The 121,896-nt window shown below is 45.4% G+C and overlaps 5 protein-coding genes across 8 annotated transcripts; 2 read left to right on the top strand and 3 right to left on the bottom strand.

Moving 5' to 3' along the window:
- The first annotated feature begins 13,521 nt into the window (after positions 1-13,521).
- On the top strand, positions 13,522-20,229 carry lman2 (lectin, mannose-binding 2). Of its 2 annotated transcripts, none has more exons than XM_082557333.1 (8): positions 13,522-13,873; positions 15,742-15,860; positions 15,998-16,115; positions 16,712-16,791; positions 17,794-17,955; positions 18,057-18,171; positions 18,259-18,378; positions 18,545-20,229. In XM_082557333.1, exons 1-8 carry the CDS (start codon positions 13,738-13,740, stop codon positions 18,703-18,705), a joined length of 1,011 nt encoding a protein of 336 aa, XP_082413459.1. In that variant the 5' UTR covers positions 13,522-13,737; the 3' UTR covers positions 18,706-20,229. The 2 variants fall into 2 exon arrangements, with proteins under 2 accessions (XP_082413459.1, XP_082413458.1); XM_082557332.1 differs by lacking the exon at positions 16,712-16,791 and adding an exon at positions 16,572-16,654 and having other exon boundaries at positions 13,528-13,873.
- An 11,498-nt stretch (positions 20,230-31,727) lies between these two features.
- Positions 31,728-45,882, bottom strand: sparc (secreted protein, acidic, cysteine-rich (osteonectin)). Its single transcript, XM_082551708.1, has 10 exons — positions 45,753-45,882; positions 37,515-37,580; positions 37,162-37,215; positions 35,942-36,029; positions 35,130-35,251; positions 34,595-34,715; positions 32,997-33,130; positions 32,531-32,679; positions 32,290-32,438; positions 31,728-32,152 (listed from the first exon to the last, which is right to left on the bottom strand). The coding sequence occupies exons 2-10, from the start codon at positions 37,569-37,571 to the stop codon at positions 32,124-32,126; spliced, it is 903 nt and encodes a 300-aa protein (XP_082407834.1). The 5' UTR covers positions 37,572-37,580; positions 45,753-45,882; the 3' UTR covers positions 31,728-32,123.
- A 13,652-nt stretch (positions 45,883-59,534) lies between these two features.
- On the bottom strand, positions 59,535-66,334 carry atox1 (antioxidant 1 copper chaperone). Its single transcript, XM_082552119.1, has 4 exons — positions 66,196-66,334; positions 65,879-65,954; positions 60,560-60,698; positions 59,535-60,226 (listed from the first exon to the last, which is right to left on the bottom strand). Exons 1-3 carry the CDS (start codon positions 66,199-66,201, stop codon positions 60,574-60,576), a joined length of 207 nt encoding a protein of 68 aa, XP_082408245.1. The 5' UTR covers positions 66,202-66,334; the 3' UTR covers positions 59,535-60,226; positions 60,560-60,573.
- Positions 66,335-67,463: 1,129 nt separating this feature from the next.
- Positions 67,464-106,642, top strand: slc36a1 (solute carrier family 36 member 1). 3 transcript variants are annotated; one of them, XM_082551474.1, is made up of 12 exons: positions 67,464-67,657; positions 69,275-69,411; positions 71,567-71,621; positions 72,321-72,411; positions 72,497-72,585; positions 77,744-77,833; positions 78,088-78,172; positions 79,490-79,717; positions 80,619-80,717; positions 82,199-82,365; positions 87,008-87,177; positions 105,078-106,642. In XM_082551474.1, the coding sequence occupies exons 2-12, from the start codon at positions 69,375-69,377 to the stop codon at positions 105,350-105,352; spliced, it is 1,386 nt and encodes a 461-aa protein (XP_082407600.1). In that variant the 5' UTR covers positions 67,464-67,657; positions 69,275-69,374; the 3' UTR covers positions 105,353-106,642. The 3 variants fall into 3 exon arrangements, with proteins under 3 accessions (XP_082407600.1, XP_082407599.1, XP_082407601.1); XM_082551473.1 differs by having other exon boundaries at positions 67,466-67,657; positions 71,510-71,621; XM_082551475.1 differs by lacking the exons at positions 67,464-67,657; positions 69,275-69,411; positions 71,567-71,621 and adding an exon at positions 71,718-72,041.
- Positions 106,643-113,430: 6,788 nt separating this feature from the next.
- LOC309689152 (melatonin receptor type 1A-like) lies at positions 113,431-120,721 on the bottom strand (the record flags this gene model as incomplete). Its single annotated transcript, XM_082505382.1, has 2 exons — positions 113,431-118,066; positions 120,648-120,721. 2 exons carry the CDS (start codon positions 120,719-120,721, stop codon positions 117,271-117,273), a joined length of 870 nt encoding a protein of 289 aa, XP_082361508.1. The 3' UTR covers positions 113,431-117,270.
- Positions 120,722-121,896: the final 1,175 nt, after the last annotated feature.

Below are 121,896 nucleotides of genomic sequence, written 5' to 3' on the forward strand. Positions count from 1 at the left end.
ATCACAGATTGCACTCACACTACCAAGGAAATGATAACCATTTTTTATTCACACGCAAAGAAAGTTTCATACATATGTAAAAAGAAAATGTACATTACAGTAGTAAATTGTATGAACACAAAATCAAAAAACAAGGACTTATTCAGTGGTCGCTGTACTCATTCTCCCGCTCTTGTCCACTGTCTTCACCCTCCTGATTATTTACACGCTGTTGTCCGTCTGGCCACAGATTCTCGTCCACATCACAGCGGATACTTTCTCTTGCGATGCAACGAGGGAAGAAATGGCGTGCATGCCGCAACCATCCCCTGCATTGATGGTTGCGGCATGCACGCCCCTGGGACGGCTGATCCTGGGCATGATGCTCTCCACCTCCAAGCAGAAAAAAAAACTCCTCTATCGGATTGAGGAAAGGAGAGTAAGGTGGTAGGAACCCCATGACCATCCTTGGATGCGTTGCAAACCAGCCCCTAATGAGTGGGCTATGGTGGAAATTGACATTGTCCCACACAATTACATAAATGGGTAGGTGAGGTCCTATGAGACCTCTCTCATTTTCAGGGATAAAATCGGTATAAAGGCGATCCAAGAAGATGAGGAGCTTGTATGTGTTGTATGGGCCAAGACTGGGGATGTGAGTGGCCACACCATTTTCAGAAATGGCAGCACACATAGTTATATTGCCCCCTCGCTGACCTGGGACATCCACTGTGGCCCAGTGGCCAATAATATTACGGTCTTCGGCCCTTGGCCAGGTTGAAGCCAGCTTCATCCACGAACACCAGGATGTGAGGGGTCTCATGTCCTTCCAATGCCATTATTCTCTAAAATAGAGTAAAGAACATAAAATCAGTCATACAGAAGAGTCATATACTACAGTTAGACAATTACATGTTCTCCCCCACAGGTTCAAAATACTACAGGCCAGTGATAGGCCTATGAGGAAGTACTGCAGGGGTATTTGATAGAAAGGGGAGTGGGAAATACTGATGACTTACTGAGATGTTACAGTAAAACCTACAGTATTAGATAGATTTGATAAGGATTATAATGAGAATTGTATCATACAGTAAACTGCAGTTTTCTGTTGAAATTGTTGAAGTCAGATGAAGCAAATACTGATTCTGAAAGCAGGTAAAGGAGGTATTGAAACCAAATAAGTGAACTACTGCTTACTGTGATTACAGGTAAGGTTATAATGAGAGACAACCAGTAACTGACTTACATTTGCATACTGGTAGCGCAGCTCCTTCACTCTGTCAGAGCTCCTTCACTCTGTCAGAGTTCCTCTCAAATGGTACCCTGTAGATTTGTTTCATTGTCATCTGATGCTTCTTCAAAACCTGTGATGTCAAACCCGGAGATGCTTATTGTGTTTATATTCTGGAATATATGATTGTCCTGAAGGATGGAATCACGGATCTGTCTCAATGTGATGGCATTATTTGCCATTACCATGTTACAAATCTCTCTTTCCTGTTGTTCAATGAGCAGTTTTCCTCTGCCACCCATGCGAGGTTGTCGTGGAATACAGTAAGTTACCAGTGTAATTGTATTATTGTTTTACTCACAGTAACTTCACTGCGAAAGGTGTGGATGACGGAGGAGACTGTAGATCGAGGCACATTAGGCTGCACTCGACGACCTGCCTCTGCCATTGTGAGGCCATGGTTTATGACGTGGTCTATAATTGTGGCCCGAATTTCATTCGGGACAGCACAGTGTCTTCGCGCACCTCGGCCTCTTCCCCCTATTCCTCCACCACGCATTCTCAGTCTTCTCAGTCTTCTCCTCCTCCTCCTCAAGGAAGAACGTCCCCTTGTCCGTTTGCTTGGCCTTGTCTATCCATGTTCAGAGATCGGACTGGCTCTGGTCAAGCTCTATATATCTATGTTTGGCAGCACACAATCATGGAACACACCTGTGTGTGACACTCCCCCTTCGTTAGTCTAGTTTCACCTGACTGTCATCAATTTATCAAATATTCAAAGAAATTCATATATGGTATTCATGGTATTATTTTCTTGACCAATTTTGACAATTGAACAGACAGTTGTGCATGCGAGTACTTATACAATGAAATCATGCTGACATGTTTTGGAGAGAATGATCATTAGACTGAGAATCAACTAATCAGTTTAGATCTACAAGATCTATTCATTTGGAAAATGTGCTAAATGTGGGCTAACTGTATAACTGTAGGCTACTTGTACTTAATCATTTGCAAAGATGCACTGAGACAATTGAGACATGTACTAAGGCATTTGCCATTTGATAAAATGAATGAGAAATGCCATTCTGTTGTGAACATTTGCCAAGAGGTTTGGAGGTTTGTCCATGTTCTGTTTCAAGAAATGAGCCAAACCAATGGAGAAAAACTGTAATCCAGCAATGCATGATTTTATCCACTGGATGGATGGACGGATGGATGGACGGATGGACAGACGGATAGATGATGGACAAATGGATGGATGGACGAATGGACATACGGACAGATGGATGGATGATGGATGCATGGATGGATGCATGGATGGATGGATGGATGGATGAATGGATGGATGGATAGATGATGGACGAATGGATGGATGGATGGGCGGATGGACAGACAGACGGATGAATAGATGGATGGATGGATGGATGGATGGATGGATGGATGGATGCATTGACTGATGGATGGATGGATGGATGGATGGATGGATGGATGGATGGATGGATGGATGGATGATGGATGGATGACTGATGGATGGATGATGGATGGATGGATGATGGATGGATGACTGATGGATGGATGATGGATGGATGGATGGATGATGGATGACTGGATGGATGGATGGATGGATGGATGGATGGATGGATAGATGAAAGGTGCTTCAAAGTTAGATTTTATTGATAAAGGCAGCATACAGTGTACATTTGATCCCGTCATCATGACTACAGACACCGGACTTTAAATTGGATCTGCATAGGCTGATTTTAATTGCACTGAATCTTCATAAAAACAAGTGAGAGAGCACGCTGAAAGATTAGAGGGTTTATCGTGTCTTCTGGGAGCCCAGGTGAGTCATTCTTTATTGACACACAGAGCCGCAGGTTAAAAAAGAAAAGGGCGAGACACCAGAGGCAGTATCAGAGAGAGCAGCTGCTGTCTGTCTGTCAGAAGCTGCAGATCAATCAGCTCTGCTCTGAGGACTCAGATAAAACTCTTCATTGTGATGTCATTTAGTCATGCTGAGAAACTGGTTCACCTGTCCTGTTCTTTGATGGTAATGTGTTGTTAGAGGCATCCTCTCATCACTGCATGTGAACACTTGATTATATGCAGACCGATCTGGGCATTTAGTGCACAACAAACAGAGAAATGTGACATACTTCAGATAAACTCATATATATATATATATATATATATATATATATATATATATATATATATATATATATATATATATATATATATATATATATATATATATCCAAGAATACATTGGGAAGATGGCCCCAACTGACCGAGTGCTCAGTGAATACCTCAGGCAGCAGAAACCCAAGAAAGAGGAGGGAGACGAGGAACCATCATGGAAGGACAGGCCCCTGCACGGTATGTACCACCGGCAGACAGCACGGAAGCACTAATCATGGCAGCACAAGAACAAGTACAAGATCCATAGAGGCTGGCTCATCACACCAGGCAGGCTGTGTAAGATGTTAGAGACTATCCAGCACATAACAGCAGGGTGCAAGATGCTAGCAGGCAAGGCATACATGGAACGCCATAACCAAGTGGCCGGCATAGTGTACAGGAACATCTGTGCCGAGTATTCCTAAACCTAGGTCAAAATGGGAGATGCCCCCAAGGGTGGTGGAGAATGACCGAGCTAAGATCCTGTGGGACTTCCAGATACAGACTGGTGGTGAACCAACTGGTGGTAGACAAACAGAAGAAGACGGCCGTAGTGATCGATGTAGCGGTTCCCAATGGGACAATATCAGGAAGGAACACGAGAAGCTGGAGAAATACCAAGGGCTCAGAGAAGAGCTCGAGGGAGGGTGAAGGTAACGGTGGTCCCCGTGGTAATTTAGGTGCGGTGACTCCCAAGTGGCTCTGGAAAAACATCGGAGATCTCTGTCCAGAAGAGCGCAGTCCTGGGAACAGCTAATGCCTCAAGTCCCAGGCCTCTGGTGAGGACCCGAGCTTGAAGGATAAACCGCCCGCAGGGGCGTGCTGGGTGTTTTTTTTTATATATATATATATATATATATATATATATTAATGCTGGGTGTTTTTTTTTTTTTTATATTAAAAACAAACACCCAGCACACCCAGCACACCCCTGCGGGCGGTTTGTCCTTCAAGCTCGGGTCCTCTACCAGAGGCCTGGGAGCTTGAGGTTCCTGCGCAGTATCTTAGCTGTTCCCAGGACTGCGCTCTTCTGGACAGAGATCTCCGATGTTATTCCCGGGATCTGCTGGAGCCACTCGTCTAGCTTGGGAGTCACCGCACCTAGTGCTCCGATTACCACGGGGACCACCGTTACCTTCACCCTCCACTTCCTCTCGATCTCTTCTCTGAGCCCTTGGTATTTCTCCAGCTTCTCGTGTTCCTTCTTCCTGATATTGCTGTCATTCGGAACCGCTACATCGATCACTACGGCCGTCTTCTTCTGTTTGTCTACTACCACTATGTCTGGTTGGTTAGCCACCACCATTTTGTCCGTCTGTATCTGGAAGTCCCACAGGATCTTAGCTCGGTCATTCTCCACCACCCTTGGGGGCATCTCCCATTTTGACCTCGGGACTTCCAGGTTATACTCGGCACAGATGTTCCTGTACACTATGCCAGCCACTTGGTTATGGCGTTCCATGTATGCCTTGCCTGCTAGCATCTTGCACCCTGCTGTTATGTGCTGGATTGTCTCTGGGGCATCTTTACACAGCCTGCACCTTGGGTCTTGCCTGGTGTGATAAACCCCAGCCTCTATGGATCTTTTGCTCAGAGCTTGTTCCTGTGCTGCCATGATTAGTGCCTCTGTGCTGTCTTTCAGTCCAGCTTTGTCCAGCCACTGGTAGGATTTCTGGATATCAGCCACCTCCTCTATCTGCCGGTGGTACATACCGTGCAGAGGCCTGTCCTTCCATGATGGTTCCTCGTCTCCCTCCTCTTTCTTGGGTTTCTGCTGCCTGAGGTATTCACTGAGCACTCGGTCAGTTGGGGCCATCTTCCCAATGTATTCTTGGATGTTCATTGTCTCATCCTGGACTGTGGTGCTGACACTCACCAGTCCCCGGCCCCCTTCCTTCCGCTTAGCGTACAGCCTCAGGGTGCTGGACTTGGGGTGAAACCCTCCATGCATGGTAAGGAGCTTTCTTGTCTTTATGTCAGTGGCTTCTATCTCCTCCTTTGGCCAGCCTATTACCCCAGCAGGATACCTGATCACGGGCAGGGCGTACGTGTTGATGGCCCGGATCTTGTTCTTACTGTTCAGCTGACTCCTCAGGACTTGCCTGACCCTCTGCAGGTACTTGGTGGTTGCAGCTTTTCTAGCGGCCTCTTCATGGTTCCCATTCGCCTGCAGGATCCCCAGGTACTTGTAACTGTCCTCTATGTCTGCAATGTTGCCTTCTGGTAGTTCAATCCCCTCAGTTCTGACTACCTTCCCTCTCTTTGTTACCATCCAACTACACTTCTCCAGTCCGAACGACATTCCAATGTCATTGCTGTATAGCCTGGTAGTGTGGATCAGTGAATCGATGTCTCGTTCACTCTTGGCATACAGCTTGATGTCATCCATGTACAGGAGGTGGCTGACAACTGCTCTTCATTATTAAACATTTGCACATAAATGAGTGACGTCATATTCAGTACTTACTTTTGACAGTTCACTCTTCTTCTGCCGTATTTTGCGGCAAAATTATCCACACACTTAAAATGCGTACTTCAAGCGTGCAGACAGTGAATTGGGATACAGCCCATCTCTATGTTTAGCTAGTGACTTCCTTTTTTATTTTGGTAGTCTTAGGTTTACTTCCCCTGTTTTTGTAAGCTTGATTAGCTTCAGCTGTTTCCTGTTACCTTGGTGTGTCTCTCAATTGCACAGCCTAGGCTTGTCAGATCATCTGTCTCCCTGTATGTTAATTTAAAATGAGGTACTCAGCACTGAAACAGTGACTTTAACGTAACCAGGTACATGAAGAAGTAAGAATAAAAGTATTAACTGTCCCAATTAATGTCATCGAGCTGTTTGTTAACAGCGATGCTTTCTTTTAACCTCCAGAACCATCACCACACACACTAAATTTGGAGAGTTTGGTGACAGCCAGCTTTATGAGAGCTCTCGTTTGGAATAACTGACACTAAACTTTATGTAACCGCTGTTTACAGTGTTTGGCATTTGACCTTTTCTGGTGTAATGCTCCAGTTTATACGTGTGCAGTCATCCATCAGACGCTGACAGTTAAACAGTGAACGCTATCTCAGTGCAGCAGAGGGCATCACTGGACAATGCTGGCCTTAGGTTCAGAGTGTGTGTGTTTGTGCGTATGTCTGTGTGTCAGGGATCGCTGGTCGCAGGGATTTCGATCATTTCATTCGGTCCAAGCAAAAGCGTTATCTAAGCTGCACAGATGAACAGTGGAGCACTGCAGACATGGAAGGTGCTGAAGAGATAAAAACAATAGAAGTAAATAGAAATGTGCAACAATGAGTTTTATTTTTGCACGCGGTCTTTGAAGGAATCACCTCTGTATGTCTCATTCCTCACACTTTCATCCCAAATCTGACTTAGATGTGGTTTTTAGCTCCAAATCTGGGGACTGCGTGTCGGTGGGTAAAATTAGACCGTCACCTCAGTCATGATTAGAGATTATGCTGCAATCAGGCCATGCACTAATGATTTCCAATTCTCGGTCTCAGATGATTTTAAAGGGAAATGGGGATGACATTAAAGAGCCAGTGTGGGTTTTTTAATGCAAAATGAATATGAGTCGATTATAAAGTTTAGTGAATGAGTCTGTGGTGCGTTTGGAGGAAGCTGCTGGCATTTAAAGCTAAATTTGATTTGTAATTATATAATTATGAGATTTGACTGGAGACATGTTCAGAGCTCAGTGTCAGCTTTTTTTCCAAGTTACTGCCCTCTCAGGAGGCCTAGATATGTAAACCATATTTTATTTCTCGCTCCATTGCTGAGTTCAGATGGTTTTGATGTATTTGCACTTTAGATTTGATGCATTGAGAGACGGAGACGGGCAGGCAGGTGACCGTCAAAGGCAAAGCCTGCACAAGTGTCCAGAACAGCTTCAGCGTGCTCTAACATCAGCTCTCCAAGTGGAGCATTGGTGATCGTCTAGAAATCTAGAAGAGTCTGCCACACTCTTCAGGTTTGTTGTAGCATGAAGGACGCGAAGACTGCTTGCTCTCACTTTACATTCGTGGACCACATTTGATGTGAACTATTAGATAATAACGTAGTAACCTATGAAACACATTTTTGTGTGAAAATGTTCACTCATAAGGAAAAGTCAGTTTGCAGCTGACCTGCAGATACTGACCAAACTGAGAAAAACAGCTGGAATGTAGTCAAATCTACAGCAGCTGCACCTCTAGAGTTTGAGCTAAAAACAGCAGTCAGTATTTCTTTAAGGAAAGCTAATTTAACTTTTCTATAGTGTCTGTGTCTTTTTTTTTTTTTCAATAGATTTCAATGTCAATGGTAACTTTCATGTCCCCAGTGGAAAATTGATTTGCAGTCTGTCCATACAGAGAGACAAAAAACAAACAAACACAACACACACACAATACAAAACACAAATGACACTCTATGTCTCTTTGTCTTCACTGCAGGCACTATTTTAATAGCTTTTTATTGTGTATATTTTATGTGCATGCTTTTATTTTGAAAATTTAGCATCACATCATACCTGCATGTTTTCCAATCAAGGAAAAAGTTCTGATAACTTTATGCATTTTTGGTCAAACTAAAAACTTTACCTTCACCACACTGTTAACTGAAACGTGCGTGTGAAATCTTTGTTAACCAGCTAAACCAGGTTTAATCCACATGTCTATTGTATTTCTTCGTGAAAGTAAGAAAGAAACGATGGAGCTCTGAGCCGTTCGGCCTTTATGCATTTTTGGTCAAACTAAAAACTTTACCTTCACCACACTGTTAACTGAAACGTGCGTGTGAAATCTTTGTTAACCAGCTAAACCAGGTTTAATCCACATGTCTATTGTATTTCTTCGTGAAAGTAAGAAAGAAACGATGGAGCTCTGAGCCGTTCGGCTGACCTTTGCGGGTGGTTTACAGCCTGGACAGACCTGTAGCAGCTCCACCTGGACCGCAGGACCCTGAGCTGTATGTAGACTCTTATCTCTTATCTGGATCTTAAATAGTTTGGAGTAACCTGAGATGTAAGCAGAAACACCCCGGTAGCATGTACTGTAGGATGGCAGATACAGTCGAGAGACGAAGCACAGTTCAAACCAAAAAACCAGAAAAAAGCAAATAGTTGTAAAAACAGTGGGCCCATGGCCTCGGTCACATAAACACACTGAGGTTTGAGTTTACTTGCTGAGCTGTGAACCATTTTTAGCGGTGCAATCCCTGCAAGCATCTCCTGGATCAGCTGACCTGCACGGTGGCCACAGGTAACACTTACCAACCACTGAGGTTTACTCTAAAAAAAGACATGTCTGTGATTTTAAATGACAGACTGGATCCTCCAGACCCAGCCTGACGATGTCTGAAGGTGAACAGTTTCATCACGTAGATAAAGCGTGGACGTATAAATTCCAGAGTGACCCCGCCCTGCCGCTCTGTGGTCCTGTCACGTCCACACCATCCTCTCAGCCTCTGGCTCCGAACGATGCTTTTCGTAAGTCAGCGTACTGACACGGGCTGCAGAGACTTGCCTTTGGCCTTCAGAGGACTGCTGCGACAGCTCTGCTCCCATTACTTACACGGTTTACACGTGAGCTACAGATGTGTACAGCTGTGGTCTGAGACATCAGGAGTCCAGAGATAACCAAAGAGCAAAACTGAATTCATGTGTGCAGGAAACTTATGATCACTTTGCTCCTCAGACACTTTAACACAGTCGTGTCCGCTCCGCCTCTGCTTCAGGCTCGTCCTCGTCTGCAGAAGGTGAAGCTGCTCAGAGCTGGAAACAGGAAACTTAGAGGGTGATTCGTTTGATCTGTTTCACCTGCTTGCTGTGTGTCTGTGCACTAACATATGAGTTTTAAAGTCCATTCATTACTTTTCATGTTATAATGTTGGACACAAGATCTTCACTTTGATCCTGGTTTGTAGGAGAGGCTGAATCCACAGACCAGAAATAAACTAGATTATTGTTCAAATGATTGTTTTAATAATCTGTTGTGGGAAATCATATTTTTCATGTTTTTCTTTCTGCCCCCGGGTAATCTAAAGGGTCAGTCCACCCAAATCACTCAGCAATGCACCCGTTTGCTCGTTAACTTGGAACTGCAGGATTTTTAAAATGAATCAGAGTAATTGTGTTTGATCTCGGGGTGACAGGAATATATTACCAGTTTTTACACTGCCCTCTATTTCATCACCGATCTGTGGAAACGGATGTGTGAGATCTTGAATGAAGGGAGCAGTGTGCTAAAGTTTAACACGGAGAGTGAAACATGGAAATCAGCGGCATGTAAAAATGTGTTTTCCATAAATATTTGAGCTGTTTTCCTGTTTTGATTCAGCGCCCTCCTCTTCCTCCCCGCCGCTGCTCCTCGCTCGTTCACTTCACAAGGGCACGCCACTGAACCACAAAGCCATCTGGCTCCGTGTAATCTACTTCAGAACAGGCCGATCTGATGCAGTTTAGACAGATGTAGAATGGTCCAAATCAGACGAGGAAGCCAAACAACATGAGAGGGTCATTTCACAGAGAAACACAGCGAGCAGCCGTGGCCTCGGGGCTCAGATGCCAGCTTGTGACCAGAAGGTCGCCAATGAAATCCCCCAATCTGCACAAGATGGGAAAGGGGAGCGTCCAGTCCCAGAGGATGCTGCAGTGCAGAAATTAGCACTCGGATTAAAGTCAGAGGAAAAAAGAGGAACGCTTCGACTCAACTGTTTGACTGGCAGCAAGCGTGTGTGCAAACAGAAAAGACTGACACAGAGGAGAGACGAGTACAGAACGAGACTGAGCAGACTCCGTTCTGTTTCTGGCAGCATGCCAGAGGATTTCCAGGTCACCGCGTCTTCCACAGCGATGGGAGTATGATGAGAAATGAAGGTGAAGTAATAATCAGCATCCCCGCTGCTGTCTGGAGAAGTGATACCTCCAGACTGATGCTTGCATTCCTCAGAGATTTAACCTCTGAGGTCATGTGACATTCATACACAGAAAACCTTCATGTAGATTTTTACACCTGAGATCATTCAGAAAAAAATAAATAAATTACCAAAGTCCTGAATTCAGGGTGAAAACCAAGATCGTTCCTTTCCAAATGTCTGTCAGTGTCTGTGCTGACAGCGGGTACAGTCTACGCCAGGGGCCCCCAATCCCGGTGTCCTGCAGGTTTTAGATCTCACCCTGGGTCAACACACCTGAATCACAGGATTAGTTCTTTACTAGGCCTCTGGAGAACTTCAAGACATGTTAAGAAGGTAATTTATCCATTTAAATCAGCTGTGATGGATCAAGGACACATCTAAAACCTGCAGGACACCGGCCCTCGTGGACTGGGATTGGGGACCCCTGGTCTGCGCCCTCTCTGGCAGCCACATTTCTTTAAACAGTCAGTGAGGTGCTGGTTGTGTCTGACTGATGGGGAATTGCTGACTTTTGTTGTGTGCAGGTGTGTTGCTTGTGCAATACTGATGTGCAGAAAAGCTCCACACACTCAGCAACAGCCCAAAACGTTTTGGCTGATGGTGTGGAACCTCTAAACGCTGATGGGAAACTGTGTTTTTTTGGCTTACAGTTGAGCTGGAACGTTCAGACGTGACCTGTTGAAATCCTATTCCTCCACGGGGTATGCCTGCTCCCCACATTGTTTCAGTCCAATATAAACGGGGGCAGAGTGCTGTTAAACACCAGCTTCAATGTTTTTTGACAAACCGGTGAGTCACCAAGCAGCAGAGGAGCTGCCGTGGCATTTATGGTCTGATGGAGGTGGAGAGAGAGCCAGACAGAAAACTCTGAAGCTGGACTCCTCGTTTAATCGAGTTTGGTCTCACATTATGAGATGCTCTGCTTATGGGTGACTCAGGCAGACGTGCACTCAGATGACGGGCGTTTTTGATTTGATGGTGTTGCCCTTTTCTGTTTTCTTCAGTTGTCTGTATATGCTGTGATCTTATTCTCCTCCTAATTTCTGGTCATATATGTGCTGTTACTCTGGTACATGTTCATGTCAAATATAGCCGAGGTTTCTATTCAAACACAAAAAGATTCAAACGCAGGACACAGTCAAGAGATTTAAAGCTTTCATACTCAGGTCGAGTCTCCTCGCAGCAGGTGAGTTTCTCCTCATTTTCTCCAAGAAAGACTTCCAAGTTTCCAAGCAGGTGAGCAAGTGAAGGCAGGCAGGGTGAGACGGGGTAAGGCAGGTCACAATGAACAATCACCAACAGGTGTCCTGAGAGGAAGGAGGAGACGAGCAGGTAAGCACAGGACTCAGGTCTGCAAACACACAGGTAAGTTTTCACAGAGTAGTAAGCTGTACAGCAGCTCTCTAACTGTTAGAGAGCTGCTGGATTCCTCTCCTTAAATGGTGCATGTTGCTGCATGGGGATTGTTACTTTCAAATGTAATAGGCTACAGATTACTAGTTACTTTGTCAAAAAGCTAAATACTGGTGCACCTACATTCTGATTACTTTTCAAACAAATGAATTATCATGTTTTTGAGCTTGTTTGTTTAATTTTTTTTCCTCGGTGGAAATAAATTCCTGCACTGGTATATGATTATGATCCAGAAGGAGTCACTGCTAAAAGATGCTCCTGATCTTTGAGAACTTTCTTCTGCTCTCACCTTTTCTCACCTATCCCACCTGCTGATGTGAGCCCTGAAGGTTTACCCAGAATCCACTTTGTGAAGGTTCCTGCAGTGAATTATCTGAAACAGATTAAACATAACGCTGGCTTCTGCTCCACTACATCACAGACATGAAGCTGCTGCAGTGTATTCAGACCCTGATGGATCCATCACACTGATGATCACAGCTGCTCAGAGAACACAAACCAGCTTTAGTCTTCAGACTGGGACTCTTGCAGTAAAAATCATTTGGTTGTAGTTTTTTAAAAGTGTAGGTAAGTCAGAGTCATCTGTAGATGAATTAGGATTAATATTAATGTAATGTGTCTTTTACTATTATTCATCTGTTTGTTATTGATTGAATGTTTGTCTCATTCTCCCATTATATGCTGCTACACTATTTTATTCATTGCGCGACGTATGTCACTTGTATTGATAGGTATGTTATTTTTATTTTATTTTATTGTATTTTAGTTTATTGTATAGTATTTTATTCTATTCTATTCATGTGCACTCATTTTTTTCTTTTCTTTCCTCCTGCCGCAGTGAGCATGTTCATGACAAAAGAATTTCCCTCAGGATAAATAAAGTTCTTATCTTATCTTAAATGTGTTCTTCAGAACTGAAAATTTCACGTACCTATCATCTGTATGTAGTTGGAGTGCGTGTAAATATTCACAGTATGAATGTAACATTTGCATGGTTTCATTAAATACATTATACTTAGAGAGACTGCGGCACCCACGGTGTGGGATGGAGAGATTTCGCAGGTCTTTCCTCCCCACTGCTGTCAGACTCCATAATAAAGACTTTAACTGATCAAGCACACACATCCATACATATGCAATAATACTAAGTGCAATAATCCTTTCTGTCATCGTTGTATTTTTACTCAGTTGTATATAGTATTTGTATTTGTATTCTATTTTTATCTTATTGTATATTTATTTTATTTTATTCTACTGTATATAGTATTTTATTTTATTCTATTCTGTACAGTTGTGTACTGTATTTATTCTTATTGTATTCTAATTTTTGCCTCATAACTTTTGCACTGTCCACTCCTGCTGTGACAAAACAAATTTCCCACGTGTGGGACTAATAAAGGTTATCTTATCTTATCTTATCTTATCTTATAGAGTAAAGTTTCCATGAGGGGCACAGGGGGAAACTTATTCCAGATTTGACTGATATTGTTAATTACAACCAGTGGTTTGACAGAGTGTAATGGAAACGCACTAAAACTACAACTCTGTTCTTCTCTGTAAAGCTAAAATCGTCATTGTTTTCAGCCTGACTGAAGAATACAAACCTTCACATGACCGTAGTCTGTAATTAAATTCCGGCAGTCTGTCTCCATCTAGTGTACGAGTAATAGAAAAACAACTTCATCGCTGATTGGCTTAAATTGCGATGTGCTCGTTTCTGATTGGCTAGCAAAATCTTTACCGTCTACAAAAGCCTTCCGTATGGGAACGCGGACAGCTTAACGTTTCATCTTCGTCATTATATTTTATTGTATCTCACCAATCAAAGCCTTTGTACCTGTTTGGTTTTATATTTAATGAGTGCAAATTTCAAAGGATGGAGAATGACGCCGAACAATCGTCGGGGTGATTATAAATGTGGCATTTTGTTGTTTCAGTCCGGATGAGAACAGCGGACGGACCAGTTTATGGCGTTTAGAGGAAGAAGCTTGGCGGTGAGAGTTTCTCTCGGTGCTGTTCGGGTAAAATGGGAGGCTGCAGAGCGTTTCGGGGCTCAGCGTTGCTCTTCGTGCTGCTGGAGCTCTCTCTGGTCTGCTGTGACATCACGGACGGAAACGCGGAGCACCTGAAGCGGGAGCACTCGTTAACGAAGCCGTACCAAGGTAGGGGCGTTAGCCCGGGAGCTAACCCGCAGAATCGGGGACGTCTCCGCGGCTTCTCGGGCCCAGCGGAGGCTCCGAGCCGCCTGCATGTACACTCATCTTACACTGAATGTTTACGGGCTTTTAAAGACCGTGTGGCAGAGTGTCCTCCTGCGGGGTTAAAAGGCCCAAAACATTCGCTGGTGGGGAGCTGGAAGATCGATAGTTCCTGACAGGAAAACACACCAAATATGACTCACTTGTATCAGGAAGCTACACAGAGATTATTAAGTGATAGGCTGCAGTCAGCATGAACTAGTTTCTTCGCATCGCTAAGGTTAGAGATTTGCGCAAGTGAAGAAAATCAGTCCTACATATTTGTGTAATGGCGCACTGCGAGACATATCCTAGCATGTCTGCTTCATCGCATGAAAATATTAATATTCACAGAAACGGGAATAAATCGAAGATCGTCTCGGTGAATACTAAAATCGTTCTGCATGTCTGAGGCTGCTTTTAATCGAATAATTCGGACTTCACTGAAGAAAGTCTGCTGATATTTACTGGATCTGAGCATGTTCACGTGTGTACAGTATCTCTCTCTCACACACACTCACACACACACACACCAGTCTGTGGTCACTCAGGTTCATGTGCAGATTTATTCTCAGGCAGGATCGATCTTCTGGTGGGCAGGTGTAAGATGACAGGTGCTTTGAGTGCTCAGAGTAGCAGTGTCCTTTATAAGAAGCAGGAGACACCGAACTGCTTGTCAGAGCTGCTTCATGCTGATCTCCCTCCACATCTGAGTTTTTGCTTCAGCGGCTTTCCTGCAGCCACGCTTCATTTGGCCTGCCAGTATCTGTCAGCTGCCTCAGCAATGTACGAGAGGAACATGGTCCACTCAGACTCGCTGTCCTTCAGAATGCTGTTGAGGTTCTGCTGGCGCTGGGAATTGTACATCCTGAGGACCAGGACCTCTGCCAGATGCTCACAGTACACCCTGACTATGTATATGGGTATGAGCATCCTCCCCCACCACCTGATCCAACTCAGCACCAGGCAGTGATCAGGTGACAGGTCAGCTCCTTCCTTCAGCCAAGTGTCCAGAACATACGCCCCAGATCTGGTGATACGATTACAGAATCAATCACGGACCTGCAACGTAGGGCGCCCTGGTGCCACATGCACTTACGGACATGTTTAAACATGGTGTTCAGCACAGACACACCATTTTAGCAAACCGGTCCAGTGACAGATCGGGCTGTTCCTCCTGATCATACTGCTTCAGCGCACAGCTGCCCTTCAGGTGACAGATTCCAGAGCCCATGAAGTGCTCTAACATGAGTCAGACATGTTACAGCTGACCCCTACAGCGCCTCCTGCAGGCAGTGATGCTGCAACCGATTGATTAAATAAATAAATAATTCTGCATATCATCAGCAAACAGTTGATTTTCCTTTCCAAGTTTACCAGGCGCATGTTAGTTAGTTCTTCTACAAAATCAGCTCCACCCTCCCTGTTGAGCGTGTAAGGATGTCTGATTACAGAGTTCAACCAGGAGTCAAACCATGGGAGTAAAAAATTCACACATGGTGTAAGTGGCTCACAGAGTTCAAAAGAAGCTTTAAAAGTGCCTCGGTGTGAGTCCTCCAGATTAGATTGAACACTCTTTAATGTCATTATGCAAGTTTAACAACATTATGATTACATCTTAATCCAAGAGTGTAGCCACGCTGGTATGTGTAGTGTAGCCACATTATTAGTGAGCTTTAGAAGGTGTGAATGTTTGCTGAGTGTGAAACGGGTGTGACGGTATTGACACAGCAGCGAGTCTGTGTGCTTAACCTGCTCATGTGTGTCTGAGCGTTTGCCTGTTTTTCCCGCAGGTGTCGGCAGCAGCCCATCCAGCCAGTGGGATTTCTCCGGAAGCACTTTGGTGACGAGCTCGTACGTCCGCCTGACTCCAGATGAGAGGAGCAAGCAGGGATCCATCTGGAACACCGTGGTGAGGCGAGGCGCGATCACAGAGAATCATTTAAAGTTAAAAATGTCCCCTCTCTGTGGCTGAAGCCTCCTCGCTGAGACGAGGAGTTGTAGGCTTCGACTCAGTAGCGTCTAACCCTCGGCTCGTCTCTGTGTTAGCCTTGTTACCTGAAGGACTGGGAGATGCACGTGCAGTTTAAAATCCACGGCTCGGGGAAGAAGAATCTCCACGGTGACGGCATCGCTCTCTGGTACACGAAGGACAGGCTGCACTCAGGTAACACCGGGTCTTCGCTGCGAAGGTCCGGCTGGTGTGAAGGAGCTTCATATAGAGTTTGGATTTACCCAGAATTCTCTGCTGCAACCAAACTGAGGCCTAAGAAGGCAAAGTGTAGATACTGAGCAGCCTAACCTCCCTGAAGGTGGAGCTCTTTCTCTTTGTATACGACATAACCCAGCATAGTCGTTCGAGTCGGGCTTTGCGGCGTGTTCGCGGTGAGTAAACGTATCCCTACATGCAGCTCTGTGAGGCTGAGGTACTGCGGGCCCCTTCTCGCCGGTTAACCGCTTCATGGTCAGGAGGAAAAAGCATGTAAAGTGTTGCAGCTCAGAAGGACAGCTGTAAATCCAAACCTGTGTGTGTGTGTCACTCCATACGTGTCTGTCATCTCATCACTGCTGACCTCACATAGTGTCTCGCTCACGTCTCGCCTCATCTCTGCCTCCATCCTAGGCCCTGTGTTTGGAAACCAGGATCAGTTTCTTGGCCTGGCTATTTTTTTGGATACCTTCCGCAATGACCTCCATGGGATGGATGTAAGTGTGTGTGCGTGCATGTGTGCCGAAGTGACTGACCAGCTTGTTTCTTTGCAGGGCCCGTGTTTTCCAACAGCGCCGTCTTCCACGGGCTTGCCGTCTTTATAGATACTTACTCTAACGATGATGCGACAGATGTGAGTGGCTGCAGGTTTTCCCCGTCAGCATGCTGTCTCAGTGCACAGTCTGTCTCCTCGTTGTGAAACGCTGCAGGCCTGTTGAAGTAGACCTATTCGCCGTCCTCCTTTTCAAGTCTGATTGGCCGGGGTGGGGTGGGGCTATAATGACATCTCCCCTCTATGACATCACACGGGATTACTTGTGCATACACCGACCTTATCGTTAGGAACTCTGTTCATGTTTAATATTGAAAAGAAGATATGACAGGACATAAGGAGAAGCAGAAAAGGTCCACTTCAGCATCAGTGACAGAATATTTGTTTGTTGTTGTGTCACCTTATCGCTGTTCTGTGTCCCTCACATAGAAAAGGCCCCGGTTTAAATAGAAATACAGTTAACAGCCATAGAGAGTCTGCAAATGTCTGAAATACAGTAAATTACATTTTTAGAACTAAATGTCTTTGATATATCTTAAATTGGACTGGATTACGATGCTAATACTGATGTTTTAGACAGTGTGTGTGTGTGTGTGTGTATTGATCAGACCAAATCGATAACAATCTGAGCTTTGCAGCCCGGTCAGTGTTTGAAATCTTTCTCTGATTTTTAAAAAACAGTCATGAAATGCTTCACAGAGGGAGCAATAAAAAAGAAACTGCTTGTGTGGGGTCAAAATGAACGCAGAAGAAGCAGGAAGACGACACAGAACGCAACCCTAATCTGAACAGCTTTCAGAGCTAATGTTGGGAATGCCCTTAGTGGGCAACTCGGGCCTCGAGGCAAGGAGAGAAAAAGCACTCGAGTGTTTAATGAGACCTTTACCCTCGCCAGAGCTCAAACGCTCAGCAGGAAGTGAACATCACTGTAACCGCAACCAACCGCCATCGCGATTTGTGCCGATTACCTCAAATGTGTCATGTGGACATGTTTTGTTTTTATGTGATGTATTTGTTGGTCTTGTCGAAGCGTGTAACGCCTGTGTAGGACTCGTGTACTGATCATTTCCTGTCCGCCGCCAGCGCTCTTTCCCGTACATTTCAGCCATGGTGAACAACGGCTCTGTGAGTTACGACCACGGGAAAGACGGCCGCTCGTCTGAGCTGGGAGGCTGCTCTGCCGAGATCAGGAACCGTGATCACGACACGTACCTCGCCATCCGCTACTCCAAAGGGCGACTGACGGTAAGTGGCCGCACCTTCGGTTTCTGCTGCGACTGCAGTTTGAGGTGGAGCGTTTGCAGTGTTTTTACCTTTGGTCCTGCCTCCCCTCTGTAACCCGGCAGGTGATGGTAGACGTGGACGACAAGAACGAGTGGAAGGAGTGCATCGACATCGGCGGAGTTCGTCTTCCCACGGGATATTTCTTTGGGGCTTCGGCAGCTACGGGCGACCTGTCGGGTAGGTCTGAGCTGCCGGCGAAGGAGGAATACTGATTGTTAAAATCGCATTCTTAAACCTCGAAGTGTTTTCACCGACTCTTCACAGATAACCATGACATCATCTCCATGAAGCTCTACCAGCTGATGGTGGAACACACGGCTGAAGAGGAGAACCTGGACTGGACGAAGATCGAGCCCAGCGTCAGCCTCCTCAAATCCCCTAAAGGTAGATTCAAATACCCAAAACTTTATTTAGAATAAAGTGCTTCAGAGTGTTTCAGCAGGGCTACAAGTGGGAGGGATGTTTCTCAGACTTTTAAAATATTCCAGTTAAAAGCACAGTTAAAACCAGATGGAGTAAACTGATGGTGGATGTTCTTCCTGCTTCTCAGACAACATCGATGATCCCACCGGAAACTTCCGCGGCACGCCTCTCACCGGCTGGAAGGTGTTCCTGCTGCTGCTCTGTGCCCTGCTGGGGATCGTGGTGTGCGCCGTGGTGGGAGCTGTGGTTTTTCAGAGGAGACAGGAGAGGAACAAAAGGTTTTACTGAGGAGGAGGAGGAGGCAGCAGAGGAGGACGAGACTGGTGTTCTTACTGGAGAGGAATAAACTGTTTCCTGATCATGGATTGAGCACTTAATGTGAATTTGTTTTCTACAGATGGTCTGAATGTTTGTATCTGTGAAGCACTGCGGGGGGGAGGTGATGATTGCAGGGTTCGATTTCCTTTCATTGACAAACTTTTGGGGGGGTTTTCTTAAAGAGAGTGTTACGCCTGCTTTTTGTTGATCAGGTGTGTTCTGCTGCAGAGAACGTGAACGTGGCTTTGATCCATGAAGATGGTTTCTTATTACAGAGGAGAGCTGGTGCTGGTTTAGTGCCGACATGTGAGGAACAAACTCGTGTAAAGAAGTCATCACAGCCAACGGGAAGGCTTCAGATTATAGTCGGAGCCTCGGGCTGCGGTCCAACAGTTCAGACATCCCTCATTTGTTTGGTTTTGCTGGACGTTAAACGTGACGAGTCTGACCGCTCCCACTCAGCCTGCTTCACAGCGATGGTGGATGGTGTTAACGTGGGTCTGCTGTGGAGACGAGAGGATCATCTTACACACATCCACATCACGTCCGTTATGTTAGGGTCAGTTTCTCGTGTTATGTTCTGCCGCAGACACGTATCAGCCTTGTAGTCGTCTCCTAGGTCTCCTCTGCCGAAGGAGGTGAAAAAGGACGCTTAGAAGCTCCTTTCCTTAGTGCTGGTGGGATTCAGCGGCTCTGGTTGTGCCTGCAGCCTTCAGGAAGTTAGAGACTCATGAGGGAATAGAAGGGACTCTTTGGCCGCGGCCTGATCGATTTGATTCGTCGTTGTTTTATCCATCCAATCAGAATCATTCAGTTCAATCCAGGATTTCCTGAAAGTGTTTTTTTTTTTTTTTTTATTTCAGAGAACAACTTTGTGTGTGTCTGTCTGTCTGTCTCTGCTCTGCTCTGATCAGTCTCCAGCCTGTCGACGCCCCCTGGTTTACTCGATGGCGTCTGTGAAGCTTCGTTCTGATGGTTAGCTGACGGTTTAGTTTAACGTCAGAGGAAACTGATAAGCTTGCCTAAGAATAAAATATTTACTGGACTCTGCTCATCGCTCATGACATAAACACGTCAGGCTGTACAAACTTTAAGGGGACGGCGAGCAGCTCGGAGGGATAGTGCGGTCACTTCCTGTTTTAACTGAAGTAGACATCGTCTACGATGGTAAAGTTCACAGCGAGTTGAAACATTAGAAACATTAAAGCTGTTTGTGTGTTTGTGGAGAGCAGCCATTGTCAGAGTTCACATAGAGTACGGCCTTCTGTCTTCAGTTTATGTGACGGGGTGTTTGAATCCTGCTCGGAGAACAAGTGTGAATAATAACTGATCATTTCTTATTTTCTCCTTTTTGTTCGTTTGGGTTTTTGCTTTGCTCACGTTTTTCTGTCATCTTTCATTCAAAGCGTTTTTATTGATTTGGTTTTTCTGCAGAGACAGTAAACTCTCCTCTCGTCACAAATAATATACTGAAATAAAAAAAATTAACCGTGAGACTGTTTGTGATTATTCCACGTCTATGACATCATTACTTTACACTCTGCTGATAGTAAAGCATCCCCCTGCCTGCAGCTCCACCCTCTCTCCTCCGCACATGCTCAGACCCTCTGATCCTGCTCACTAGAGTTGGATGTCTCCAGACCACTTTTACGTGGTCTTGGTCTCGGATCCCTCGGTCTTGTCTCTGTCTTGCTGTCTCAGATCGACATCGTGGAGATTTGGAGTCAACAGTATCCATGACACACAACGTAACGTCCGATAATGTGTCATGCGCATAAGCATCAGCTCTGAGCCGTGCTTAGAGAGTGCTTGTAGTGAATCGGAAGAGTCGACTCCCATTGAGCGAGAGCCGGCTCCTCACTTGATTTCCTTTCGCTGCTCAGCTCTCACACAGTGGCTCAGCTATGCTCCAATCCCTCCATATCGTGGCCAATCACATGCGAGGATATAGGATAATATCATTATGTGAAAAACAGAGGGTGAGAGACGCGACAGTCAAGTGGAGCGTGCGTCTGTCCTCTCAGTAAGTGAGTGAGACAGTAGACAGCGGTGAGGAGGGCTGTGCGAGTGCATCTCAAAAACATATAAATTTATGTTTTTGATATGCCTGACACCTGTAAATGAAGCAGCATCTGGCTGCAGTTTAAAGACTTGTCTCGGTCTCGTCTCGACTTTGTCTTGGTCTTGACTCGGTCTGTCTTGTCTTGGTCTCGATACCCTCTGGTCTTGGTTTAGGCGGTCTTGACTACAAGTCTACTGCTCACTGAACATCTCAGCCTCCGCCATCTCCAACCCTCACAGCAGGTCTCACCTCCACATTTAACACTTCTCTTTCTGTCATAAATCACACCTGACACTCATCTCCTGCACTTTCTCCGCCTCTCTGTGGATGTGTTGACCCCGGGTATTTAAACTCCACCCACCGTCACTACCTCCACCTGCGCCCCTGCTCTCACAGCGGTTCAGTTTTGGGTTGTTTTGTTTATTCAGATTGAATTTAAAGAAATCAAAAGTTCAAACATTTTTGTCCGTGATTAGTTATTTTCAGAATAAAAGCAAGTTCGTTACTAAAAAGTTTTTCATATAAATCCAGAAGCTTTGGTTTCCTGCACAGGAAAACTTTCTTGTGTTTAGACAAACCTCGGGATGGGCTCAGTTTAACCTTCAAAGAAGTTTAAATTAAACGTCTTTTATTTGCAGCACCGGCTTCTCTCCGTGCTTTCTTCAAAGATCGCCAGCTTTGTGCTGGAAATCTGAGGATTCGGGAAATTGTTTTAGGTCAGCACTTCAGGCTGTGTTCATGATAACCACATGAGACGTGGCTTAATGTGTTTGCCCCTTCCCTGACATGACGGTGAACGAGGTTGTTCCTCCTGTTAGCTCTGCTCTCCTCGTCCTTTACGTGAATCTTACACGAGGTCATATGAACACCATCAACGGGTCCAATGAAGAGCGCCGCTTTATCTCGTTTAGTTTTAATAAATGCTGGAAACCAAAATTGTAACTGAAGTGAAATTGAATTGTTTCTATTATCTGTCTTCATGATGTTGAAGTCAAAAATGCAGTGAAACATCTTTCCAAATTATTTTTATATGAATAAAATCTTTTTGATAAATATGGCAGGGATAGACGCCCCCCCCCCCCAAGTGGAAGACTAAACTGTCGCATTAACAGCAGGTGGCAGCACACGCCAGGGGCGAGCAGGACTTACTGGGAATAAATGAGTAACGAAAGCTGTTCAGTCACAGCCTCAGGATCAGGAAGCACCAGCAGAGGACGTCTTTCCTCTGTTTGGGGCTCTGGGATGTGCTCAGAGCAGCAACGCCTAAAGCTGCGAGGCTCTGTGCTCGTCCATGTGTAACCGGTGTGATTCTGCGTTGTGTCTGATAAAAAAGGTAAAAGAAAGAAAGACCTCCAAGTAAATAATTTGCCCACTCCAGCTCCTCTCCCACAGGGGAATTGTAGAAAAAGGGGAGAGGCAAAAGGGGTACACTGTATTTATAGTATTGCACCAAAGAAGAAGAAAAGAATGAGGAGGGGCTCTAACTGATAATGAACACAACTACAGGCTTGGAGGTCCTAAAAGTCAGGTATAAAAGGAGAAGTTTGGGGGTTTAGAACACATTTTGTGTAATTATAACAATGTTATTTATGACTCTGTTACATTCACCCCCCAAGAATTACACAAAATCCTAAAGGGTACACCAAAAAAAATATATAAACCCACAATAACAGATACAGTGGCCTCAAACAAATTCACATCACATATACAATGAATTAGATCAGCAACATAGCTTCCTCCAAGGAGGATAAGAGACCTGAGACCTGCTCGGCGCCTAGCAAGATCCCAGGACTTTCTATAGACAAAATGAGGTGCCATTTACACCACACAAAACAGGCCATAATATCTATGGGCGTCACTATCAGACTGCACAGACTGACAAAATACAATGAACTCTGTGCCTGTATTATTCTTTTCCAAAAACAATAGCAATTAAAAACATACAGAAATAAGCAAATTCACACATCAATAACCGCTGCTTGAACAGGTTCAACACCAAGGAGTGTTTCAAGTTGAGCCATTGATTCAATCAAGCGACGAACTGGTTTAATGATTCTACCAAAACGTGTGGTAAGTCCTTGATCCACGTCCACATTTTTGGGTTCAAGAGAATGAAAAGTGTGGGACGGGAAAGCAGCAGGGGAGCCTGGGGAGGCTCCATCACCAGCCAGCCCACCAAGATCAGAAACACCCATTATGGGAGGGGTCCCATGAACGCCATCTTCGACCGGGTCAGCGGCAGATTGCTGATGGATCCATGATAGTGTGCGGTCATCACACTCGCCAATGCTGGAGACGGAATCCACAGTCCAGGTGGCAGGAGGTACAGCTCCTGTGCCCCCAAAAGATGTCACAGACCCATCCAGGTCAGACTCAGCGGGGCCACTGACAACGCTCACAGCAGGATGTGCAGCATCGTCATTCAGTGTTGTGTCCAAGGGCAAAAAGTTAACTTGAAGGAGCAGGTTGCGATGCACCACACGCTCATGACCTTCTTTGTCTCTCATATGGCAGATGTGAAGAGCAGGATCCAAGTCAACTACCGTGTACACAACAGGTTCCCATTTGTCAGAGAGCTTCCTTTTTCCTCTGACTCCCTTGTTTGCCAACAACACCTGGTCCCCTAGTGAAAGAGGCAGACCCTTCACTTTTCTGTTGTACTGGTCAGACTGGTGTCTCTGCTCCATTGTGCTGTGTTCCTGGGCTCGGAGCATGGCAGAGCGCAGGTCATCCATCAGTGACTTGACATAGGTATCATAGTCACAAATGGTGTCATCATGAAGGACATCCCGAAACATGAGGTCAACTGGCAACCTTGGCACCCTCCCAAACATCAGGTAGAATGGCGCAAAGCCGGTGGTCTCGTGTGCCGTACAGTTATACACAAACGTCATGGACTGTATCATCTGCGGCCATTTCTGCTTACATCTGGGGGGGAGGGACCGTAACATGTTTCCAAGGGTGCGATTAAATCTCTCTGTGGTACCATTACCCATGGGGTGGTATGGTGAAGTGTGGGATTTGGCAACGCCACCCAAAACCAGAAGCTCTGCAAGCAGCTCACTCTCAAAACTAGCTCCCTGGTCAGAGTGAATGCGCTGAGGGAAGCCATACACACAGAAGAATCCATCCCAGAGCTTTTTAGCGACTCTCTTAGCTGTCTGATCCTGGCATTGGAATGCATGTGCTAATTTTGTGAAGTGGTCAGTAATCACAAGGACATCCACAGACTTGTTGTTGCTGTCCTCAGCTGACCAGAAGTCAATGCACACAAGTTCCAGTGGAGCACAGGTCTTAATGCTTTCCAACGGGGCCCTAGCTGCTGGCTCTGGGGTCTTGCTGAGAACACACCTGCGGCAATTTCTCACATGACCGCGCACATCCTTCTCCATATCATACCAGAAAAAACGCTGACGAGCCAAGGAGAGTGTGCGAGGTTGACCTTGATGACCAGCATTGTCGTGTATGCCAGACAGCACCACTTGTTTTAGGGAGTCAGGTACCACAAACTGGAATCTCTTGTGTTTGGTCAGTGGGTCCCTCACGACTCTGTAGAGGACACCATTGAGGAATGTGAGCTTATCCCATTGTTTCAGGAGCCGCAACGTATGTTGGTTCTCATGACAGCGCTCACGTCTGGAGGGTCTGCGCTTACGCTCAACATAGCGGGCTACTCTGGAGATCACAGGATCCCCTGTTTGATGAGACAGGAGATCAGCACGGGACAGCGCATGAGTAACATCACAGTCAGGTGGACTGATGGAGGTTAGGTGACCAGCGAGGGATGTTGCACGCTGGCGAGAAGCAGACTCCCACTCACAGAGCGAAGACATGAGAGAAGACACGTCATCAGTTGACAGAGACACATCAAGCACAGCAGAGGGTGGAGCACTGCGTATCGATTGAGGTTGACAGGTCAAACGGAAGGCATCTTGGACACTGGCATCTTTCACACCACTGACTTGCTCTAGCAGCTCAAAGTAGGGCTCCGACAGGAGCCGCTGGGCCAACGGCCTCACAAACGGTTCCCTGCTCAGGGTGTCTGCCACAATGTTCAGCTTTCCAGGAACATATTTGATCTCAAAGCAGTATGGTGCAAGCTTAGAGACCCAACGCTGTTCACAGGCATCCAGCTTTGGCTTAGTCAGAATGTATGTGAGAGGATTGTTATCAGTCCAGACAGTGAACCGATGACCCTTGAGCCAGTGGCTGAACTTATCGCACACAGCCCACTTCAGAGCCAAAAATTCGAGCCGGTGTGCTGGGTATTTGGCCTGACTGCGGCTGAGAGACTTACTAGCAAAGGCTATAGGTCTTGCTCTCTCCTCACCAGCTGGCACCTGGGATAAGACAGCACCCAGCCCATCCATGGAAGCGTCAGTTGAAAGGATGAATGGCCTCTCAAAATCAGGATGTGCCAGCACCGCACAGCTGAGGAGTGCACCTTTGAGTCCCTCAAATGCTTTCTCACAAGCAGGAGTCCAATCTTGAGGGGTGAGCTTGCGAAAAGTTCCAGGTTTCCGACTCCCATGGCAGCCTTTAGTCCTCTTCTGACCGGCAGTTAGAGCAAAGAGTGGCTTCGCAATACGAGAGCACCCTGGAATAAAATGCTGGTAAAACATCACCATGCCAAGGAAGGATCTCACTTTCCTCTGAGAAGGGGTGCAACCGTCACCATCCATAAGGTCAGTCTTCTGAAAATTGGCGATAACCCTCACTTTATCCTGATCAACCGAGACACCACCAGCATCCACGACATGACCCAAAAACCTCACAGAGCGTCTGAGAAAGTGACATTTTTTCTGCGCCAGCTTCAGATTGCTGGTCCTCAGGCGAGAGAAAACAATCTCAAGATGTCTTAGGGCCTCCTCTTCTGAAGGCGCAAACACCAGCAGGTCATCAAGATAACACAGGAGGCTGGAAAAGTTCAAATCACCAAAGATGCTGAGCATCATCCGCATGAAAGATGCTGGGCTGTTGCATAGACCCTGGGGAAGTCTGTTGTACTCATACAGGCCAAGAGGTGTAGTGAAAGCAGTGTACCGTCTGTCAGACTCATGGAGGGGAACGTTGTAGAACCCAGATGTGAGGTCCATGGTGCTGAAGAAAGCATTCCCACCAAGGGCAGCAAGACAGTCAGCCTGATGGGGCAGTGGGTGAGCATCCTTAATGGTTTTGGCATTGAGCCAGCGGAAGTCAGTGCATATCCTCAAGTCACCTGACTTCTTCCAAACCATTACCAGTGGTGAGGCGTATTCGCTGGTGGACTTACTGATGATGCCTTTCATCTCCATGTCTGACAGCACCTCTCGCAACTTGTGATAGTGAGCCGGGGGTACTCTGCGATAGGGAAGCCTGAAAGGGCGGTCGTCAGTGAGGTGGATACGATGGACAAAGTCTTTCACCTCACCACAGTCCAGTTTGTCTCTAGAGAACACATCTTGGTAAGTCAACACAAGCTCCACCAATTTCCTCTTCCACCCATCTGACACTTCACAGCCCTCAATATCAATGTCAGCCAACCCAGCATCTTTGAGTAGCTGTGCAGAGTCAGGCACAGAGTCTGATGAGGGGGGAAAACTGGTATGCTGGTCAGTCAGAGTCTCGCAGAGACCTTGAGTGATGGGCAGGTCCTCCACAGCAATACAAGGAAAGACATCCGCAATCTTAGCATTGCGACGAAGTGTCACAGGGCTCTCTGTTGGGTTAAGGACTTTCATAGGGACCCAACGATCTCCCCACATGGGTGTTATAATGCGCCCCACCATTATGTTCTTTGGAGTGGAACGGGCTGACGTGGGTTCCACAACGACAGTACTTCCTGGAGACACGAGGGCAGAAGGTGGCAGCTTTCCCCAAACTACATATTCTTTTTGTGGCAGGAGAGTGACACTCTTCCGCAACCTGACTGTACCTACTTTATCTGGCAACACAGGAGCAGACCACCGTGAGATACAGCTCAGCAACTGCAGGAAGTCTTCACAATCAGTGCCAGTGTAATTGGAGTTAATAAGCTCCCAGTACTTTGTATCAGCCTTCATCTTCTGAATGATGGGCCGGATCACATTGCTCCCCACGATGAGCTCATCTTTTTGCCCAGGAACCACAAATGTTGGTACAAGAAACCTAGTCCCATATACTTCAATGTCCAAATCATAGATGCATTTCGGTTGTGTGAGAAGGCCACCGCAACCAACCAGCACCACATTTTCAGGGACATGCTGCGGAATCAGAGCAACACCAGCGGCTCTTAGCTTGCTATCAGCCTCTTCACTTAGTGTGCATGACATACTTCCTGAATCAAGCATGCTTGTCAGGGAACACCGGCCACTGACCGACACTGGAGTGTAAAACAACTCACTAGCCCTGCCAACTCTTTGTGAACCCATAATAACAGTCTTCTCATCAGAGAGGCTACTACAGCAGTTAACATATATGGCTTCTGGGTCTGTTGCATTTCTGAGGGTTTCATCAACACTGCCCATGCTACCCCTCTCGTTACATGGGCTGGCTAGTTTAAAGCAGCATCGGTGGGAGGAGGGACTGAAACGCTTGGTTTCTGGTGCAACTGTGGGCATTCACGCCTCATGTGTCCAGGGTCAAAGCAGCTGTGGCATAGCTTGTACAGCCTACAATGCACATGGGTTGTGTGTTCATGTGAGCCACACACTCTGCACGAAGCACGATGAGCATTGCGGTGCCCATGGGAATGACCTGTGGGTTGTGGGCACCTAGGACCAGTGGCTAGTGATGCAGTGCACATGGACAGAACCTTGTCAAACAGTGCTACCATCTGTTGAACACCTGGCTCAGCTGGAGGAGGGCCAGAAACTGGCAAAGATGGGGGCATGACATGTAGAGTCAAAGGAGGACAAGCAGAGGGCTGCTGCACACTTACCATGCCATCAGAAGAGAGAGGCTGACATGTGGCTGCAGAGGGAACAGAGGGCATAGGATACGAGGCTGGCTCATGTGTTACTGGGACTGCTTGAGCACCGCTGGAGTGGGACTGGCTGTTAACAGCGACAGGGCTCTGATGCGGGATGGACAGACTTGCTGTATTATGAGACAAAACACTAGACTGTCTCATTTTCCTCACATAGTTGTCCAGACGGCTCTGAACCTCAGCTGCAGTCCACTCCTCAGGGGCCTTCAGTTGAAAAGACAACGTAAGACTGTGGTCAGGACAGTGATTAATGAACATCGAAACAACCTCACTACTGGGGTCCTCTACCATCTTGCCGCGCCTGCGGAGACACTCATCAGCAGCATCAATAGACTTGTTCAACCGGATCCAGTAATCCATGGCGTTCTCACCTGGACGTGGCACAGTACTGTAGAAATCTTTCATGGGCAGGCTGGAATATGTCAAGTCGCTGAAGTTAGACCTCAGTATGTCAAACACAGCAGTAATAGGATCATTCCGATTCAACTCAGGGCGGCAACGAAGTGACACCTTGACCACATCTCTGGCTTTGCCAGTTAGTCTAGACATTAATATGGCAAACATTTCTTCATCTGTGTCACAGCTGATTCTGTGCAGATAACATCTCATCATGTCCTCCCATTCACCAATGGGAAATAGATCTGTGTTGTCACCCTTGAAGTATGGTGGAGCTTTGGTGTCTGACTGAACAACAACCTTCAGCTGGGACTGGTCATTGCAGCTCGAGGGCACATTCTGGGGAGACTGTGGCTGGGTGGGGGCTGGCTGGTGCATAGAGTTAAGAGAGGATGTGATATTTTCCCCAATTTGCTTTGCTAAGTCAGTGATCAAGCTGCTCAACATGTCACTAGTGACAGCCTGGGTGTGTGTTTGGCGTTCGCAAGCAGCTGGTGTGGAGCTAGCTGCTGGCATTAATGGTGAGTGCATCACTGGCTGGTCTACAGTGTGGGCACCAATACCCGGGACTACTGGCCTACCCCTCCCAAAAAACTTTGGAGCAATCTGATGACCCCTCCCCAAACCAAAGGTCATATTACTCCCCGCAGAGAACAGATCAGGCAAAGCGCTATCCACAGTTTCCTCACTTAACATGTTGGCCCAAGTGAGATATCACTGTTCAACAGCAAAAAAAAACGAGCCTAACCCCCACACACAATTATGCAAAACTTCACAAAACAATGAAATGTGGGGAGAAGAAAAAAAAAACATCAAAGAATCAAAACACCATAGAAAATAAAATGTTGTTTTCTCCTCTCAATTAAAACAGGCTGTAAAAGCCAATATCAATAGAGAAAAAAAATTACAATCCGTGCCTGTATAATTTGAGGCAACAATATGAAACAGTGACAGAAATGATCACCTACGTATTTGCCCTTTAAGTTCACACGTGACAGAGATGCCTGCAAGCCAAATTACGGGGCATCGATCACACACGCGATATAAAAACCTGTGAGTCAAAGCGCAGGGCACAGGATTCTGGCACACAGCTGCAGAGAGGAGGCGGGAAAACAGCGGCAGCAGAAGGAGGAGGGGTGGATCGCGGATTGGCGATGTGACGGGTCAGCGGCACCAAGTGTAACCGGTGTGATTCTGCGTTGTGTCTGATAAAAAAGGTAAAAGAAAGAAAGACCTCCAAGTAAATAATTTGCCCACTCCAGCTCCTCTCCCACAGGGGAATTGTAGAAAAAGGGGAGAGGCAAAAGGGGTACACTGTATTTATAGTATTGCACCAAAGAAGAAGAAAAGAATGAGGAGGGGCTCTAACTGATAATGAACACAACTACAGGCTTGGAGGTCCTAAAAGTCAGGTATAAAAGGAGAAGTTTGGGGGTTTAGAACACATTTTGTGTAATTATAACAATGTTATTTATGACTCTGTTACACATGCAGCCTCCAAACACCGTCTGACCACGAACCCACACTGACTTTTGCACAGCTGCACAAACGTCAGAGCCCCGCGGTGACATCAGCCAAACACAGGACATTTATATCAAAAATACAAACGACCATGGGCTGCTGCACAGAGTTTGTTTTAGTCAGTTTTATGGTCCTTTTCATGTTAAAAGTGCCCTTAAACTGCACACAGGGCCTCACAGCAGCACAGAGGGCTTTTATTCTGTGTAAATGAGGATTGTTTCCTCTGCAGGACTGAGCTTCATATTCTCTGCTTGTTTAAAACGGGACAAACCTACCTCTCCCCCCTCCCAGCCTAACCTCAGCTGCAGTGACTCAAACTTCCAGTAAACCTTCGTCTGTTGGATGAAATCGCTGCTGTACTCACAGCTTTTTTCCCCCTGCGGCTCGGAGGCGGGGCTGGAATCTTTGTGGACGAGGCGAGGCTGTTGTTTCACATACTTGACGCTGGAGTCTGGATGAACGGGTGGAGACGGTAACCGGGTGCACCACCTCTCCCTCTCCGGTCTCCCGGGGGACCACGAGCAGCTTTGCAGACAGTCAGCAGGCACGCAGCTGCAAGTCGTGCACTCACGCTCCGAGCTCACTCCTGTGTTTTAATGAGTGCAGTCTAAAGAGAGGCCTGTAATCGTCTGCATTTTCACAGTGATTTCTCAATTTTAGTCTCATTTTCAGCTTTTATGTCAAATAATTGTTAATAAAGTTGTGGTCCTCATGTGGCTTTGATATGATACCAGCTGTAGGAAAAATACAACACAAACCCTGCAAATGTTAAATCAGAAGGTTTCCGTCTGGAGATTCAATATCATTGGATCATTTCAGACGTTCACCTTGTCTAACAATAATATTTACAGCTGAAGAAGTCACACTTTCAAAAAAGTTTTGTTTGTTTTTGAGAAAATAAGACAACTTTTGAGTGAAATCACAGTAAAAAGGCCTTCGGTGCACACGTAACCCACAGCTGGATTAAATTGGAGATACTGAATAAATATTGTAAAATCCAGCTGTTTCTGTGGTTCTCCAAAAATATCTACCTGATACTCGGCACCAACCTTTGATGCATGATGAAAGCCACCAGGGAGCGATAGCTGTGGTTTCAGCTTTGTGACCCCTGTAGACTGTTTTGGGTCCCACTGAATAAAAAAATGTAGCCTGTTTTGAAAATCCTAATCAGACTTTATTAACTGTGACATCAAACCGCTCACTCACGACTTGTCAGTCACAGGTGAGTAGCCAATGAGCACGATGCACGATGTCATCACATCCAGGTCTTTCTGCCGCCAAGATGGAGATGGTGGAGACGGTGGAAACGGCGGTATGGTCAAAGCGGTAATGCTCCCACTATAGCTGCTATAGCCATCTTTTTTATACAGACTTTGCATGTGCCTAATCCTGGACCGTCTGTTTTTCTTCTTCTTCCACTTCACAGCTGGCAGCTCTGATTCTTAGGGCTTCAGGTCATTTGCATCATGCGCTGCAACGTTTTGGCTAAAAGTTGTTCATCGCCAGAGGGACTGGGATCTGCTCCACTCTACTAATCCTCCACACTACTCATAGTGGTGGTGAAAAAGTTTAAACTATTTACTGCATTTACTGCAAAGGGAAGACTGTAAAAAAATAATTTTTTTTAAAAAGAGGGGGGTGTAATTGGGAATCAGAGTATTTAAAGCTGATAAAGGTGGAGTTAGGAGACACCACAGAGGACGTCCTTCTCCCAAAAACGTGCCCATAAACAGATGGCTTTAGTAAAAGCTCCAGAGAACGGGAGAAAGAAATGCAGATACGAACGCATGCAGAGATGTTCAGATCTTTTCATAGTTTTTTATTCATGGATAAGAGATCGCTCCGGCTCTCAGCGTCAGTAGAAACATGAGAAAAACTCTCAGCCTGCGAGATTTTCCCCTCGTCATAACAATATATCCTCTTTATTGCTTTCAATGTACTGGTGTAGCAGTAGTCATAAGATCAAAAACCAAAATACATCAAATGACAAAAAAAAAAGAGAGTCCACCACCGAAAGAGTGCAAAAACTAAACAGCTCATTTTAGTAGGAAGCAAGCAGAGGGAGCATTTATTTCCAAACTTTATTGTCAATTTACAGCTTTGTCCGCTCACAACACTTCAAAGCCATCTCCAATTAAAGCCCCGAACACATGGCAGCATGAATACAACACTGGCAGCACGTAGATTTACATCAGAGGTCTTTTGTTTTTTACAGGAGCTTTTTGTTCCACACGTGGACGATCCAAAGATCCGTGAACACATCGGGTTAGTACAGGCTGTGCACATTTCTCTCTTCTAATTGATTTTAGTGGTATAGGTAGGAAAGACCGTTATTTGAGAAATAAAAAATAGAAATGCAATTAGCACCGTTACTGTCATTTGTTTGTTTAACTTAGGGATCAGCACCTTTTCCCGTTAGTAGCGAATAAGAGACATCATACTGCTGCTGCGGGTCAGAGCGACTCAGATGATGAGATCTTTGTCCACATCCTCTGCAAACACAAAGACGAGAAACACAGAGAGGACACGGTCAGAACAGTGAGCTCGTCGGGTCACGCCCTACCCACCCAAAAACTCTGTCCCACAGTCCGAGGGATCGTATTAGATTTGTCAGGTGTTCGGTACTCACGGTCCTTGAGGCCAAAGCAGGTGGCCCACTCCTCCAGGGCGATGTATTTGTCAGCGTCAGCATCGCACTGCTCAAAGAAGCGGGTGGTGCAATGCTCCATGGGAATGAGAGGCGCGCGCAGAGGGGCGAGCTCTGTGTGGGTCAGATATCTGGAAGCAAACAAACAGGACAGCAAGGATAAGTTTGGCCTTTAGTTGGTGAGACGCAGCATCATCTCCCCCTCCCCATGACCCCTACATACCCGTCGACGGGGTGCTGGTCAAGCTGGCCGAACTGCCAGTGGACGGGGAAGATGTACATGTTGTAGTTCTTCTCGAAGTCGTGGGCGAGCAGGTCCAGGGAGTGATCACCGGCCTGAAGCCTCTTCTCGTTCTCGTAGATCTTCTTCACCTGAAACGTCGGACGGAGGAGTTCACGTCGGGTCATGTTGGAAGTGGCAGACGTGCAACAATAAAGAGCCTGAAAGCTTTTTTCTGTTTTATCATGTTTGTAGGTTTACTACTTATTTCCTCAGGCTGAGGTTAAATCCTCAAACTGTTCGACCGCATTTCAAAGCACTCGAAGCACAAATGTGCTTAAAGACACTTCTTTAAACTTACGTTTCATCATGAAACCTGAAACATTTGTGTCTGTGACTGCCGTCTAAAATGATGACAGTTTATTGTGAACAGAATAAAGGACAGATCAACAAGCCGGTCTGTTCTCACCCTGAGCTTCTGCTTCTCGGTCAGCAGGTTGTTGTCCTCGTCGCGCTCGTACAGCGTCACCAGAACGTTCTTCAGCCAGTCCCTCATACGCAGCGGGAACTCTGTCAGCTCGCTGTCCAGACAGGGCTCGATGACTGCAAGACAAAAGCACCATCAGACACAGACTCATACTGACTGCTGGGCTCTACACCTGCACAAACGTCTGTGATGCTGGAAATCAAAGCATGAGTGTTTCAAACATTGATGATGCAGGGTTAGAAGTGACGGCTACACCCAGGTGTACTTTGGTGTACTGAACAGTGCCGTGATCTCCATTTAAACCCTGGAGCCCAAACACTTCTCCTCGCGCTGAGCTTGTGTATCGTGTTCTATAGCTCGCGTGTTGGGACACGTCTGAACGCCGCCGAGCCACAGCCACAGTCAGACCCACCCATCAATCACTAGCGTGCTCTGACACACCTGAGCTCAGCCTATTGGCACGCCGGGGAGGAGGCAGGGGAACTGACTGGGAACTAAACTTCAGATATGTCTGAACCATCAACACCGAACCAAAAAACAGAAACAGGAAGAAACCAAAATGCACTATGTCGAAACAAAAGATGGGAGCAGCGATACAAGAATATCCAAATTCATGAGCTGGAAATCCAGATGAGATAAAATTCCAGTCGAGTTGTCAGATAAATTTAGGAGAGGTTCTCCCTGAAATCTCAGAAAAGCTGCACTCCTTTTACTGCAGAGCCACTTCAAACTCCTTTTTGTCCTCATGCATCCACAGATATAATTCCTATCTCAGTTTCATCTTTGTTTCTGTGCGTTATTGGAGGTTTGCAGCTCATCCTTCAGATCTTCTAGAATTAGTTTAAATGCTGCAAACAGGTTCAAATAATTAAGTGCTTTACACGTGATTAAAGAGGCTTTTTCCCCGAAGCCAACATTAACGTTTGGGTGTGACCAGGGTGGAGGCAGCACGCCCTCCATCCCGTCCTTTACTCAGTGACTCAGACTCACTCGAGACCACCCGAAGGCTCAGCGCTTCAATTCCTGCTGTATCCACTCAGATTAAAGGAGATAGCGTCCTCCTCGATTCAGTTTTATTTATATAGCGCCAAATTACAACAACAGTCGCCTCAAGGTGCTTTATATTGTAAGATAGACCCTACATTAATACATACAGAGAAAAACCCAACAATCATATGACCCCCTATGAGCAAGCACTTTGGCAACAGTGGGAAGGAAAAACTCCCTTTTAACAGGAAGAAACCTCTGGCACTCCACTTAGCCGCGCTGTGAGCTTACTTAATGCTCACTGATACCATCTAAAATACTTGCATGCTGATTCAGGACCGTTTAAATCAGAAATGGAAACAAACAGTTTGTTTCCATTTCTGATTTAAAACTTTGTTTAACTGGACAAATCTGTGAAGCCAAGTTCAGACTGTGCTAAAGACCTGCATCCAGAGAACACAACGTGTTAGTCTGTTAATCTGAGTCCTCATGAATAGAGGAAAATCTCTGCATGGTCTGCAGATCATGTGTTTTTATACCCTGCCATAATGGATCATTGCCTGAACGGTTCCATGCAGAGTGTGAGAGCTCACGTTTGCAGGAGCCGATGTAGTCGAGGTGCAGCTTGTGGCCCTTCTTGGTTCCCTCCAGGGTGCACTTGGTGGCAAAGAAGTGGCAGGAGGACTCGTAGGTCTTGTTGTCAGTGCCGCAAATCTGCAGGAGAGAAAGCAGAGCTCAGTCTGCAACGCAGTGACATTGCAGGGACAGACGAGTCCTCACACGTGTGCTTCTGACCAAAACAGCCCTTTAGTTTGAAAATATGATTTTCCTGAAACAAACTGAACTAAAAGCTCGGAATTCTTTTTTTTTTTTCTACTCTTTGCTTTGCGTGATGTCACAGACACCAGATAGCCCTAATAGAGAAGCTCCGCCCACCGGTGGCTCCTCTGCTTTGCTTGCAGGCCAATCAGATTACAGTTGGCCTAATGCTAAAATTCTTCTTTCTGCTTGCAGAGAGGACAAAATCTCTTCATGCAGAAACACGCAGAGCTGCACAGCTTCAGCTCCTGCCGCAGATGCCAGTCACACCACTCAGGTCAGGAACACTCGGGCTGATTTTAAACTCACATGCTCAAAGTCTCCTTCCACCGGTGGGCAGGTAGAGGGGTCCTGGCACACACACATGGGAGTGTTGCTCTCATCCACCTCACACACTTTGCCCTTCTTGCAGTGGTAGTTCAGACAGGCATCTGTGGAGAAAACAGAAGTGAAACAGTAGGTTTTAGCTTCAAGGGACAAAATGTAGTTTTTATTTAAAGTGGACATAAAGAAGGCAGATCTGCATCATTTTTGCATTTCCATCTTTCCTTCTTTACGTCTCTTCTGTCCTTTTTGGTTGTCAGAATCAGAATCAGAATACTTTATTAAGGGAAAGTATGAGAGTTACGGTTGCTCCAGTACAGTAACATTAATAGAAACAAAAACAAAAACAGACTAGACTATTAGCAATACAATATGTTAAGATATAAGGAGCAGCACAATATATACAAATCATCAAATAATCACCAAATTGCTGTCAGCTGTTGCAGTGAGAACACAGCGGCTCGTAGCTGACCTGCTGTGCATTATTAAGTGAGGGTGTGCAGCTCATAGGCTGAGCTGCCTCTTAAAGTGGGTGGAATGTGTAATTACAGAGCGAGGGAGTCTGTCATTACGGCCATTTGAGTTGCCAGTTTGAGGCTTTGCTAAACTCAGACAGCCACAAATGCTGTGAAATCAAATCCTTCATTCTAATGTTTACAGCAGGTTTGCAGGAACATCTGCTTTGACTTCAGCATCTCAACATCTTTCATGTCCACGTTACCACCCATCAGGGGACAGAAGGACATTAACTGTGACATTAAAGTTTTGATTGGAAGTGAGTGTGTTTGTGAACTTACTCTCAGTGACAACATCCTCAATAATGTCGATGGCCTCGTCAAACTCTCCGATCTCAACCTGCACTGGATTGGCCCCCACTTCGGTCTCCTGAAGGACACGAGAGGTCAGAGATCAGATCATAAAGCGCTCAGATTGAGGTCTGAGCTGTGTTCGGGTCTATTTCTGCCTGACGTCCACTTAAACCAAACCGCCTAAATACGTCTGGTTTCCTGAAGACGGGAAAAACAAGCTGAAGCATCACCGCTAAAGAAGGTTCCTCCCTGAAGGCCAAACAGAGTCTGGGAGCAGCCAGACCATAATATTCAACAATAACACACAGCTGGGGCCACATGTGGAGTAATGGCTTCCTGAGCAGCTAAAATTAACAGCTGTGGGATCTTTGGTCCCACTGGACCTCTGAAGCAGGAAACCATAAAACGTTCTCATGAAGACTCTATGCTCTGCTGCAGGAATGTTTCTGGAATATCACGGAAAGAAACCTGAGCGGATGGAACTGAAAGAATAGGCGCTGCCGTGTGTGACATGGCGCTTTCCTGAAAAGGCAAAAGCACAGACGTTTCACGTCTTCAGTCGCTGCGTGTCGGTTTTGGGTGGAATTTGCTTTAAAACCTGAGACGCCTTCAAGGACGAAACAGAAGCTCCCAGGCTTTTTTTTAAAAGCTTTGACGAGGCAAGAAGGTCACGACCCAGAAACAAAAGCAGAAGCACAGATGACTGATTCATTAAGCTGATCTTGGTTATTTTCTGACATGTCTCAAACATGTGTCAGCTCTTTGTAAAAACACTTCGTTGTGTCCTTTGGGCTCATGTTTTTAGAAAGCAACCAAAAAACAACAAGTTTTTGTTGATGATTTTATTGCTGGACGGATTTCTTCACAGAAGCAGTCTCTCCTGCAGTCACAAGTGGAAAAACGCCTCGAACTTCGGCTACGCTGCGGATGAACCCTAAAGCTCCGCTGCAGATCGCATCATCTCCGAGCAGCTGCGTGGCTCAGAAAATACGTCAGACATACGGGAGAGCAAATGTTTCCCACAGACATCACGGTCACACTTACACTCGCTGCCAGAGGATTCCTCTGCAGACTTTCACCCAGGGTTTCTCACAGATCCACGAAGGCTACAGAGGAATCCTTATGGAGTGTTTTATGGAAACTGAAGCTTCCTGTTTGTGTGACGGACGATGATCACAGACGGCAAGAATATCAACATCTGGACTCACCTCAACAACTGGCTCCTCAGTCCCAGGCTCTTCCACGATGGGCTCCTCATCAGCCTGACACACACACACACACACACATTAAACATTATTAAATGCTTGTGGCTGCTCATAGAAGTCATGTGAGTGCGTCCACACAAACACACAGTAGAGAAACACTCACAGGGGAGGAACTGGCCATCAGGAAAACACACACACACACACACACACACACACACACACGTCGAAGAGAAACGCACACACGATAAGTCACAGCAGAGGAAAGAAGAAAAGAGGTCACACAAAGAAAGGAAGATGCTATCGAGACGTAAACATCTACACACGCACACACACTCTTACAGGCATGTGTGACTTACAGGAGCAGCCCTGGCGTGGCCAGCCAGGCAAAGGAGGAAGACGATCCACACCCTCATCTTCAAAGTCTGTGGAGACAAACAGAGATGATGAGCTGACAAAAACGCACACAGACACTTGATTAAGTACGCAGCTTTGTGTGAGTGCTCACTCAAAGTAAAGCAGAGTTTTTGTTGCTTCTTCTTTCGCTTGTTAGAATCAGTGTAAACTATGGCGCCTCTGGCAGAGAGCCCTGCAGTTCTTCTCACGACCACAGAAGCCTGTGGGACGATTCTGACGCTGATGGAAGCGCTCCAGATTCCCAAACAGAAGCGCTCACTGTCTGCTTTGTTTCCCGACACGCTGGGTTCAGATGGTCTGTGACGCTCTGAGAACCATCTCTCCCTCTGAGAGGCGTTTGCTCTGCTGCAGGAGTCTGACCGAATGCTAACCGGGGTCCCCGTACGAGGCCGGGTTGGCCTGTTGTCATGCTCTTCGGGTGGAAATGGCTCCGGTCTTTGTGCGCTCTCTCTCACAGCAGCCTGAGGCAACGTTTGCACCAGCCAGTGTTTGGATCGACCAGCCTCAATTAAGCTCAGCTAAACACACATTTACACCCTAATGACAGATATGTGATAACAGGGCCCTGATATGTGACTTGGGGTCTTTTAAAGGGTGAGACAGGACTTGGCACCCGCCTGTGAAACACTTGAGAGTGACATGAGGTGACGTGGATGTGAGAGAGGCCTGCAGAAACAGATTCGCTGGAGTTTTAGGAGGACTCATTCAAATATCAGTTGACCAACTTATTTTGAAGGATCTGTGCTGAAACCTAAAGGTGTGTCTGCTGCTCGTGTCCTCACACCCGAGCGACAGAGAGGCTCGATTATGGAGCGACACGCTGGCGTCTGTGCGTTTGCGGTGGCAACGCCTTTGGTAAGGACAAAGTGTGTATTTAGAGGTGGAACCAAACACAACACCAGCTGGGAGCTTTATTAGGTGCTGGTGACGGTGCCACCACCTTCTGCCACCTTCACGAAGAGAGGTCATTGTGCAGTTACCAAAATACGCTTGATACGCTGGCGTGTTAGTGCTGCACATGCTGCAGTAAGCTCTGTCACCCCGAGTGTGTCAAAGATAACAGACAGTGCATATTTCCTGTGAAAAGAGACTCTCTGTGTCTCCTCTAAGGAACCACTGTTGGAAACTCATCCCGGCTTCTGTCTCCTCTTTGTGTCATGTCTCCAGGACTGAATAAAGCCTCCTTTGTTTGCAACAGAGTGCAGCGCTGCTCAGTCTACTAGTTATCTCATCCTGCACCTCCATCAAGCTTCTCCCAGACATCAGGGGAAGAATCTGTGAGATCAAACATATGAGAAGGAGCAGACCATACAGATCAAAGTTCCTCCCTCTGTTATTGTGTCTGGATTTTGAAAAGAAATGGAATTCGCCCCAAAACACAAGGCAGTATCTGCAGTTTTGAGCGGACACAGTTTAAAGGCTGCGTGAGATCAGCAAGGATAATAAGACTTAGCAAACAGAGCTGTGCATACTTGGAATTCCTGCGCCTCGGATAAGAGTGCAGCAGCTTGAAACCAACAACAGTTGAATAAAAACGAATGATCCCTCCTTCCTCTGCAGCTTTAAACCTCCCAGCATGTCAAAGATAGCTGCAGCTGAATGGCGTGACTGTGAAAACACTGAAGCTGACACCGTGCCCGGCTGATGAAAAGCACGAGGCCTGTAGACACGAAGAGGCTGAGTCGAGCAACGTTTTGCGACACATGCAGAAAAGAGTAAATCTGTTTGAAGAACCTTCAGGCTAAACACGAGTCCGGGGATTGGCGTTTGTCTGCAATCGGCTCCAAATGCTCACAGCAGTGCTCGTTAGGAAGGACAGACGTTGATTTTTGGTTAAATTTGCAGCTTTAAGGAACCAGATTTCCTTCTACTCCCACCGGTTTCTATCAGCTGATACAGGGTGGTAATGTATCAGCATATAAGTGCACACATTCATGTAAAGTCACAAAGTCCTGCTGCTGCCCGTCTGTAGGCTTCCTGAAGCTGGCCAAGAGGGAAATGGACTTTTAGCAGGGCTTTCTTTATTTAGTTTAGTTTTTTATTATTACATGTTGGTCATGCAGAAGAAATATATTTAATTAATAAATAAATCACAAAGAAAAAATGGTTCTAATTCTTATCGTTTTGCTTTCCTACTTGTCTGGAATCATAGCAACAACTTTCTTTTGTTCTTTAAACGTTTCCATGTGGTTCAAATTGATGCTGTCCTCTGGATTTATTTAAGAACCTGAGCTTGCTCTGATTATCACTGCTGTTGATGGAGGCCTGAAAAACCTTTAAGTTGGTGGGTGAGTTAACAGATATCACTTCCTGTTTCTGTTTCAGAAGATGAAATCTGTTTCCTTTGGCCTGAAGTCTAACGGGGGTTAAGCACTGCATCCCTTAGGGTCAAATCCTGACATGGATTGGGTCGTATTAGGAAAAGGAGAATAATTCTGATGTGTAGAGTTGCTCGTTGCTTCTGCAGCTATAAAAGATCGTTTGCTCTAAGCTCAGAGTCCAGGCAGGACCGGCACAGAGGTGTCCTCTGTTTCAGAAGGCTAAGAAGTCATAAGCAGCTCAGATGTGGAAAATTACAGAAGAGCTGGCAGCAGTCGGAGAATGACCTGCACAAAGGCACTTCTCTGCACCTTTTGAAAAGAAAGAAAAAAAGATGTTCTGCAGACGGGACATAAGTAAGGGCCTCTGACACATCGTAAGCAGAGTGTCTGGGCTGAGTGTCATCGCAGCAAGAAGAGAAAATAAGCAGGAAAGCGAGTGTTTGATTTGGAGGGACGTGGTGTTCCCATCGCTTTTACTTATTCTCGTTTGGCCAGAGAGCCACTGGGCTTGGCTCGGCGGGAAAGGGGAGGCCGGACATGCTGATGTAACAGCAAAACAAATTATTTTATTTGGAAAGCCGCTCACATAATCAAACACGGTGAGGCTAAAAGGGAAACTTGAGGCTCATAAAGGGGCCTTTCTCCCTCCCCACCAGTGGATTTCAGCTGGGTAAGCGAGCGTAAACAGCCCAAGCTGGATCTTCCAGTGATGCAGACATTTCCCTCTGCAGCTGCTCCTCTCCCAGCAGGCCTTCAAAGAGAGCAGATTCACACAGGTTCTTTCTTCTTCTCCTTGGTGTCATAATGGGCAGGTTGGCGGGCCTGGATAAACAACCTGTCGCAGTGCGTCTGCAGACAAACAGCTGTGCAAAGCAAACACTGAGAATGAACAGCGGTTTCCTCTGTGTGTGATGTGCTCTGCAGACACACACGCTGTACAGAACGAGGAAGGTCAGCATTCATGATGCACGCAAAACACAGACGCATCCTAACTTTGACTCTCCTGCCTCGGCATGGCCCTCAGATCATCTCGCTTCTAAGGTCTTCGCTCAGTGTGAGCTACAGCGGTTTCCTTCAATCTGCTGGCTTCTCAATAACTTCTTCAACTCTACAAGAAGAACCTCTCTTCCATCGAGACGGACGCCTCAAGGAAAGATTCCTCTGTGATGGCTTCCAGCGTTTGCCCTTTGACCTTTGGCACCACTGTCTCCCACCCCCGCTCCAAAAGACCCGTCCATCAAACAGGTGGCAGAAATCCGAGTGTGCCGTAAAGCCTTGCTGAGCCGTCTGTGACGAGTGAACAGGACTGACAGGAAGTAAAAGATCAGTGCAGACCCTGAGTCAGGCTGTTAGAGGAAAACTGGAGGGTCTCCTCTATGGGCTCAGATTTTTTTCTTGTAAATCACACTGATGAGTTACAAATTTTTTTGTTAAAGTTTGTCTACAAAAACCTACACATAAAACTCGAGTTGCAAGTATGAATTTTTCTTCCTGTCAGCTGATTGATCAATGTCATGTCAATCACAAATGTAATAATCCAATCAGAGAGCAGATGGGTTTAACTGTAGGAGGGGCGCTTCACTGAGCTTCAGGTCCCAGAAAGGTAAAACATTTTGAAGATGGAGGATGGCGACGGCGCTTCTGTAGCGCAGTGCGACTTTGTGTTAAAGTAATACTAAAGTAATAATGGTATTTCTGACCATTGGTATACCACAACTATACCCTTTCATCTTTTATCGAACATGTGTTCGCTGTCCTCCATCTTCATAAAATTCATTCAACTCTATAAAGTTTTCAGATATTTTGGTTTACAAGGTCACAAAGCTCAGTTCACAACGATGCAGTCTTATTTACAAATACAAAATATTTATGACCACAGTCTGAGCCCGTACTCCTCCTTCGTGTTTGGTTCAGAGAAGAAAGATTATGATTCGAACTTTAACGACTTTAAACAATCTGCTTTCTAAGTAGCTGAAATGAAAACAACAACACTACAGATTTAATTGAGGACAGAAGACGTGGCTGATGCTGCAAACCCAACAGAATCTGCAGCAGCAGTCACTGAGTCACTGATGGTTTCCAGTTTTCGTCAGTGGAAATGAGCAGAACATGTCCTAGAGGGATATATGAGGTGACATGGAGAGCATCCACTTTTCTGACCTCTTAACATCCACCACGTGACCCCTGGCCCATAGCAGATGTTACTTTTCCATTAGGACCTTCAGAATCCCATAAAAAAGCGTTGATTTTTTAATTCATCACACAGATGGGCTGCATGTCTTTGGATGGATGAGGTAAGTAGTTTTTCCTGAATATGCATCAAATCTCACTGCAACCTGGACCAGTAGGACTGTTTCCTTACCAGAATCTCTCTAAATTAACCAAATCTTCACTTATTGAATATAAGCTGCTGACATTAACTCTTTGTGGATTGCTTCATTACAGATTCTTGCATTACTTCAGGTTTAATCTTCACAGCCTGCTGCAGCGGTTTCTTTCTTCAGTCCGAGCTCACACCTGATGAATCTGGTTTCCAGGGAGTACAGGGACCTCCCAGCGACCTGCCTGAACAAAGAGCAGTTTTCACAGCGTCCCATTCACCTGCACCGCTGAGCACAAAGAGAAGAATGAAGGAGAACTCGAGTGGAAAAAGTCCGGATGTTTGTAACCCGAGTCCCTCGCCACATGACCTGTTTGACTCTATTTCATCCTTCTCTCCTTCCCTTCATAATTTTATCTTTGATATTCTTCTCTTTGATTGCTGTAATTTGAGGTAAAATAATATCACCAATCTTCATATCTACAGATCAGAGGGAACACGCTGCTCCGTCACTGGGCAGGCCGGCTTTAAGCGCTCTTCGCTTTCATCTCGGCCACTTTTGTAACACTGAACTACATTTGCTGCCGCTTTCACTTCATCCAACACACACAGCAGGAAACCAGGAGATCCTGACTTTATGTGCTCGGTATGGTGGTCACAGACCCTTTACTTCAATATTATTTATATTCTTTTTAAGGTTTTGGAAGATGATAAGAATAAAGCAGATGTAATCACACACAAATGTAACTTTTAATAAACTTTTAATGATTTAATGTTCACTCTTACAGCTTTACTCTGATTGGATAAAACACCAGACAACAGAAAGTTGCTCGTAGCTTGACCTGAAGTCAGACATTGAAATACCTGATCCACTCATATCAGTTAGCTATCTACATTAGCCTTAGATAACCGTGGAAGTAAGCTAACATTAACTCCGGTGAGGTGTCTTTCTGGCTGGCTTACCCTGGCTATAAAGCTAAATCTGAGCTAAAACCTCAGACAGCATAAAAGATGGTGGTAGCGTTCAGGTCTGACACCTGCTCTGTATCACCTGCTCAACTCTGTATATTTTTATATACCGGTATTTTATTTATTGTTTACTCTATTTAATTTGTAAAATATGTGTACACACACACACACGTAGAAAAATATTTAGTATACACATCCAGAAATGCATATACTATTATATATTGTACATATATGTATTAGTTTCAGATGTAGCCATTCTTGTATTTTGCTTGTTTACATTATTGTATTTTGCACAACTCTGTTGCTTTTGAAGCTCGCACACAAGAATTTCACTCACATGTACTGTACCAATGTACCTGCACATGTGATGTGACAATAAAAGTGATTTGATTTGATTTGATTTGCAGTTTCTCTAATGTCCACCAGAGGGCGACTGCTCTGCTAACCAAAACAATTCCAAGAGACAGGGAGTGTACCGCTCACTGATGGCAGTGTCCCTCAGCCTGTCAGTCAGAGCAGCCCCTCTCACACTTCCGCTCTTCCTTCCCTCATCCCAAGGCAGTCGCAGCCCCTCCCTGAGCCTGTTTCTGCTAGAGGTTTCTTCCTGTTTAAAGGGAGTTTTTCCTTCCCACGCTCGCCAAGCGTTTCCTCATTGGAGGTCGTGTGATTGCCGGGGTTTTCCCTGTATTATTGTCTGGCCTTTACCTCACCATATTGAGCGCCTTGAGGTGACTGCTGTGGTGATTTAAGTTGTATAAATTCAACTGAGAAGTCAGCACGCCTCGACTGAAGTGCTTCTTTAAACCGATGAATCAGTCACACCTCAGACTGAACTCTGAAGAGACTTTTCCCTCTAAGCAGCAGGACTTGTTAGTCTGTTGGTGTGTTCTCATATTTCTTTATTCTTTTACTTTTATGTCTCCTTCTCTGTCTCCTTCCTCGCGTCCTTCTTCCTCACATTGAACTCCAGATTTTTCTTCTCCGCGCTGAGCACAGACAGTAGCACAATCCCTCCTTCCTTTCTGGGGATTAGTGTTTTTCTAGAGATTGCCAAGCTGGCTTTTCACAGCATCCTCAGCTCCAGCCCCTCCTCCACCACCTCCTCCTCCACCTTCCACTCCGGTCCAGACCTGCCACCTCAACAATTAAGCAGCCAGAGACGCTGTGTCTGCACTTCTCTCATACTAATGCTGGCACATTGTGCTTCAGCCTTTCCACAGAAATCTCGGACAAATCCTCAACAGGTGTGACGAACACACAAAACGAGACTGGAGACATTTTACTGAGACACATGTAACCGAGTGTGACACAAGAAGAAAGGACTGAGCACATTTCCTTAGACAGCAGCGAGCAATGAAATAACCCAAGATTTTCTAAAGATATAAAAACTCAACTCAGTTTGAGTTAAAGTTTCATTTAATCTGTGCATATCTGAAAAGTATCGTCCAGTAAAGCTCAGGTGTGACTACACGAAGGTTCCTGTGGTTAAAGAGTTCCTGTAGATCTTCAGTTATTTTTTCAGTTTTCCTCATGCAACAAAAAACAAACTGCTGGGTGCAAAATTACATAAACGTCTCTTCTGTTGACCTTTTTTTCTTCCCAGGAAATGTTGCCATCCACAAAAAGGGACCAAAGGCAGAGCCATCATCATTATGAGAGCTCACGTGCCACTAATGTTAAACTACTGATTTGTACTTTTACGTAAAATCACAGTATAAGTTTTGGATTCTTGAAGTCATGATGGTCATATGTGCTGTGCAGCTCTCTAGTTTATCCTCAGGCTGCTGGGTGGATCTGGGGTGGGGGTCACGGCTCTATGGGCCCAGTCAGGCTGTTCTAACCAAACTGTGAAAATCTTTATGGAGCTCCATGACAATCCAGCTGCTGCACCATGGATCAGCACTAACTCAAAGAAACAGCTGGTAACCGATCACCATGGCAACCTGCATTCCTTTACATGAGAGTAATCAGGGAGGGGGTCACAGAGGGGGTCAGGAGGAAACTGTGGAGAAACTAGAATCTGTCACAGCTTCACCTCCTCCTCGTCCGATTTTCTTTCTCTCTTTGTTTTTGTATTTTCACACATTTTTCCACATAATTGTTTTTTACAGAAACAATAATTCACCAAAGAGAGGAAAGCAGAAAATCGAGAATCAGAATAACAAAAGTGTCCAATTAAAAAGGGTCTGAATCCCTCCTCCCCCTCAGCCCCCCTCCTCTTATTGCCGATGTGGCACACAATAGCTCCACAGTCTGAATGCTCTCAGTTCGTTCACCTGCAGGCTGTGATTGAGCAGTAATGGCAAAGGAGCCGTGGCTGCTCTCAGACCACAGTCCTGCCTTTAAAAGCAAAATTCAACAAAGTGGAACAGAAAAAAAGTACCAGCTGTTGAATGTGCTGAAGTTAAAACGGACATCTGTGTTTGTGATAAGTGTGTGAGGAAAAGTGTCAAAGCAGAGCCCTTCTGCGTAAAGCCGTCACTCCAACTGACAGAGCTCTAACAGCAGAAACGTTTCACTGCATCTAAAAGTGTAAATGTGTCTGTACGAGTCGGAGGCAGAGCGCTTACCTTCAGCTTTCAGAGAAGAACACCAGAAGAGAAGTCAGCTGTGTGCGGGACCCCGACGATCTAACTCCAGTACTGCTTTACGCACAGCTCATTTCCAATGGGACGTCCCAGCCTGGATACAGCCCCCCCCCTTTGGTCCATCACAGCCTCCCCCACCGCCTGTGGGCGGGTCTGTGATGTTAACCCTTACGCAGTGGCTGGAGGATAAATGAAGACTGGAGAGCAGCGATGACACGAGAAGAAACACGTGACCTGTGTCGTTACTTATTACTGTTAGAAAGATCAAAGACATAAAAAACATTTTGGTAACTCTGAAGAAAATCATCAAATACAAAATACTTTAAACATCTGGATTGACGTAGTCCACCTACAGACTGTATATGGAAGATGGGCACACATTGATTAGCTGAGCATTTGCACTTTGTGCAGCAATAAGATCAGGATAACCCTCCCAGTCCCAGCAGCTGATTCATGATGGAGCCTATCCCTGTTACCATAGGGCGAGAGGCAACGTACACAATTTGACCAATCAGGGCTAACACAGAGAGACAGCCATTGGCACAGACAGCCACTGGTACATGCATTCAGTCCTTTTGGCTGTGGGAGGAAACACAAACATGGAGAGAACATGCATGTGACATAGAACTCAGGCAACAGTGCTAACCATAGCTGTCCAGTATTTGGGTATATGGTATTTATTATTATTATAAGTGCGTGTCTGGTTGGTGATGGTCACTGATGGCTGCTGGCGTACACCTGCACCGGAAGCCTCTCTGTGTCCCGGGTTGTTTAAGCCAAAGCAGAATGGAGCAACAGCATAAAGACGCTCCAGAGGTCCAGTTCAGGGACTCCAGGTAGCTGAGGTGAAGCCTAGCAGGCAGCTAGCAGCTACAGCCACCTGTGTCACTGTTCACCTGTCAGTCAGAGAGGCCACGCCCATAATAATGCAAACTGAAAACTAGGTGAGTATAAAAACATTGTTCTAAAGTTTGTCTATGGGGACTGACTCACTGCTGCCTCTGCTGGACAGACTGCAGCTATCTGAGTTCTTCTCCGTCTGGTCTTGAACCTCGGGTCCAAGTTCTGTGCAAGTAAATCTTATTTTTCCGTAAATGTGCATCTATGCCTGAGTTAAATAGTCACGATCTCGCTCTACACTAAAGCTTCAGTCTTGTTCCCATAAAACTGTAACTCAGTGACTTCAGTGCTTTGGGGCATTTGTAGAACATCTGCATCACCACAGCTCAGACTCATGGACTGCTTTTCCAGCACCTGCTGTCCTCTGACAGACAGAAGCAATCAAGAACCATGTGCATGCCTCATGCTCTTCGGCTCGCCCTTCATTTTCTCTGTCTCATTGTTTGATGGACTGCTACTGTCTGTTCCCAGCATGCAGACCAGAGCTGATGTGAAGAACAGCTGGATCAGAGGGAGAGAGGGAAAATCCCTGCAATGCAACGTGGCGTTTTCCATTCTGCGAGGAAGCCACAGTCCAGCTGCAGATGGAGAGAAAAGAGGGGAGGAGGTGTTGTTACTCTTCAGTCTGCCCACCTTTTCTTCTTTTCTTCCCTCCCTTCTCTCTGCAAACGTGGCAGTCGTCTCTCTGTGTCTGATGAAACATGTCATTATTTTTTCCTCTGCTGCTAAATCATCCACGGGCAGCTCTGCAGGTCTGAAGATGTGAGGATTTAAACGCCCCTGTAATGTGGCAGCATTATTAAACAGGATTATGGAAACACACCCATCTGTGTGCCACGTAGTGAAACAAAGAAACACAGAAATATCTGAGGTCTGTGATTGGCTGAAAGCTGTGTTATTTTTTTATATAATCCCTGTGATTTAATATCGGTGATGTTTTGGGGATGGCAGAACGAGCTCTGCTCTTTTGCTGTGCGATGTGTTCATCACACTGCAGGATAATTTATTTTGTCTGAGTAAAGTCTTTGCAGGGACGTAACTGCAAAAGCATACTGGCATTTACATGCGCACACATTTCTCACATTTTATGACAGAGTTACCTGATTGGTGGCCTGTGAGCAGCGTGTCCGCCACATTTGACCTGAAGGTCACACGGTGTGGTGGTCCTGGGGTTTTCTGAGCTCTAGATTCTTGTTGGTAGTTTTCGGTTCTCGTGTTTTTGCTTCCTGTCTTGATGAGCTGAAGGCTTTTCTTTGTGTTCCTCTTCTGCTTTGTTTTTGGATTTGTGCCTCGTCTTCCTTCGGGTCAAAGTTCTGCTGTCATTCAGGTCCGAGTCCAGGTGGACCAGGACCAGGTGACCCTGAATCCTCCCTTAGTTATGCTGCAATAGACGTAGGCTGCCGGGGGATTCCCATGATGCATTGAGTTTTTCCTTTCCAGTCACCTTCCTCACTCACTATGTGTTCATAGACTCTCTGCATTGAATCATACCTGCTATTAATCTCTGTCTCTCTTCCACAGCATGTCTTTATCCTGTCTTCCTTCTCTCACCCCAACTGGTCGCAGCAGATGGCCGCCCCTCCCTGGGCCTGGTTCTGCTGGAGGTTTCTTCCTGTTAAAAGGGAGTTTTTCCTTCCCACTGTCGCCAAAGTTCTTGCTCATAGGGGGTCATGTGATTGTTGGGTTTTCTCTGATTCTATTATTGTACGATCTACTGTACAACAGAAAGCACCTTTAGGCGACTGTTGTTGTGATTTGGCGCTATATAAATAAAATTGAATTGAGTCACACAGCAGCTTTTCGGGGGGGGGCAACAGCTGTCTGTGTTTAGGGCAACAGCACAGTGACAGTTACAGGTAAGAGATCCTGCTGCATTTGCATTTCCTCTCAAGGAGCAACAGGGAGCAGAATCTCTAAACCGCACAACCTGATTTACCAAAATTTGCAACATGTAATTTACAGATGCTACATCAGATACTTGATCTCCTCCACCCTTCTCCTGCCGAGAGCACAGCTTGAGACTTTGAAGTGTTCATTTTCATTCCAGCCTCTTCACATTTGACCCAGCAAACGACCTGCAGTGACACCCCGCCCTGTGCAGCTACACTTGGAACAACAGAATCCAACAGCCAGCAAGCCTCGGTCCGACCTACAACAGTCAAAGTGATGCGGCCTCCCACTGTGGTTCTACTGGGACCAGAACAGAGGGCCTGACAGGTTTAGGCTTTTCCACATCCACAAAACACACACCGTCGAACATCCTCCAGAGGATAAAGCGCCAGTTAAAGGTCCACCACCAGGACAGAAACCACTCTGTTCCTTTTTGGATTTTTCATCAGTAAACCTTGCTCTGTCTTCAGCCTCCACCTGGATCTTCCGCTGTAACTGAGGCAGTCTTCAGGTCCGGACTCCACCTGTGAAGTCGTTAGACTGCAGTGTACCTGCTGCAGGCTGCATCTCTTATTGGTTACAGCTTTGTTCAGTGCAAAATGTATGAAATGTATGATATGTATGATTTTTCCTGACTGTAAACACCAGAGCTGCAGCAGGTCCTGGTGTTTCTTCGAGTCTGATGAGGGGTTGGGGGGTCGGGGGTCAGTTTTTAAACTAAAAAAGAACATTTTAAACCCAGAAACAAACATTAAAGCTTCTTCTTTGACCTCTTCCTGTGAAATCACAGGCTCTTAAAATGATTGCTGCTCTATGCCAGCCTTCAGGAGGCTTCTTCACTTTGATGGAGGTTCAAGCCTCCTCCTCCTCCTCTTGCTGCTGTTCCATACCAACAGAAACATTGAGTATAAACCCACACTCAGAATAAATTATGGGTCATTTTAGATTTTTTTTTTTTTTTACTCATATGAACAAACTCTGAGGTGTAAATGACACGCTTACTGCTCGCTGCCGCGCCCTGAGCTAAAAAACAGAAACTCAGCTTGAAATAGAAAACGTGACAGCGCCATGATCAATGGAAGAAATGTGGAGAAACACAATAAAACCCAAATAGATTTTTACAGGCTGCCTGATTCCTGAGACGCTGTTTGATTTTCATAAATGTGCCCTTGAAAGAAAACAACAGTGAGCCGGCTGGATGTTTGCTCCAGACTGAGCATGCTGACGGTCACAAGATGAAATGATTGTTTACGATGCCCGCTGTGGCAGTGATGCGTCCGCCTCGCTGTCCTGTAAACTCTGAGATGATGAAACATCTGTAGGGTTAGGGAAACAGTCATGTTGTCATGGTAACGATGACTGTAACAGTCATGAAAATTTGTCTTCCATCCACCGAGGCCATCAAGGTCAGCTTCATGAAACTGATGAAAAAGTCTTATAACTTAGAAACTGTGCTTCTTACACATGTGCTGTGTCATCAGCATATAGAAAGCACCAAATAAAGATTTAAAATATTGTGTGACATTTGACCTCTGACCTCTCCTTCAAGGTCAATAAACTGATCTGAAGGTCGAAGTGATAATAATGTTGATAATGATGCTACACTGAGCTATTTAAGTGTTTCTGTCTTGGTCCTCCGGTCCATTTCTCACTTTCTCTGGCAACAGTGGGAATGAAAAACTCCCTTTTAACAGGAAGAAACCTCCAGCAGAACCTGCCTCAGGGAGGGGTGGGCCCATCTGCACACACTGTGCTGCTCGGATGATCTGATATCCTCGTGTTGGTGTTGTTCCCAGACCATCATGAAAATGTTGTTCCAGGTTCAACATTGCAAGTGACCAATCACATTGTTGTGACGTTATTCTTTTGCGCACCAAGCCATTCGTGCATTTATGAAATTCCAATGTTGCAAGGACAATATCAATTCTGCTTACTGTTTATTAAAGGGTTACGGTTAGGGTTAGGGTCAGGGTCCGTTGATCGGCGGACAGAGGCGGTTTCACGCAGCTTAAGTACAGTTTTTTGTTTTACGCCGGTTTTTCCCGAAGTCGAAAAAGTATGACGTCACAACATTCTGATTGGTCACTTGCAATGTTGATCCTGGAACAACATTTAGTATGATGATCTGGGAACAACACCAACATGAGGATATCAGATCAACCGTGCTGCTCAGAGTAGAGTAGTTAACCCAAGCTCCCCGCTCTGACCCTGGAGGAGACGTGACTCCTGCGGTTTCATCAGGAAATCAGACATGGAAAGATCCTAACAAGAGCTGCTAACAGTAGCATGGCTCATGAGAAGATCGCTAACTGTCAGACGAGCTAATCACAGCTCTTTAAAGTGAAGTTTGAACTACACCCATCACTCTTTCACAGTGTTATGTTTGTTTTTGCTGCAGTCTTCCTGCATTGCTCTTTAGTCTAAATCACCAATAAATTCATGTCTCATTATGTTGTAAAATCGATCAGTCTGCCGTCCCGAGTTCAGCTGTGAAAAGCCAGTTGAAGCAGATATTTTCACTCCTTTCTTCATCTAAATGCATGTGTGGACTGAGCATGTGTGCCTGGACCAGCATTCGCGTTTCCCCCTTCAGGTTATTTGGTTTGTGCCGGGTGGGGATGGTTGTGGACACCTTCAGTGGGCGACAGCGTATCCTGTAGAGGCCTGGGCTGTAGTCCCGGCGCTGAGGCACTGAGCTCATCGGCTGTCCTGTAATTACAGCCTGCAGCCCTCCATCATGGTTTTGGTTTGGCTTGGTGACGCAGTGGGACTGATTTGGTTTTTGAGGAAATCGTGATGCTCTGTCGCATTTCAAGCATCCATCCAGAACATCAAACTATACTACTACTGCACATTTAATATAAACCGAGGATTTAAACCAGCTAAAACCCGCTGATCAAGTCTCAGAGCGTAGTTTAAGCTCAGGTTTAGGAAATCCTCTGCAGGTATGATGGTGCACCATCCATTTTAATCTGTATTAAACTCATTTTAAATTCTTGTGAAGATCCCAAAAGAAGACTTCTGGGTTTGAATCCATCACAGACGATGTGAACGACACAGTCAGTGAGGAATGAGGTGATTTCTCCCTGCACAGCTGAGCCAGAGCTGAGGCTGCAGCAGACGGTTTGGTGACGTGTAAACCTCGGACACACACACACACACACACACACACACACATCAGAGGCTTGGATTTGAGGCGTGCAGTAAAAGTTTAAAGGCTTTCAAGTGTGAGCACACAGCAGTCTGCTACCTCATACTCTTCCTGCTATATGCTTTTGCTGCTTTAATTCATGGTTCAGATAGAGAGATTTTATTGCATAATTAAGATAATTAAATAACTAAGACTGTGTTCATTACTTTACTTTAGTTTCAATATGTCCTGGAAGCTCAGAGGGACAGAACGCTCAGATGAGTGCAGCAGAATTCTCGCCTGGGCTCAGTTTGGTGTCCTGTCGACTTCGTGGGTGGTCACTTGTGCACATCTGTATCTCCTCAGAGTGAAGGCACCGGCACACCTGACACTCAGACACAGGCATGAGCGTCAGTAAAAAGAACAAGTGGGCTTAGAGGCCACCTTTCCTAACTCCTCTGCGATCACAGGTTAAATTACTGACTACAGACTACAGGAGGATTTAGAATCAGTCTTTTAGCAAGCACAGACCTGGTTCTGTTTGTAAACCATTATAACGTCTTTGAGCCATTTTTATGCAGATTAACAGTGTAACTGTGGCAGGAGGCTACCATGGACACTGGATGATGGTTGTAGCATATTTTATAAAGTGTTCTGACTTTATGTGATGAATCCTGAGATGCTTCAGATCAAATTCTACTAAAGTAAAGCAGCTTTTATGAGATGTGTTTGGTTGGGCTGAAGCAGCCAAACTGAGTGGTTGGCAGGTAAAATCACAGTCCTCTTTTTCAAAATAAAACACATGAAGGTGGATGCGTTTGAGTGTTTGAGCTATCTGAGCTTATATAATAACTGCAGAATGTTTCCGCAGAAGCATGAGGCCACAAAGAGCTGCTGCTGAATGTCTGTCCAAGTTATTCACATTTACGCCACTGAGCGTGCTCAGGCTTGTGTTCGTCATTTTGTGGCTACAATCAGCAGCCATGGGCAAATCCTCCTCTGAAGACGTCGTCTGTGGTGGCTACTCTCTGCTATCAGATCAAAGCTCACACACTTCATGCACACATGTCTGTTTCTCCTGCTTTTATCTGTCTTCCAGCTGTAATCTGCCACTCTCTGACTGTGTTTGTGTTTGCGTGAGCTTATTGGGATGATGACGGGAATTCTAGATAATCCACATTCTGATCAAGGTCCCTGATCCAGATTTGGGGACTATGTTAATTTTGGAATGCAGATAGGAGACTAGGACCCTCATCTTTGTCTTATCTGCGATCCAAAACACGGCAGACGCAAATATCGCACGACGTTGTATTGGCGGATTTTCTTGGAGACGGATGAGGCAGCACGTGCTCCTCCGTGCTCCTCCACGCTGTGTTTTGTTTGATGGGTCTTACCCGGCCAGGGTGAGCCTGGTTTGAGTGGCATCGCTCACTGGTTTGTTAGTTTTGTTGTTTAACGGGTAGGGGTGTGTGTATTGGCAAGAATCTGGCGATACAATATGTATCATAATACAGGGTAGACGATACGATATATTGCAATACTAAAAGCCAGACGATATTTGTGTTTAGTAGGACTAAATTTAATTAGGAAAACTCACAGTAAACAGTCCAAACTGTTTAATGCTTGACATGAAACATCTGAAACAAAAACACTCTCTAAGTTCAAAATGAATGGAGAAATTCACATCTGCCTTATTAGAAGTCATGTCAAATAAACAAACAAAAACTACTTTACTGAAATATCAAGTATTTTTTAACATGAAAAAAGTAAACATGTAACACTGAAGTCTTTCTAAGTACTATGATTGTAAAATACTTATCCAAAAACTGCTCTATGGAGCATCAAAACAAAGTACTTTTTATGTGACCTTAACATAAACAAATATAAATCAAAAATGAAATTGCTTGAAGAATCCATCCAAGTAAACATTAACAAAAAATGTAAAGTGCTATTACAATTAAGTCTTAATAAAATAAAGTACAGCTCTGCAGTGTCCATCAATGGAACACTTTTAGTACAACCTGAAAAAAGGAATTTACTCATCTAAATAAAAGTGCTTATGAGACTCAACCAAAATGTCAAACATTCTCATATCAGAGATTTTACATGTGTAGTGTTTTCTCAGTGTTTATTTTTCAATTTCCAGATTTTTGTGCAGGAATACAAGCTGATCGACATGGTCAGCTCTCAGGACACTTCTCTGTGCATTTACTATGTCTCCTGCAGAGGAGAAAACTCTCTCTGCAGAGACACTTGTTCTAGGAATGCATAGGAAACTTCTTGCTACTTTGGATAGCTGAGGGTATTCCTGTTCATGGTCCTTCCACCAACTGAGAGGATTTCCTGTGAGAGGCAAAGGGGTCTCATCTCTATACCTCTTGATCTCAGCTGCAGCAACATCATGTTCTGATTTTGGTGCAGTATTGTCACTAGTAGAGGTAAACGTAGCTCCGAGCAAGTCCACCAATGCACATGAGGTCCTCTGTCTCTTTAGGGGTGGCCGAGGGATGGAGTCAAAGTTGTCTTTGATATGTGGGTGATGAGCCTCCTCTGTGGCATTCTCTTCCTCCACCTGTTTGTCAGTCTCCTCATTCTTTTGCTGCTGAAAAACATTAAATTCAAATAGTATTAATGTCAGAAAGTCAAAATTCAAATCCAAGATTCACCCTGTTTTTCACTAATATTTGATGACAAATGTCATCAATATGCATTTTTTTTTCTTTTTACTTTATTCACTTGCTTATAACTTCAGTTGAATTTTTCCAAATAAATTAATTTATTTACTTACATTTTCTTCCTTCTTTACACAGTCACCACAGTGTCCAACAGTCTGGAATAGGTCTCACTGGTCTCTGCTTCAGACAGGAAGGGCAGGTCCTTAAACCGAGGATCAACAGTTGATGCCATCCATAGTGTCTCCCTCTCATTTACATATCTCTTTCCCAGATCTTCTGCTATGGCAGTCTTAATGTCCCTTACTATCGGTGTATCATCAACACTTTCTTGTGCACCCATCACAAGCTTGGCATGAAGAGGAGCAGGGTTGGCATACTCTCCTCTGACATCACCAGGGTGGCGTCCTTCATAGGCTTGAGTGCCCTGACAACTTCTTCTGCACATGTGATGTCAGACTCACTTAATGTGAAAATTTCTTTTTCACTCTTCCTAACTTCTGCAGAAAGCAGAGCTGCACAGATGGCTGGTTGCTGTTCTAAAAATCGTTCTATCACATCATAGGAGCTGTTCCATCTTGTAATTATGTCCGTGATCAATCTGTGAGCTGGTAGCTGAAGGAGGCACTGTTTCTGCTTCAACTGGTTGCTGGCTGTGGTGCTGCGCCTGAAAAAGGCTGTTACACGTCGGATCCTCCCGAGAAGTCGCACCACGGATTGTATTTTCAGTGCTTTCTGTGAGGCGAGATTCAGACTGTGTGCAAAACATTGTATGTGCGTCATGCCTGCAAGTCTAGCCGCGAGAGCCATGTTTGGTGCATTATCGGTAACAACTACAAGGTCCTTTGCGTTCAATCCCCATTCAGCGTCAGTTAGTAACGCTGCAATGTGCTCACCTGTGTGACTGTCATGCATGGCTCGGGTTTGTAGTACATGAGACTGAAGGTTCCACTGGTCCGTTATGTGATGTGCTGTAACAGTTACGTACGATTCAGTGGCTCTCGAAGTCCAAGCGTCGCATGTCAGAGCAACTGTCTCAGCCGAGCTGAGAGAGTCCAGCACTGTCGCTTCGACTTCTTGGTACAACTTTTGGCAGAGCGATGTCCGTGATGTGTTGTCGAGAAGGAACGGTGTAACGGGGCTCCAGCGTTTTAATCATATTACGAAATCCTTTATTCTCCACAACACTCAAAGGGCGCATGTCTTTGCAAATAAAAACAAGTACTGACTGCATTATTTTTGTTGCAGTTGAAGTTGCTGGTAGTTTCGAAAAGTTAACTTCTTCAATTGTCCGTTGAGAGGGATCACCTCGTTTCGTTTTAAAATTAGCATTTGACGCTACGTCGCTATGGTGTCTAGACACGTGTGTTCGTAAATTTGTTGTGTTACCGGAATATTTGACTCTGGCGGTGCAGATTTTACAGACTGCATAGCTCTTGTCATAGTCTTTACTGCCTTCTTTTGTCCTAAATCCAAAATAAGTCCACACATCAGCTTTGAAAGCTGCGGGGGCCGGCTGTATCCTCTCCTCTTCAGTCATCAGTTAGCTAGCATCACACACGTCCACTGACTGTTCTACTTCGTTCTTTTGGCAAACTAGACGCTTCTACAGTTATCGTGAGACCTCGTTTTTACGTTATAGTAAAGGCGGTGAAAACTGCAAACCAGTGGCCGGAGTTTGAATTCCAACATACAAAAGAAATAAACAGTAAATGCATGTCATTTTTCAATTAAAAAAAATGATAACACTGATTTTAAATATCAATTCAGTATCATTGCGCGAAATATCGCGATATTTCGTTGTATCGATATTTTCTTACATCCCTATTAACCGGTGTTTTCATCATTTGTTCACATTTCTTTTGTTGAATCTATGAAAAATCCAAAAATAACAGTTTGACATGAAATGACAATTTTGTAGCAACAGCTGCAAAACAGACTCTTTCTTCTTTTTTTCATTTTTTTTCAAAGCTTAAAGATGCAGGTGATGTTCCTAAGTGAAAATATTAAAGAGCTTTTCGTGTCAATTTCTGATTGTCAATTTCTGACACTTTAAAATACTGGCTCTGTCTCACTTCATCACACACAAACCTCTGCAGATAACTCGCTGTCGCTACCTCCACCTGTTTCTGTTCCGCTGTGCTGTGGGAGGATGGTGTTAGCTCACATCCATGTACTTTACGTTTCCCGGCGTATGAATTCTGGGCAACGGTCCACATGAATTTCCACCAAACGTGGAGGAAATATACGGCAGGGACTCCCAGAGAGATGCGAAGCCACAGGCCGGACTGCTTGTTTGCTCTCGTCTGTCAAACTGCACATTTCCCCGACTGTCTGTAACCTCCTGCTGATGCTTCTGTTTGCTTTGGCGCCCGGGACAGGACGTGACAGCAATAACTACACCCAACCCCACCTCAGCCCAAACCATAGGACACACACACACACATAAATTACCTGTTACTGTTTACCTGCGGACAGGTGTGTGTGTATGTGTGTGTGTTTATGGCATACGCTGAGCTAAAGCTGACAGCATTATTGTGAGGCTACATCCAATCATTTTCAAGTATATTTCACATTTCAGTTCAGTTTTATTTGCATAGCACTAATTAACATCAACCTCAAAGCTCCATCAGATTGATTCGCTGTGAGCATCACCTGGTGATGGTGGGAAGAACTCCCTTACAACTGGCAAAGTTCAGTCAAGAGGCCTGAAACCAAGCAGTCAACAGAGTTTAAGAAGAAGAAGATAATAAAAAAGGATCCATGTTTAACATCCCCATTCATTAAATAAAACTGGACGAGGTACGAGGCCTTCCTGTGTTCTCATACTGCTCCGCAGGTAAAGGTGAGCTGGGTTTGCTCTGGGCTCCGCCTGCTGGTGGGGCCTCCCAGGTCCCGCTCTTCAGCAGACTCACCTGTCTTCATCCAGGTCATCCCTCACCTATACTTTAGGACCAGCAACACACAGCCGGACTGTCGTCTGTGGCCAAGTTTGCTGACATTTTGTTTTCCTGGCTTCTGAACAGCTCCCAGTCTTACCTGGTCAGAGATTCTTAGCTGTCTCCTTTGAATTGCTCCAGCTGTCCTGGAGAGAACTGGTAAAGGCCTCACTGCTCACCTGGGTGCTGCCCGGGTAAGAACACTCTTCATCTTACTGGACTAATCTCTCTAACACACAGATATCCGGCAGGGCTGGGCTCCTCTGAGCTCCTCCCATTAACGATGATGTCATCGTCCATGTTTGTGGACATTATGATCCACAGACGTCATGCTTCAGTGAGAAAAGACTCAAATTAAATCTTCTGCTTGGTTTTTATAAAAAAAATAAAAATAACATCAAACACTCAGGGAGTGTTCGTGGTATCAGTGTACAGTCGTATCTGCCTCTGTGTCTGTTTTAATGCTTGTCTTCTGTTTTCTGGATCTTTGTCTTGTTGGGCTGAATAAATACGACTGACCTGACTGAGCACAGGAGAGAATCTGTCTGTGATAGACACCGAGGCCACACAGAATCCAGAGTTAACCATCAGCTTTTCTCATTCAGCACTTTCTTTGACCTGCTCTGTGGTCTGAGGCACTTTTCGTCTTCTGTCCCTGACACGGCCGGGAGCTCCTCAGGCGGAAGAGCGTGGCCACACCGCTCCCCCTGCTGGCTGAAGGGCTGAGTTGTAAGAACGGCTTCCCACCTTCAGTTTACAGCGAGTGCAAATATAACCGTGACTTCTGTGGTGACGTGTCAGCAAACCAACAAACTGTCTGCTTTCACACATGTCAAATTCTGTCTGTCTGTTGTTTTTATGTGACGCCTTAGGCCGTGGCTCTCGTTATGAACCAGTTTCCTTTCCTCTTAAACAATCGTGAATCATAAGAGGGTCCAGATTAAAGTTCTGATAAAGGTGGAGGTCTCTGAGCAGCGTTAAAAACAAGATGAAAGTCCTTCTGTGATGCTGCAGAGAACATCAAAGTCATGGAAGAGGAGATTGCTCACTCCTCAGTTCCCTGCTCAGAGACAATTACTGCAGAAACAACAGAATTATTGTTGTTGCTCCCTCCCCAATAACCGTTTGCAATACAATGGTTTTACCCACATGAGAGAACAAGCTGAAGTTAATCAGTCTCGGCAGACAGAGGTCTGCTCACTGGCCGGTCCACTTTTTGTCGACATTACAGGATTTGTGGAAGAACAAATCATTTATTTGGTGCTTCAGTTAAATGTGAGTGTGTGATTACAGACCAGGCCACTGACAGGAGCCTTAACCTGTACCAGCTTCCACTATGTGAAGGCTTTCTATAAGATTTCGGTGTCTGTTATTTTTGCCCAGCAAGAGGAGCCTTTGTGAGCTCAGACACTGATGCTGGATGAGAGCACCGAGTCACAATCTGTGTTCTAGTTCATCCTAAAGGTGTTTGATGGCATCTGTCAGTAAGGTCCAAGCAGACTGACAGCCTTCCACAGAAACCCCCGACTCACTGTATCCGAGTACACTCACTAATGATGAACAGCGGCCAGAGTGACCATACCAAGCCATAAAATACTGCAGTATGTTTAACTGACCATATCTGTCATTTTTTAGTGCTTTATTGTTCAGCTATGTTAAAATAAAACTTGTATAAAAATACTTTTACTTTACAGCAGGGGTAGGGGAACTCCAGGCCTCAAGGGATGCTGTCCTGCAGGTTTTAGATCTCACCCTGGGTGAAAACACACCAGAATCAAGTGATTGGTTCATTACCAGGCCTCTGGAGAACTTCAAGACATGTTAAGGAGGTTATTCAGCCATTTAAATCAGCCGACACAGGCCCTTTGAGGCCTGGAGTTCCCCACCCCTGCTTTATGGGCACAGACTAAATTTAATAATTTTGAGCTATTTGGTCACTAACACGTTTGTCCTACAGCGGCCACTCTAGCTAGGATCATGCAATGGAGAGGGAGGGGGAAGAAAACAGAATTCAGCTGACTGCAAGCAGGTGGTGAAATTTTACACTGTTCCTTTAAGATTTCCTTGCAGTGGGACAGAGCATATCTGAGGTCAAAGGTTAGTACAGACTATTACACAACCTACAGTTTAAAAAAAGATAATTTTAGGATATTTGCATTTGTATGCTGAACAGAGACAATATTTTGTAGACAGTGTTTTTCTAAAAAGACTCAAGTGGAAATAAAGTCTGACGTACTGAAGACAGAAATGATTTATTTTCTCCAGCATTGAGACATTTGAGCATTATGGAGACAGCGGGCGAGGAGGAGAGCTCCTTACATTCCTAAAAACCATGAAAACAGCAGAGAATAGACTGTAGTGTCGAAGAGCAGAGGGGAGGTGCAGCAGGTGGTCCCACCCTCACCCCCACATGGTGCAGAGCTCCAAATATCCTCACACAGCAAAGCTTCAAATGGTCTTTTTATGAATAAAATCAACTAATTTAATAAAACAGGTTCAGCAAACACAGCCAACAGGTTTCATCATTTACACCCCAGGAAATGGAGTCATCATCATCATCGTCATCATTATTGTCATCATCATCGTCATCATCACATAGCTGAAACTAAATCTAAGATGCTGCTTTTTCCTTTTTTCATTTACAGCCTGAAGGTAAAGGTTTGGAGATGATTACGCTCGGCAGGTTTGTGCGAGGACGATGTTGTAACTCAGGAGGTCAGAGGAGGCACACTTCCTGTCTGCATCAAGTGTGTGCGTGTGTGTGTGTGGGGGTGTGTGTGTGTGTGTGTGTGTGGGGGGGGGGGGGGGGGGGGGGGTGTTTGTGCGTGACAGCTGGATGGGAGGGGGTGCAGACTCACTGAGGGTCTCAGACTTTAACTTGAATTTCATCTTAAATCTTCAGTTTGCAGCAGCAAGAATTATTTCCTAAAGCAAGACAAAAAAAGACATTTGCATTAAAAAAAATATGAAAAAATAAAAGTGTAACTCTATTAATTGTGATGTGACTCTGAATGAAGTGTTGGGGGATCTGAGACAAGCAGAAGATAAACATCCTCTAAATGTGCACAAAGGTTAAAGTCAGCCGATGGAGCGCGCTCTCCTGTTAACGTTTCTGTGAGCTGCTGGAAGAAGATAGTGTCCCTGATATGTTCCTGCATGCAGTAAACTCAGCACGAAGCTGCAGATTTACAGGAACTTTATGGCCGTCATAAACATCAATCTACAGAAAACACGAGGACTATAAACGCTCCGGGTCACCTGGTGCAGGTCCTTCACTTCGTGCCGTTGTATTTGACCTCCTTTCCGGACTTTTGCAGCGCCGTCATCAGAACATCCACGTCTTTGTCAGACTCGATCCAAACCAGCTTCTTCGGCAGGTCAATTTCAAACTTCACATCTGGGAACAGGAACATAAAAACAAAATCACATGATGTCTCTGCCTCCCTAAAACAGTCAGCATTTCCACTGATGGGAGGACGTGCTGTAAAAACAGAAGTGATACTTGGATCATTGAGTCACACGAGGCTAAAAGGAAAACAGCAGCATCAGGGGACCTGTGGGCCGAACGTGAGGAACTGGATCCTCTGTAACAGACAGGACAAAACATGCTTCTGGTTTTTGCAATGGTTGCTGCACAGGCTGAGACCACCTTCACTAACTTCTGATGGGCACATGCAGTAAGGAAAACTGCTCGGGTCAGCACAAAAAGGGCTGCTTTTGGGGAAAAGAGTTAAATGTCATCACTGCACGTAGCTGAGCTGCTCCCAGTTTGGATTCAGGAGACACACAAACTCTCTACCTTTAAGATTAGGCTTCAAACTTTCATAGCATATAGTTAGGGCTGGACCAGGTGACCCTGAACGTTCCCTTCACATCTACCCCCCCCCCCAGCATATCCCTGACTCTGCTTAGGGCTGCTCAATTAATCGAATTTTAATCACGATTACGATCTGGGCTTTCAATGATCATTAAAATCGATTCTGGCTCCATGCTCCATGCCCTCCTGGGTTTTAATTGCACCTTAGAACACATATGCATCAACACTACAATGAGCGGGTGGAGGGAGGTTTGGAGTCTTCTCCCACCCCCATTCTCTGCGGCCTGCTGGAGCGGGAGGGCTAGTAGGAGGAGTTGGCCGTCCGACTGCGGTCTGGGGTGTGGGGCCTCCCTGCTGCTGCGGAGTCGGGGTGGTCTGCCTCTCCCCACCGCAGGGAAAAGGGTAACACCACCTGGGTCTGGGTGCAATTCCCCCCTCCAGGGGCAAGGGTACCTAGACCCGGTTTGTAGAGTACGCTTGGGGAGTGTGATTGTGTGTACAGCGTCTCTTTATGTCTGTCTCCACGTTGGTTGAGTGTGGAGTGAGTGCATATGAGAGCATGAGGGTGGGAATGGATGTTTGTGTCTGTGTGTGCCTGTATGTCTGTGTCTATATGTCAGGTTGGGTATCAGACGCCACCTCTCTGGGGACACCTCAGGCCCTCCAAGGTTTGGAGGCCTATCTCCACCCACCACCACTTCCCCTGCCGGTGGCGGACTCCCTCAGGTGTCGGTGTGTTGGTGGTTCTTTGTGTCTGGGGGTGGGCGTCCGGGTACACACCGGCTCACTCCTTGGCGGCCGCTTGTCGGGGCCTGGGGCCTGGGGCTCGCTCGGGCCCCTTTGGAGGTGGGGTGCCCCCGGCCTCTCGGCCTGGGGCTCGGTCACTCAGGCACAGCTGGGGGCCGGCGGAGCTCACGGGCGCGTCACTGCAACTCCCCCTGACTTCTGCTCCGCGGCTGCTGGGCGAGCCCTCATCTGGGACTCTCCTCAGCTCTTACTGGGACAGTGGCGCGGCTGCCCCTCTGTTGGTCTTCCATGGTCTCTTGTGTTCTGGGGGCCTCTGGATGTCTGGAGTTTTGATCTCCTCCATACCCGCTTCACACCCTGGAGGACGGGGCTGTGGCCCCCCCACACTCCCTAGCAGATCATTACATGGAGAAACCTTTGGAATGCAAGCATGCTGATCCACACAGGTATGCACACATGGGTATTCACAGACGCGGACTAAAGCTTTCTTGGCTGCTGCCTCAAAGCACACTGTGCGCTGTCTATCTTGCGTGCTGCACAATATCGTTTATTATTTAGTAAATATTGATATCTATGACTAGCTAGTTTATTGTGATGGTGCTTTGTTTTCTCTATTATTATGTTGCTCTTTGTTGTTTGCTGTCTCCTCTGTTTGTTTTTTTTGTTTGTTTTTTTTTTTTTCTCCATACAGGTGACCCAGGAGTTCTTTTTTTTTTTTCTCTCTCTTCCCCCCCCTTCTCACCGTCTCTTCTCCCCTTTGGTTTTCTTTCTTTCTCTCCCCCTCTTTCTCTCATTCATTCCCCCTGTCCTATTTATTTAAAAAAAAAAAAAGAAAAAAAAAAAGAAAAAAAAGACAAAGGATGAACTGAAGCTCTGCCATCACGTAATGTCGCATACTGCTGTTTCTGATGTCATTTAAAAAAAAAAAAAAAAAATGACTGAGCCGATTATTAGCCCCTCCCTCGTGCTTTACTCTCGCGCTGCCCCGTGTGGCAAATCGAGCGCACCTCTCTGCATTTCGAACACCTATCACAACAATTAAGAGTAGGGCTGGGTATCATCACTGATTTCTAGAATCGATTCAATTCAATTCAATTCGATTTGAATCTGTGAAATGTTGACAGTCAGAAATATTATAATTCAGATCAGTACATTTACATATTTTTGTACCTATATAAAGGAAGCTGACACTCCAAGACTTTACCAAAGGTGTGAGCATCACAGCAGATGCCTTTGTGTCAAAGTAGCTGAAGATAAAACACAGAAAAACATGAAGGTTTTCCTGGCCTGGGATTTTATACAAATATTCTGCAGTACATCAAAAACGAAAGAAAACCATTAATCAACATATGAACATTACTTCTGAAGTTACAGCGGTTTTATTACAGACACGGCTAAGCGTTTTGCATTTTGCATAATTTTAAAAAGTTTAAATTTGTTCAGTATTGAACAGCAGAAATTAGGTTTTCTTTTCAGAAGTATTTAAAACGAAAAAAAAAAAAAAAAACGTCGGCCGACAGTGCTGTAAACAACGGCAGAAAGTGGCCACTTTCATGCGTAAATCATATATAAATCATATAAGGCTTACATGATTTACTCATGAAAGTCGCCACTTTCTCATTACTTTCATATATTTTTTTAGTAAGTATACAAAACATACAAGTTTCATTATATAATTTTTTAAAGGGATCTTATATGTGTTTTCACTCTTGTATGCTTTTCATACAAGTTTCATAAAAGACAGATAAAAACTTTATAAGATTTATATATATATATCTTTTCCATATGGGGTGGTGGAAGCAAAACAGCAAAAGTAAGAGGGAATTCATGACGATGTTTATGTGAAGCGTAGTTTGGATCTTCTTTTGCTGCTGGTTCGGTCAGTATAAACTATAAAACTAACAGCTTTATGATAAGCGCAAAAAGGGCATAAACACACAGCGCGGACCCGCGGATCAGAATCAGCGAGCTGTCGGCTTTCAGCCCCAACCGTCAGCTGAGAAAGGCAACATCTCACTGATTCTGATCCGCGGGTCCGCGCTGTGTGTTTACGTCTTTGTGCAGAATCCGTGTTCCTGCTCTCATTTACTGTCTTAGCTGTTTGGTGGTTGTTGAAATTTTGTGATCTCTCACCTGAGATTCTGGCATTTCGGGCAAAATAAATTTATATTAAAAAATAGATTCAGGATTTTAATGAATCGATTTTACGTTATCCAAGCCAGAATCGATTTTAATCGATAAATCGATTATAAAAACCCACCCCTAATTAACTCATTCAACGTAAGTTGAACTGAAGCCCACCAGCAGTAAAAGTAGACCTGCAAGGAGGTGCAGGGTTTGCGCACGTAAGGGATTGCGCAGTGAGACAAAAATGTGGTGCAAGTCTTGTTGTGTTTCACTGCCAGCCGTGAATGAGTTAAGAGGACCCGAGGAAAGCTCGGAAAGCTCAGCAGAAGTTATTTGGAGAGGAGAGTGACTGCAGTTGGTTGAAAAGAGAGGTAAAAAAACAAACAAACTTCAGTGCTGTGGAAACATTATGGGTTCGCGGAGTCAGACGTGGATCAAGTAGACATAGTGTGTAAACTTTGCTACGGTGTCATAGCTGCACCACAGAGCAACACTGCAAAGTTCACTAAACATAGATGTTTACATTTTTCATTTATTTTTTATATTGCAAACATTTGCACTGTTATCAGTATTTGCACACTATTTTATATTATTTTTTAAAGTCATTATTCAATACATTGTTATTGTTAACCCTTTAAATCCCCGTAGAACTGGAACCGCGTAAGCTAGCGCAATAATTTGTTTTGCATATGAAACCAGAGGAGTTGTACTTACATCTTGTGCCATCAGCTTGTCCTCGGTCACGGTTTCCTTCCACATAAAGCTTTGCAAAAATTGCATAAAAAGCACTTGCAAGAACAAAATCATAATATTCCAGAAACAGGCTTTGCCGATCCGATCAGCTGTTCGTAACACTTCCCACACTGAAAAAGACGTCAACACGAACTATCGCATGTCCGCCATTTCCTGACAGACACCGGAAGTGACGTCATTTTTCGCGGAAAATGTAGTTTTTTACTTGTAGGCCTTAAAAGCCTATACTGGTGTTTTTATAAGTCATGTTTGACTTTTCTGAATAGTTTCTGGGATGCTTAGAACTCGAATTGCACTGCTGGAAATAGTTTATTTTGATGCACCTGCTGTTTTCTTTGCAAATTTGCATCATAGGATTGTTTTTTGTTTTTCCTGCAGTATATAAAAATTGCTGTATCTCCAAAATAAAACTATGAAGACACTCAAAATAAATTTCCTGTTGTTGTAAACTATTTTTTGCAACTTTTTTGTATTTAACGTTTTGAGGAATAAGCCTCTTAAATTTCCCCAATATATGTAAAAAAAACCCATTTTCAATTTTTTTGTAGTTTATTGCACTTTTTTGCAATTAATGTAATTACTAATGTAATTAATGTAATTAATTACTGACTTAATGCATACATATTATTAAAATATGGGCTATAACAGTTGTATTGATGTATAGCAACTTGAAATGCTCCCACAAATGGCACTACAGCATGTAAAAATATAATATAAGCTCTGGCGGACTTGGTTCTATAGTAGGTCTTAAAGGGTTAAATAAATATCGTCAAATAATCAAGATCTCAATTTCAGTGAAAATAATCGTGATTATCATTTTTGCCATAATCGAGCAGCCCTAACTCTGCTCAATACTTTAATCTCCTCATCGCTCCTGTGACAGCAGAGCTAACACTGTGAGGCGGTGATCCTCCAAATGCTTTAACTTTCTACAAAGCTCCAGGAAAAATGTAGATAATTACCCAATCCAATAATAATTGCAGAGAGTCAGGTGAAAACCATAACCGTCTGCATGAGCCTCACATGCCAAGTGTATGATTGCTCCGTTTATACTGGAGTCTCTCCACTCCAGTATAAACTAACTGCTGCTATGAGAGGACTCTGTATAAATAAAACTGAACGATCAGCCTCACCTCCCATCTTGTTCAGGATCCTGGTAACAGCTCCTGAGCATCCCTCACACGTCATGGCCACCTCAAACTCGTGCTTCTGTCAGACACACATCAAAGTCCGGTTAAAGTGAACCCCACACCTCATTTCCTAAAACATGTACCACATTCACAACAAAGTAAGCCGAGCAGAGCAGCTGCAAGAGCCCCCGGTTATGGTTTAAAGCTACTTCAGAACAAGAACACTCCTGTACCCTGTGCACGGACATTTAGAAAGCAGCTACGGACTAACGTTAAACTTCACGCCGACAAAACTGCATAAATCTCCCCTAAAACCTTACAGTCATGTCTGAAGTGACGTGTCCTAACCCGGCGAACAGACCGATGTAGACTTTTGCCTCCACGTAACTACACGGCTCCAAATACTCCCAGGATGGGACTGCTGTTTAGCCGCAAGCTAGCTGCAGTTAGCACAACAAATACCGGATATCCGGGTTAAGAATACCAGATTTTCAAGATTTTCAAGACCGTTTTCACAATGTTTATATCTAATATACATAAAATAACCCTTTAATCAAAAATATTTTTATTTTAACATGAACGGTACACTTTTAGTTTCACTTGGCTAAATAGGTTGGTTGAGTAAGCTGAACAAGTTTAATAATAATAAAAAAAAATTTAAAAACAAACTGCATTATTGTAATCCCAAAAAGTTGATGATTAATATGCAAACTGTCGTGACCAATGACTAACAACCACTGATTGATCAGAGGCCATGAGTACCATTTACAGAGAGTTGGAGAAGTCTGCAATCATAACGTAGTAAGACTGTGAAAGCTCCTCGATTCAGAGATAGTCTTTACCTTGTCCTAGCTACCCCGGTGCACACAGCAAGCGAACCTAAATCCTTAAACGAGTTTCCAAAATAAAAGCCCAATGAATCCGAAAGCAGATTTGAGAATATGAGAACAGAGCGTTTTAGTCTACGTAATCGTATTCCTTTCGATAAGCTCACGTAAAACTCGTGATTTTATTCATTTCAGTTCAGTTTCAGTTTTATTTGTCATATGCACGTTAGCACAGGGTCAACATTGCAATGAAATGTGTTTGACGAGCAGCAGTCACTCAGCAGCACGGTACAGTAGAAGAAAATATAATAAAATAAAATAATAAAATAATAAATAGACTTTTTAAATATGAATATCAACAATAAAGTGGAGTGACCAGTGCAGATTAAACAGAGTACTTGTGAAGCTGCAGGGTAGCTTCTGAGTGCGTCCTGTGGACTGTGTTGTGTGTGTTTAAGTGTTGTGGTTGAGGTGTCGTATGGCTTGGTGGTCAAACTGTTTTTAAGTCTTGTAGTCCGGGCAGACAGACTCCTGTAACGTCTGCCAGATGGTAACAAGGAGAACAGCTGATGTGCTGGGTGGCTTATTTATTTATTTTATTGTGTAGAAGTGAACATACAGGACTGCGCAAATGGTAACAGAAAACTGAGAAAAAAAGATTAAACCAATAAATAATAAAATAAAATAAAACGGTTTACCAACCGCCACGACATTATAATCCGTATCTATGGCAACGGGATCACGTCGAAGGCCACGACCGTCCCTCTCGACAATGTCATGTGACCACACCGCTGGCTGTCTGTTGGAGAGTCGAGCCCGACAGAGCACAGTCCCGCTTTGCCTTCAATCTGTGCTGCTTCGCCACCATGAGCACGATACGAAAATAAAGCGGCCTGCGGCGGACTGAGAGCTGATAACGAGGCCAGGAGGACCGAGTCCGCGCGGTGTCTGCGAGGTAAGGCTGGCCGCTGCTGCCGCGGCTCGTTGTTTACTCCGAAAATGGCACCGCAGCACACAGCTAACTATGGCTAACAGCTAACCCTCCGTCCACAGCCGGTTTTGCGGGACCGTGGGCTCGTTTATTGTGTTTATGGCGGGAATGCCCGCCGGGTCTGTGTCCGTTGACAGTTTAAAATGATGCGATTATCGCGCTGACTGCCGTTAAAGCACCGGGGGGCTCGGGCTGGGGCTGTCACGGTTTACCTGCACAGTAAAACACACAGCAGCTCATATCTGTTTTAACGCGAGGCCCAGAGGACGAAAACAGAAGAAAAAGAAAATACCAGAAAGTAAATAAACATGACAAATACGCCAACTCGGCTGGCGCGGTTTCTGAAGAGCAGCTGGGGTCAACATCTGCACAGGTGCACTTTAAACCTCCTCCTGTTTGTAGGTAAATATATAAAGGCTTCTTCTCTGCAGATGAGATAAACACGTGAGATAACGAGCTAATTTTCATGTTGCTCAGCCATCAATGTACACAGTGTTCCACAGCAGCAGGCTCCGTGTCACATTTACCTGACAAACACACGCTGATGATGATCATTGGCCATTAGATTAAACCAGAGTGTAAGAGAGAGAGCATCGGGACACACCTAAGCATCAGGACGAGCTCGATCAGTAACGTCTAATCGTAGTTTCTGAGAATGGCTGAATGAATCTTTATAACTCAGCAGTGTTTCCTGCTCAGGTAAATCACTTCCTGCTCACCTGGGCGACATTTTAATTTATATACTTTCCAATTTGATTATTGGTGTGAAATAAAAACACGCTCATTTGTCAGCTCAGCCGGCCGAGGAGGCTTTGAATCAGCTGTATGCACAGTGTTACAAATATCACCCAACAACAGCTGAATGTCACGCTGACTGCTTTTAGGCCAGAGAGTTCAGTTATGAAGGTACTTGAAGATGAGCACCTTCGAAATGGGATATTTAATAACTGATTGCTTTGTTCTGCGGGTGAAGCCTGGAATATAAAGCAGCTGTGTGGGAGCACAAAGGCGAGAAGCAATGCTGCAGGACTGAACCTTTCTGTTACATAGTGAAATAAAAGCCCACATTGAGCTGCTGATGCTGTTTTAAGTGCAGAAACTATGCGCTGTGCTGTTCAGGCCTCTCGTGTCATGACTCGCTGTAAAAAAAAAAACTAACAAAAAATGCTGAGTCGCTCCTGATGGCGACACTTTGGCCACGTTTGGTGAACCGCTGCTGGGAAACACGCTCCTCTGAAGAGGAAGTGCCAGGAGAAGTCAAGCCTCAGAATTGTCCCCTAAAAACCTCTTTCGGCTTTTCTTCCGAAAGCCATCAGACACAAACAACGAAGCGTGTGTTTGAAACCTTGTGCGAGTACGAAGGAGGTCATGAAGTCTGTTTAATGTAAGCATGATTAACCTCACAGCAGCTGTGTTATTGGTCATATAATGTCATTAAGAAGGCTCCAGCAGCGCAAACACGGTGCAGAGGTCCAGTTCAGGGACTCGTGCAGCAGCCTGTGAGCATGCTCAGTTTCTGACTCTGTTTTTGTTTTGCTGCTGCCAGATCTCATTCTCTTCTTATCTCTTATCTGTTTGCAGTGGACAGGCGTCCACGCTGGACTCCCTGATCTCACTGCATTAGGATCCGTGAGGCTGGGAGAGACGACGCCCGGCTGTCTGCCAAACCTTCCCACCTAGCATGATGGCGTCCAGCGACGTAGACGGCCGAGGCGAAGGTAGTAAAGTCAGGACGATGGTTAAAAATGATACGGCGCACGAACGTGAGCCGGGGCCACAGTCACACAGGGATTATGTGTAATCCCAGCTGGCAGGTAGACGGTGAATCATCAAAGCAGCTTTCACTTCATCTACAGAATCCGTCTGTTGGCCGGCTCGCGTCTGGTTTGGTGGGAGGTCACGGCCAGACACGACGTGCTCGTTATGAGCGGTCACGACATAGATCTGTGAGCGAGCATGTTCAGTTTGTAGATGTGGAGTACAAGATTGTTGGCTGAAGTTTGATGTTGCTTATGTCGTGGTTTCATTGTTACACTCGTTCATGTTATTTAGCATGTAGGGAGGGAGCACGGGAAGGCACGAGTGTAACTGTGCCTCTGGTACAAAGATTAAAGCAACACAGCGGAAACGAGTCCATCAGAGAGGCAGCTCAGAGTCAGAGAGGGTGAGATGGTCTGAGCATGTGCAGAGGAGTGAGGGTGGAGGATGAAGATGGAGTTGCCAAGCAGGAGGAGAACAAGAAGACATGCAGAGGGGTGGTGTGACAGAGGAGGAAGGAAGGATAGGAGGAGATGGAGGCAGATGATGCGCTGCGACGACATGTACAATGTTTACCTCCAAAAATCAAACTTGCCTCCTTTAAAAAGCTGAAAGGTCGGAGAGGGTCACTTTATCATCATCAGTAAAGGAACGCGTCAGAGTCTGATTCAGTCTCTGCATTGCTGAGTAGTTCTTCATGTTCTTCAATGTTAATTTTGATTGGTCATCAGTTATTAGTTAATTCAAAGAATCAAGCTTTTTTTCTTCCCATCAGTATTTTCAGATTAAAGGTCGTGTTTAAGGCTGAAGAAAGTGGGTTGCTCTACAGTTTGTTTTAATCCTTGAGTGTGATGGCAGTGACCGCCTGTCTGTTTGGTGTCTGTTGGTCGCTGATGTGCTGCCGTCAGTCGTTCTGAGTTCTTAGATAAGTCAGAGATGGTTCCTCAGTGTAGCAGCACAAAGTGGGTTTTACTTTCTAAAGACTTTAAACACATGCAGCTGCTGCAGCGTGTGTGCGTTTGTGTTCCTGTCTAGCTATCTTTGTGAGGACCGAAATCTTCATTCTGCTATAATTGTGAGAACCAACAGTCACTTGTGAGGACACACTCACCGGTCCTCACAAGTTTGAAGGCCTGTTTGAGGCTCAAAATGTGGTTTTAGTGTCAGGGTTACAATTAGGTTAGGCATTCATTTTTGATGGTTAGGGTAAGGGGCTAGGGAAAGCATTATGTTAATGAAGGTCCTCACTAAGATAGCTGAACGGGCTTGTGTGTGTGTTGTGTGAGTAATAGAGTTTTATGTGTGTGCTTAGCATTAATAAGCATGTATGTGTGGACTGCAGATACAGTGGGGGTGGGGTGATATAATGTCCACTTTCATTTATAATTGAAAACCTCCCTTTGAGGCTATTTTTAGTTTACCTGCTAGTCTGAGATCAAATAAAGAGCAAAGATAAGAAGTGTTTGGTGACAGGTTCATGAGTGCAAGGCTCGGGTTCCTCTGAACGTAGTTACGATGCTCTCAGATCTTTAAAGACGCTTTTATAACTGTTAGTTTTATAGCGCTGTGTCTCAGCTCAGTTCACAGCTTCCTGCTGTTCTGCTCTCACGTGGAAGTACTTCCAGTTTTTATCATGAAGGGATAATAAGAGTCATGAACAAGTACTAAAGCGCCACATTATTAAACACAGCACTGAGCCTAATGTGTGCCTTCAGGACTTCCTGCTTATTGCAGTCAGGTGATCTTCAGTTATCACCGTGTTTATAGTCATGTGCAGCGAGCCTCATGCACGGCCAGATCTGAAGGGTTTCTTCTCCAACTTCAAGTCTTTCAGGTCCTGTAGTTTGTCACTGAGAGTGTAGGTGTCAGGTCACATGACGAGGTGGATGACACCTGTGTGTGTATATAACCGGAGTCACATCACTGTGAAAGGTGACGGTGCAGGAAAGCTTGCTTACACACTGCTGACTGACATAAGACAGGGCGGTAAACACATCAGAGGGTCACGTGATGTCAAACACATGGTTTTCGTCTTTGTCTCTTTGCCTCTCGTCTCAGCTTTGTTGTCCGACCAAAATCCGTCTGAGCTGGACGCTCTGTGTCCGTCTCCTCCAGGACCGTCCAGACCCCAACGCAACTACGAGAGGATAGGAGGACAGGCGGGGACCTCGTGAGTAAAATGCCTTCGGACTGTCCAATTGTTACGATCCAATGTTGTCAGTGTTTTGTGTTAGGCGTGACTGTTATGTGTTTCCTGTGGTACTTTGAAGGTCTGTCTTATCTCAGTGTGTTCAGTTTACGCTTCCTTGTCTCGTCAGTTCTGATTTGCCCCAGCTGTGTTTCCCTCCTGTTGTCCATTCCCTGATTGCTCCCTCTATGTATTTAAGCCCTGTGTTTCAGTTTGTCATGGGTTGTGATCACTGTGGCGTTGGTATCTTAGTTTTGTATATAGCTGTAAATAGATTTGTAAAGTAGCAATTGAGTATTTTTTTTTCCACCTTGTATATATTGTTCACTGCAGCAGCCTAGTAGGCGTGAGACGCCATTTTTGTTGATTAAGTTTTCTCCTGTTTTTCATGTAGCGAGTTAGGTAAGTGAATTGTCTTTTGTTTGGTTTTTCATTTTGTGTAGGAAAGCGTAGGGACCATTAGGGAGTTTTGTTTGTTATTTTTGGCACTGCTCACTGCTGAAGCAAATAAATGGCTGCTTAGCATTTTAAAAGATACTATTGTTTGGGTTCTTGTTTTGGGTGGAGTGTGGTGGGCAAATTTTTGTTGCGTTCAGGACACACCTAGACTTAGAACGTAACACCAATGCAGGACGTGCAGATCTGGCTGGTCTGATTCTAACTTCATTTTTCATGCTGCAGTTTTTTCCAGACTCTGATCCACCTGCTCAAAGGGAATATTGGTACAGGCCTGCTGGGTCTGCCTCTGGCTGTCAAGAATGCAGGGCTGGTGGTAAGCATACCTGCAAAGGTCACATGACACAGAATTAGTCTGAGCCTTTAAACGCCACACAAACTCGGTCTGTGTTTGTGTGCAGCTCGGACCCATCAGTCTTCTGGTCATGGGCATCATCGCGGTTCACTGCATGAAGCTGCTGGTGATGTGTTCCCACCACCTCAGTGCAAAGTGAGTATCTCGATTCTCGCTCTTCAGCCCTCAAAAACACAATCATCTGGTTTGATTTCCTCACATCCCGTCGTCCTCCGTAATCCACACAGCCTCAGCCCACACACATTCAGATAAAAGCTCACTCCTGTTCTTCATCTAACGCAAACACTCGATACAGGGATCGGATGGGAACACATAATACACAGAATAAAAGCTTCTTTTTTTTTTTTTTAAATGTTTCTCAAAGTAATAATAATAATAATAATAATGGATTGGATTTATATAGCGCTTTTTAAGGCACCCAAAGCGCTTTACAATACCACTATTCATTCACTCTCACATTCACACACTGGTGGAGGCAGCTACAGTTGTAGCCACAGCTGCCCTGGGGCAGACTGACAGAAGCGAGGCTGCCATATCGCGCCATCGGCCCCTCTGGCCAACACCAGTAGGCGGTAGGGTAAAGTGTCTTGCCCAAGGCCACAACGACCAGGACAGAGAGCCCAGGGATCGAACCGGTGACTAGGGCTGGGCCATATTATACCGTTCACGGTAATACCGGTATAATGTTAGGCAACGATAGGAAAATGAAATATCGCGATAGAATGGGAGTAAAACGCGCAGTGCCTTTGTTTTCATACGCTCATGGCCGATTGTTGAGTGAAACAGAAGGGCTTTGGAGTTGACGTCACGCCGCAATGCATTGTGGGAGCGCAGCTCCATTTTCGGGGTCTACGAATCAAAACAAACACACTGTGTTGGAACTACGACGACAAGAAACATGCTTAAAAGCAGCTCAAAAGAAAACGGACGGTATAGAGACCGATTGCGTCCAGAGGCGAAGCAGCGGTACTTGAAAAAAAATAGAGTGCATCGCAAATCTGGACCCATTTGAAATACGGCAGTGGAGTAAAGACCCAGACGACTTACCGCCACTGTCCTACCCGATATCTTCACGTATCTTGTTTGTGGAGTAAGCGCTTACACAGCGAACCAGTTTCGTAATTACAAGTCACTGGAGGCGCACATCCAATTTACAAATGGCTGGGTGCAAGATTTGGCTATTTTCAAGCCGCCAAACTCTGAGTACGTCGTCAAAGTAAGTCAGCTGGAGTGCACCGAGTGAAATAGCCATTTTTCACCCCCCACCATAATTAATGTTACACATTTATCATTTAACTGCTAAAATATCGTTATCATATTATATGCCCATAATTGTAAAGTACATGCAAGTTAACACATTGATAATCGGGTAAATTATTAACGCCAATTTGTGTCCTTCCTGTCTCATTTCATTTATTGTCTTTACATCAACCAATCAAGTCACTCCATTCTATGTTTGATCGCAATTTCTATAACTTCTGAGACCACCAACGATGATATTATTCAGCTATAAAGTGTGATGTGAACATATTTAGAACTTACCGGAATGAAAATGTCTTGAGCACACCAACTGATATCTGGATACGTAACAGAACTTGATATCAGCTCGTCTCATGGCTGCTATCCAGGCTAGACGCCTTCGTTTGGTAATATCCGATACATGAGCTCCTTCATGTTGCTTCCAGGTTGGGAAAGCATAAAAAGACAATCCAAACTTATTCCCGTGCCGGTCGTAAGATCGAACATTGCAGCCGACCGCACAGCAAGTACGAACCATGGCTATGCTTTCGCTTCTTACTTAGACCCCCAAAATGGCGGATCGGGCCAAAATCCTTTCCACGCCCACCCCCGTGACATCACGCTCCAAAGCCCTGATGAACCAGAATTGGTTTGTAAAAATGGTGCAACTTCCGTGATGTGGAACTGGTTTGGTGTTTGTCCGTCAGATACACAACAAAGCACATTTTTTTGCAGAACATGCAAGCGGCCGTTGTTATTGTCGTATTTGTCGGACTAAGATGCTCTTAAATCTGGGAGTAATCTGGGTCCTAAACTCCGTATACTTCAGGTCAAACAACACTGCAGCATCACTTAGAGTTAAAAACTGTCTAAATTCTTTCATCTTTAATAAAACGATCAGCATTGCTGCTTTACCAGGTGTAACTATAAAGTTTAACTTCCAGGCATCCATGAAAACAAAAGTTATTACATTTAACGGAGTTAGAAGTTAGCAGGAAGCTAGCGGAAGTTAGCTCGCTAGTTTCGCTAGTTACCTAAGCATGATATTGCATGTTCTGACTGAGAGATTTCTGAAAAAAATCAAACGTACAGCTCTGCTATCACTTCCAACATAAATGAAGACAGGAAACTAAACAGCAGTGACGTTTGTAGGGTTACTGAAGTTGGGCTAGCTGGTATATAATGATGTGCTACGTGATCGCTAGCGACACAGCTATGTTAGCATAACATAAACAGTGAAGCTGGAGGACGAACACTAACACTTTTCCACTTATAAAAGTTAACGTTAAGGTTCCTCATGGTTAGAGACAAATGCAATCGCATGGCAGGATGCTGTAAACGGACCAAACTTCAGTCAGGAGAACAACTGAGATAATCCATCCACAATACGAGGTTAGTCATTAATATACTGCAACAACATGGGAATAGAGCAGCTGCCAGAGAATTCAACATTAATGAATCAATGGTACAGAAGTGGAGGAAGCAAGAAGAATGAGTTTAATAAAGTTTGATTTATCTGACTGCTTTGTTTCGCTTAATGTGCCTTATAATCCCGTGCACCTTATGGTCCGAAAAATGCGTACTGCACACTGCAGTTTAATGTTGCAAAGCACCTCTTTTTAACTTCAGTGGATATTATACATGGTTATGCTCAGGATATGTCAGCCCATTTCTACTGGAAATGCCTTTTGGTTAAACTTTCAGCAAGGAATTTGCATTTGCACTGTTACATTTTTATAAAGCATAAAAACCAGCTTCTTGTTTAAGTGAAAATAAATGGAAGGTTGTCTTTTTGCGCTAGTAATGTTGTGGAGTTGTATTTTGTCTCGCATCAATTATATCGTCGGTTATATCGTTATCGCAAATTTTCAAATATATATCGTGATAAATATTTTTGGCCATATCGCCCTGCTCTACCGGTGACCTTCCGGTGACAGATGCGATTCCCAACCCCCTGAGCCACGGTCGCAAGTAGCTGGAGGCTCAGCAGGAAGACTGTAAGGTCCCGGTGTTTGGACGTGGCTGAGAGGATAAGTGCGTCACTTCGGTATAACTTTACGTTGGGGCAGAGCGGCTCTTTGTTCAAATGAGATGTAAAATGTCAGGAAAATGCTGTTTTTCTTTCACTGCACACACGCCTGGAAGCAGCAGACTGTAAAATAACTACCAGCCCGATTGACGCACTCACCTGATGTTTGCAGCAGCTAATGTGTGACCGGCAGTGTGTCAAGACTTAAGAGATGAATCCTAATTGATTCTGAACAGATTTTAATGATCACTAAATCACTGATTTCTACTTTCCACAATAATGCAGTAAAACACACATTTCAGCTTTTATTTTGAAAGTTTTTTTTTTGGAGATACCTCATTTATAGATGAGGTAGCATGAGGCACAAGAGCAAATTAAACTGGGTTTGTGGGCCGGTGTCATGTGACGCTTGTATCATGAGAACAAAACGGTCTGAGTCTGTGGCTCTGCTGAGAAATCAGCTGTATGTTGATGCACAGATCCAGTGAATCCAGTGCTGATGATGAATCCTGTCTGTTTTACGATGTCTCTGAGCTGCACGTTTTATTTTATTATTTTTAACTAACTGTAGAGGTCAGGCTGGGTTTCTGTAAGCTGTGCTCGAGTCCTCGTTGCTTTGAGTCTTTCTGTTTGAACTGAGTCCTTCATGCCTTTGCAGCAGCTCATTTTAATCTCCTTTGCACTAAAACCACACTCGTCCTTGCATGTTTGCTCTGCAGCGGCTTCGTTGTGTTTGCTGTTGTTCCTGCTTGAGGCTCATCAGCTGTCACAGACATTACCAAACACTGTCACCGTGACCTGTGATCAGCCCCACCTCTCCGTGGCGATCGCCACATCGGTTCAGTTTTAGTGGGATTACATAAGTGAAGCCATGTGGCCGAAAACCCAGAGTACCGGGGCTTATCTGTTTTACAGCTGGTGACACGTGGCAGCTCAGCAGATTAGTGCAGTCACTATTAGACTTTAATTAGTGTACTACCTGTGACTGTGAACCTGCCCATCCACCCCTCGCCCGCCCTTTGCCCAGTTCACACGGCGATCCATTAGCTGGGATTAAAAGGATCAAGGAGATCGCGAGTGTGAACGGACACCTCTGCACCGTCACGCATCAGCTGAGGAGACACAGAAGTGGTTGCGGCCCTTCCTGTTTTTAGAGGTTTAATTTTTGCCGAGTCAGTCGTCACTTCTCTGATTCTGTCATAGATATGGAAGAACCGCAGTTACCCAATAAGGGTTAAAACTAAACTTCATTTTCTTATTTCTTTGTCAACTCGTTGGGCATGTGCACCTGTGTTCAAGCCTTACTAAGGATTTTATTGTTTTTAACTCTTCATATATAACGTTTATCTGTTTTTACTTCAGAGGGTTTCTGCAGGCTTTATCATTTTTTAGCTCATTTCGTGTGCTTCTGGGCTCCTGAAATGTCCCAAAGTCAGGGTATCTGTGAGCTGCTCTGTTACTACAGTAACCTCGCAGAAGCCATGTTATGGGTCAAATGATGTCATTAAAATGCTCCAAAAGCCTCCAACAGCACAAACACGTCCAGAAGTCCAGTTCTGGTGACACTAGCAGACAGCTAGCAGCTACAGCTGCCTGTGTCACCATCCACCTGTCAGTCAGAGAGGCCACGCTCCTGATCGTGCAAGCTTTAAGCCTTAATGCGATTTAAGCAGCTGAGTTATAAATCATCTATAGAGACTAAACCAGTGTCTGTGTCGGTCTGTAAACATGTGGGAGCTGGCTCACTGCTGCCTCTGCTGGACACCAGATGAACTGCTTTGTTCACACAAGCTTTGGAGCTTAAGCTTGTGTTCAGGCGGTGTTTACTGCAGTGAACTTATAAACTGTATATTAAAGATGGACATGGCTTGTCCAGGCTTGAAGCCAGTACTTTAAACCTGGATACCTTTATGTCCAGCAGAGGGCGACTTTTCTGTGCTGGTTATTTTTCAGTTTGGTTATTTGGCTTCATGTCAGCTGAAACTGACTGACGACACCCCCCCCCCCCCCCCCCCCCCCCCGCAGGATGAACCGACCATCTCTGACCTACGGCGAGGCTGTGCAGTACGGGATGGAAAACGTGCCGTGGCTGAGGCGACATTCACAGTGGGGAAAGTAAGAAACACGCTCACCTGTTCTGCTCGGTGTTTCTTTAGACACGTCAAGAAAACAAATTAATTTTAATATGTAAAACATGTAAAGATGTCAGATTTAGTCCCACAGGCATAAGAAAAAAACAAATAACAAAAAACGTAAATTTTTTAAAGGAAAGGAAATTCTTTCAGACCTGTGAACCTCAAAGAATTAAAGATGTGATCAGAGAGACGTCGTCCTGTTCTGTGTTTTAACTGTTTCATCGTCTCGCCCAGGCGGACCGTCAACCTGTTCCTCATCATCACACAGCTGGGCTTCTGCTGTGTCTACTTCGTCTTCCTCAGTGACAACGTCAAGCAGGTCAACACACTCACATAATCAGATGCACTCACAGACTCACCGACAGACACACCGACATTCACAAACTCACAGATGCACTCACAGACACAGTTTAATTGTCCCTGTCAGCGTTACAGAGTGAGGTGTTTTTGTACCATGTGATTTTCACCTGTGGTGTTTATTGGGCTGATAACCACAGAGCTGCAGCCAGTGTGACCTCAGTGACCTCACAGATGTTTTCGTTTTGTTTAACTGATCTGAACTTCATAAATCAGTACGGATCATTTCTTCATAAAAAAAAAACAAGACTGACTCTGAAAGTTATAAAAACTAAAAGTGAAACTTTAAAAGTATCCTAGAAGCTAAACTAAAGTGAAAATGAAAGATTTAAAGATACATTCAAATAAAAAAATGGAAAGCTGTAATAACTCCAGATCAAACCCCTGCATGCAGGTCAGCCACCCAGAAGGCTGTGCCATGTTACAACAAATTTTTGCAAAGTTTTGCACTCATGGAAAACCTGAAAATGTTCTCCAGAAGTAATCTGTCCTATCAGGCCAAGCGTGAGGAGGCACGCTGAGCTTCAGCCACCTGCCTCAGTTTAAAGAAAGTGCAGACAGACTGACTGTAGAGTAAACACATGATCTAATAATTTTATGGATGTTTGCATGAGTAAATATTTAATTATGTTCGGTTCATACTCCTGTGGTTTTGTCTTTACTGAGAGAATAGAATACCATGAAACACACTGATATGGAGGAAAATCAGACGATCACTTATTTCAGCAGGGAGTGTGTGAGGTGATGGAAATGATGGCGATCAAGACAGGCTCAGTTTGTGTAGTTCAGTTTTTAGCCACTAGGGGGTGCCGCCTGCCTGCATGTATTTTGTGTCCGCTCATTTTTGCTGAAGCAGCAGTCAAACATCTGGTGGGCGGTGATTTTACTCAGAGATTCAGACTGACTCGGCTCAGTAAATACAGAGCCGTGTGTTGAAGAGCTGAGCAGAAACATGACACAAACACAAACACAGATCTGAAATATCCACAGTTTTCAACCTTCGGAGAACACAACACATTCCATTTCCAGGTGGACAAGCCCCATGCTCTTACTTTGAAAGACACATGATATTTGCTCTGTTATTTATTTCCACAGAGAGAATTTCGTATGATTTTTATGTCTCAGAAAACCTGCACACACTGCCCGAGCTCTAGCTCTGATTGGTTTGAGCCTGCAGACGATCTCTATCCAGTCCTGGGTTGTAATCACTCCTTTGGTGTTTAAGACCTTTTCAGCAGAATGAGCATCATCCTCTCTTTATCTGACCTGCCTTCACCAGGTGGTAGAAGCTGCCAACGCCACCACCATCAGCTGCCAGACGAACTACACCAACCAGACCCAGGTCCTGGTCCCGAGCTTTGACTCCCGCCTATACATGCTCTGCTTCCTGCCTGCCATCATCCTGCTGGTCTTTATCCGCAACCTGAAGTGCCTGGCCCCGTTCTCTCTGGGGGCCAATGTGGCCATGACGGCTAGTTTGTTCCTGATCTACTACTACTCACTCACGGTGAGCCGCAGGTTTCTCTCTGATTCGATTGCCTTCAGTCAAGGTTGTAGCCTCGTTTTTCACCCTCTGTGGTCTCATTAAGTTGTGACATTGAGCAGAAGCTTGTTTGTTACCTGGATAAGTAAGAGCTCCCTGCAGCAGCGCGTGGTGGAGAAGGTTGTGCGTGCACCCTGTGAGATGACTGTGGCTGATGGATCATCTGAGCAGCACATTTGGGGATAAGCAGAGCATAAAGGCCACTAGCAGCTTTGAAAACAATCTGGATCTTCTGCTGCTCGGTGGGACTTTTTCCTCTCGGCATGAGCTCTGATTTGAACACCAGGATGATGATGATGATGATGATGATAATAATAATAATGTACTTTTTTTAATCACTTCAGATAGTTTTCAGGGTTCGGGCTCATCCTGCTGACCTTTTTTAATGAAATGCATCATCCAGTCAAAGTTTGCAGACAGAAGGTTAACTCGGTGCTCCTCTGCAGATACCTGCACACAGACACATGCTTTATAATAAATCATGCACAGGTAGTACATTTAGTGCTTAGGTGACCCTCCATCTCGCAGTAGAGAAAGAATCATTCATGTCCCAGACCAGAGTTTGAATTTTCAAAATAAGAGCCAAAAGATACAGAAATAATGGCATGTGTCTGACACAGCTGGCCGAGCTGCTTGCGTGGAGCTCTTTGAGCGGATGCTCTCTTATTTGTATTGTTGTGAAGAACAGGGCTGTCGTGCAGATAACATTTAACACCTCACTCCATCTGTAATTTTTAAGTCTGCAGCAGTTCATTTTCATTGTGCAGCTTTTTCTCGGCTAATCATGTTAAGAGTAGCGAGGATGCGATTAGTTGAAGAACAGCTCTAACTGGCTGTGGATCTATTTTGTTTTGTTTCTCTACAGAACATCTCAAACCCCACTGACCTCCCAAAAGTTGGCAGAGCTAAAGACTACCCTCTCTTCTTCGGAACGGCCATCTTTGCCTTCGAAGGCATTGGAGTGGTGAGTGAGTGGCTGATGGTAACACATGCACGCATGTGCTGCCGAAAACTTTATGACTGTATCAATGTGAAACACCTGTGTGCCTCGATTACGTGGATTATAAACGGCACTGTTATCTCCCCCTGCATTACCGTTGGATTTCTTTATGCAAATGAGGCATCATGCATCACGCTGCTGTGGGGGGGGGGGCTGGAGATAGGAGAGCAGCAGGGGTCCAGAAAGAGGGGGATTACACCAGCACGTCCCACTGACCATTTTTAATAACAGAGTGTGGAATGTAAAGTCTGTGAATGATTTTACTGTCAAAATCCCCGTGTTCACCTAAACAATTCAAAGCAATATTTCAAGATGATCGAACACAGTTCACTGCAGTTCCAAGTTTTTAAAACGATACATTAAAAGATAAAAGCTCAGATGTGATAAGACTGACTGTGCAATTAATGCAGGTATACAAACTTTGACATCACTATAAATATTTTCAGATTTACAGGCCCATATAGCACAAAGAGACGGTGCTTTTTAATCATTTTTTAAAATCGTGTCTTCATCAGTGCAGCAGATATCACGTGTCACAGATCTGGAATCTGTGCAGCTGCGAGTGTCAGTGTGAGTCACCTGTCAGAGTAATAAAGTGCATTCTGGGTAAACTTTGAGGGCTCGTGTCAACATATGAAAGGTCTCCTGTTAGCTACATAGGCCAGGCTCACCTTCATGCTGTGACTCCTTCACAGTCATTTTCTAATACTGTCATATTTGAATTAAAAAGTGCCATATTTGGATGAGCAGGCGACCATATGCCGCATGACTGAGAGCGGCCGGCTCGGGTTCGAGTCCAACCCGCGGCCCTTTGCCGCATGTTTCCCTCCGCTTTCCGGTCAGTCTTCTCTGTATCTGTCGAAGACAGAAAAAGGCCAAAAAATATATATATATATATTTTTTTTAAAGTGCCAGATTTGCACCCACTCTTGTGTACGCTCAGAGCTGGAAGGTATTCACAGTATGAAGCACAACGTGAGTCAAAATCAGTCGTCCGATTTCAGAGCGTTTAAAGTCCACCGCCGCTCACCGGTGACCATTGAAGCACACACGGTGTGTAACCCAGTGTTAATGTCACAATTACTCATTACAGATACATTATTGATATGTTATTATTTCACTTTATTGATGTTTATTTAAGAACATTTGCCTCATTTTGACATTTTTCAAAGCATCGTATGACTCTCGCTAACATCTGCCCTGCAGACACGTGTGTTTCAGAGTTGGCCTTTTTCCTGTCCATGCAGAGAAGCTTGTCTTTATAATGATGAAGCCTGGCTGATAAGCTACATTTTCCAAAAGCTCCATTTAATTCAGTTAAATCTGGTTTATAAAAAAGCAAAGCTTCCTGGTAAAGGCGAGCTTTCAGGGCATCAGTGTGAGCAGACACCACTGAGCCTTCACGTGTCACTGAAATGTCCCGCTAACAGAGTTTCTCTCTGCAGGTTCTGCCCCTGGAGAACAAGATGCAGAGGCCACAGAGGTTCACCCAGGTTCTCTATTTGGGCATGGGCATCGTCACCTTCCTCTACATCAGCCTGGGAACCATAGGATACATGTGCTTTGGAGAGCACATCGGCGGCAGCATCACACTGAACCTACCTAACTGCTGGTGAGATACCGCCACAACGCTCAGGATTAGAAATCGAGTCGAGTCGGCATGTTTAAAAACATTTGTGCTGGTTAATGTCCTACAGCACTCAGAGAATCACATAAGACACCACAGGATGGGTGGAGTCAGCTGTGCACTCAGATGACTCCACCCAAGCACATCTCCTCCTGTTGTGTCACCAGTGTTGGGAAGGTTACTTTTAAAATGTATTCCATTACAGAATACAGAATACATGCCCCAAAATGTATTCTGTAACGTATTCCGTTACGTTACTCAATGACAGTAACGTATTCTGAATACTTTGGATTACTTAATATATTATCATGCTTTTTACAACAACGTGAATGTACTATTGCTGTGTGATTTATTACTATTACTGAAGGTCCGCGACTCCGAACTGTAGTAAAGGGACCTCAGACTAATACGGCGGGGTCCGTGTCAGCTCGTAGCCGAAAAATAGCTTTACTTTGTGTGGGTCACCTTTTCTTGCGAGACACAGAGAGAGGTGTCGAAAGACTGCTCCAACGGAACTTATTGTTTTCGGAGGAAAACATGAACACGGTGTACAGTCGAGTCTTAATAGCTTACTTACAACTGGGCTCGTCAGGCACTCTTCTTGGCTGAAGTGGTTGTTATTATTATATTTACATGCTTCCAGCTCCCGTTTTTCCTCGATGACAACTTGTACCTTTCCACTCCCCTTTTTCTCCCTCCTCGCGCTCACAGACACTGCCCATGATGCTACATTCTTTAGAGCTATGCTTGTAGCATTCTGCCTATTAGCTTAGCACAACAACAACAACGAAAAGGCGCTCTCTCACCCAGGAAACACACAGTCGCAGAGAGAGAGAGAGCGTCGCCCTGTAACCATGGCAACCGTAACGCTGCCGCCTGGAACAACAGCACGTAGCTGTCAAACAAAACCCAAACAGTCCTGACCCGCGACAAAATGAAACAGGAAAGTACCGCAGTGTAATCCATTTATTTCAACAAAGTAACTGTATTCTGAATACCACCTCTTTAAATGGTAACTGTAACGGAATACAGTTACTCATATTTTGTATTTTAAATACGTAACGGCGGTACATGTATTCCGTTACTCCCCAACACTGTGTGTCACTGCCTCAAACCTCCAGGAACACAAACTATTGTGTGTGTTTGTGGTGCAGGTGCGTCTCAATACACAAGTCCAAACCTCCTAAACTAAACTGAAGCACAGTGTGGTACGTCCAGACTCAGCAGATGTGATGTGCCGAAGAGCAAAGAGACTTAAATCTTCATTGTTTAGAAGAAAGGTGGCAGGATTGGGACCCAGTGTCTCATTAAAATATTAAAACCTGTTTTACTGTGTTTTAGACCCATAGATAGTAGGGGTGCAACGATACTCGTATCAATATTGAACCGTTCGATACAGTGCTTTCGGTTCGGTACGCATATGTATCGAACAATAAAAATTTTTTAATTTATTTTATCAAATCAAAATCAAATCAAATCAAATCACTTTTATTGTCACATCACATGTGCAGGCACACTGGCACAGCACATGCGAGTGAAATTCTTGTGTGCGAGCCCCACAAGCAACAGAGATGTGCAAACACAACAACACAAACGAGCAAAATACAAGAATGGCCAACCTGAAACTAATAAATATATGTACAATATATAATAGTGTATGCATTTCTGGATGTGTATACTAAATATTTTCCTGTGTGTGTGTGTGTGTGTGTGTGTGTGTGTGTGTGTGTGTGTGTATACACACATTTTTACAAATTAAATAGTAAAAAAAAAAAAAAATAATAATAATAAAATATACAGAGTTGAATATGTGCAAAACAAGTGGCATTTATATACAGTGTGGAGTGCAGTGCATAATGTTGAAGTTCCAGTAGTGAAGCTGAGGTGTCTATGACGTGTTCAGCAGTCTGATGGCCTGATGGAAAAAGCTGTCTCTCAGTCTGCTGGTACGGGACCGGATGCTGCAGAACCTCCTTCCTGATGGAAGCAGTCTGAACAGTTTATGGCTGGGGTGACTGGAGTCCTTGATGATCCTCCCCGCTTTCCTCAGGCACCGCTTCCTGTAGATGTCTTGGAGGGAGGGAAGCTCACCTCCAATTATCCGTTCAGAGCACCGCACTACTCGCTGGAGAGCTTTGCAGTTGTAGGCGGTGCTGTTGCCATACCAGGTGGTGAGGATGCTCTCAATGGCACAGTGATAGAAGGTCCTGAGGATGCGGGGGCTCATGCCGAATCTTTTCAGTCTCCTGAGAAAGAAGAGGTGCTGCTGCGCCTTCTTCACTGTTTTGTTTATGTGTACTGACCACGTAAGATCTTCAGCCAGATGTACTCCAAGGAACCGGAAGCTGCTCACTCTCTCCACAGCAGCGCCGTTGATGGTGATGGGGGTGTGTACTTCTCTGCACCTCCGGAAGTCCACTATCAACTCCTTTGTCTTTGCGACGTTGAGGGTGAGATGGTTGTCTTGACACCAGTGGGTCAGGGTGCTGACCTCCTCCCTGTAAGCCGTCTCATCACCGTTGGTGATTAGACCCACCACTGTAGTGTCGTCCGCAAACTTCACAATGATGTTGGAGCTGTTAGTGGCTATGCAGTCGTAGGTGTAGAGTGAGTACAGGAGAGGGCTCAGTACACACCCCTGTGGAGCACCAGTGTTCAGTGTGATGGGGGATGAGGTGATGCTGCCCAGTCTGACCACCTGGCGTCTGTCAGACAGGAAGCTAAGGATCCAGCTGCAGAGGGAGCTGCTCAGTCCTAGATCCTGCAGTTTCCTGTCCAGCTTCGAGGGAACGATGGTATTGAATGCTGAGCTGTAATCTACAAACAGCATTCTCACATACGTGTCTCTCTTCTCCAGGTGTGACAGGGCAGTGTGTAGTGTCAGGGCTATGGCATCATCAGTGGACCTGTTGTGGCGGTATGCAAACTGTAGAGGGTCCAGTGAGTCGGGTAGTGCAGAGCAGATGAAGTCCCTGACCAGCTTCTCGAAGCATTTGCTTACGATGGGGGTCAGGGCTACAGGTCGCCAGTCGTTCAATGAGGAGATGGTGGAGGATTTGGGTACAGGGACGATGGTGGCCATTTTGAAGCAGGCTGGGACTACAGACAGAGAGAGGGAAAGGTTGAAGATGTGTGTGTGTGAACACTCCAGCCAGCTGGAGTGTTCAACTTTCAACTTTCCTTCTGATGATGCTGTCTGTGTTGAGTGCTCAGTGGATCTGCGCTCGACAGTGCAGCCTAGGCGGAGTAGTCGAACGCAGATTCACTGAACGCAGGGCAAGCTAGCGAGACAGAAGTTAAGCTCTCCTTGCAACATGGCAAATTGAACCTCCCCCACCCTCATTCAGATCTGGCGTTTGGAACTATTTTGGTTTTCATGTGACGTATGACCCTGAAGGTAAGCGCATCATGGACTAAAGTAAAACCGTATGTTGGATGTGCCACGCAATGCTCAATTACATTGGTGGGAACTAGTGTGTTAGCGCAGTTAACTCGTTAACGTGTTGGCCGTGCACATTTACTCCGACATCATCGTAGTGCAAAGACAAGTGGAAGCAGACAAAAACAACAGGCACGCATGCTACAAACTTTACCCGAGTCATTTAGACAGCCGTTAGCACATGATTCTCCTTATGGGTGCCTGATATGTTTAATATGCTGCTGAGAATATAGCCCAGAAGAAGCGTATAGTATAGCTTTTATTTTGGAAAGAGACATTTCTCTGTAATAAACTCTCTTTTCCAAAGATGAGTGATTCCTCAATCAGATATATTTATTTTTTTATTACTTTGTTGTAACAGCAGCATTAAATTTAATAACTGTACATTTGAGTTAAAATATATATTTATAATTTTAATAAATGACAAATTAAAAAGGCATGAACATTTTTTTTTTTTTTTTTTTTTTGTATCGAAAAAATATCGAACCATGACACCAAAGTATTGAACCGAACTGAACCGTGAATTTTGTGTATTGTTGCACCCCTAATAGATAGATACTCAGAGCTGATGCTTCACATCCACAGCTTGTTGTATTTGCATCAGGAAACCTGCGGACACTGCATGATGAATGAATCAGGAAGCCATGGATCTGAATGTGTTTACATTACTTTAGTAAGTCCAGGTGAGAGCTGCTGTTACTGGTTTCTCCTTCAGTTTCCTGGCTCTGTGCTCACATGCTCCACAAGCTCTAGCGGTGGTGGATTGACTGAGTCTCCAAAAGTGCAGAGCATGCTGAGATCAGAGTGACAGCTGCATCAGGTTTTAAATCAGTTTTATGGCTCTTATCTGGCTCAGGGGCACACAAGCTACCCCCTCTCTCCAGCCGGACACTGAGGAAATAAACACTCAACCTCAAAGGGTTTTTCTCTGCCTTGGTGAGAGTGGAAATCCTCTCCAGCTCCACCTACCTGCTCTTTAAACTGTCTGTAGGTGAGTGGCAGCCAATCAGAAGAAACTTCACTCAAAGAGTGGGGAGGCGAAATGGCTTGTTTAAAACATAGCATTATTTTGAACTATGAGTCATGCAAAGCTACTCTAGGAGAATCTAGGAGTAAAAATAAGCGGGATAGGTCACATTTTTCCACACATTACTTGACTCCTTCCACTCCTTCCTCCCCATTTTCCAGGATGTACCAGGTCGTGAAGCTCCTGTACTGCTTCGGGATCTTCATCACCTTCGCCCTGCAGTTCTATGTCCCAGCAGAAATCCTCATACCATCCATGGTAGCTTGCGTGCCAGATCAGTGGGACACCGCCATCGACCTACTGCTGCGTGCTGTCATGGTCATCTTCACGTGTAAGTACGAGCGGGTCTGCGGTGTGTCGGGCGGCGGGCTGTTAAATCTGCACACGATGTCAGGCTCAACTGCAACGTGTTTCAGACCGAGAGCCGAGCCTTCTTATGTATGAATATAAATGGCACGCGTGTCAGCACGCACGATCGACTTTATGCTGTCACGGGATTTACAAAGAAACTCGTCCTCTTACTGTTATTTATGCATCAATTCTCAGACATGTGGGTTAAAGTGTCTGCTGTATGTTCGTGAAGGTTCTCACTCATCCAGGTCATTGTCATCCAAGAAGCTTGGAAAGAAAAGCATCTGGACAATTGGTGGAAACTCCCAGATTTGAGGTGTCCCCAAGAGGGTCATGGACCCCCTATGGACCCTTCCTCTACCTAATCACACGACCCACCACTATATCCGCTGTATGTTTATTCTGCACATTGAGTCACAGCATGGGCTGATTTCCACTCCTCTGCTCAGATTTTCCTTCATGCGTTTCTAATGTGAGCTCTGAGCAGAGTCGTGGTTTTTAAACACTTTCAGCATCATCTCAGCTACTGCTTGTGCAGGGAATCAATTTAAAGAAATCTAATTTCTGCGTTTGTTCTTTAGAGAACAAACCCAGACCAAAGACCCCGATCTGTTATAAGCAGTTTGGTACTTTCCCTTTCTCACCGTTTAACTGTCGTGACTGTCACCAAACCCCATCTGGGGTTGCGAGGTCTTCCTCTGAGCTCTTCCCCCAGGAGGTATCAGACCAGGATGACTCTGGGCGAGCCAATCCAGGCAGGAGGAGCATCCTGGGTCTGGTGTGGGAATGCTTGTTTCTGTGTTCAACCTCTTTGATTCTGTTCTCTGTAGTCTTCAGACTGCAGAGCTTCACAGAGCAGCATGGCTTTAGGTTGATGTGAAATTGTCGTGTATCTTTAACAGCAGATGAAAGGTCTGCTTTTGGAGTTGCCATCAGCAATCTGGCCCGTGTTAGTGGTGTGTACTGACGCAGGAGAGCAGAGCGAGCGGTGTGGCTGCTCCTGAGTGTACTTCTGTGAGGCGCCTCCTTTATTGTATTTTTATTAGGCTTATTTCTGCAAAGAAAACTGAGTCTGCACCACAGCCAAGGCCCCGCTGACAAATGAGGCTCTTTAACAAGCCGTAATGAGGCAAACAGCACGTGTACAATCTGCTCCTCTCTTGTCTTTGTGCTTTTATCTAAAGCGGAGCTAAAAGGGGCAGCAGAGTAATTTACTCTTAGACATAGTAACAGAAGCGTCCCATTAGAAGGTCGCTGCTGCTGAGTTTTGCTCTTTAATCCCGTCAGTAACAGTCGTTTCAGCTGATTACCTGGACTTGGTTCTGGTTCCTGTGGAACTATTGACTCGAGCCCCTATGTGGCTAATCAGTTCTAGGTACTTCCACAGATGCAGAGAGTCCACAGTACCTGGAACATCCCTGTTTGTGTTTCTAATGAATTAGAGAGGATTTAAAAAAACAGCAGACATACATGAAAAAGACTCATTTGTACTTGTTGTGTGAATGAACCTGCACACAAGGAGCTCACTGAGACTGTGAGCTCTGGATCTTTTGTGTTGTTGTTGTTGTTGTTTTAACTCCTGGACTAAATAAAAATCTAAAAATGTTCACAAGGAAAAGTTTGGCTGCAGTTCCTCTGGTGTCCAGCAGAGGCAGCAATGAGCCACTCCCCATAGACTCCCGTGTTAAAAGAAACATGCTTACAGGCTGGTACAGACTGTTTTGGTCTCTGTAGATAATTTCACCCTCACAACAGCTGTACAGGGCCTCTTTGACTGACAGGTGGATGGCACCACAGGTGGCTGTAGTTGCTAGCTGTCTGCTAGGCTTCACCTCAGCTAACTGGAGTCCCTGGACTGGACATCTGGGACACGCGTTTGTGCTTTTAATGACATTATCTGACCAATAATATGGCTGCTCTAAGGTTACGGTACCGCCCAGGACATCTGAGTGCCTGTTTTAGGATTATGATTGGATGATTCTTAGCACTGACCAACTGTGGGTGCAGCTTTAGCTGATAAACACATCCTGTCTGGTCTCCCTCTGAGGTGACGAGTGAAGGGACAACGAAGCCACGTGTCTCACATGCGTTCCCTCGCCTGATCCTCTCCCTCCTCCGGGTTTCCAGCAGTAGCCAACAGTTCCCCGTAATAGCCCCGCCAGGCTATTTATAGCTACAGTAGTCCTCCAATTGCAATCGATTCTCATCTGGCCATGACCGCTCATTCTCTGTGTTGCAGGCTCGTGCCTGATTGTGTGCACCGCTGCTGAGTCACGCTGAAGTCAGCAGGGGGCACACTTCCACCTATTGAGGGATCATTATATTTACATTAAAGGCAGAGTAGTTCTTGAAAGTGGGGGTGTATTTATCCTTTCACAGACCTTACAGACTGGAAGCACAGAAACAGACTTTCTCTCCCTGCTGCTTAACTGGTAGTTAACGTCAACTACCAGCTGTTTATTGTTGGTCTCCTCCATCAGCTGCTCAACATCTGCCGGCTTCAAGGTTAGGATCAGGACACTGGATGATGATGAATCTTCACTGAAGTACAGACTGATCATTTTCATATTTATAACGGCCATTAAAGTAATCAATAAATACAGTTTCTGCATCCAACAATAAGACTGAGCCCTCTTGGGTCTGTTATGTTAAAAAAAGTGTGATGCTCAGGTGTGCTCTCCACACGGACTCTAAAGGTGACTCTAAAAGTACTGCAGAACTGTACCCAGGAGGAATCGGGGTAGAAGGTGATCCTGGTATCAGGTAAAAATGGACCTCTGACCTGTTGTATGATCATCTCCTGTAATGATGGGAGAGAATCATTAAAAGGCTCCATTATTTAAAAAATAATGAAAATGCGTGACAGCTGAGATGAGCTTCCTGCTTGCTGTTAGAGAAACTTAAACATCTGGAAGAACGGCACATGGAGAATCCACGAACATCACTGCTGTAGTGCAGCAGGTAACTCATAAATCCAGCAGGCTTCACTGTCTGTAGAGGCGTCACATGTGGAGATGTTAATTTGATGGAAACGCTGGTCATGGGAGGATCCTCAGGTCTTTGTAACGTGGGCGCTTTATCGGATTGTTTAAGATGAATACTGTTTCCTGCTCTCAGGTCATCCTCGCTGCTCTCCACATGAATGACGCCTCACTGTTGATCTTCATTTACTTCATTGCCTCTGATTGAATTACGCAGATGGAATTTGCCTCGCTCTGTCGGTTTCTGCACACACATCCCGATAAGCTAATAAAGGCGTGCGCGCGCACCGGCTGTCTGCAGCTCGTTTGTCCTATGAGTGTGGCCACGCTCAGCAACAGGAGGAGAAATCAAAACACTCGAGCGTCCGGTGAGATTCTCTGCTGGATGCTGTGATAAAGGAGGAGGGACTGCAGCAGGGACGGTGCTGCTACTGCGTGCACATGTGTGAGCAGGAGATTACTTTAGCTTTTGAATGTAAATACGAGATGAGACTGGGGCAGCACGCTGTTGTCTGTAGATGCTCTGAGGATGCCTCTGAGACTGTCTCCTGCTGTATTCTGTATTTTAGTGACTGATGTGTGTAGTGTGTGATTATACAGAGGTGCTGCATTGCTCTTCTAAAGTGGTTTAAACGGTTTGAAAACAAAGAAAGTCGGCCTTAAATTTTGATACTCGAGGAGAGCAGAGATGAGTCACCTTCAGACTTGCGTCTCAGTCTTCAAAACGCTCGCTCTTTGCTGTTTTTACATTTGCAGGCATCTGTCTGCAGTGTGATCGGTCAAAGATGGAAAATGTCACAGGAAGTGATTTTGACTGATGTGCCAAAAGTGTTTGGCGCTCTAAGAGCTGCTGGCCAGCCAAGTCTCGCGTGCTTCCGTGTGAGCTCTCGGGCAGATTAGAGTTAAAAGTGGACGGCCTTGAGCAAACTCTCCCTCTCACTCTGCTGAGCGTCACTCTGACTTGCACTCCTGCACGAAAGGTCAGTTCATTTCAGCGCAGGCAGATTTCTTTTGAAGTGAGCACTCTATTCTAATTTAGTAGAGCGATGGCGGGAAAGCGCAGGAACTCAGCGTAGCTGCAACTGCTGCTGGGGATCAGCGAGCCACTGAGTGGCAGCGGTGGGAATGCTACACGACTTGGCCGTGTTCCTTACAGTCGATGCTGTTATGTTGCTGTGTCTCACATTGATTACCTGAAGGCCACATCTCGTTTGTTGCCGTTTGATCACATTAGAAATGCCAAAAAGCCACAAACATGAGAAGAAGAGCCTCTGCTTTGGGACTGGAGATGAAGATGTGCATCGGCACTCTGCTGCGTCACATACCACTGTAAGCTTCAGCTTCCACTTTTCATTCTTAAAACAGGTTTCTAACATGTCTGAAGTCTGAGGAAGAAGCTGTGAGTGTCGTCTGCAAAGCAACAAAACATCTTCTTTAATAATACGAGGTTCTAAATAGTGTAGAAACGCTTCAGAGGTCGCGGGCTCTTTAAACGACTGCACCGAAGCTTAGTTTATTAACCTTGAGCAGGAACTTGTTTCCCACAATGAGCCATTAGAGTCCACTCTGATCCTCAGTAAGCCAGACCGGCTCACTTCATTTGGACTGTAGCCTCGAGGAGCGAGCGCTATAACCGCCCCTTCTGTCAGTCTCAGAAAAAGCATGACTTTCTACATGATGAAGAACCGCGGCTGCAGGAACTGCACAACTGTAAGAAATACGTATGCAGAAAACTTTATTTAAAAAGTAAAACACAAGATTTTTGTTTGTTTACATCTCATCTCCGTTCCTTTTAAAAACAAAAACTTTTTTGTGCTCAGTTACTCCGGTGTAGTTTTTATTTCGGAGGCAAATAAAAGTCCAAAGTTTACGCCCTTTGCCATGTATTCCAAAGCCATGCTGTGAGCCAGATTGGACTCTTTTGCCTTGCCAGTTCTGGCCTCCGGGCCTTATGTTTGACAGCAGTCAGCAGTTCCTGGGTCTCAATCATGTCAGACTGGACCAGATGAATGGTTAAACTTGAAGCATCAGTGTTAAAAGCTGTGTGTGTGTGTGTGGCTGTGACAGAAGCAGACCTTCCCTCTTCATTAACAGTCCCAGCTTCCTCGTTAACCCTCACCGCGTGGCCGTGTGTGCCGAGACTCGCCGTGGCGCTGAGCGTGCTTCCTTTGTCTGAGTCACTTTGCCACAGGCTGCAGCTGAGCAGCTAGCATGTGCTGTTGATGGGAACGAGAGAGGACGTGTGGACGTCGCGTGAGCTTTCTCTTCTTCTTCTCTTTGTTGTTTCTTACAGCGCTGTGGCACAGAGGTGGTGTGCCGCTGGGACTTTGTGCTGCGTGTTGCCGGCTGTCGTATTTTTACCCTTTCACAAACATGATGTGTGCACACGTTCACCTTTTACGGATTCCTCTGGCCTTTGCTTCCTGCGCCTGTTTCGGCTCACCTGTGACTCTGACAAACTGAGTCAAAGATCTGACATGGAGCAGCGTGTATTTTTAGAGGAAGTAACGTAGTCACGTGGAGAGGAAAAGCAGTGAAAGTGTCTTCAGAGGTTAATTAACTGAATTTAAAATGAAATGGAAATGTCCTTTTTCATTACTTCCATGTGAAAAGAGAATTTTCTAACTCAATTAAATTCAGATAAATTGGAAATGAGGTGCAGTCCATGGCTGAGAGCCACACTGGCATTAAACTCGTCTGGCTCCGGGCTGTGCAGCAGATTTGGGGACCCGGCTGCAGGCATGTGTTCCCACGTGGCTTCAAGAGCATTACTCAGATCCTGATGCGGGACGATAAGGCCAGGAGGGTTCCAGCTTATCCCAAATGTGCTGGAAGGGGTTGAGGTCAGCGCTTTGGGCAGTCCAGTCAGCGTCTCTTTGCAGAGAGTGTTCACCCTCACATCATCACCGATCTCTGAGACAGGACCCAACCTGTCTCTGGTGCTGCTGGGCCGAAACATTTCAGACCATCGCAGGGAAAAAGACAAGCCGGGCTATAAATGAGGTCACGCTGGTTTATTCACAGCATGCAGGAAGCGGCATTAATACACATACAGTTTATGCAAAGATGAGAAACCGATAAATATTTAAACATCAGTGAAAAATCCACTTCACACTGCATGACTGAGTCACGCTCAACTCCAGCTATCAGGTGACCCCTCCCTCTCCTCCTCCTGTTGGCTGACATGAACGGTAAAACGGTTTTCATATCACGGTGAACCGCGTCCGGTTGCTGCCAAAGGGAAGCACTTTGTTTTAGCGAGCGGCACAAGCGTTGAGTCTTTCCGCTTGTTTCTGGAAGTGTGGGGTGTAACTCTACCTGCTCACAGCACTTATCCACTAACCCAAACTATTCCTTGCATTTGTTTTTCCAAATCATGGAAGCTGCATGTGGTCAGGCGTCCACATGCTTTTGACCATATAGAGCTGCATCACTGCATCACCGAGCTCCCACTGTGAGATCGGAGAATATAGGTTTCACCTGATAATCGACCCTAAAGGTCACACATGAGAAATGATTCTGCACGTCGCACATTTTAACCAAACCATCGGCTCTCTGAGCTAAAAGAGACACAGCAAGCAGAGCTGGGCTGCAAGTAGAGAGGTCAGCCTGAGGATTTCTGTCTTTAGCACAGACCTCCTGCTGGGTGGGGAAGGTCAGGCTTGCCCTGCAACTCCATCCTCCTACACTTCCACCCTCCTCTCCTCCACTTCTCATGCTTCTGTCCAGGGAGTTAGATTAAAATGCAGTGGATTTGTTTTTCCTGCAGATAAGCACGTCGACGGTCAGCCAGTCAGCGTCTCGGGCACCCCACACGTGTTGGTTGTTTTCCCTCCCCATCGCCTGTTGTACTCTGTATAAGGGGTGTCATACATGTGGCCCGGAGGCCTGCTAAAGGGCCCATTGCATGGCTTTGCAGAGTGTGAAGGCTGCAGTGAAACAAATGAAGTTCTTGGGTTAGTCAGTAAAAATCTTTTCTGTTCCGGGTGTGTGAGGCAGGTGGAGGGATCCTATTGTATCCATGAGCGATGGGAGGGTTTGCCCCGGCGTCTGCAATGATGCAGACACTTTATCTATCTGCTGAGATGAACAGAGGCCTGATCCAACAGAGTCCACACCTGTGGGGTTGGGGTTAGGGGTCTGGGTAGAGGCTGAAGAGTAAGACTGGGATTAGAATTGGCTGAAATGAATTTCCTCATTAGGGTGGCTCACTACAGCATCTGAGGCAGGGGAGGGACTCTGACGTGCAGGCGGTGCACAGCCATGTTTGATGGTTCAGCATCTGGTTTCTGGTAACAGGCCTGTGGTAGACTCTCTGCTGGTCTGGGAACAGCTCAGAATCTCTGCGGTAGTTGATGGATGAAAGCATAAATTACTGACTGTGGAAGGTATGTTGTAAAAGTTCCTTTCACGTCTGTCAGTTTTACAGAGAGTGGGGTGATGAATCTGTTTCACTTGGTTTTATTTTTTTCAGCCTTTTTAAAGGTCTTTGCTTGAATAGTAAATGCACTGGTACTTACATGGCGCTTTTCTACTCTATCTGAGCACTCAAAGCGCTTTTATACAACTAATTCATTCACCCAATCACACCCATTCACTTTTTCTAAACTGTGAAGTGCTTACTGTCTAACATTATACACATTCACACTCCAATGGGTGCATCGGACAGCAACATGGGGTTAGTATCTTGCCCAAGGATATTTGGGCCTTGGAGCCTGGGATCGAACCACCAACCTTCCGGTTAATAGCTGACCTGCTCTACCACCTGAGCTACAGTCAGGAAATACGAGCAAAATGTGGCATTTTTGCTGTTTGTTGTGGTGAATCTAAATGAGTTAGACACCATGATTTTTCCCCTGCTGTGTGTCAAAGCCACTCATGGTGGGCCTGGGAGAGAACCCCGGTGCTGCACGAAAAAGGAACATGAAAGGCCACTTTGATTAGCCAAGTGAACAGGAAGTCCACTTCAGTGTGATTACAGGTAGCTTTGGCAGGTTCCCCAGCTCTCTGCGTCTGTGTCAGGCGCCCTCTCACTCATAACAGTTAACGGAGGTTGTGTTTGCCGGGCAGGACAGAGGTGTGTGTGTGTGTGTGTGTGTGTGTGTGTGTGTGTGTGTGTGTGTGTGTGTGTGTGTGTGTGTGTGTGTGTGTGAATTTCTTTCCTGTTTGTCATGCTTGTTTTCAGTTGTGCGCTGCGGGATGAGACACGAGCTAAAAAAAAAATAATTCACGACTTTTCCATGTCTGAAGCTGAAGTTTCAGTCCCGCCCTGAGGCTAGCACCTCGAGAAGGTGACGAGTTAATGGAGAAAAGGACAGAGCTGAAGAGGAGGGTCCTCAGTGTCTGTGTATAAACTGCACTGTTGCTGATCTGCTGGTCTGCACTTGTGTCACATCTGGATTGTTAAGTTTAAAATCAGAGTTTCTGTGTTAAACCTGCTGCTGCTTTTAGAACAGGAGGGAATCATGTGAGACCGCATCAGAGCGTTTCCCTCTCCTCTCGCTGCTGCCCGCTGCTGTTGTCTGAGATTCATCACTTTTCCTTTTCAAACAACTGCATGGGATGATATTATAAAATGTTGGTGAATGTATATGTTTGAAATAAAAATGAACTGAACTGAACTTCTTAGAGCTCACATTTATACATGGAGCCGCATCCATCATCCCCTCCCTCACAGCTGCACGCCACAGAGCAGTGGTTTCCCACAACTGTCGTGTTTGCAGCTGCGGGCGAACGCCTCCGTGCACTCGCTGTAACCAGCCGGGTTGATGCTTATTAAACTGCTCTGGCAGGAAATCCAGCGGCTGCTCGAGGCCAACTCTGCGCTTAGAGCAAACACTCAGGTGTATGTTTCCAACAAGTCTGTTTTAATCGGGTCAAGCTCTTCATCAAAGCTGCACAGAGCACCGCACACACCGCTGGACGTTTCTTCTTCACCTGTTCACTGTCACAGACGCCGATAACTGAAGTCAGCAGCTGTTTGAGAGAAAGACGAGAGAGAAACACAAAGAGGAGCATGTGCGTGCAGCTTCCAGCGTCACGCTCGTTTGGGCTTTTCTTCTTCTGGCGTTTCCTGTAGTTACAGCGATATTTTAACCACGGGTGTGGGTGCAATTGCCGGCATTAAGTCAGTAGAAAAAGGAGCAGAATGGAAAATATTGAGAGCATCATGGCAGGATAAATTAGGCAGTGAGTGTTTGCAGTGAGATTATAGCATTTAAAGAAGTAAACAAGTGTTTGTGATGACTTCAGGGAGCCCTGAGTGTCAGACGCAGGAAGAGCTGTCGCGCTGCCTTCATGTTGTGTCTGAGCCACGAGGGAGACAAAGTGCTCCTAAAACGTCCGACAGGGTCACGGACATTCACGTGGCGATGGTCTACCTGAGGACGGAGAGCATGGGGAAGGTGTTGTTTACCTCGAGAGCACGTTGTCTCGCTGCCGGTGCTTGTCTGAATCTCAGTGATTTCTAAACGGAGAGGGCTCTCTCTGTGACTCCTGCAGTTCTCTGTGATGCAGACACTGTAAAGCTTCTCATTAACAGGAAGTAATTGTTTCCCTGCAACTGAAGCAAAGTGGCAGTGACGTAGCATGGCGGCAGAGAGACGGACAACTTTTACTTCATTTATCACATCGTGCTTTCTCCGTCTGTAACTCAGTCATGGCTCAAAGAAGCTTTCGTGGTTGAATAAAAAGAAATAATCATGTCAGTCCAACTTGATTACAGCCCCTGCAGCTCCGAGACCCCCCCCCCCCCCCCCCCCCCCCCCCCCCGGAGATTAAATGAGTCCCCACTCGCCCACGGGGAGGAGGAGCTGCAGTGATGGCTTCTGTTACCTTCTACCTTTGTAATTTCAAACGACCATGAGCCACGGTAAATTGAACCAGTAACTGTGAGGTTGTGCATCCTTTCTCCACCTGGCCGACCAGTTTGATTGCTCTCACAGTGACTCCCAGAGGCTCAAGTAATCCATTTATTTTCTGAGGAAATTCTAACCATTTCCCGTACAATCTAAAAGAGCAGTTTACCGAGGACACATCCACCCCCTCCGACAAAAGTTTGTAAATGAATCGCAAGGAGATGTTTAGACTTTTGCTCATCTCTGGATGGAGTCCCTCCTCAAGCAGACTTATGTTTCTTGAAGTGAAAACTCTTTTTATTCCTCGCTGGAGTCGCAATTACTCAGATGGGCTTCGGGCATGTCCTAAAAAATTAAGGTACGCTGCCTCTTCCTGTGAAAAAGCATCAAAGAGTTTGCAAATGTGTCTTTGTGACTGTAACAGGTGTAAATATTTCAAGTTTTAATCATCATCTACTTTTGCAACACACGCTCATCAGAAAGATATAACAGGGCTGAAGTGAGCTTCCTCTGAAGGGTGTCTGAGCTCAGCCTCGAGGATTTTGGTCCGGGTTTTTATGACGTCATTGTGACATCATTACACAGCTGAGATCTGTGACTGTGAGGCCGTCTGGGTGCAGTGAACTCATGGTCATGTTATAGAAACCAGTCTGAGCTTTGAGACACGGGGCTTTGTTATCCTGCTAAAAACACTGAAGAAGCGGCAGCACTCAGGCAGGCTGTGGAGTTTAAATGATGCTCAGCTGGTACTGAGAGTCACACCAGCAGCAGCCTGAACACGGACACAGACAGGATGGATCCATGCTTTAAACTCGTCAGACCAGGAAACGATTCTCCAGCTTCTGTTGTCCAGGTTTGAGAGTCTGTGTGAACCGTAGCCTCCTGTTCTTGCTGATAGCAGTGACACTGGTAACACCCATCTCCTTTGGAGTACAGAAGCTCCTCTGACGTTGTCCACGAGCAGAACTGAAGCAATCCTTTTCATATTCGAGGCACGCAGCCAGCTTTCCCATATTAAAGTTGGAAAACCCGTCGTCTGTGGAGCATCTTCTAGCGTGTGATACTAAAGGTCATTTCAAGGAGACAGGCAAAGGTGAAGTAACAGCAGCAGGATGTACAGCCTGACTTTCCAGGATTCAAATGGCAGATAATGGAATATGGATAAACAGGGCAGAGTTATCATCTGGGAAAATCAGGAAGAGGAGGAGCGAGGCTCAGTCACGGGCCAGGTGTCACACTAAGGCCGGCCTCGGCTCCGGAAAAAGCCCAAAATAAGGTTTTCAACCCAAAGCAGGCAAACTGTGCAGCTGCTGCAGGAAGGTAGCGTGCAGAATATACAGGGAGTGCATAATTATTAGGCAAGTTGTATTTTTGAGGAATAATTTTATTATTGAACAACCATGTTCTCAATGAACCCAAAAAATGTTTTTGGAAGTAATTTTTAGTTTGTTTTTAGTTTGAGCTATTTTAGGGGGATATCTGTGTGCAGGTGACTATTACTGTGCATAATTATTAGGCAACTTAACAAAAAAAAAATATATACCCATTTCAATTATTTATTTTTACCAGTGAAACCAATATAACATCTCCACATTCACAAATATACATTTCTGACATTCAAAAACAAAACAAAAACAAATCAGCGACCAATATAGCCACCTTTCTTTGCAAGGACACTCAAAAGCCTGCCATCCATGGATTCTGTCAGTGTTTTGATCTGTTCACCATCAACATTGCGTGCAGCAGCAACCACAGCCTCCCAGACACTGTTCAGAGAGGTGTACTGTTTTCCCTCCTTGTAAATCTCACATTTGATGATGGACCACAGGTTCTCAATGGGGTTCAGATCAGGTGAACAAGGAGGCCATGTCATTAGTTTTTCTTCTTTTATACCCTTTCTTGCCAGCCACGCTGTGGAGTACTTGGACGCGTGTGATGGAGCATTGTCCTGCATGAAAATCATGTTTTTCTTGAAGGATGCAGACTTCTTCCTGTACCACTGCTTGAAGAAGGTGTCTTCCAGAAACTGGCAGTAGGACTGGGAGTTGAGCTTGACTCCATCCTCAACCCGAAAAGGCCCCACAAGCTCATCTTTGATGATGATACCAGCCCAAACCAGTACTCCACCTCCACCTTGCTGGCGTCTGAGTCGGACTGGAGCTCTCTGCCCTTTACCAATCCAGCCACGGGCCCATCCATCTGGCCCATCAAGACTCACTCTCATTTCATCAGTCCATAAAACCTTAGAAAAATCAGTCTTGAGATATTTCTTGGCCCAGTCTTGACATTTCAGCTTGTGTGTCTTGTTCAGTGGTGGTCGTCTTTCAGCCTTTCTTACCTTGGCCATGTCTCTGAGTATTGCACACCTTGTGCTTTTGGGCACTCCAGTGATGTTGCAGCTCTGAAATATGGCCAAACTGGTGGCAAGTGGCATCTTGGCAGCTGCACGCTTGACTTTTCTCAGTTCATGGGCAGTTATTTTGCGCCTTGGTTTTTCCACACGCTTCTTGCGACCCTGTTGACTATTTTGAATGAAACGCTTGATTGTTCGATGATCACGCTTCAGAAGCTTTGCAATTTTGAGACTGCTGCATCCCTCTGCAAGATATCTCACTATTTCTGACTTTTCTGAGCCTGTCAAGTCCTTCTTTTGACCCATTTTGCCAAAGGAAAGGAAGTTGCCTAATAATTATGCACACCTGATATAGGGTGTTGATGTCATTAGACCACACCCCTTCTCATTACAGAGATGCACATCACCTAATATGCTTAATTGGTAGTAGGCTTTCGAGCCTATAAAGCTTGGAGTAAGACAACATGCATGAAGAGGATGATGTGGACAAAATACTCATTTGCCTAATAATTCTGCACTCCCTGTATATAACTTTTTTTTTTCTCTCAGAATGAGATCCAGTAAGAGTGTTGCTAAAGTACCCACTGATGCATAAAAAGTAGAGTAGAATAGCCCTTTATTGTCATTGTGCATTTACAATGAAATTATGGGTGCTCCACACCAACTGTGCAGGAATTAAATATAAACAGTAGACAGCTCGGATAAATGCCTGACCAGAGCAATGTATACAATGCAGTGTTACCTGTGTTTTTCCCTCCCAGAGGCCAAATCAATCTGAGCGTGTGTCTCTGGAGTGGCACTCATGGGCGGAGACCTTTTTGGCTCTGGCTCGTTGATAACGCAGCACAGACTTCTTTAAGCTAATGACTGCTTTCACAGTTTGAGCCGTTTTCTCTGTGGAGTTTAGTCTTCTGCCAAAAAAGCCAACTTTAACTTATGCAGACTTCGGTTATTCCCAGTGAAACGGCCCGGGAGTTACTGAGCACACTGAGCCCCCCCGACATCTTTAATGAGGTGCGGTCCACCGAGCGACAGACAATCAGAGAGCCCGCCTGCCTGCCGCCGCCACGGGCTTGCTTTCCTCTCTGGGAAGTGTTTGCCAGTGGCGCCGGTACCCTCTGACTCCCTGTGGAGAAAGTAGACCAAAGCCCTCCCAAAAGTCTGATCCCACCTCGGAGCATCACCACTGCTGGACGCAGCTGAAGGTAGGGGGTCAATCTCTCATTTAAAAGCTTTTGGCTCAGTTCACAGGCTCCCGCTGACGGGCTAAAAACCACCGCACCCCCATTTTTCTTCTGGCTGTGAAACCAGCCCGGCCTTCCCAGTGTCTGTTGATGCTGGTGGGTTTAAATAGAAAGTTATCCACATACTCCAAACTGACGCCGTCTGAACAGAGGGTAATGGCACTGAGATGCACTGATGCTGTACGCTCTGCAGCCCTACCTCTACACCTGAGGGGGTGTGGTTAAAGGCATGACGAGGTCAGCACAGAAGGGAGAGACTTGTCATGCTCTCTCGGCTGTTGTTGTTATTGAGTCATTTAAAATGAAAATAGTTGGTATCTGTGACTCTGCTCCGTTTTTGGTTTTATGTGGAAGGATGTTCTCTGTGAGTCGGTTCTCTGACTCTGCTTTTCTCACCTGTGGAGGGTTCCTGCAGGGTTCAGTGCTGGGTCCAGTTGTATTGTTTTTCTTTTTCTGGAATTTCTTTTAATGTCTATGCCATGACACTGTGCTGTGCATGTTTTTAAGCCTCAGCAGACGGGTAGGCTGCCCACTCTGGTTGAATGTTTGTTTTGGATTGATGATTAATAACTTCCTTGTTTTAAACTCTGTAAACTGAGCCCATGATTGTCGCTCCTCCTGATGTACTATGTAAGAATCAGTCAGGTGATTGCTTCCTTCCTGCACAGTGTTCATAAACATCATGTAGTATTTGATTCGTCTTTGAACTTTGACTCTGTAAACCTTATGTCACCTTCCTGTTTATTTACAGAATAAATGTAAGCTATAGGGGGTGTCCAAATTCATGGGCTGCATCCTCCTGAGGCCGCATTTGTAGGCCGATTTCGTCACAGCGACGCAACAAAGGCTGTATCCCAATTCAGGGTCTGCAGCCTTAAAGTACGCAGCCTTAACGGTCCACAAGGGCCGCATACTTAAAGACCGCTAAGGCCGGAAGTGCGAGGCTTGTGAAATGGGACGGTCTAGCCTTCGTTGCGCTGCCCAGGTTGCCTAGCAACCATGATGCTAACAGCTGGAAACGTTTTATACAGCTTTGTTTGACAGAAATGAAGGAGAGAATCTTTTGTTCATTTGTTTGTTTCTACATGAGCTTTGATCATTCTCTGTAAGATTAAGGTCAGCTATTGAACGGCGTATATTTTAAAGCAGCGGTTCCCAACCCCCGGGCCTCAGACCAGTACCGGTCCGTGAGTCGTTTGGTACCGGGCCGCGAGAGTTGAGGCTTAAGTGTGAAATGTATAGTTTTCAGGGTTTTTATTGTTTTTCAGCGTTATTTTGTTATCGTTTTTATCGTTTACTCGGTTTTCCTGAGTCTTTTCACCCGTGTTATGAATAAATATTCTTTTTTTCGGTACCGGTACTAGTTTTATTTTGTTGTATTTATCCGCGACACCTTAAAGGCCGGTCTATGAAAATATTGTCGGGCATAAACCGGTCCGTGGCGCAAAAAAGGTTAGGGACCGCTGTTTTAGAGTAAGGCTTTAAAACCAAGTTAGTACAAACGTCACCAATGTCACATAACTTTGCCGACATGTGGCCAACAGGAATGTTGTAATGTTCTTCGTTATTAAACATTTGCACATAAATAAGTGACATAATATTCAGTACTTAAGGTTTACTCTTCGGGCGCCCCTCATCCACAGTTTTTTTTTTTTTTTTTTTTTTTTTCCCCGGCAAAATTATCCACACCCACCACGCTGCTATGCATTCTGGGATATGTTGGGCCACGAAGTCTACACCGCCACGCCCTTAAAATTCAGGGAAATGAAGGACTCATTTGAGGGCCGCATTTCGAGCAGCCTTTGAATTGGGACAGCCTTCGTCGCGTCGCTGTGATGTAATCGGCCTTAAAATGTGGCCTTTAAGGCTGCAGACCCTGAATTGGGATACAGCCAAAGGCTGTCCAAATTCGTAGACTCAGATCGGTACCACGCATGCGCAAATCTTACGTCACTTCCTCTCTTTGCCAACACTGCAACAGTTAATGTTTTTGAATGACACGGTTAGCTCCCAGTTAGCTCCTAGCATTTCTCAACAGCTCTACCTCCTTTTTGACTGCCCGGGACATTTAAACAATGGACAATCCGTATACAATGATGTGATGCCCAGCCTTCCTAGTCTTCATCTTTCAGTGTGTAGCATGCTCTCTCTCTTTTTAAACCCAGGCAGAAAAAAATTTGTTTTGTCTCTGAAGCCCTAAAAGTGCTACGACCAAATTAGCGTGCTCAGAGTGTTCTCTCCGGCACTTTGAAGATCCACGCCTCCTCTCCAGGGACCACGTCTCCTCCCCGGAGAGGCTCAGCATGTTCTCTAATAAGCCTCACTCGCCTCACAGCTCCTGCCTCATTTGATGACTCGGTAAACTGCAAAGCTTTAAATGGAGTTTGAAGAGCAGGCTTCAGGAGCCGTTCCCCAGAGGTGACAGGTTTCCGCTCTTGTTGTGTGAAAGCTCAACTTTGCCATTGCCCCAGAAGTTAATCTGACAGATCTGAGCACGATCGATTCTGGTTGAGAAAATCTTTTATCAGCTGATTTGTCCCGTGCGCTCGCCACAGAGAGGAGCGTGACTTGAACCTGCTCATGTGCAAACATTTTCAGGCAAATGCTTTGACGTCTTGTCAGCGGGCCGCTTGTTTTGTACGAGCGCGGTCGGCCATCGCCCTTTATGCCCATCTCCACGGCAACAGGTGAAGGCACTTAAGGTCCCCGGTGACTTCAGTGTCACGGTCGGCGCTTCCACCAACACGTGAGAACAAACTCCACATGGTGGGAGGCTCTCCCGCCGCCTCCTCGGTTTGCTGTCTTCCCCTCTGGCTATTGCTACTCTCCGACCTCACTTCATCTCTCAGCCGTCACTTCTCCTTTTTCAGCACCAACTTTACGTTGCCCATGATTTAAAAATTAATGGGCAACAGACTCGCTATCAGGAAAGATGAGGACACTCTTCTTTAATCATCGAAAACAAAAGGTCTGGCAGTCAAGCGTTCACTGAGATCCAATGCTCACTAGGTATGACAAATGTTCACCTGAGCAGCCACACCATGACCCAGCAGGTTTGAAACTGCTCATTAAACACACCTTCTCTTCTCATTTCCAGCTCTGTGGTAATAATCAGTCTGTTAGATAAGCTTTGCATGATTCACAGTTGAGAATAATCCTCCTTTGTCTGACATGTTTGCTGGTCCAGGTGTGTTAGGAACATCTCCTGTGTGACATCATCACTGCGCAGTCTGACCTTTGGCCTCACAGTCGTTCATGAATAAAAGTGTTTTGGAAATCCCACAGAGGGTTTGGTGTGCAGAGGAAAATTACCTTTTAGAGAACCGTGGATTGTTTCCTGTAGAAGCACTGAGCTCATTAGAAATGTTTGAGGTCATGTTCCACTTTAAAGATGATGTTGTTCACTAGGGCTGCACGATTAATCGTTAGAAAATCCCGATCTCGATTCATATTTATGTGCGCTCTCATTTCCAAATGACAACGATTTTTAAAAGGGAAAAAAAAAAGATGACGATTGTACCGCATTTTGATCCGGGACATAATCTGCATGAAAACAAGCGCTCACGCTTCCTGCTCAACAAATGACAAGGGCGGAGCCTTATACCACGTGATACAGAAGCCATCTGGCAGGGGAAAAACAACGGAGAGCACGTGAAACTGCCCGAGGGGAGAAAACACAATGAGCGCAGAAGAAACGTTTCCTGATGGTGGTGAGAATGACAACCCCACTGTAAAATTATTTCCAAGAAAAGGTTCTCATTCCTCCGTGTGGAAGTTTTTTGCCTTCAAAGAAGATGATGAGAGTCAAAAAAAATATCATTTGCAAGCTGTGTTTTGCCATAGTAGCAGCACCGCAAGGTAACACTACAAATCTGTATAACCACCTCAAACGTCACCATAAAGTGCAATATAACGAAGCTGTAAAGGCCAAGAAAGTGACAGGAGAAAATCCGTCCCCGTCAACCACCCAAACATTAATAACGGGAATGTTATACAGCGCTTCCCCATACCCGTCGACCTCCCGCAGGCACAAAGAAATTACGGAGGCTATCACTTATCACCTGACCAAAGATATGGCTCCCATCAACACTGTGCAAAACGAGGGATTTAGGAGAATGATCAACATCCTAGACAAACGCTACACAGTGCCGTTCCGCAACTATTTTAAAAATGTTGCACTACCTGCTCTATACACGCAGTGTCGAGCAACGGTGGAGACGGAATTACAAGCAGTACAACGTTTTGCGGCAACAACAAAATGTGAGACATTTATTGTTTTTATGTTCTGTCTCAACTGTTACAAAGTTGATGTGCGGTTAATAAGTGCAAGAAATATTTATATTGGAAAAGAAAATCGTGAGGGAATCGTGATCTCAATTCTAAGCAAAAAAAATCATGCAGCCCTATTGTTCACTGTGTCCTTCTTTCCTCCTCTCGTATCCCAGGTGCCCTCGCCATCCTGATCCCAGAGCTGGACCTCGTCATCTCGTTGGTGGGCTCGGTCAGCAGCAGCTTCCTGGCGCTCATCTTCCCACCCCTGCTGCAGCTCATCGTTTTCTACGGCGAGGGCCTGTCGCTGCCGGTGAAAGTCAAGAACCTCGTCATCAGCCTGGTGGGGCTGATCGGCTTCGTCACGGGGACCTACATTGCCATCGTGGAGATCGTTGCCCGCAACGGACACAAGCGCGACGAGACGCCATCCACCTTCTTGGTTCAGTGATGAAGTGGCGTGACTCCCGGCGGGTGGATGGAGGCCTACTCGGGCCATTTGAAACCATTTTAGTGCACATTTGAACTTTTATCTCATTTTATCTGCTGCTGTTGGACATCACAGCTGTTTCAGGATAAATCTGTGACATGTCTACGATTAAGGACCATGGAGAACCTGTGGTGCTCGATGTTTCACTGCTGTGTCATGTTCTGTTTGTACCTGACAGTCACGTCTTATCAAGTCCATCCTTTTAGTGCAATCTAACAGATTAATGATGATGGAGAAGGTAGGAGATGGTACGGGGGTTAGAGGTAATTTATTCTTTTGACTGATTATTGTTTGTGGTGTTTTAGTCAAAAAATCAAACTACCTCAGTTTTTAACATCCAATTTGGAGCCTTGTAAAACACCTTCGCTTCACGCAGCCCCCAGTTTAGAAGTAAACATGTTTGTTTAGCACTTTGATTTCTGCCTTATTCACTTTGAATATAGTTTTAAAATCGCTTTAAAAAATTAAAAATCCGCTGTTGCTTGGGTCGAGGGGTCATAGCGGTTCTGATGGGAACGCCTCGAAGTGCCAGGAGATCGTTCGTATCTCATCACAGCAGACTCACCAGGATGACACAGCAGCTGTTAAACAGTACAGCTGCTTTCTTGCTCTCAGCTTTGGGTCAAACTGTGAGCTTTGACAACAAGGTCACAGGTGCAAGAGGCAGAACCTGTGAGGGTCTCGGGATCCTCTGGGAGGAGTGTGGCAGGTGTGCAGGGATTAAAACCCCCTAAAAATGTGCCAGATGTTCTTGTGAATATTACAGCTGCATTAGTGCCCGATGATAGGTTGCTACAAAAAAACGCCATCAGGTTTGAGCTGCATGTATCTAATATAGCAAGTTTTAACTGCGGGCTTGTAGGTGTTGTCGACGCCTCACAGTGAAGCATCTGTGCTGCCGTGTGTCTTTGTCCGTGTGGCATTAGATAACAGACTTCTGGTTTCCCTTCACCTGTGAAGTCACCTCATGCAGGGCTGGAAGTCGTTCTGTGTGTGTATATATCCATCCATCGTAAATGTTTGCACATGTAAATACTCATCTAAACTATAATTTTCCTTTTCTGTTGTAAGTGTCAGGTTGCAGCTGATCAAATGAGTGCATTTCAGCATGAAAACATCAAGAAATGTAAAATATTCCAAACTTCATCCAGCTTGACGGCCTGCATCCTTCATATGTGTGAGACCTTCATTTGCTAAATCACTCATTTCTTTACTCTTTACTTTCTCAGAATAAAGATGTTGAAAGTCCAAGTTCGTGCGTTTCAGTCTCTTCGTATTAGCAGGACGACTCATAAGGATCTGAAAACTCGCCAACTCTTGGAGCCGATCCAGAACTGGGTTCGGAAATTTTTAGAGGGATTTGTTACTGGACGTTTGGCATCACATCCTGACAAATGAGGTAGAAAACGAAGTTGTTCGTAGCACACATGATTAAAACTCTGTTGATGACCCCATAGTAAGAGCATCAGAGTCGGTATGACTGAACATCAGCCCCTAAATATTACCAATGCATGAGTGTGTTTGGAGTTAGCTGTAACTGTAGTTGTCCAAAAAGGGCAGATTATTATCAGCCTCTGCTGCCTATCCACTCAGCAGAATTGAAGTTGAGGCCAGATGGCAACCTTGGAGCTGCCTGTGTGAGCGTTTCTGCCTGGTTCATGTGCTCCGCTCCCCGAGGTGCAAATGCTTTTCAACATGCGCCACAGAAGCAGTCCGAGTAATCCTTCCACCGCCTAATTGACACAAATGAGAGGGAGAGGGGAGGGTCCGCTGGTGCTCGTTTTCCCTGTGAAGCTTGGCCAGAGATGGAATTAAATTAACTGGACTGGGATATTTAGCATGAGCTGCTTCACCCTGCGTTTAGCTTGGCGTGTAGACTGTTCGTGGTCATGAACGTGAGCGCGTTCCTCCAATGAGTCCACGGCACAGGTTTCTGTTGGGCATGTTTCCTGCCATCAAAGCTACCATGGATGGACATGACTGTGCTTAAAGGGGGTCCTGATCCATTATTTTAAGTAAGGCTAATCAGACTATCTGTCGATGTTCTTGTTTTTGTGCTACTTGTTGTATAAAAATGAAAAAAGGCATTTTTATTTTAGGAATTATCGGAGTATCTTCATTGGCCAATAAGTTGTTAATCACATGTGAACTGGTGTAATCTCAGTTTGAATTACCCTCTGCTCGTCACACCAACATGGCGACAACAAACCTCAGCTCAGATATTCATGACATCAATTTGACGCTGCAAGATAAAAAGATAAAAACTTCATTTTCAGTGACCTAAAACATGGTTTACACCTGGACAAAAGGCCAAACAGAAAAGTCTCTAATTACTAAAATCCCTGAAGAAAATGCCTTTTTCATATGCACCATGTCATCATTGGAAACACGTTTTCCTCTTGGGGCCGTCCGAGGGCTGCGCCACAGCTTCGGTGGACGACATTTCACTTCATCAGCGCTCTGGTTAAAGGCATGAACCCCATATAGGAAATGTAATACTCACTTTATAAGTTTCAGGACTTTCTCTAGTAATTAGTGCCTGAATGACTGCAACCATCCATAAAAATACTATGTAATAGAAATACTAACATTTCCATGCTAACCACTGTCACCAGACTTCACTCTATGGAGCAGAAACTGGACATGTCTGGCTTTAAGGTTCTTACTGGTCAGCAGATTTGTATTGATCCTGAAAAGGAGCCACAATGGAGCCAATTAGCAGCCGGACTGAATGAAAAAACACAATTAGGTGACTTTCTGCCACCAGTTCAGCCCAAAGGGACCACGTTCCTTATTTCCTTTTGCAAACAGCTGGTAATTAAAAGCCACAACTGCTGACACAGCAACTTTCACCTCCCACTGCTTCACTTCGATTTGCAGAACTTGTCTTGTGTTTGTGTGCAGCAGTAAAGCTTAAAGCTGAACCTCACCTAAGTGGCATGCAGACACTAACATGCAGTGTTGGTAAAACTCACAGCTTTTCTTCAACACTCTGGAGACTAAAGATATGCTTGTTTAACCAGAGTGTTTGAATGATCACAGGTAAGATGGCAGTCTGAGCCACCACTCTGTGTCAACATGTGTTATTAACACAAAGTAGAGATGTCTGTCTTCTTTCCCCTCACTTTCAGATACTGTTCTGTGTAGATAGTTTTTAGACCTCACAGTTTGGTCCAGTTTTGTAAGATTTTTAAGGACACATTGCACCATGCTGAGATGTGCCAAAGTTTCAGCCAACAGCCATTTGGTAATCACCTTGTTGGGCAAAAATACTATTCATGTCAAATTATGTTGGCTTTGGTATTTTTCATAGATTCATCTAGAGAACCGGGGACAAACAATTTAAAGTACAGTTTATTATTCAAAATAAAAACAAGATATTGTACATATACATTTATTACTGTGTAATTATATCTTTATTAATGCATACTCATAAAGCTGCTATGTTTCCCCACCATATTTAAATATGATGGTCAGTGAGGACTTCTGCCTTTGCACTAATGGTCTTTCACAGATCAGCCACATACTTGAAACACCAAAGGTGGAGGAGAATAACTGCAAGCGGCCATTTGCCCTGGAGGGACATTTAAAGTCATGTCTGCAGCTTCAGACTCAAGATGTGAACGATCATCCTTGTGTTTTAATATCTGACAAGGGCTCATCCCCCTTTTCAGATATTATGTGATCTCTCAAATGAGAGATCACATCTTTCCTTCATCCTGGGGCATAACTGGTTTCCTAAACCTGACCAAACTCTCCTGGTGTGAATGCTTGGGGGGGGGGTTGTTGTGTTTTTTCTCATTTGGCTCTTGGCGAAGGCGGTTGCACTTTTCTCCTCTCCTCCTCTCCCTTATCTTCCCTGCTTAGCCTCTTATTTCCTTGTCTAGTCTCGTGTTTTTTGTATTACTTTTCCCTTTTTTTTTTTTTTTAAATGACATCAGAAACAGCAGTATGCGACATTACGTGATGGCAGAGCTTCAGTTCATCCTTTGTCATTTTTTTTTTTTTTTTTTTTTTTTTTTTTTTATAAATAGGACAGGGGGAATGAATGAGAGAAAGAGGGGGAGAGAAAGAAAGAAAACCAAAGGGGAGAAGAGACGGTGAGAGGGGGGGGGGGAAGAGAGAGAAAAAAAAAAGAACTCCTGGGTCACCTGTATGGAGAAAAAAAAAAACAAACAAAAAAAACAAACAGAGGAGACAGCAAACAACAAAGAGCAACATAATAATAGAGAAAACAAAGCACCATCACAATAAACTAGCTAGTCATAGATATCAATATTTACTAAATAATAAACGATATTGTGCAGCACGCAAGATAGACAGCGCACAGTGTGCTTTGAGGCAGCAGCCAAGAAAGCTTTAGTCCGCGTCTGTGAATACCCATGTGTGCATACCTGTGTGGATCAGCATGCTTGCATTCCAAAGGTTTCTCCATGTAATGATCTGCTAGGGAGTGTGGGGGGGCCACAGCCCCGTCCTCCAGGGTGTGAAGCGGGTATGGAGGAGATCAAAACTCCAGACATCCAGAGGCCCCCAGAACACAAGAGACCATGGAAGACCAACAGAGGGGCAGCCGCGCCACTGTTCCAGTAAGAGCTGAGGAGAGTCCCAGATGAGGGCTCGCCCAGCAGCCGCGGAGCAGAAGCCAGGGGGAGTTGCAGTGACGCGCCCGTGAGCTCCGCCGGCCCCCAGCTGTGCCTGAGTGACCGAGCCCCAGGCCGAGAGGCCGGGGGCACCCCACCTCCAAAGGGGCCCGAGCGAGCCCCAGGCCCCAGGCCCCGACAAGCGGCCGCCAAGGAGTGAGCCGGTGTGTACCCGGACGCCCACCCCCAGACACAAAGAACCACCAACACACCGACACCTGAGGGAGTCCGCCACCGGCAGGGGAAGTGGTGGTGGGTGGAGATAGGCCTCCAAACCTTGGAGGGCCTGAGGTGTCCCCAGAGAGGTGGCGTCTGATACCCAACCTGACATATAGACACAGACATACAGGCACACACAGACACAAACATCCATTCCCACCCTCATGCTCTCATATGCACTCACTCCACACTCAACCAACGTGGAGACAGACATAAAGAGACGCTGTACACACAATCACACTCCCCAAGCGTACTCTACAAACCGGGTCTAGGTACCCTTGCCCCTGGAGGGGGGAATTGCACCCAGACCCAGGTGGTGTTACCATTTTCCCTGCGGTGGGGAGAGGCAGACCACCCCGACTCCGCAGCAGCAGGGAGGCCCCACACCCCAGACCGCAGTCGGACGGCCAACTCCTCCCACTAGCCCTCCCGCTCCAGCAGGCCGCAGAGAATGGGAGTGGGAGAAGACTCCAAACCTCCCTCCACCCGCTCATTGTAGTGTTGATGCATATGTGTTCTAAGGTGTAATTAAAACCCAGGAGGGCATGGAGCTACCTGCCAAGGAGCAGCAGGTAAGCGCATAGTCCCTCCTGCTAGCCCTCAATGACTAAGTGTATTTAAAATTGAGAGGTGGGCAACGACGTCAGGGGTGAGGTATACACCCTGATGGTAATTACTTTTCCCTGGAACACTCTCTCACAGTCTGTTCTCTAAAACCTAAAAGAGAATTATGGATTTGATCAACTGGTACCTGAATGCTATTGACACCCTTTTCTTAACAAGAAGTCTTGGCTCGGGTGAGCCTGAGTGTCTGGGTGGCACTTTCCCTGCCGGATACACGATGGACGGGTGGCAGAAATGGAGAATCGTGTGCCTGCTGTTCAAACCCCCACAAGGCTGCCCGCTGGGATTGAAACAATGGCACGAGGCGTGACTTCTCAGAATGGGTTCATTGAGTGCAGCATGGATAAGATCTTGGAGAAGCTTACGGCTGCTGTGAATACTCAGAATAAGACCTCTGAGCGCAAATTGGATCACATCTTGGAGAAGTTCACTGCGGTCGTGAGTTCTCCGAATCTGCTCTTTGAGCACAAGAATGACAAGACCACGGAGCGTAAGTTTGATAACATCATGGAGAAGCTCGCGGCTCTCCAACGGGAGATTGAGAGTCCAGTGTTGGACTGTTAAGAACAGGTTTGAAATTCTCATGAGTTGTTCGCACTAAAGAAAACCACCATCATAATGCGGCTATCCCTTCGGCGCCAGCTATGGGCTCAAGGCTGGAGCTGAACAAAAACACCCTGATAACGACTGTGTTTAGACTGTTCTTCATGTCCTCAACAGCTCACCTGAGTATGACTGTGATCGGTCAGAGCTCTGACTCATACACTGGTGTGCTTGACTCCTTTCACAGAGTTTTACAGAGTAAATACAGGCAGTGGCTCCACAGCTGAGGTGAACAGCTGACTGACAGCCAGATTAAGCACTCTGGTCTGATGACATTGAGTGACTGTCCCAATGGTGCCATGTTGACGTCCACCTCTGGCTGAGTTCTTCCTCCCACAGTCCACAAACATGCTCATTGTCTGTAGGCGTGAGTGTGATAGCTGTCTGTCTCTGTGACAGGTTGGTACCTGTCCAGGTATAGCTGCCTCTTGCCCTGTGACAGCTAACATGGGCTCCAGCCTAACCTTGACCCTGAAGTGTGTAAGTGTAAGGAGATGCCTGGATGGATAAATTATGGAGGAATCACTGCCGTGTTTGTAATAAATAGATCTAAGAAATATTTCCTGTACAGGATGCGTTGTTTACAGGGTCACGTGTTCTCTGTGTGAGCTCAAGCCGCCGGTCATACATGAGACCTTGATGAGGATCAGGTCCTCGTTACCCAGCCGTCATTCTGTTTCTGATTTATTCAAACCCAGTAAAACTGAACTTGGGCAACATGGCTGTCAGCGAGGTCAGTTTTGATTCAGGGTGTGTGCTGGCATGCAAGGATCCTTCAGCTGCTCGCTGTTCATCAGCAGGCGCCTCTCCTGAGTCCAATAATGATCTAACCTTGTGAAGCTGAGGAGCACTTTCTGCATCGGGGGGTCAGTGCATTAAAATTTAGATCACAGCCGACGGCATCGTGAGAACTTGAATGCTCTATGAGGTAACATGAGAGCTTCGTTAGCCGGCTGAAGCAGGGATGGGGAGAGGGGTCTGATGAAACACGTCATCTCTGTTGTTGGAAACTCGAGTTTCGCTCACATTGCATCAGCTCCAGCTGTGCTCCAGGTGTTTTCAGGTTCTCAGTTTGCTGTGCTTCAGATTTGAATCTAACAGGTGTGGCTGCTGTTTTCGACTCACCTGTGCTGCCGGCATTTATTTCCACTCACACCTCACCCTGTTACTTCCTCCTGCTTATCTCACTTCCTTTTATCTCTCCATCTTCTCTTTGATTTCTTTCCTTCACCTGTCCTCCTGGCGGGGAGGTGATGGCTGATTGCCATCGTTGCTCACGGCGACAGCTCCTCCAAACTGACAGGTCACCCTTCTGATCTTCCTGTTGCCACAGCAACAGACTTGAGATTACACAGGGTGATGTGGTGATGGGCCGCGTGTTGAAGTGCAGAGAGACAGATAGCTGTCAGTGTGGCTCGACTGAAATCACACAAAGAAATGTGGAGGGAAGTGTTTCCTTTTGGTCTGTCACCACAGCAACAGCAACTTTTTAACTGCTGATGAGCGCTCAGTAACCTGTATGTATTTGACCGGCATCAGCTTTTAAATATTGACCGGTATTTTAAAGCAATTAAAGTTTGGAACCAGCAGATGGATCTGAGGTTGTTCAGACTGCGATCAGTTACTGGCACCAACTCATCGATCAATCACAGAGGTTGTTACCAACTCAATAACTTAGCTATGAGTTATCAGTTGAGATATGATGTGTTCATTTGAAAGAGGCAGAACTTGTAATCAGTCACAAATGTGGACAGGTGTACCAGCAGGAGAGAGAGATTGACTTTATAAGAGAAGAAGAAATAATAAAATGAGTGCGGTGGCTGCAGACAGAGCAGCAGCGTGTGAGGAAACCAGAGTTAAACCTTCATGAACATAACGATAGACCGGATCAGTGTCTCTGTGAGCGTGCTGTTTCTGTGTGAAATAAAGCGAGGAGGCCAGCGGCTCACACTGAAAGTTCTTTTATTAAGACATGGATTTCAGGTGTTGCTTGGTTTCTTTTGTTTCATCGACATTACAAACATTCAGAGGAAACATTCTCCACGGCAATGTGCAAAACAGCGTGAGAAAGGAAAACCAGAACATTGTCATTCAGAGCAACCGGCTGCCGCTCGGCCTTCACATCCATTCTGTTTGTTTAAAACTGATCCAAACACACAAACAACAGCAAGCTACATTGATTTTTAGCACAAAAAAATAAGAGAAATACGTCTTTAGATGTACACAGCTGCAGGTAATTCAGGTAAAAAAAAAAAAGAAAGCCAATAACTGTGCTTCTTTAAACCCTCAGTGGGCCAATTAAACCTGCCGCTGTCCTCATCGAGCTGCGCTATCTTCCAAACATGAGTATTGATGAATTCCACTTTATTCGTTTATGTCATCTGTGCTTCTTTCTTTTATTCACAGTCGTGTTGGAGTCTGTAACTGCAGATTCCTCAGATCCCAATCCGATCCAGCATCGATCCACGGGTGTCCTGCCAACAGCCAGCTGGTTGTCATTAGAAGGAATTTAGGTTTTTACATTAGCTTCACCTCTCAGACTCACTGTAAGTGTCTGTGGAAGCTGGTTAGATTAGTCCAGCTTCATCTGAGAGTAACTGCTTCCCGTCATATTACTATTTATTATCTTAGATTCATCTTTGGAGGTTGATAAAGTAAATAAAACTTGCAACGCAGAGGCAGCAGAGATATGATAAATCCCACTGGTCCCAGATCTGCACCGAGGACGGGGAGGATGGCTTCTTTTTACGTGGTGTCAAAAAGAACAAGACGTTGTTATGTTGAACTAGTCTAAACTCCTGTTGGTCTTCAATTAATGTACTTAATTCTTGGTCAATTTATTTTCTCTGTTTCTTGGACAGATGTGAAGACTCACAGCAGCTCATTGAAGATTTCCTGTGAGTTCAGATTATTTGTCAGATGCCCTTGTTTTACCTGTATATTACCTGCCTGCGCTTACAAGACGTGAACACAGGAACATTTGGCTTTAAACTTCAGACCTTGACTGACTTTGAACCGGCAACATCTTGGCACAAAAAACAAACAAAACACACACAAACACGCTGTCCCTCCAACAGCTGTCCCTGGTGCCATCGAAGGGTCCTCAGTGGACCCATAAACTGGTCCCAAAACATGCACGCACGCACGCACGCACGCACGCACGCACGCACGCACGCACGCACGCACGCACGCACACACACACACAGTGAGCTTATTAAAATAGGACCAAAGCACAGGCAGATTATCACAGCTTATTAATACATATGCAACATTCATCTTCAGCTCCCCAGCAGTATGAAGCACAGTGACATGTTCAGAATACCGTTACCATGATTTAATCACTCGTGCCTGTTTCTCTGATGCTTGGCTTGTGTTCAGACTCGGTGTGTACAGCAGACGCACTCATGCGACTGTGAGGGAACACTGATAGTCTCAGGTTGCTGAGCTCAGACTGGCTTTGGTCATGTGGGAGGACACAGCGGTACACAGACACTGTGTTTTCATCCTTTTGTCTCCGTCTGTGTTTGCAGAGGGTTGCACACGGACACACCGTGCAGGCAGTGCAGAGAGGCTGTGGCACACCTGTGCCGCTCATTCTCAGGAAGAGGAAGGTGATGATGCAATGAAGGGAGACAGTCTCAGAGTCAGCCTCTCTGGAGCATATTGTACCCCCTGCCCCTCTTCATATTCATCACACTGTCCGGTCAAACTAAATGTTTGAGTCCTGAAAGCATCATTGCAAAGTTACACTTAACAGCAGAAGGACAGCGAAAGAACATTTTACTGCTTTAAATTAAAAGTGGATTTTGATTAATGACACTTTTAACTTTCAGGCCTCACAAAGTCAAAAAAGCTTGTAGCCTCCTAAGTGCCCTGGCAGCAGGTCTGGGGATGTTTTGCACTCTTGCACATGTTTGTTTCACCATTTTCTGACACGTGTTTTTTGCAGGAATCTGGGCACTAAGACTGTGGATGCACGACTCACACAGGTGGATGTGGTGAGGTGTGGCACTTCTCAGACTCCACCTTGCACTGAGTTTTTTGTTGGGATCTCAGAGCTTTAAGCGTGTGTGGTCATCCATGCGTCATCTCCCAGCTTTTGGCCCGACAACTAGAACTGGAAGTCAGAGTAATTATTACTGTATCAGTATAAAAGCACAGCATAGTGTTTCCCCCACAAAGACTTTAATGGGTTACTAACAACCCCACGAATACACGGGGTACTTTATTTTAGTATTTTTTATTTGCATTTTTAAAGTATTGTTGTTCACTGCCTTGAACTGCAGCTGTCCATGGTAGTCTTTCTTCTTCTCTGTGAGATGTAGAGTCAGAAAATGCCACAGGTGGAGAAGTGAGCTGCTAAGCTGAGCAGAACCAGGACTGCCAGCTGCAGTCGAAGGCAGTGGAGCCAAGGTTCGGGGCTTGAGACAAACGCACAGGTAGCTGCTTATAATGCTCCTTTCTAAAAGGACTTGGTGATTAAACCATTTGCAGGTGACCTGAGCACCTTCTAAGTGGTAAAAATTTGCATACACATGATTCCATTGATGTCATGACGGCCACCAGCTGAGTGCAGGGAACTCTGTGATGCAGGAAAATGAAACGAAACCCAAACCATGGCTGCTAGAAGTGATGGATTTTGTAAGTGATGCTGTTAATGTTTTATGATGAGCTACTTGAAAAAGTGTTCCTGTCTTTTAACTTGAACAGCAACTTTTCAGACTTCATGTAAATTTTGGGGCTCGTTATTAGAGCTGAATGACAATGAAGTCACTAAACAGCTGTTTTTATTGGATTACATTACACAACAGCTGGTTGGTAAAAACAGGTGAACTCTGCAACATTTCTATCACTCTGCAGTCATAGACGCATGGACACCTTAGTTAAGACTAGGTTTAAGTTGGGCTGGTCTTAACAAATATCAAGTTTTAGTTAGGACCAGTCTTGCAGGAACCAGACCCATATCATGGAGTACTTTTATGCTTCATACTGGGACTCTTAGTCCAAAGCTGAAGTCACTGGACAAGTCGTCCATCGTCCCCCTCTGTCCTCAGTGAGAGTTTGCTACCTTCTTACATAGATTAGTTATATTACAAGTAAAATATCCCAATCATTGTTGTGCACACACAGAGTCTCTCGCAGCCTTAATGTTCAAAAATGTGTCCCACCTTAAATGATTTTGCAATTTTAAAAGTATATAATGCATCTTCATTCTCCTCAAAGCCGATTTGTCATCTTCGTCGTTATCTTCGTACTTCGTAGGAACAGGAACAGCGTCGACGTCTTTTAAAAAAAATCACAGTGTCAGAGCTCTGCCTTGAATCTAATTCACAGAGGATGCTATTCAACTCAGTGACCCCACATTTAACTTAATTATGTTGCTAATTAAACACAATGAATTATGCTCTCATCTGAACATTAAGTCACGACTTCATTACCCAAGAAAGTCAGGATGAAACACATTCCCCAGTTAGGAGTGCTTCCCAAGTTCTGGCCTCTCCCTTGCTCTCTGCATTCTTAGTCTCCTTGTTTCCCTGAAGGCATCACTGATAACTCTCAGTGTGGCAACATTTAGTTCACTTTGTCTGCTCTTCATCTCTCCTCCTGCAGCTATTAAAGCGCTCCTATTTTTCTCTCCCACTCAGTGCTCTTGTTGTTCTCCTTCCACTGTACCTTTATTTGCTTTCTTTCCATTTCATCAGTCCTGTTTTATTTTCCTGTCAGGGTAAAGTTCTTTCTATCTTTCATGTCATTAAAGATAAAAATCTCTGCATTTCCAAGTATTCCATCTCAGCAGTGGAACTTGAAGATGATGAGGACGATCCTCTTGTACTCCTTCCTGAAGTTATGGTTCAGGACACCGTAGACGACGGCATTGAGGCAGCTGTTAAAATACGCCATGAAGTAGCTGGCTGTGAACAGCCACTCTGGGATGGCACGGCCCAGCGTGGAGTCCACTGCCACCGCCAGGCCAATCAGGTTCAGCGGCGCCCAGCAAACAGCAAAGAGCACGAACACCACAAACATAGTGAGGAAGTTGCGGAGGTCGTGTGGCTTGATTTTAGGTCTCGAGTCTGGCTTGACCCGCCGCCTCACCTGGATGACCAGAATCCAGATACGCAGGTAGCAGTAGCTGACAATGCCAATGGGCAAGATGAAGTGCACCACCACCACGGCGATGGTGTACAGTGAACTGACGGACTGGGCGAAGGTGCAGGAGTAAACCCGCGGGTCGTACTGCAGCGACTCCACAAACCAGTTGGGGACGATGGCGAGGATGGTGAGCGCCCAGACGAGCACGACGTAGCACATGGTGTTGCTGTTGGAGAAGAGCTTGTCATACTTGAGGCTGTGGCAGATGTAGCAGTAGCGGTTGATGGCGATGCCCGTGATGTTAAAGATGGAGCCAATTACGCTGAGGCCCATGAGGAAGCCACTGATCTGACAGTGGATGTAGCCGGCAATCCAACCGTCGTTGAAAATGGCAGTGAGCACCAGCGGGTAGGGATAGATAGCAACCACCAAGTCAGCGAAGGCCAGGCTCACAACAAAGGCGTTTCCTGTAGAGCAAGAGGAGGATGACAAGCTGTCAGTATAAAATAAGTTAATCCAAAAATCTTTCAGGCAGGTCGTCAGCTAGATAAGTCAGATCGACGCATTCTCACTGCCAACTCATCACATGCTGATACCTGTAGGACTCGTCATCATATTTTACCGTTCATCACACTTGTGGACACACCTTAGTGTTACTTTTCAGACGCGGTGGCAGACACACACGTGGAATCACACAAGCATTTGAGTCTGGTCTGGGCATTACATTAGTAAGAAGTACTTAGACTGAGTTTGGGCTATACTAAGAGATTTACTACAAAGATTGAAACACGGGGTACTGCACTGCAGTGGTTTGAATCATATCATAGGACTGCTTTCTTCCATTTTCGCAGTATCTCTAAAATTAGAAATATCCTGTCTAAGAGTGACGCTGACAAACTAGTTAATGCATTTATTGATTCTAGGCTGGACTACTGTAATTCATTATTATCAGGATGTCCTAAAAACTCCCTGAAAAGCCTTCAGTTAATACAAAATGCTGCAGCGAGAGTACCGGCAGGGACTAGAAAGAATATTTATCCTATATTGGCTTCCCTTCATTGGCTCCCTGTTAAATCCAGAATTTAAAATCCTGCTCCTCACATACAAGGTCTTATATAATTAGGCCCCATCTTATCTTAATGACCTTATAGTACCATATCACCCCATTAGAGCACTTCGCTCTCAGACTGCAAGTAGTCGTTGGAGTTTTCTTTGTATTAAAGTAAAACAAAGTTCATCCATCTACCACAAACTTCTCCAACATTTCCTTTGTTGCCCTGTGACAGTGATGATCCAGTGGTGTCTTTTCGACATGTTGTAGGGTTTCAGACCACTCTACTTTCTAGGCTGTGAAATAACTCCACTGTGTAAAAGACACGGGGGAATATCAGTTATGTACAAAATGTCCAATGGCAGTGGTGCACTACCTTATAGTACTAGTGCGACACTTGTCATTATTCATTTTCAAAGTTGTTTTAGGGGACAAACCAGAAGCTGAGTAGTTTCATCATAAGGCTCTCCAAACCTCATCACTGCTGCTTTAATGGCTCCACCATCATTCAGGCAAATTAATACTGCTGTCCCGAGCTGCTCTTGCGCACTTCCATATAGAACTTGTCAAAAGAAATCTCCTAATAATGGGCTGTTGCTTCCAGCAGAGGCATAAACATCAGTTTTGAGCCACAGTTGCAACTGATAAATTTTATTCCAATTTATCAGCTCCTTGCTCGGCCGACTTCTCTGACAATAAGAAAGCTGGGGCTCGCTGATGTGCTGTAAAGGTCTTTCTCCCACACGAGGAAATGAAGTTTGAGGGCTTGATTTAAGAGTTTAACATTTACCTGCCGCCCCGAGTGAATCGTGCTGCATTTCAATTATATTTTCCCACAGCTGAAGCCATTGTACCAAGCTCCCAGCATTAAACTGTCCTGCCTCTGAGCAGCATTATTATTACTGCCAAGTTTCCTATCTCACATACAGACTGTTTACCCCCAAATGTAATGAAGCAGGGTTAGTCTGCACATCAGCCGCCTTCTACTCTCCAAAGTTTTTCCTGAAGCCGTCCACCCAAAACCAGCTGCTGGTTGGGAGTAATTTAATACTTTTCCACATCCCGTCCCGGCTCATATGACCAAAAACAAACACACGGAAGTGCTACCTGTAGCTTCACTCACACAAGCAGCAATTTAGCTGAAGAAAATGCTGCCCAGTGCTATTTCTGTTCTGTTATTTATTCTGTTTATCGACGCTGATGAAGCGGTGGTTTGTTCAGTTTGGCAGAGTATCTGAAATGCGCTGTTTAAGCGCCTCCCTCCTTTAAGCGTACTTTTCTTCTGATTGGCTGCCCCATGCAAAGAGAAAGGTTGAACAGCGAGTGGGTTCGAGGTTACCGTCGTGCATCAAAGTTAAGCTAAAGAGATTTTCTGTTCCGGTCCAAGCTTTCTTTAAATGGAAGTTCAGTTTGGTTATTTACAGTGAACGGTTTGACAAAGAAAGACGACTGGGTTTTCTGATTGATAGTGGAAGCAGAAACTCCAAGCCGTGTCATCCTCAACCTCCCAGTTACAAAAGATGACTTGCAGGCTCGAAGCTTATATCGCAGAGCGTGCAGTGAGAGCGGGGCTGTCGATGGAGGTGGCTTTAATGACACCGTCTCCTCCCGTCATTCAGTATTTATCACCATCCCCATTACAGCGACGCTCTGTATTCTGGAAGGCGACTCTGTGTCTGTTGCAGGTCACAGAGGGAAAGTTAGCAAAGATCTGCAGCTGCGAGAACAGACACGGCCTCATTAATTGCCACTCAATAAGTATTAGTGTCAGGGTTCTGGGCCATGTGGCCCAGTGTTTGAGATCTAAAGCTAAGATGGTGCCGGTGTACGTGGCTTGCCGTCCTCGGCTATATCTGCTTCGCTGCTTTTTACCCTCTCTACACTCTTTATGGACCTTGGCATTGTATTTTTTATCCTTTTAGTTGTATGCTCATCTAATGGCTGTGCACGGATTACATACGACAGGCAAACACTTTTAAATCTAAGACTCTCTCATTCCTCTCGGCCTGATCCTTGCTGGAACCTGGGTGACGCCACCGCGCCCCGACCGGACCCTCCAACCGGACCCTCTGACCGGACCCTCCGACCGGACCCCATGACCGGACCCTCCGACCGGCTTCCTCCACCTACCTATTCCGAATCTACACAAGAAACGCTATAGGAAACACGGTAGAAGGAGCTGGCATGTGGGTAGCCTGGATATTTTGTCTTCTTTCCCTCCTTCCCAGGAGTGCTCTGATGCTAAGTTGCTCACCCACCGTTGGATCTGCTCGGCCGACCACGAAGTCTACCCTGCCATTCCTGTGGCATGTTTTCCTGCTTGGGTTTGGATAACATCGCTCCAATGCAGCGTTTGCCGAAGCAACCTAAGTGTCCTATGACGCACCACCCTAGGCGACTTAGTCCCTAGGATACGGATGGCATTGCTTAATGTCAGGTCGCTGGTCAATAAGACCTTTCTCTTAAATGACTTCCTCTCCACTAATGGGATTGATGCTTTATTCCTGACTGAAACCTGGATTCGTCCTGGTGAGTTCATCCCTTTTACCAAGGTTCAAGGTTCAAGGTTCTTTATTTGTCACATGCATAGTTATACAAGTATAACACACAGTGAAATGTAGTCTGACACGCTCCTCGACATGTGCAAAAATTGGGGGGGGGGGGGGGTGTAGAGGAAGAACATTATATATATATATATACATACATATAGTATATACACTGGGTGAATGTGTACCAAACTTCTTCCATCGGACTGTGTCGCTTTTAGCTCACCAAGGCTTACTGGTAGGGGTGGCGGCGTAGCCTCGGTCTTTAAAAATTCTTATGGTTTCATAAAAGGTAGGCACTCATCAACAAATACACGTAGATTACTTAATTTGATAGACTACTCATACAGTAAAAACCTAGAAACTACAATATTCTCTTTAGACGCAGAAAAAGCATTTGACAGAGTTAACTGGAAATTTTTATTTGCAACTTTACACAAATTTGGTTTTGGATCCTCTTTCATAAACTGGTTAAAAATATTATATAATTCCCCAACAGCTTGTGTCAGAACAAATGACCAGACATCCTCCAGCTTCTGTCTCTTGAGGGGCACCAGGCAGGGATGCCCACTCTCCCCTTCACTATTTGCAATTTTTATTGAACCACTAGCAGCAGCATTTAGACAGAATTCAGTAATTAAGGGCATAAAATGCAAGAACGTGGAACATAAAATCAGCCTTTATGCAGATGATGTGTTACTTTTTCTCCAAAACTCACAAACCAAT

This window comes from Aulonocara stuartgranti, assembly GCF_965226115.1.
Source record: "Aulonocara stuartgranti genome assembly, chromosome: 2".
Classification (NCBI taxonomy): Eukaryota; Metazoa; Chordata; class Actinopteri; order Cichliformes; family Cichlidae; genus Aulonocara; species Aulonocara stuartgranti.

Coding starts and splice junctions, on each gene's coding strand:
- lman2 (XM_082557332.1), top strand. CDS start 13,738: ATGGGAGGCTGCAGAGCGTTTCGGGGCTCAGCGTTGCTCTTCGTGCTG. Junction 17,956..18,056: donor ACTCCAAAGGGCGACTGACG/GTAAGTGGCCGC, acceptor GTAACCCGGCAG/GTGATGGTAGACGTGGACGA. Junction 18,172..18,258: donor AGCTACGGGCGACCTGTCGG/GTAGGTCTGAGC, acceptor GACTCTTCACAG/ATAACCATGACATCATCTCC.
- sparc (XM_082551708.1), bottom strand. CDS start 37,571: ATGAGGGTGTGGATCGTCTTCCTCCTTTGCCTGGCTGGCCACGCCAGG. Junction 33,131..34,594: donor CTACATCGGCTCCTGCAAAC/GTGAGCTCTCAC, acceptor TTTGTCTTGCAG/TCATCGAGCCCTGTCTGGAC. Junction 32,153..32,289: donor CTGCTTTGGCCTCAAGGACC/GTGAGTACCGAA, acceptor TTGTGTTTGCAG/AGGATGTGGACAAAGATCTC.
- atox1 (XM_082552119.1), bottom strand. Junction 60,699..65,878: donor GATCCTGAACAAGATGGGAG/GTGAGGCTGATC, acceptor TCCTGTTCCCAG/ATGTGAAGTTTGAAATTGAC.
- slc36a1 (XM_082551473.1), top strand. CDS start 69,375: ATGATGGCGTCCAGCGACGTAGACGGCCGAGGCGAAG. Junction 79,718..80,618: donor TCTACTACTACTCACTCACG/GTGAGCCGCAGG, acceptor GTTTCTCTACAG/AACATCTCAAACCCCACTGA. Junction 87,178..105,077: donor TGTCATGGTCATCTTCACGT/GTAAGTACGAGC, acceptor CTCGTATCCCAG/GTGCCCTCGCCATCCTGATC.